Below are 120730 nucleotides of genomic sequence, written 5' to 3' on the forward strand. Positions count from 1 at the left end.
TTCACATGCCTTTTGGTGAGATGACCATCACATTGGATGATGTGTCATCTCTTTTAGGCATTCTTGTGTTTAGTGCAGCGGTTGCTCCTCTTGGAGATGACGACGACACAAATTTTGAGTTGTTAGTTAAGTACTTATGAGTGACTGATGAAGAGGCTACTGAACAATTGCACAAATACAGTGATGAGTATGTGAGTTTGTCACGGTTACGGGCGCGATTCTCCAATGTTTCAGACACATTTTCCTTGTTCACGAGCCCATCAAAGTAATGCATCTCTACCATTGAATATCTACACATAAAACTCATATTATTTAAATATAAAATTTGAAACATTAATGCCACGTTAATGATACTAAAAAGGATTTCAGACAAATAATTTTTCCGAATAAGTTGTGAATTGATCACTATAGTCCATTACACATTCTATTCCCACATTGTTGCCTTCAGTAGGGGCGTCACCTTGATTTTGTTCCTTCCATGGGAGTAAGATCAAAATAGTTTGGATTAAATATGTGGTCGGCAATAAGTTACTGAAAAATAAATAAATTTATGTTGGATGCCACTGAAACGCAGGTAAAATTTCGGTAGTAAACCACGAACTACGTTCCATCTTACAGTGGATCTCCATTGAATATTAAGTTGCTGACCGGTCAAACCCAACCGAAAACAGCGTTTGGTGGCATCCCACCAAATTTACTCGCGTTGATCGATGTCAATGCAACCAGACCGTTATGAAATACTAAACTTGCAAAACGCCAAAAAATAAACTTGTACCTCATTCGAAGCCTCTCTAACTTCAATCTCACCCTTCATGAATAAATACAAAATATTTTTTCACCAGTATAAACTTATAAATCTAGGGTTTAGAGTTTAGGAACATGATAGTTTGAGAAAAAAGTCAAACTAGGGTTGCAGGAACATATGTGGGGTATAGTGAGCAATTTTAATTTTAATTTTAAATTTTTTTGTCCTTAAAGGTAATTGTATACAAAGGTAAAATAGGTTATTTATACTTAAAATTAATATAGGGTGTAAAGAGTAAATAATGGGGTGCCAATAAAATCACCCTTATATACATCCATATGTAAAAACTATGCAACTCATTAGGTAGTGGGCTCTACCATTTTCGGCTCTATTCTCGACTTTACAACATTTCCACCTTTTTATTTTTTGGTGGGTTCTGATCTTTGTACAGGATATCACGCATCCTCCTTGAGGCGATAATTTCATAAACAAAGTGGATGAATCTGCACAAGCTCCTCCTGTACACCATTACTTGCTTTTTATGATCAATATGAATATATAATATTATAGATATAATAATGTAATAAACTATCAAAATAAAGATAAGTGGAGGACTTATCTCTTAGATAGTCAGCAAGAATTCTTTTTCCTTGTTTTGTGCCTGAGCCCTTTCAGTTAGCATCTCCCTCTTGAGCGGACCACAGTTCCACCAATGCTTCAGTCTTCATCCCTGGTAAGTCTCTCTTTGGTAGAAGTATGGCTTTTGTGGTTTCATGATAGGTAGAGAATGAAACGGTGATGTGTGTTTATCTGGATTATGTGTCCCTTTCTTTTCTTGTAAGTTGTATGTCTGTAGATATTTTAAGAGAAGACTATATCATCTGCTGCAGTTGCAGAGATTAGTAGCTAAGACTTGAGATAGAAAGGTAATTAAGCAGGGGGGTTTGATCAGAGAATTCAGCTAGTATTTTGAAAGCGAATTCGTGCTGATCACGTATTATAAAACTAAGAGAATTGAGAGAGAGTTTAAGAGAGTATAGATAGAGAGCCATAGAAATTCTCTAGGCTTGTTTTTCTTCTTCTTGTTCTGCTTTCTCATTAATCTTAGAGGCCTATTTATAGGCATAGGAAAATACATAAAAATTACTACCATAACATGCTTAGGTTTGGTAGGTTTACATACACATTTGGTAGGCATATCTAGGGAGGAAGATGTAGTAGGAATGGTGGGCACCCATCTTTGGATTCACAACAAAAACGACTTTTTCAGTGAAAAACAAACAAAGAAAAGGTCTTTAGAAGTGTACGGCCCAATAAATAAATGGACTGCATTTCAGCGAACAATGAACCTAGAAAATAGGAACCTGGCGTTTTAGGGCAATGGGGCTTGAAATTACTTATTGGGTTGATGAGTGCGGTCTTGAGGACAGCTGTGAAACCCAGATTAGAGAGGACGAAGAGGCTATAATGAGGAGTTTGAAGTGAGGAGGCTATTTGAGGAGATCAATCTCACCATCAACAAATGTAAAGAAATCAGGGAACTTAAAACATTTTTAATGTTTTGATGGTAAGATTGGTCTCCTCAAATAGCCTCATCACTTTAAACTCCTCATTGTAGCCTCTCTCTAGAGAGGAGCCTTGGCATTAATGACCAGTTGGGGAGTTTAGGAACACTCATTCAACTACACAGAATTTCATTGGTTAATAGGTAACTTTGGCCAATCTTTAGGGTGGTTTTATTTTATATTTTAGTACAAGCGATAGTCTAAACTATAGAGGAGGGGGTTTCAAATATGAGACCTCTAGTCTGCAAATCAAGGCCCTTTTCCACTGGGCTAGACCCTGTTGGCCTTTAGGGTGGTGTTTGCCTCCAAATAAACTGTGACTGCTCCTTTGATTCGTTGTTATATTGTATCAGAGGGATCAAGAAAATCTAGACCAAAGAATCAATATGGAGCTTGTGGTGCAAGAATGGCATGGGACTTCAGCACTTTTGCCTGACTTGCCTAATTCTAACCACAGCTCAAGGTTAAACCATTACACTTTTGCTTTTGACTTTGTTTACTTCATAAAGAATAAGATTTACTAGACCACAAGCATAGAATGGCTTACCTTCTCCCATTCATACTCTTGAAACCCCCCAACAGTTATTACATGTATACATTCCCTATAAAATCTGGTGGCCAAAGGGGTTCTGTGCACTGAAGCACTGCTTGATTCGAAGGGGATGGATCAGAAACTTGAATCGGGCAAAGTGTGCGTTACTGGAGCATCTGGCTTTCTGGCATCTTGGCTTATTAAACGACTTCTCTTGTCTGGTTATCATGTAACTGGAACTGTTAGAGACCCAGGTAACCCCCAAGTTAAAATCTGCATGAAGTAGAGATTGCATTCTTTTTATGGGACGAATTTATATATTGTTTTATAAGACTATGGTCATCTGGTTTATACGTGCATTCAAAGGAAACCAGAAGAAATTGGCGCATTTGTGGAGGCTGGAAGGAGCTAGGGAAAGGCTCAGATTGGTGAAGGCTGATTTAATGGAAGAAGGCAGCTTTGATGATGCAATCTTGGGGTGCCATGGTGTCTTCCACTCTGCTTCTCCTGTACTGAAACCTTTATCTGATCCAAAGGCATGTTTGCATATATTTTCTGAGATTGTATATATGTCCTTAAAATTAAGGGTAACTTTTTCTTGTCACATATTTGGGATGCCAGGTTACCAAATTCTCAATGTGGATCATATATTCAAACAAAAGATCCACCTTATCATTTGTTCATATTCTAGCAAAATTGCATACAAAATATCTTGCAAGTGATCACAATTGGCCTAAAATTAATACCACTCCGCACAAATTGAGGTATTGTTGTAACTATTATTTGTCATCTGTGCACAGACAGAAATCCTGGAACCAGCTGTTGAGGGTACATTGAATGTGCTACGTTCGTGCAAGAAAAATCCATCTCTAAGGCGTGTGGTTCTCACCTCATCTTCTACAGCTGTAAGGGTGAGGCCAGATGAGGATTTCGACTCCAATATACCACTGGATGAGTCGTCATGGAGCTCTGTTGAATTCTGTAAGACACTTCAGGTAGCATTCTGTCCTTGTTGAAGTTTAAATTCTGTCATGATTATCACCAACTTCACATCAAATCCTATGGCCTTTGTGAATTCAAAGTAACTTTGAATGCTGCTCTTTTTATATATAACTCTGACAGCTGCAAAGCAAAGCAATACAGAACTATAATGATCTATGCTAGAACATTACTTAAGCTCCATATTTGCTTATGGTATGTACATTATATATAATCCATGTGACTGATTAACCTACCTATTACAAAAGATTTGGTACCCTTTATCGAAAATTTTAGCTGAGAAGGCAGCATGGGATTTCTGCAAAGAATATGGGATTGATTTGGTAACTGTTCTGCCCTCGTTCGTGATCGGACAGAGTCTGCCACCAGATTTATGTGCTACTGCATCAGACGTACTTGGCCTGCTTAAAGGTACTCATTCTTGGTTTAACTACTAATTTTGTTTATACGATTGTTAAGCACCGATATGTTTGAACAAATAAGCAGGGGAAACAGAGAAGTTCAAGTGGCATGGAAGGATGGGATATGTTCACATTGATGATGTTGCACTTTGCCACATCTTAGTTTATGAGCATGAAAGTGCTAATGGCCGATACCTTTGCAGCTCAACAGTTTTGGACAACAATGAGTTGGCTTCCTTGTTATCCAAGCAATATCCTTCCTTACCTATCCCCAAAAGGTTTTTTTTCCCCCAGATATAAGTAGTAAAAACAACAAATAGCTAGCTAGCTAGTCTACATGGGAATTAAATTAAGTAAAAGATTCAAAATAAATTTCTGGAACCAACTGTTATTAAGTTTAATGTGAAAACAACAAATAGCTACCTAGCTAGTCTACATGGGAACTAAATTGAGTAAAATATTCAAAATAAATTTCTGGAAAACAGAAGATTACCAACTGTTATTAAGTTTAATGTGTACATGGGAGTTTTCAGGTTTGAGCAACTAGGCAGGCCAAGGTATGATTTGAACACCTCAAAGTTGAAGAGTCTAGGGTTCAAGTTCAAGACTATCCAAGAGATGTTTGATGATTGTATTGCCTCTTTGGTGGAGCAAGGTCATCTTACTCAATCAGTCTAGTTACACTCTCAAATATCGTGTTTCGGCAAAGTGTGTTCATGTTATCAATACTTTATCAATGAAGTTTTGAGAATTTTCTCACCTCTAGTCGATTCCAAATTGTGCGTAACGCTTACTATCTTGAGAATTTTCTCACTTCATGTAGATGAAGAGGTACTAAGTTTGAATTCCAAAAATAACTAGAAAATAAGAACTTGGTTTTGACAAATTTGTTGTCTCTCTTTGATTTTGGGCTTTAGTTTGTTTCTGTATTTTGGGCCTCTGTGTTGTAGGGTCCATTTCTTTAATGAAGTTACCTTTGCAAAATTTTAGAAAAAGAAAAAAAAGGAAAAAAAATAGTGTCTTGAGAGCGAGGGGAGAAATAAAAGCTTGTATTCATTTTTCTGGAGATTCTTTTTCTTGGTCCCCAACTGGGTTTTGGTGGATGAGAGACCACTCACAGCCACCACCACAAAAACGTTGGTAGCTCTAGACCGACATAATGACACGTGTTCACGTGATCTTTGAGTGCTCATACGGCTGCAAGTGTTAGCACGTGTCCATGACTGCCCCATGGAGACATGGACTTTTCTGGGTGTTTGTAATGCTGGTAAGCATCGCTACAGGAATTCTGCTGTTGTTTGATCTTCACCGAAGGAACGACCAAATTTGATGGAAATGACATTGGAGAAAGATTTGTGGAGATCTGTAGCTTTTCTCATGTCTCTTTTATCTTTTTCATTTTTGGCTAAATGAATTGCACATGAGGTGGTCACAAAGGTGTAAAAAACAGTTAAAATTCGTGATGTTAGGATTCATTCATATTATAACGCATATTTTTCGTAGAAATCAAATTTCGTTCATAATTTCAAATCAAAGAGCTCATAAGTAACCGTAGAATCATAGAGCACAAGCATGTGATAACTCATATCAAAGTTGACATTATATAAGCATTAAGCTCTAATAAAATAGAACTAACCTCTAGTCATCTTTTAAACTAAAATCTAATCAACTGTATTTGGTTTAATTAAACTAAAAGTCTCATTACACTAATTAAACTTAGTTAAAATCAAACAAAAATTAAACTATAACAATCAAAACCAAAAAGTCAAAAGAAAACATTATTATCTTTTTCTTTCTTTCACACTAGACAAGGTGAGAATTTAATGTGAGCCCTTGACAAACTATATGTAGACAACACCAATTGCTGGGATCATGATGATGAACAGTAGTATGAGTTGGAGCAACCCCTTGGAATGAAAATTTGCAATCAAAATAATTAATAGGTTGGTAATATGAGTTTTAGTTATGTGCAGTGACGAGTACGGTAGACACATGAGAATATATTCTCGGTTGTAAGTAAGAATTCTTCGTCATTGAGATGGATGAGTAATTAGTACAACTGAAAATGAAAATTTTATCGGCTAATCCGGTTAATTATGTGGACTCGAATACGAAGTTTTGTACCTGCGTGGAAGCTTACAAGCCCGTATTTATACTGTGGTCCTAGGCTAGTTGCGTAGGCATTCTATAATGCACACATTTTGTACATCACCAAAACTACAAAACAAAATTTAAAAGTGATGGCGAAATCTATATATCCTCAAGAATAGTACTTTCACTGCTGGTTGTTTGTGGCCCCATGACTCTTCAAACTTGTTCCATCAGCATTGATTGAGGTCTCTAAATTCATAGACTTTTACCATAAGAGGGGAAGCAAATGTGGAAATTTACAAAATATAATGCATTAAAATAAAAAAAAAGTTCGGATAAATGGGCAAAAAGTCAATGGTCTCTACGCATTCGTACACACAATAAGCCTACAAACCAAAGGCACTGATTGAAAGGTAACTTTCATCATTTTGTGCATGCTCGATTGATATGGTTTGGGAGGCCATATTTATTGAGCAACCTGAGCAGCTCTCTCTCTCTCTCTCTCTCTCTCTTCCTATCTTTACAGCAATGTACTAGTCCCATATACAGAAAAAGCTCAGAGAAACAAATAATTAGAGAAGTCTCGGTACTGATGAGATGGGAACAATTGCAGAAGCAGATTATGTAATTCAGTGTTGATGATTCTGATCAAATCTACCATGTTTGCCAATTTGTGGGGGTTGGGTTTTGCTGGTTTCTTTGCTGTCAAAAAGCATTGAAGACTAGCTATTCTGAGACATCAAATTCCTTCAAGCAGGTCCCTTCATGCAAACTTTTCCCATGTTGTTTCTTTTGTAGCTAAATTCTCTAGCACATCATGTTTCTCTGCCTTATGGTAATTGAGTGAAACCAACCCTTTTGAGTTTCCAATGCACTTTCCAGTTAATAATAGCAATTCATGGTGAACTTTTTCTGGAGAGTAGCTAAAGTTCGAAACTTTGAACAAGATACTCATAATTTCAACAGAAAAATATGTAATTTAACATTCTCTTGGTTTATTTATTTATTATTTATTATTTTTATTTTTTGGGGTATGGGATTTTTGAGTTAAGTGATATGTTAATGATGACACATTCTCAATTGAGGCAAAAGTGAGGTGGATTTACATTTTTTCCAAGCTCAAGAACCAAACTTGATGTGGACCATTTTCCAACTATTGATGAAAAATTTAAATGATGGTAGGTGGTGGTTTTCTTCTATCCACTGAAGAGAGAATTACAACATGGAGAAACCAAAGGCTACTAGGCAGCCACCAAAGCCGCCTTCTGCTGTGAGCTCAATTGCCAAGGACCGAGTGGGAAGTGGAGAAAAGCAGACCAGAAAACCAATGGAGGTTTTCCACCTGAGAGAGAACACTAAAAAAGATAATCATGCTGATGCTGCTGGTATTCCAGAAGCAGAAAGTGGATCAGGAAGCACCTCTTTCACTTCTGCTGCTGCCAGAAGAGATTCCATCAACAAGTGGATGGCATTTGAACCTGGGCCTTCAGATGAGCCTAACAAGGTCACAGCCACTGATTCAAATGGAGGGTTTGGTTCTAATTCTAACAGTCATATTATAACAGAGAAGGCAAGCATAGCAGCAAGAACAGCAGAGTGGGGGGTGGTTATGAAGTCAGATATTGGAGAAGGTAGCTTCAAAGGCATAGAGTCAAGAACATCAGGTGGTGGTGGAGATAAAAGCTTCTCATCAGGGAGATTTGAATCAACAAGGACATCAGAGGACTCAAATTTGGGGGGTGAATTTGGAGTTCCTAGGGTTTCTAATGAGTTGAAGGAAGCTCTGTCTACTCTGCAGCAGACATTTGTTGTGTCTGACGCCACAAAACCTGATTGCCCAATTATGTATGCCAGCAGTGGCTTTTTTGGTATGACTGGTTATTCTTCAAAGGAGGTCATTGGAAGAAATTGGTAAGGCTAATCATTGTCTTATCTGTTTTACCAGTAATATATTTCGATATCTTGTCATCATATTATCAACAGTCTGATAACATAACACGTCAAATTGTGTTACCTGTTAGTCATTATATTATTAACAGTCTGATAACATAACACGTCAAATTGTGTTACCTGTTATTACTAGTGATTGCAAAAGCATTCCAAGCACATTATTTCTCTTCAAAAAGTCCTCACATTCTAGCAGACAAATTTATTTTATTTTATTTTCATTTTTAGTAAAAATCCCAATAAACACTGGCTAAAATAAAAAAAAATGATAGCATTAGTACAATTACACCATGAAACACGTGGTTTCGAACTTTAAAACGCCGCCGTTGCAGCTTTAACCAAACCGCGGCTATAAATACTAGGGTGATATGAAAAATTGCGGCATAGATTCGTTTCTTCAGTTCAGTTCATTTGGTAGCAATATCGCCCAATTTATTCAACTTCTTTCACAATTTCCATTTTGTTCTTGAGTTTCGATTAACCACAATGTGTGGCTCCACGAAGAAGAAGAAGAGAACGAAAGGAAGGGAAAGAATTTGGTGTCCTAAAATTGTGATCTTTGTGTTGCTGCAGCCGATTTCTTCAGGGGCCGGAAACGGACCAGGATGAAGTGGCGAAAATCCGAGACGCAGTGAAAAATGGGACAAGCTACTGTGGCAGGCTCTTCAACTACAAGAAAGATGGAACTCCTTTCTGGAATCTTCTCACCATCACCCCAATCAAAGATGAACAAGGAAAAACCATCAAATTTATTGGGTCAGTGTCCTCCATTTCTCAATCTCTGAAATTGGGTAGCTTGCATATCATGTTTATGTGTTTAAGTATAATGTATAATTTCATTTGTTTTCATTGATATTGACAAAACAATTTTGCAACTTTTTTGTTTCTGTGAGTTGTTTAGGGAGAGCATGTAGTCTAGCAAAAAGTTTACTTCTTGTTTTTGCAGAATGCAGGTTGAAGTCAGCAAGTACACAGAAGGGGTGAATGAAAAGGAACTAAGGCCAAATGGGTTGCCCAAGTCACTTATCCGCTATGATGGTAAGCATAATTGGTCAAATTTTGGAATTTTGTGCGAGTGTTACTTCATTTATAAACTTATTGTGTTGGTCATGTATCAGCTCGTCAGAAGGAGAAGGCATTAGGCTCTATTAAGGAAGTTGTCGAAACTGTGAAGCATCCACGTTCTCATACCCAGGATGTGAGTCATGAGACTGCTAGCAATCATGGGGAGCAGGATAGCCTTAACCTTGATTATGTTCTGCCTAAATCTGCTGCAATTGCAAATATGAATACACCCGGTCAAAAAACTCCTCAATCGGATGTGAAAGGTGATGCATTTCGCATGAGTTCTTCTTATGAAGCAGGCAAAATATCCAGAAAATCTGGATTCGCTTCTTCAATGGGGTGAGTACATTTTCTTTTTAAATCCAAACTGCAATTGTTTCACCCCTGGGAGGTTGAGGCTAACTGTAAATTCCATGGAATTTAGTGCTATTTGTCCTCCCCTTTTCTTTCAATATTTAGAAGTCCCATTTAGAGTTAGCAGGAAGACCATTTTACCAGATTTTGATGAGATGTTTGACCACCTTCTGCAGATTCAAAACAAGGTCTCTAAGCTCTGCAAGCATGCGTGAAAAAGAACCTATTGTAGAACTGGAGGTTTTGATGACCACAGATATAGAGTCCTCTGACAGTTGGGACCGCACTGAAAGAGAAAGGGATATGCGCCAAGGAATTGACTTGGCAACCACATTGGAACGCATTGAAAAGAACTTTGTGATTAGTGATCCTAGAATTCCTGATAACCCAATTGTAAGAGTTTTTATTTTATTTTGGAACATGCTACTTATCTTCCAGTCTCACTCTCAATCTCCACCTCTCTCTGTTGATATTGCACTACCACCTGAATGCACTAAACCAAGGATCTCACGTTACACAAAACCTCATGTACCCACTTAGAACTATTATGATTTCACTCAAATAGAGTTGGTTCATTTGTTCATTTATTGTTTTCTAATATCAACTTTCTGCCTGGAATGTGATCTACAATTTTATTGTAGCATTCTGTCTCCATGCATTTTGTAAACCCAATTCAATTTCATTTACATTAAGAGAGCATTTGAGACTTGTAGATCCTTTTTTAAGATATCTTGCTGCAGACTACTAATAACTGCATATGATAAGCGACAGTAGAGCTTACTTCATTTTACATGCCTGCTTTTCCTCTGCTGGGCAGTTTTGTGGAATTGTCATTAATACTAGTATTCCCTTGCTAATCCCAAGGGAGATTCACTTTACATTTGCCTTTATGGTATATACTAAGCATCTATAGGCATCATGGCTTCTTCTGAAAAATTACTCCAATTAAAATATACGGTTTGAGCATGGTGCTTATTATATTTCAAAAATGACATTAATAGTCTTTGGACACTTTCCTGTGCAGATATTTGCATCTGACAGCTTTCTGGAACTGACAGAATATACACGTGAAGAAATTTTGGGAAGAAATTGTCGGTAGGAAATGCACTCTATTTATGCCTTTTTCTTGACAAGGTCATTTACTTTCTGCTATAAAACTTAAGCATATCATATTGTATTCCTGTTCTGTTATATAATTTTCAATTACGGTAACTTGGAGTCTTAGTCCGGTTTCCCGATATGAATCATATGAAATTAGAATTAAGATTTCTTTTTCATTGTTGCTATCTAATCCCTTATCTTAGTATATGGTTCATCTGTATGAGAAACTTTACCGGTGAAGACAATAGGAATCTAATCTGCTTTATCTGTTTCGTAGTTTTCTCCAGGGACCTGAAACAGATCAAGCAACTGTCTCAAAGATACGAGATGCCATTAGAGAACAAAGAGAAATTACTGTACAGTTGATCAACTATACCAAGAGTGGTAAGAACATGCCTTGGAATTTCTGATGCTGCAAATATGCTATAAACATTGATGTGCCAATTAACTTGATTTATTTTCACTGGTTCATGTTGGTTGGAAGACAAGAGAATCGACGTCATTTAATTGCAAGAGTCATATAGTATATAATTTCTTTTTCTGTTTATCTTGTTCCTTTTGTTTAGGTGTTTTTATGTTACATTTGTCCTTTTCCTAATTGTTATGATTTCTTGAATTGCAGGAAAAAAGTTTTGGAATTTATTTCATTTGCAACCCATGCGTGACCAAAAGGTAACTGTGAGATTCTTATTGTAGGTTCAACCTTCAATCTAAATCTAATTCTGCTCCATATTTCGTTTTGGCCTTTCTTTTGAGCCCCTTTAAATTTTTTAGGGTGAACTTCAATATTTCATTGGCGTCCAACTGGATGGGAGTGATCATGTGGAACCTCTCCGAAATCGTCTATCAGATAGATCAGAGCTAGAAAGTTCTAAGTTGGTAATTCCTTTTATATTATATTCAAACTGTTTTTCATTTTCAATCAAGTGTGTGCATTTGTCATTTGATTGTTTATGTGCTCTAGTAATCATGATGCTGATTCTGTCCTAATGTGCCAGTTCCAAATAGTTACAATAATATTTTTTGCAAATCAATGGCAATTATATGGGAAGTTGGTTTGGAATTGAATGTATTTTTTCAGTGTTTTAATCATTCAGCATATGGCCCAATTAAATGACAGAAAAAAAGAGAAGAAAGAAAAGATAGCTATGTAACAAACTTTTATATATTTTCAACATATGCTGCATTTTAGAAAGAAACCCAACTTGCTGTGTTGGACATTTGATAATATGGACAAGATAAGCAATAAATACTTTAAGAAGTAATGGAGCTTTGGTTGCTTTATCTCCCACTGATAGAGATTCAATCCATATGTGGAGGCATATATTGTTAGTGGTTTTACTGATATTATTCCATACCTTTCTCCTGTTCTACTGCTGATGCTTCACCATTTTTCTCTACTTATCAGGTCAAAGCTACCGCAGTAAATGTTGATGAGGCTGTCCGAGAACTTCCTGATGCCAACTTGGTAAGGTACTCTTTTGCTCTGAATTAGCTGGCCAATAAGTTCCTCATTATATTTATTTTTCTAAAAGTAAATATCACTTTGAATATTTTCACAATTTATCACATTTAGATTGGGTTAAAAAATATGTATTGAAATATAACGTAAAATATTTAAAACTTTGATACTTACACATTTTACACTTCAATTCATTTTCAGTTGCTACATCTTTTATCTAATAATGAAATCCACTATCTTTATGGCTATAATTTTGAACTACAGCTGATGCAAATTTTGTATTATATCATTGTTTAGAGACCAGAAGATTTGTGGGCAATTCATTCTCGGCCTGTCTTCCCAAGGCCTCACAAAAGGGATACTCCTTCTTGGCTAGCAATACAAGAGGTACCAATTCATTTATCAAACAATTCTTGTAATTCTTGTATGTTAAACTATGTATTTAGGCTAAGGATATTCTTAGTTGATTATAAACTAGCTATACAGATTCATCGATATAGCTTCCTTGCACTTGTAGCTGAGTAAGATGACTTACATGCAATTTCAAAGTTAATTGTCAAGTAATATATTTATTTCAATAATGTATCATAACTTGGAATGTTTTGATCAACTTTGCTATCACTTAGATTGAGCATTGAGATGTAAATGTTTTAACTTTTCTTATTTACCTATAGAGTTGCATTGTTGTGGTAGTTATCATGTATTATAGTTTCTGTAGTCTCTCTAGGCCTATACAAAATATAGTTACTTCTTGATGGTGTTCAGAATCAACATATGGTGTTATGGGCTTCATATGTTTTGAATCAGCTGTCTCCATCTCTAACGTATTTTTTCTATTCTTATCTGTTCTCGGTAGATTACTGCTCGTGGTGAAAAAATTGGTCTACATCATTTTAAGCCCATAAAACCATTGGGTTGTGGTGATACTGGCAGGTACTGCACAATATTCACCTTTTTAACTTATGTGTTTTAGTGGTGTTCACAATCCTTCTTGTCATTTTTCCAGCTGAAATTTGTACTTTTATTCCGGTCATTAGGAATCTTTCATACAATGCAGATCATAAATATTTGTTTATCTGGAGCTCTACTTGTCAATTACATGAAGATGGTATGTTTGCAGTGTCCATTTGGTGGAGCTACAAGGTACAGGTGAACTGTATGCTATGAAGGCAATGGAGAAGTCAATAATGTTGAACCGTAACAAGGTATGATCATATTAGAGAACCATAATTCGTCAGCAGTGCATAAGCATATATCTCAGTGGTGTCCAGAAAAGAAACTTCGCAATTTTGTGCATGAATGTGTGTCTTATGCACACCTTTGCTTGTCTACATATGCATGCCTCTTGTTTGTATGAATGTGTAGTATTTGCACACATGCACTTATGCATGCCCTTTTTTGTTTGTGCAAAGTGGAGTAAGTTGCATAGTTTCTTTATAGATCCCTGAGGGTCACATATCGCTATGATTGTTTTACAGGTTCACCGAGCATGCATTGAAAGGGAGATAATTTCGCTACTGGATCATCCTTTTCTTCCCACACTGTACACTTCATTTCAGGTCTTTCAATTTTACAACACAAATTTTTCTTTGTTCAACTCAGACAATTTATACAGACATTTTTGGATGCATCTGCACATGTGAGTGCACAAATAGGCAATAGGCATATTTGATTGGGGCCAGGTGCAATCCTGTGTAATTTCTAAATCAAATATATTTTTTGGTTAAAGAATACTTTCCTAACCCAATAAAGCTAAACTTATATTGCAACAACCTTAGAGGACAGACAAATTTATTCCTATTAAATGTACTTATTTTACAAAGGAAATATTTTTTTAAAGATTTAAATAAAAGAAAGAGGAAAATTGGATTTATATTTTTATTTGGAGGGCAGAACTTATAGATTTTTTATTTTCTGCTTGACATGCATGACAAGTCAAAATAGATATCTGGACTCTGGGTCTCAAACTCTCCAATCTTGTATGGACTGCATTTGACTTTTGACTATCTTGGTGTTGGCTCTATAATTTTCTATATAAAATCAAGCAAAAAAAGGTTCTAAGGAAATTATAATAAGTTGATTAATGTCAACAAGCTTCATTTATGCATTTTGCAAATTTTAATTTACTGACTTGTTGTGTATGCTATACTGATATCTTTTAATCTTCTCAGACTTCTACACACGTTTGTTTGATATCAGACTTCTGCTGTGGTGGAGAGTTATTTGCTTTGCTTGACAAGCAGCCTATGAAACTATTCAAGGAGGACTCTGCGAGGTACTTTACTTTTGTACTCTAACATCTCTTGGTACCATATTAAAACTACTACTTCCCTTTTCGCTTGGAATTAATAACTAGGAGGCACTGGTCTGATTATTGCTACTTTAACCTCTAGCTTGTATTGGGTTCAACTGCAGTTAAGATTTTTTTTTTTTTTTGGTGTTATGAATCCTTTACTTGGTGTTTGTTGACTTTCAATATGAGCCTTAAATCACAAATTCAAGTGTCGTTGTGTATGCTTTTATTTTTTCTAGTCATTAGTGAAAGTCAAAGATCCAGAAAACTAGTTGTATGTGCATACGACGATTCAATGTTTAACTTTCATTATATCCCAGGTTCTATGCGGCAGAGGTTGTCATTGCCTTGGAATATCTTCACTGTCTAGGTATTTTGACTATTCATATTTTTCTCCCTCTATTTTATTGTATAAAAAATGGGAAGTCTTAAAATTATGGGTATTCCCAAATCCTATGGTTAACATTTATTACTTCGGTAACCTAGATTATTATCAGAAGGTAATCTGAGTTCTTCCCTGAGTATAGGGATTAGCATTAAAGTACAGGAATCCAACCCAGGATTGAACCCAGGATTGAGCAATTATAACAATCTGCATCATTATGATGAAAAAATAAATCTCAGTTCTTTTGCTTCTTTGCTTACTATATCTATGGCTTCTTACAGGAATAGTTTATCGCGACCTTAAGCCTGAGAACATTTTACTCCAGAAGGATGGGCATGTTGTCTTAACAGACTTTGATTTATCATTTATGACATCCTGTAAACCCCAGGTACAGAATCATATTCCTCTTGGAAGATCATGCTGCTTCTCTATTTACAGACTTGAAACATTCTTATGCTCCCTATGTATGGTTCATTTGTGAAACTGATTAAAAATATTCGGATGGCCTATTAAGCTACAGCCATCCCGAGTCCCGACCCAATCAGGGTCCTCATTAGTCACTGGCTTGCACGAGGGAAGAGAACTGCTCTTTTCTTTTATAAGTGCTAGAAATGTTTCCTCTTAGTCATAACTTATCAACCACTGGCGTTAAGCGTGCATCCCCATATCTGATAATGCTTTATATCTGTCCAGTTTGCATCAAATTATGAAAAGAAATTTCTTCAGATTTCTTTTCATTAGTGCAGAGTGTGTCTAGTGCCATGGTAATTTTGAGAAGATGATAGTGACAGTTATATTTCCAGAATTTCCATTCTACCTATTAGATGCTTGAAATGGAAACTTCCGACTCTTCTTGTTTGTTAATATATTTTGTTTTGCATTGCAGATTATAAGGAATCAATCGCCTAACAAAAGAAGGAGATCTAGGAGTCAACCACCACCAACATTTGTTGCAGAACCAGTTACACAATCAAATTCATTTGTCGGAACTGAAGAGTATATTGCTCCTGTATGGTGATTCTTCCATTATGGTTTAGGGTTATGCTACTTTCAATATTTTGATTATTGCATTAGACAGAAGCGCATGCTTTGTTTTCGTATGGTTCTAAAATGATTGGGTAACACCTTAGAAAATATTTTCATGCCGCAACATGGAACTCAGGATCAATGTCCCCTATGAGACGCGCGCACACACACAACTTGAGCTTTTCATCAACAGTAAAGTGTATGCATGTGCTTAAACATCTGCAAATGGTTTTTTGCATGTATCTCTAATTATGTTTTGGAAATACTTGTATAGTACAAATCTGGTCTGCTACAAAATTATTACAGTAATGATAATAATTTTGTCTATCTGCATATTTTCAAAGTTCTTACAGGTGCTTGATTTCAGGAAATTATTACTGGTGCAGGCCACAGCAGTGCCATTGATTGGTGGGCTCTTGGTAAGCATAAGAGCGTGTGTGTTCACTTATGAATATGCATGTGCATACATTCATGCATGGGCTCCCAAACAAGTAACAAGCGTCAGTCATTGCAAGCTATCATGCTGACGCTTATCAGGGAATCAATTTCTCAAGTTCCACAGCTTTGAAAATTGCTTTGGTATCCAGAAGTGTTCCATATAGTAAATTTTTCCAATCATGTTGTCATGGAGTTCTTCTTCCCCCTACTAGGTAGTTCTACAAAGATGTATCAAATCATGTGTTCCATCTATTTCATGATAACGGAGTCTCCTACTTAACTTTCTTTGCAGATCTGTAATGCGTTTTATTATTAATACTGTGAATTTATTTATGTTTGGAATTCAGGTATTTTGTTGTATGAGATGCTCTATGGCCGTACGCCTTTCAGGGGAAAAAATAGACAGAGGACATTCACCAACGTCTTGTACAAAGATCTCACCTTTCCAGGCAGCATTCCGGTAAATCTCGAATCAAACAATGCGTTTATACTATCATTTTGAACCTTATGAGCATTTCAGCTGTAGATGAAGTTTTAGTAATGTCATTATTGGAAGCTTTGAGCTAATTATGCAATCGCTAACATTATTTGATGTTCCAGGCAAGCCTAGCAGCGCGGCAGTTGATCAATGCATTGTTGCAAAGAGACCCTGACACACGATTAGGATCCAGTACTGGTGCAAATGAAATCAAGCAACATCCTTTCTTCCGCGGAATTAATTGGCCTTTGATTCGTTGCATGGTACTGATCTAAAGAGCCTACCCAGGATTTGAATTTTTTTCAGCAATCTCATAAAGTCAATTACGTTATAGTTCCCCATCAATTACATGTCTTGACTTTCTGTATGATCTGTGTGCAGAGCCCTCCGCCATTAGAGGTGCCTCTTCGGCCCATCTTAAAAGATCCAAAGGCCAAGGATATATCGTGGGAAGATGATGGAGTTCTTGTAAATTCAATGGATTTGGATATTTTCTGAAGGTTTAGTTTAATTACTTTTGCACACATATTAAAATTATGCCTATTGCTTCTGCTTCAGACATCAAATGTGTGGTACCTGATTGTTATTAAAACTGTCCTTTTTTCTTTTCTTTTCTTTTATCAACTTCTGCAGAATTTTTTATGATGCCATGTGTGGAATTCTGTGGTGCTTTACTGGACAAGGTCTTTTGGCTCAGCCTTCCTATTGACAGAATGAGGCTATAACTTGCCTTTTGAGGCATGAATGTCGAATCTTCGGAGAGAAATAGCCAAGAGCTTCAACATGGTGGTCACTTCGGTTGTCTGGGTTTGGTTCAGTAGAGAATTAGCATTTAAGCACCAATTATATTTAACCACGAATATATGTTCTTAATCAAATCAAAATTAATAATATCAACATATAATGTTAATACGAATTTATGCCCTAACTTGCCAAATTCATGTCTGTTCTTCACTGGATGAGAAATTTTTTAGTAAATACTGGGTTTCGTGCCAAGCAGGAGGAAGGGGAGCGCCACAAACACTCTGGTAATCTGGCATTGGCCCTTAATTCACATTTTTAACAAAAGGAAACGTGCCAATTACTGTCGTTGCTGCTAGACTCTTCTGCCATACCATTCCCCTCAACAACCAACTAATTCCTTCTATATACATCCATACAATTGTCTATGGGAGACCCAAATAATTAAAGAAGAAAGACAAATTTAATTTCCTTTATTATTGAAACCAATTTCGGTTGAAAAAAAATCTGGACAGGAAAAGAAGGGCTCAAATATAAGCAATGGCAATGCACTTGCCACACAAGACATATATTAAAGGCAAACCCGGAGAGCAACCCTGTCTACAATCCTTTTGAAGACATACACAACTAAAAGAAGAAAGGGACATCAGTTATTTTTCAAAAATTAATCCAAAATAAAGATAATCATTTAGGTACAGAAGCACTTCGGTGTATATTAATACAACAGGTGACCATATGTATGTCTTCACTATTTCGTGGCCTGCGCGATTATATTGCTTATTGAACTAGCCTGCTCTTTTGCAGTCTCCACCAAAGAATCCTGAAAGGCCATAATATAATGAAATTAGCACGAGCCAAAATATTCGAAAACAAATGGCACTGCTCTAAGAATATTTGTACCTGTGCAGCTATCAACCGCGCAACTGTTTTCTTGCTTGACTCTTGTAGTTCACCAGCGATCAAAATTTCATCCAGTATATAGTAGGCCTTCATGTTGTCAATAGTAACAAACAATCAAACCAAATACTTACTTTCATGTAAATGCAATATGAACATGCATCAGAAGAACGTCATGTGATTTTCAAGAAGGAAAATTGTTGACCCCTTATAACATTGAATATCAACAAATAGCAACATGGTGAGGAAATTAAAAAAACCAACTAATCTTTGACATGTAATTCTCAAGAAGCAAATTGTTGACCCATAAATAAGCACAGTATGCATACCTTGTGGAAGTTAAAGATCAGATCCAATTCACAGACCTGCAACCATGAATATGTTAATACAACAACATCCTTCATCAAAATGAAATGAAGAAGATAATGCAATCAACACTCACACTGCCAAAGTATCGGTCGAGAATCTCAACATAATGATGAATCATTTCAAGGACCTCTAATTCGTTATCTTCTTGATCAATACACATACAGAAATATAGACTAGCATATCTGCATAACACATTGACAGAATCAACTCAGTCATAATTGTCCTTAGAAGAGCAAAAGCACAGTCATAACTCTCTGCATTACCTTTTATAAACAACTTTGTATCCTCTCCAATCCACAAAATTACAGAGCTTGGGACCTCGTGCAAGAATTACTCCGCTGAGCTCACGAAGGACCTACTCAAAAATGTACAACAAAAACCATGCACACACAGTGATTACCAATGTCACAATTGAAAGCTATTCTCATAACAAAGATGAAAATTGTTAATATGGTTATTCCTTTTGGAATTATATATTTTCGTGAAGTTTAGACAACCCACAAAATCCAATAAGACCTATAGGCATTACCTTAGTTCTTTCCTTTTGGGTATAAGGCGAATACCATTTTGTCAACCTGACTTTTCCTTGCCTGCTTATAAGAAGCACAAATTGAATCTACAACATAAAGCATTAGATCAACAACCAAAGTAAAAAAACCCTTGTAAAATTCAACGAATGTAAGCCTAGCAATCCTGTCAAAATCGCCACTTTCGTATTTAGCTACAATACCAAGGCAATTTACATGGTGTGCCCATTGTTGGCAAGGCAAAGATGGATCATATATTAATTTCTACAACTATAACAGCCCAGGTTTTGCTCACAAGACAACAAATTCAAACAGGAAAAAAAATCCCAGACAAGTGAGAATTGATCAATATTCGACCCAGATCTAAAAAAATTTAGCAACCCAATCTAAGAAATTGAAATATGAGGAAGAGAAGAGGCAAATGAGCAATCCAAACAATGCGGAATTTTAGAACGAAAGATCTTCGTCAACAAACAAAGGGAAGAATTCAGTTTGTCTTACCATGGCTGCGTTCTTTCCGGCGATCGGGTGCTTTTACTCTTCAAAGCTCGAAGCTTCACCCAACCCAGCTAAGCTAAGCTTAAATCCCTGCCGCTATTTATATCGGACTGAAAACTATGATTTACTTTCCTTTTCTGAAATTGGGTAAGACCGTCATAAGAGATATGCCTCTCCCGCTGGGCTCAGGAAAGAGCGAGTCAAAATTCCCAGTTGGGCTGGAAGACAACTTCTGGGCCCATAGAAAAGCCCATAAGATATCAAATTACCTTCTTTTTTTTTATTTTTTTTTCCTTCTTCACTAATAGGACATTAAATTGTTATTATCTATACATATATAAATCAAAAGGCTTTTATGGTTAAATTTTCAGAATTCAAAATTTCCATCATTTAAGAAATAAATAGGAAATAGAAATTCCTGTATATAAAAAAAATATCTATAAATAAGAATATAATTAATTATTTAATTAAAAAATTTATTTACACGCATTGGAGCTCTGATTGAGACGTTGTTTATAAATAATTTGAAAGTACACGTGAAAATATGAGTGGAAGGGAAGAATATGAGACGGATTTGAGGAAAACAAAGGGATACCAGAGAAATTGTTTATGCACATATTTGCAGTTTTCCAATCTTCACTATTATAAAATAAATCTCCTCTTTGAGTCAAAGCTCTACCAAATGTACAACATCTTAAAAACTCTTTGTAATATGTAATTTGATTATCTCACATAAATATTTAAATGGCTATGATTGGAAACAGAAAAGGAGATTAAAACTTAGAGAACTTACTGGTTCAACATCAGAGTAGAGAAAGCTTTTGAAGTTGAGAGGGGAGAGTGGAGAGTGGAGAGACGCCATAAGTCAAAATGATCATCAAATAATTCAAAGCGTGTAATTGATGATGAAATCAAATGACAAAATATTTCTATCAACTAGCCTTAGGTAGCACTAGTTCCAGATAAAACTACAACGGTTTGCAATACTGATTACATTGGCGATCACATTTCTTATAAAAGTGAAATTCACGAGAAGTCTACCTATGCAAGTGAATTTTGCATTTTTCCTCACTCACATTTTTCTTTTCTAAAACTTTAACTTGCACCTCAAACATCATAAACAATTAGTCTTTCTGCTGTGAAGCTTCTTCTTCCCACATGTTAATTCATAAACAACAATGGCGATTGGTTTACGTAACCCCACTCTCAATTATTTGTTAAAGAGAATCAACAGGCTCATGTTTCTTTTTAAGGGAAAAAAATAATTATTAATTTATTATTTCAATTTTAATGGATTGGCTTGATAAATGATTCTTAGATTTTCAAATTCATTAATTAAACTAATTAGAAGTAAACCTCATGCCCCGTTGACCTATCCATCATCGCCAAACAAACATATAATCAGATGCCCTACTCATTTGTCAAACTTTTTTTCATTACCAATATCCTAGTGTCGAATTCAGGATTTGATAGCCCGCTGGGCAAAACTGACTTACTAATGAATTGCTATACATAAATAAAAGCTTAACAAAAATAAAAGCCACAAGTAAATGAAAATGCAATACGAAACAACACTATTTAAATCTAAAATTTTACCCTACGAGAAGCTTAGAAGTCTTAAATTCTTCAATTATCATTGCATTATTGTTATTATTAGCAAATTCTCTTTCATATATGTTGAGTACATTATACTTATGTACCTTTTTTAAAAAAAAATTCTTGGCCGAGCGGCCGCCTAGCCGAAAAAGGGCTAGATCCATCCCTGCAATATCTCATCATGAAAAATAAAATAAAACAAATAACAAAATCTAAGAAAAATATTAGATTGAATACCAAGCAAGCCCATTTATTTAGTATTGAAAGCATGGTCAAGAAGATAGATCCCTTCCTATGAACATTCACAAAACTCAACTAATGTGAGTGGGTACGCGTACCCCTCCACTCAATTATTTGCTAGAAGGAATTGAACATGCTCGTGTTTCTTTTAAGAAAAGAATAATAATTGATTAATTATTTTATTAATTCAAGTTTTAATGACTTATTTCCAAATTAATTAAACAAATTAAGAGTATGGCGCTCATGCGCCCGTTGACCTGCCCATCATCATCATCATCATCATCATCATCATCAACAAACATATAACATCAGATGCTCCACTCATTTGTTAAACTAATTTTTATTATGAGTATTCAATCATGACAAATTAAATAAAACAAGTTAAGTGGATTAAACTTGATAACTCACTAGATTTAAGGTACGATGAAAGAAGTTACGAAAACCAACTTCCAAATTTTGTCCGAGTTAAAGGTATAAAAGACAGATTAATCATACTTCAACGTTAAAATTTTGCGAGTTATCCAATTTAGTCTTCAGCACCAAATACAATTGCATCCAATGAATATCAGCAAGGCTTTTGTGGATGACAAATGAAAGTTGGATTATCCTTCTTGTGCTCTTTTTTGCTTTTCGGCAACTGTCTTAATTCTTATAAATGACAAAGAGCTATATGTATCTTAATTACATGAAGAAAAAAAAGGATAATCATAACCAATCACAGCCTCTCTCTCTCTAGAAACAAAGAACTAACTAATAAATCAAGATCAAACAACTAATAATACCAAGAAAACCCATTAAGGTAGGAGGAAGAACTATTAACACCCTCATCCCATTTTGCATGAGAAGTCTTTAAACTGAAGAAAAGAGACCTGCAAATTGGGCAGGTGAAGTGGCTGCGCTCAATCCACCTCTCAATGCAGTCCATGTGGAAAACATGCCCACACTTAGACAATTGACTCACCACATCCTCCTTCTCAAACTCAACCAAGCAAATTGAGCATGTCTCCTCCAAAGCTTCCTGCCCACACCTTAAGCAACCATGATCCTGCAAGTCCTGGAACCTAGCCACCGGAAGGCACATCTGGTCCTCCTCCTGCTCCACTTTGCAGGTGAAGAAGAACACAAAACCAACCAATCTGGCCAGAGCTCTCTTCATTTGCAGCAATGGGATCCAAAAACAAGTGTAGAAGAAAATTGTAGCCATGCTCAAATGTGACTGAGAAACCATTAGGCATATCATTTTTTCTGGTGAAAAAAAAAAAAGCAATTCTTGTAACCCAAGTACCAAAATTTGTAAGGGTAATGGAAGTTTGAGTGATATGGAAAGGAACCCATGTAGGCCTTTATATAGCAACAAGTTTTTGAGTGTTGAATGTTAAATCCTTAGTCTTAACAGACAATTTAAATGTATTATTATTATCTTAGCTCTGACTTTTGGAGGTTGGGGGAGAGGGGGTGTTTTGAAATATTATTTTTATTTACATATAAAAGTGTTTGATATTTAATTGTAGGTCAAGTGTGTAACACTGTGCTAAATTCATATGGATCGGCGGAGGAGCAGGGCCGGCGCCGACCCCACATATTTTTAGTCTTTGATTAAACATAGATTTTAAAATCTAGATGTTAAACAAGTACAACTTGTCTCTCTAATTCACTTATAATAGTAATTAGTAAGTACTTATAGCTTCAAGAAGATCTTGTTCGAGCGCGAATAACGGTTTTCTTGAGATTTAGTTGTAATTAAGGTCACATTAAGCATGCAAATGCAGGTCCCTAGGTTAAATTTTCAATAATATAAAACGACTCGAAGCACAATGGACGAGCCTAGATTGACAATTCACTCATCAAGCAACTTGTGCACAAGTTCGATACAAATTACTTTGGCGTTTAAATATTTAAAGTTTAGTGTTTACGATTTATAAGAAAATGCTATCTAATCAGTCGGACAACATAAACATTTGTTTGATGATATTAGACTAGTGAGAGAGAAGATCGATCCCAACCCGAATTTTAGTTATCTATTCTAATTGTTTCTAAACCTTTAATTTGTTTCTCATTGATTTCAATAGCAAGATATTTAGGTGTTTACTGGTTTACCTTTATCTGGTATTGTGGCCCTCGGTTTTAAACAGTGATCACCTACCAGACAAAAACCAAAGCTCAAATGACTCCGCAATTGGCTCCTCGACTCAGGTTTCAACTTGTGTACATATTAATAAAATGTGAAAACTAACAAGCTAGTCAATGATTATGTGCACATGATTTGGGAAGTTATTCACAAACACCATCATATGTTATAACTCATTAGTTATAATCTTGAAATGTTATGTACACAACACACAGCATGTGCTTCTAATTAACTTTCAATTTAGTTTCATCACCCAAGTTGTAGCATCCCCATATTTTGCCTCCACATGCACTAGCCAAACACTATGGAGCTTCGTAATATGCTTTTTCCCATGGTAGTCCTATAGATACCAACTATTATCACAATTTTAAGTAATACGAAACATATCATGACAGTTGCTTATTAACGTAAATAAATGAGAATGAGATTCAGAGTCGGTACGAATATAAACAAATGAAACACTACTACATCAGTTGGGGAGATTTAAAAAGCTCGGATATGAGTTGATGTCTCTAGGATTATAATAAACTCGTTGATAATTATGGGTTAATTGAAACATGCTACATCAGCCCCACCCTTAATGGGACAGTTCCCTCTAGCCTAGGTATATGACCACATACTACCTTAAACTAGCAGGGGGGATAAAAATAAAGCCGACCAAATCACAAAGATCTTATGGGGCACAGAGAATTTTGTTGGGTGTGAGTTGGTGCTTGGCATTTAGAGTAGGAGGAGCTTATAATACCCAAAGTCATTTCAAGAGGAGATGTATCTCTTTCTTCACAATTTGCTCACTTGGAATAAACAATAACCGACCATGATGAGTTACTGCTTTTGCACAAGAGAGACGCCAACCGCTTTTTGCCATACGCGGTTGCATGTTTTGAGGGCTGTCTATTGGCACACTGCAGCTACCATCCACAATTTGAGTTGGCAACAAATTAATGTGACCAAAAGCGTATAGTTATGGCAACAGAGTGAACAGTTACATGTTCTACAAGCTTGGGAGCATCTTGGAGGAAAAAATAATTTATTTTCTGATACATCTTTGAGCTACCTAAAAGAAGAAGACCTTAAAAACAAGAACCTCCATTTCTTTTTTCTTCACCTAAGAGCACGAATTCTCCAGAACTTGTAGAATTATGCAAAATCTGCAAGTTAACATTCACAATAATATTTTTGGTCAAAACCAGTTTTAGCAGCGTTCTATATAGGGCTTCCAAACCTAATAAGCTTCAAAACGGATTGTATTTTGCATGAAAATTAAGTAGCGGAAATCAGATTGGCCAAACAAAAAGGATCAAGTAAAATGAGAGTGAAGAACTTGTATCGCTATCTATGGTGGTCAAAGAAGTCCTCCCACCCTGTCCACATTCTTTCCTTCACTATCACCATGGATGAAATATGAAGTGAAACTAACCTTGAAGCCATCAGTAAACCCAACTCTAACTTATAATAACTGACCTATTACTATTGTTGTTGCTGCTGCTGCTATTCCTTCTGCTACTATTCACATTTGCTACCTCCATCACAAATCTGTCTACCCACCACAACCACCAGCATTTCCCCTGCCCTAGCCTTTCCAACAATGTTTTGTTATATGAACCAATGAGCAGTTTCAACTTTGTTGTGCTGATTGACTAAGCAACACAAAGAAGTAAAAGCAAGCACAGATTAAGCTATTAAAATATGTGCTTAAAACATCTTTAGTTTTTTCAAGTATCCATTGATAGAAAACATGACACAGAATAAACATCACAGCAAGTAGCTAACTTTTGTAGTTATAAGAAAACTTGATCAAAGCCATAAATTGGGCATTCTAATTGAACTCTTATTAATCAGAAGCATCACGGGTCATTACCATGTGGAATGTAAACTGTATAAAACTTTATTAAAAAACTTATGCTGACAAATCCTCGACAACCATATAAAGCACAAGGAATCATGACCGTTATTAACAAAGTGAATTTCCAAGGGTGGCATTGATGTTATTCTCATGCTATCCCTCCTCATACAATGGGGCAACAAGGTCTTAACAAAGCCAAAGAAACTCAATCTTTTATAATCAACAGCAGAACAGCAAAACTTACAATTTCTTATGCTTCTAATGACCAAGAGAACTCAAAAAAATTTCTGAGACTTCTTCTTCCCGAAGATAGCTTCCCAAACCGTGGGTGAAAATGGCGCCTTTTTGTCCAAAAACTCTCTAACAGCCTTCTCATTTACCAAATACCCCTTTTGCTTCAACTTCCCAACAACACTTTCAGCTTCTTCCAAATCATTTTCCTTACAAATCGTATCAACCAATCCCACGAAAGTAGCTACATTCGGTGAGTGACCGGCTTCCAGCATTTCAGCACAAAATTCAACAGCATCCTCCAACTTATTAGACCTATACAACCCCTGTATCAACACAGTGTAACTAAAAGCATTGGGAATAATCCCATTGCTCTGCATCTTCCTGAAAATCCTCTTAGCATCTTCAAGCTTCTGGGCTTTGCAAAACCCATCAACCACAGCAGTGTATATAACGACCTCAGGAATAGTACCCTTTTCACGCATCGACCCAAAAAGCTTCATGGCGTCCTGAACCAACCCATCCTTGCAAAGCCCATCAAGCATGGCCACAGCATTGGGAATGAGACCCGTCTCCTTCATCTTCTTGAATATCTCGTCTGCTTCTTCAGGTGGCTGGGGCGGCTCGTCAACTTCTTGAGGCTTCTCTCTCTTGGACTTGTCAAGACCAAGCTTGAGCTTTTCAAGAAAACTGCTATCCTGCAACGGCGGAGAAGGGTTCTCTCTCCTCTTTTCTGAAATGGGTGAGTTTTTGTTGAGGAATTGAAGAGGGGAGGTCGGGGGATTGGACGGTCTTTGGCCTCTCAAAGGCCTATTGGGTATGGGCTCTGGAGGTTGTTGCTCTGGTGCTTCCATTTCACCGCTGCGATCAGCTGTGGAGCTTGAACGACGCAGTTTTATCGACAATCTCGTTGAAATGGGGGGTTCAGATGAATGGCGAAGAGGGTTAGATATTATGGACAAGATGTGCTTAGAAACCCGACCGTGAAACGATGGCATGGCCCCAGAGATTTCTGATCACTAAAGTGACGAGCTTTACGTTCTTCAATTTTAGGGTTTAAGGGAGAGTAAGGTTTTGGGGTTCAAACCAAAGAGAGGAAAACGAGGACTGTGATTGTGGCATTTACGGCAAAGAAGAGGGCACACTGGTCATTCAAGAAAACCACGAGGGCAAATACGGAATTTCGAAAAGAAGGCTCAGTTGTTCCTTCCCTTCGCTTCACTGCTTGAAGTGTAGCGCTAAAAGAAACAGATAAGGCTTGGGCTATGGCTGTCTCCTTCTTAACTCCTTCGTGCCACTGCCTCTGCCTTTGAATTTTCTGCGGCTGCCTTTACAACTGCAAAGTCTCTCTCTTTTAGCTTTTCCCTTTTGCTGTGCCTGATTGAATCATAGGTATGTATGTGACTCTTACTGTGTGCGTATATATTTGCTAAATTCAGACGAGAAAGAATGTTTTCCTGATAGAAATGAATGGAAATATTTAGTTTCTTAGATTTTATAATTGCCCATTTATTGAATATTTTTCATTTTCAGCGTGGTCTTCTATTGATGTTTACTTGTTAATCAACTTTTACACAAGTAGTTTTCTGGGTTTATATGAACTTGTGAATGTAGCTCGGGGTTGATGTGTTTCACTTGTTGTCAGGGGGCAAAATGGAAACCAGCACCACCCAAAATGGTAGTACTAGTATCATGTGGTTCTTCAGGGATAAAGGTTTTGATGATAAGAGCATTCAGGATATGCTAAAAAAGTGCAAGCGTCTTGAGAATGTGCATGGGGAAACAGCCTCTGAGAACTGGGCTTATTTGAAAAGTATTGGCATTCAAGAGAGAAAGCTACCTTCCGTTGTTTCAAAATGCCCCAAGATACTTACTTTGGCCCTCCATGAGAAGCTTGTACCTACGGTTGAGTGCCTCACCACGCTCGGTACCAAACCCCGCGAAGTTGCATCTGCCATTGCCAAATTCCCTCACATTCTGTCCCATAGTGTGGAAGAGAAGCTCTGTCCACTCTTGGCCTTCTTTGAGGCACTGGGAATTCCTCAAAAGCAACTTGGGAAAATGATTTTGCTCAATCCTAGGCTCATCAGCTACAGCATTGAAGCAAAGCTGTCTGAAATTGTGAACTTTCTTGCTAATCTTGGCCTTTCCAGAGAAGGGATGATTGGAAAAGTACTGGTAAAGAACCCATTTATCATGGGCTATAGTGTTGAAAAAAGATTGCGCCCTACTGCAGAGTTTTTGAAATCAGTTGGTCTCACAGAGCAGGGTCTTCAGACTGTGGCAATGAGCTTTCCAGAAGTGTTGTGTAGAGATGTAAACAAGATTCTGAGGCCCAATTTTGATTATCTAAAGAGAAGTGGATTTGAAGATGGTCAGATAGCAGCTTTGGTATCTGGTTATCCTCCAATTTTGATCAAAAGCATCCACAATTCTCTAGAACCTAGAATCAGGTTCTTGGTAGAGGTAATGGGGAGACGAATTGGTGAGGTTGCTGATTATCCCGACTTCTTTCGCCATGGTTTGAAGAAAAGAGTGGAGCGGCGACACAAACTTTTGAAACAGAGGACAACCCATTGTAGCTTGAGTGAAATGCTGGACTGTAATCAAAAGAAGTTCGCAACGAAGTTTGGTTTGGTTTGAAGAATAGGCCCAAGGTACTAGAGTCTCATATTTTCTGTTCTTTGATATTCATTTTTCTTGTATTGTAGCTTAGTTTGGTATTGTGTACTTTCAATATATGAGGTGAACTGAACTGGTATATGGTTTTGGCCCTTCTGGGTGGACCAGAGAAACTTAGTTGGCTCAAGAATCTGTGTGGACACAGAATGACTTGGTCTTAAATACAGTTCAATGTGAAAATTTTGCCTTCTATAAAGTGCCATCTGGTAGAACATTGTCCGAGGTAGTTTCAGTTGTTCATTTAGAAGCCAAAGGCTACAAACCTATCTGCTTTAATCAATTTTCTGTAACCTTAGCTAAAAGTAGCCTAATCATAGGTATAACGCAGTTGGCGAGGTTAATTGAGAGATCTTTTGGATCTCAAAGAACAAATGATGCCATAATCTGATTGGTTTTCTGAGGTAAATATGTAGAAAATTCTTAATATTGGCGATCCCGTAAAACAATATCATTAGGTATTCTGAACAATGGGCTTCAGTTAAAATCCTCCAATCTTAATGCAGAAGGAGATGAGCTGAAGCCACTGCAATAATGTTACATTCAGTGTTCCACCAAACTTTAGTAAGACACTGTAATGCTAGAAAGAATGACGTTAGAAACTGTACTCTCAGTGCTGCTGTAGGCAGTACCCATGGAAGGCCACATAAAAACAGGCTTGAATGGGGGTACACTAGGGGCTGGAGTGGTTCCAGCTATAATCTGGCATATGGCCTGTGTTTGAGGCCTCTCACTGGCAATGGGATGTGAACATGCCAAACCCAGAAGTAAAAGCTGATTTGCTTCATCAAACACATAATCATCGTTGAGCCGCTTATCTATGGCTTCTTCAATGCACCCTTCTCGATGCATCATCCACACCCAATCAACCAAGGAATACTGGTGGTGTTCATGAAGAATCTTAATCCCTGGACTTCTACCACATACAATCTCAAGCACCACTGCCCCGAAACCGAACACATCAGATTCTGGAGTAGCCTTTCCTGTGTGGAAGCACTCTGGAGCAACATAGCCCATGGTGCCCGGGACTCCAGCTAGTTCTAGTTCAGCGTATGAGTTCCTCTCTTGATCCAAGGCTCGGGCAAGGCCAAAGTCTCCCAGGCGAGCATTGAAGTCTGAGTCAAGCAAGATGTTGCTGGCTTTTAGGTCGCGGTGCACCACTTTTTGGTCATACTCGTTTTGTAGGTAATGCAATGCTGACGCCACACCAGCAAGGATCTTGCATCTATGTTTCCAATTCAGTGTATTCTGGCTGGAAGTTTCATATAAGTGCTTATCGACACTGCCATTTGGCATAAAATCATACACTAAAAGAAGCTTCCCTTTCTCATAGCACCATCCTGTACAACAGTCAATGTAGAGTACTGAGCAGGGTTTTGAAACTTCAAGATTTAGCTGTTTATGCAACAGAAATTTAAGTGAAGGAAGTTCAAACTTGAAATTATAGTCTGTTGGAATATACTTATTTTTGGATGTACAAGTTCTAACCATGTTTAAAAATAATAATTGAGAGTTGGGTTCTGAAGATTTCCTTGAAAGGAAGAAAGAAAAAGACATTGTCAATACAAAAGACCATATCAAAATTCAAATGGAGCAAGGTGTATTATTTCTCAGCCACCCCGAGCATTGTACGTTGACGATTTCTGGTTGACTGTTGGCCCTTTATTTATTTATTTATTTAGTTTTGAATTAAAACATTTTGAAATGTTCCTAATTAGCTCATTAATCTAAATTAAAGATTGGATTTATAAATTAAAAAAATTAAAAAAAGAATCGTGCAAATGACATACCCACTAACCGTACAAGATGTTTGTGTCGAAGCCGGTGAATTATGGTGAGCTCAGCCAAGAAATCATCTTTGCCTTTGATGTTGTCCCGGGAGAATTTCTTGACAGCAATTTCTGTAGAGGTTTCAGAATCTGCATGATCCTTATCATGCAGAGTTCCTCTGTAAACAATGCCAAAACCACCTTGTCCAAGTCTCATACCTTCATGGAAATTATTAGTTGCCTCCTTAAGCTCCTTGTACTTGAACTCTCTGGGCATTCCTGGCAACCTTTTCAGTGTCCCTAGCACATTGGACTCTTCAACCCTGGTTCTTTTCCTTTTCTTCACATACCTAACTCCCAGCCAAAATCCAAGTATCACTAACAAGGCCATTGTTGGAACACCAACCCCAACAGCAATCTTCAACCAAGTCCAATCTTTTCTTGGGGGTACTTCCTTCACGCTTAAATCCCATTCCAAAACACAGTTTAGCTGAATTGCTGAGCTGCCTGTGGAAGCAGCAAATCCAAAGTAGGACTCTTCTTTCAGGTAATGCCTCAAGTTTATTGTCTCCCTCAAAAGTGGTGTGTTGGGCTTGTTTGGTGGATTGGCTCGAGAGTGTTTAGCCATGTAGACTTCCATGATTTTGGACCTACCGTCGTATTCCACCCACACGCTGTAGTTGGTGGCTTTCTCCGGCGATATCTCAATGCCTAAAGGGGTGAGAGAAACAATCTTGTTTGAGTGTACAGAATTGATGTTGAGGCCTATGTGGTTGCCATCGGGGTCGAAATCCTGCTTTTCTGTGTCGAATTCTATAGCAACAATGCGGTTTGTGGCATTCCCATCAGTGCTGGCATTGGTGAGGCCTAGCCACTGTCCATAGCTTTGTTCAGGTATATTTATATCTGAAGCTATTAGAAAGGCAAAGCCTTCACCGGCATTCGACTCGTTGTGGTAAATGTTCACGAGGAAAGTTGAGTTGAAGGAGGCAACAACATCGATGTCAGGCAACCATAGTCTGTAAGCTCTGTGGTACATGATCCGTCCGGACTTGTTTTGTAAAAGAAAGTCTTGGTTCAGAGTGTCTGGGGTTAACTGAAGTGCCCCATGATCAATGGAAGAATCGCCTTTAATGCGGAAGGTAGCTTGGTCAGTTTTTTCATCAAATACAAGAAAAGGGAAATGTTTCGGCTTAGGTGCTGATTCTGCAGTGCCTATGGCAGCTTGATGCAGCATTATGGCAAAAGGGACAACTAGGAAGGTGATTAATATTCCTTTCGGAAGCCCCATATTCCTTGTTGATTTTGATTGATTCACCTAGAGCTAATTTAAATGCAGAAAACAAGAACAGAATAAATGGAACTAACCAAATGTGAGAGGAAATGGTGCTCACTATCTGCACAAGGTGATCAAAATGAGAGATTTGCTTTCTATTTGTGGTAAATATGTTATATATACATGCGTCTGTTGAATAAGGAATCTGACACGAAATTACCAAAGTGGAAGACGGCTTGATTTGTCAATTCCCCATTTGGACCTGTTAACCTTATCTTTAATATGCAATGTTCTGTTTGTGTGGTACTTGTTAATGTTCTTCCTTTGTTTTTCTTCCTTCGAGAAAACTCAAAAAACAGAGACTTTTCAAGTCAAGGCGGCTAATATGCCATGAAAAAGTCTATTTTCTGCCAGAAATGTGAACCCATTGGGCTATAAACTAACTTGTTTGTATTCTTTTTCTTTTAAAGGAAACTTCTAAGCAGCATGAGTACCGTGCGTATGCTAGAACCAGAAGAGGTCCCATGCAGAACGCCTCAATGAATTTTACAAGGAGACCAAGAAGATTTTGAATAATATGAAGGAAAATAGAAAGAAACAAAATTTGTCATACAACACCTACCGTGCCAACGTCACGAAGATTCTATATCTCTCTTCTTTTTTCTTTTCTTTTTTCTATTTTTTTCATTTTTATAATGATTTTGAGGCGGAGAGCGCGTGACTTGTAAGTTCAACTCTCATCGGAAATGTAGCATATAAAGTGCTCTATCACTGAAATTATAAGCCCTCGCTATATGTTTGGTACATTAAAAAACCTTCTTACCTTTGGTACTCACCAACAGCCAAAAAAAGACCTATCCATAAGAATACACAAAGTGATGTGTATGTTTCTGTACATAAAAGGAGGCACCAATTCTCGGTTGTTTCCTTATCCGAATGAAATGCTACTTAAGAAAAGACACACAATGTCATATCTAAACATATTTTTAACTTTAATATGCAGATTTGGAGGACACTGCAGGGTCCTAATCGTTCACACACACAGTACTTATAAATTTACATGTAACCAAGTAACAAACTGTGAAACAGGAAAACATGAAGAAAAGTAATAACAAGACATACTAAGCACACTTGTTTTCATTTCCCCCCCTTCTACTTGGATATGAAACCGCCGATAACAGAGCCTATAAGAGCAGTAGGATCTCCCAGGATTGCAGAGACAATAACACGAACGGCACCACCAGCAATCTGGCAACACTTTCTGACCTTTCCTCCTCCTCGTCCTCTCCCTCCATGATGGTTTTTCAGTGTTCCCTTGAGGCTTGGGATTCTAGTCTGCATTTCCCTAACTTTGTTCTTGTCCACATTGAGATACATGGCTTGCCAGCTCTCCACAAGCAACTCCTTCACACATGACACATGAAGGTTATAGGTCTTGCAATCAGACCTGTAAGACCAACCAGGCCCCTTGCCTCCACACCTATGACAAGGACTAGATAACTTGAGGCACAAGTAAAGGTTGTGCTCCCCATCATCTAGGACTTGTGGGAGGTTTGCACAACAAGGGTGCAGATCAAAATCACATTTCCAGCAGTGGTACACAAACCCCAAAACATCCTTCCTACATGCATCACACACTCTCCTAGCAGCGCCAGGCGGGTTGTAAAGAAACTGAAACTCACATTTGTTGTAGAAGGGATGGTGGATGTTGGGAGCAGCCACAGCACATGCCTTGTGCAAGTCAAATTCACATTTCTGACACTTGTATTTGAGGCCAATGCCAGGTTCTTTGCACCCATCACAGTAGAATGGGATCTCTGTGTATTCAATCTTGAGCTTGTGTTGTAGGTGGATGGGGTGAGAGATTTCCTTGTCAATCTTCATGTGTTTTCTTTTTTCTTTCTTTTTTTCTCAGGAAAATCCTAAGTTTCTCACTCAGGCCAATTTGGAAGTAGCAGCAAGATGAGAGATGCTTATATGGAGATGAGGGTTAAATGGCCAGTTAAGTTTGGTATGCTTTTGATAGCTTAAAAAAAAGGGTTTCTCAACAGTCTTGTAGCTAAGGTAAGATTCTTTGCTTGAGATTTACAAGTGGAGAATAAAAAAATTGGTCACATTGATGCAATAATTAAGGTGAGAATGTTTGAGATATAGAGGGATCAAAGAAAGCATTCATTGCCTTTGGAATCTATTGCCGTGGAAGGATGTTATTTTTTGCCGTTGCTCCCTTATGGGATTAAGATAGCATTTCTAATACTGAAGGTTATTGACTTAAAACCATATAAATGTTACTATAATTGACGAGCTTAAGAATCGAACTTGTCCTTGATGAAGAATCAGAAACTTGTAAATGGTTTTTTAAAATTTTTATGTAAGCGATAATCTGCTTTAAACTAATTTAAACTACAAAGAGAGGGATTCGAATTTAGGTGCAGAACCAACTTGTACATGGTTTTTCAGTCAAGGGCTAATTTTAGAGTTTCACGCAAAGCTTTCTTCAAAGACTACAAAAGAACAAAGGCAAGCAATGTCCCCAAAATTCATCTTGAGTCTCTGACCCCAACAGGTGGAATGTTCTGGGATGCTTTGGATTATATTATCAATCTCTTTGATAAATAAAGGAGTTCAACGCTTGTAAAAGTAGCAGCATGGATTCATCTGGAAGGTTCACAATGTTATAAAGACAAAGCAAAAAAAGCAGAACAAAAGAGATGGTCTTCAGTGCTACTGTCACAGGTGTCTCGACCACGGTGATTTCCGAAGTTATGGAATTTGTGAAGATCTTTGTATAGCTCAAGCTGCCAAGTGGCAAATTGTACTCTTTTGCGGGTCCTAGTCTATATCTATAGAAAATTTCTTCAGCGTTACCCCCGTTATGTGTTTATAACATCTAAATACTTGCCTTCTTCTTAGGAAGTAGAAATTCCTACTTCTTTATAATCACAATTTGATGTGTGTTAAGATTCTTTTTTACGTGTTTTTGATGAATTATTTTTATCTATGTATCAAATTTTGATTTGCATAAAGTAAAAATGCCTCTCATGTAAGAAGGTAAGCAGTCCTTCTTTAATAATTTTAATACGTCTCAAAATATTAACATATAATTCACTCATATTATAATACGTGAATATCATGTGTCACGGTAAACGATTCTGTAGTGCCAAACTTATCTGCTAGATGTCAGTTTCAAACAAATTTTCCACAGGGTGAACCAAGCCTTATGACTCGTCAAACAAGGTTTACTACACGGAAATTCTTCTTATTTTATGTGAACCGAGCCTCTACATTTCACTTTCTTTATTTTGTTTTTGCCGAATTTCACTTTCTTTATTTGATTCTATATTCTCTTTGTTTTTTTTTTCTTTCCAACATATTCTCTTTGTTCTTTACTCTTTCCCCTTTTTTTTTTAACTTTTTTTTTTTTCTTTGTTTGTTGGACCCTGTACGATTGTGGAAGGCATTAACCGAAACAGTACGAACAGAAAAAAAGAGTTTCAAACTCCATTTTATCAGATTCAAAGTGGGTTTGAGGATACTACAAAAAATCCCGTTGTTAATAATTAATAATCACCACAAGTTATTAACCAAGGCTAAACCCTAACAATGCAACTTCCTATTATTGAGATTAGAGGATGTTCACCCCACGGATTAGTAGCAGCTTATCCCTACCTGGTCCCTCCAACAAGATCTCGATACAAACAAGTTTACGGTGCAAGAGTTAAGAGAAAACGGTTTAAATACAAATATTGCCCGCCTTCAGGCACACCCTCTCCTCTCCCCCACCCAACTTTCTCCCAGCAGGAAGCCCCTGGCACACTGGATAGGAGAAACAAAGATGTCAATGACTGAATGTGCACGGTCCGGAGAAGGAAAGACATAATGGAAGGGTTTCTTCTGCAAATAGCAGTCACTCTTTCAGACTTAGCCTTGCACTTTGAACCTTCACTGAAAGCTTCAACTTCTGCTCTTCCATGTCTCGTAGAACAGCAAGCAGATTTGCTCGATAAACTTCACACCGTTGGTTGGTATTCTCCAACTCGGCAGACAATTCACGGATTTTCTTTTCCTTTTCATCCTGATGAAAATAAATGAGTGAACAAAAATAATGGCATATATCATGATCAAACTGAAAACACAAGCACCAATAAACAAAAAGAATGGCGTATTATATCATGATCACAGTGAAAGCACAAGCACCGTATAAACCATGTGATGATTACATTTATTCTGACATCATAATTTACAGCTGGCCCTCTCTGGCTACAAACATGAAATAGAAATCATGAATTACCATGTTTGTAACAATGGAACACCCAAAGATGCATTATTTCTTAGTGTGTAGAGTTCAATAGCTACATACACCTAAGGTAACAAATAAGCAAATAATTACGAAACTATATCCATGCTTTCCAGATTCATAACAGGAAAGACAAAAAAAATTCACTTTTGAATAATTCTACTTCATATTCATAAACTTCCCCAATGACCTAATGCTGAGAGAGAGAGAGAGAGAGAGAGAGATATATATATATATATATTAAACATAATAACAACAACGACAATGATATTATTAAACATATCTTGTGAGGTGGGAGTAACGTACCGAAGACTGATACACTGTTGTTTGATTTTCTTCCGTTGAATGCATTTCTTGGCTACCTCCATTGGCCAGGGAACTACCCTGAGTAGCTCCAGAACCTTGGTTCTTTATAGAAGCAACTTTCTTAGCAGCCTCCTGTAGAGCATTCATCGCCACATTATAAATGTGGATAGATTTTGCTCCCTCTTCTACATATTTGATTGCTTCCTGACGTAGATTGTTATACCTAACTGTTACAGATTCTCTAGAATTGTTTGGCAATTCAGACGCATGTTCATCCACCACAGCTCCACTCTTGGCATTTCTAGTCCATCGTTTCAATACGTATTGAGAAGGGAGTCTAAGAACATTTTTTGCCCTAAAAACTGCTAGTACATGCCTACAGATTATTCCTGAATATTCAAACATTTGACATGTACAACTAGCTTTCATCTCAAAAGAATTGAAATCAACAGCATGGGCTTTGTGGTCTTCCCCAAATTTGGCCACTCGATAGGTGGCAGCAGTTCCTGAGTCATCAATTTTTGTTGCAGGATTTGCAAGGGTCTCAACCAACTCCTCCTGGAACTTCTTAAATATTCGCCTAGTATAGAGGTTTGCAGCTTGTTTTTCCATAGGAGATGGTGTCTTCAAAACAGGCATAGTATTAGTAGTGTCATAATCTGCTTTGAGTTCCTTTTCATGCCAACTAACTACAGCTTTCTCATACTGTTTAAGCAAAACCTGTATGGTAGTGGATGAATTCACATACCCGTCAAAAAACAAAGTTAAACTTTCACTTCCCTCACTTACTGCAAACTCTCCAAAGAAGGTGTCTCTCATGTACACTGGGACCCACTGTTGCCTAGCATTGTACATTGATTGAAGCCATTCATCATCCATGATGTAGTATCTTTGAAGCAATGATTCCCAACGTGACTCAAACTCATCTACTGTCTCACTCTCATTGATGCACTTCTTAAATTCAGTCTCAAAAGTAGGATGAGAACGATATAGATGATCTAGTTTCTCTTGTGTTTCTCTAAATATGGCCCACTTACAGAAACGATGGCGAGTTTCAGGAAGAACCTGCGCAACTGCAACTTGTATGTGCCTCTCTGGATCAGTGGTGATGGAGACAGGGTGGCGTCCAGACATTGCATGAAGCCAAGTTTGTAACAGCCATAAGAATGAGGACTCAGACTCATTTAGAATTAACGCACAGCCAAACAACACTGGCTGCCCATGATGATTAAGCCCAGAAAATGAGGCAAACGGTACCCTATAGCGGTTTGTCCTGTATGAGGTGTCAAATATAACAGTATCTCCAAAATATGTATAGTTCATCCTGGCTGTTGAATCCACCCAAAATATATTTCCACTAGAGTGATCACTATCATTCTGAATTGCATAGAAGAAAGCAGGATTTTCTGCTTGCATTCGTTTCAGATAGTCCAACACATGCTGACCCCCACCCCCGAGGGTCCTCTGTCTGACACCACTCATGTAACTTCAAAATTCAACTGTAGCCAATAAGAAAAAAGTAAGAAATGTTGCCACCAAAGTCCATTATTAAATACGGAAGGTAACTTACACAAATCAGGGTTCAAACTATAACTAAAACATCATATGCTGCTATCATCTCTACACCTTCACTAGAATTATATGCTCCTCCTCCTCCTCCTGGTCATCATGACCAGATTCATCCTAATTGCAAAAAATTTCCCTAATTTGTTAACATTGCAAATTCTTTTCAGACCAGCGAGGCCTTCCTACATGCAGTAGAAATTTATTGCAGATTCATGGCACTTCCTACATGCAATAAAGCTACAGATTTTCTTGTAACAATTTTAAGTATTCAAACTAGTTTTTAACTGTGATTTCACGAGGTATGGTCTGGAAATTGGATACATGGGAAATCAACCACTGTTTTCTCAGAATAACACCCATTTAAGCTAATCTTAAGCATGCTTTTATCAGAAGTCACCAAAACTCAAACCACAGAACACAATTCCCAAATTTGTAGCCTCCCTAAAGCAACCTCATCAACATTACAGTAACTTCGTTTCTTTTTAAAAAAAAAAAAAAAAATTATTTAAGAAAAAAAGATTTACTACACGACACCCATAAGCTATGAGACAAATACTTAAAAACTTAACCCACAAAATATTGCACAGAGAGAAATTCAGGAAAATGGAGTACAAAAATTACAGCACATAAATTTCATACAAAAACCTAATCAATTTGCACAAGCAAAAAAAGGGGTGGTTAAGAAAAATACCTTGTTTGTTGTAGTTGAGTCTGTTTGAGATATAAGCTTGAGAAGAGAAGAAACAGAGGAAACAGTAAGTTTGGTGACAAGAGAGAATTGGGTATTGAAGAAGAAAAGGATTTAAGCCTTTCAGGCAGCTGAAAGCCAGAAACTGACTGGGCGGCCACACCCAATACTTCCATATTTGAACCAGTTGCTGGGTTTCATCAAAATGCAAAGAATCTGGAAAAATATACAAAATTGAACCAAAATTATATGTAAACTGGGTAAAGGAAGAAAGACTCACCCAAAACTGCAAACAAGCTCTGCAACACGAAATAGGTCTTCGTCAAACTCCAAGACTGGCCCGGTCGCTGTCTCCCTCTGGCGATAGAGTGATAGAAAGACCCAAGCAGACTCTTCTCAAAGCCCTTTTGATTATTTCGAAGAAAGCAAACGACTTTCAAATCAAAACCCCATTTTTAGCTTTAGTGGTATTGAGTGGAATTTTTTTCACAGGAAATAGGGTTTCAAAAATTTGATTTTTAAAATTCAAAGAATGAAGTTCCATTATATAATCTCAGCTAAAAACAATTCTCATTTTAGGGTTTTATTATTTCCTTTTTTTGGTTGCATTTTTAAAGTTTTTATTATATTTTAATATCTTGAAGGCATTCTTTTGATTTCTCCCATTTTGTTCTTTTGATTTTCGGTTATGAAAAGCACTTGTTTGCTTTGCTGCAGTGGATGTTGTCCATTTCCAATGTACAAAATTTGACGTCATTGCTTGAGATAATACCATGCTCTTTGCAACCCACATGTTAGGTGCATCAAATCCCAGATGAGTTCTTATGCTAAGCTTTGGAAAATGGCAGTCCCTTGGGTGAATAATTGTTAGTCTTTTCACAGAAATTTTCACCATGGATTGCGCAGAAATTGACGACTAACAATCACCCGATCGACGTTTACTGTTGGTAATATAGGGTTTATAGCCAGTAAAAATCACCCTGCTCTCAACTTTCGGAGGTTCTCAAATGTAGCATACCATAAGGAACAGAGTTTTCAGCCACATAGTTGAAATTCACTTGAGAAAATCAGCTTGTACAGTGCATGATGCATAACAATGTCACATTTACAAACTGACTCCAACAAAGGCTCACAAGAACGTAACATTTCAGCTATACAGAGAGCCTTTCCCTAACTTGGATGTCTTTACCTCGGTTTGGGCTGTGTTTGGTGTCACACTTCACAGTGTATTACTCTCAATGCTAGAAAAATGAGGTAGCTAACAATCCGTAGAATAGGAAGTACGCAGGGAGCTCCAGAAAAGCTTTAATCAACAGAACGATACACACGAGGGGAACACAAAACCAGTAAATTATACCTCACACACACGAATCACGATTAGAAAATAACTACCAAAGAATTTCAATTGCCAAACACATCCATACCCCGATTAACCTTGCAGTCAGCTCTCATATTGGCCTTCATTTTCAACTACATACAATAATGTTTCTCCTCCTGCAAGGTTACCGTTGCACACTAGGAGACCCATACAATGTTAGAAACAACATAAAGCGGTTCAAAATAATATAACCAATAATGAAAAGAAAAGGAGGAAGTATGACAAATCGGCCAGAAATAATTTACACGTGAGATATCAAGCCTCTGGCAAGTCAAATCCGCAACCAAGATCCATCCATGGTCCAAAACATGGACCCTGCAAATTTCCCACATCAGTGAGAGTTTACATTTCATTTCAATTCATCTTATTATATGGAAACTAAGATAATACCTTTCATCATATCAGACACAAGGCCAACTATCTGCATAGAGTTTGGATCCAGCAACTATGAATATACATCTACGAAAATTAAAAACACTGGAAACACAACCCAACTCGCACATATTTCAAATTTCTACACCACCCATAAGTGAAGAAATACCTTTCCAGAGAGCATTGTGAAGGTACACTGACTAAAAAGCAATTAAAATAAAAGATAAATACATGTGTGACTGTATTGCACCTTTATAGGCCATCTTTCATGCCAATCTTAATGTTTTGCACTTTAATTGACAACTGTAATTTATGATCCTCTATATCTTTCAAAACCGAAAGTAGGTTAGCGCGATAAACTTCACACTTCCGATTTGCACACTGCAGCTCATTCGTAAGTTCTCGAATTTTTTTGTCCATATCATCCTGCACAATAATACCCATAACAGAAAAGTTACGGCAGGCTTGAACAGATGCAAATAGCCCAAGTGGCATCCCATCAGTCAAATTATGAGGCAAACATAGGCAAACAAACATTGCACAAACACAGAGCACTCCATCCCAAAGCCAAAAACGAGAAAAATACCAAGGCTAAGGAGACAAGTAATCAAATCACAAAGAACTTGGGGAATAGCTCTGACCTCAGACAAGTGTTGGCCCGAACTCCCCTCATGATCCCCACTAGCATAATGTATCCGACTTGCTCCACCAGCCAAGTTGCCCCTGACATGCCCGTTGACCATGGTTTTCCCGTCATTCTTTGGTGCATGAGCTACTTTTTTGGCAGCCTCTTTCAGAGCATCCAGTGCAATGTCATAGGTTTCTGAAGACTTTGCTCCATCTACAAATTTAAAGGCCTCATGACGTAAGGTATTGTATCTAACAGTATGAGATTCTAGATAATTGGTATATACATCACTAGAACGTTCTTCTAACATGACACTGCTCTTCGCATTTCTTGTCCATCGTTTCAATATGTAATGGGATGGGAGAGTTAGCACATTGGTCACTCTAAAGACTGCCAATACATGTCTGCAAAGAAGACCTGAGAACTCAAACATCTGGCAACTACAAGTTGCCATCATCTCCAAAACATTAAGCTTAACATAATATGCTTTATGGTCCTCCCCAAACTTTGCTACTTGATATGTGATGATCTCCCCATCATCATCACCTTTAGATGCCGTGAAAGTTAGTGTCCCAACTAGCTCCTCTTGGAACCTCATAAATATTTTTTTTGTATAAAGCTCAGATGCTTGCTTTTCCATTGGAGATGGGGTCTTCAAAACTGGGGCAGTGTTCATAGTTTCAAAATCTGCTTTCACTTCCTTCTCGTTGCGACTCTCAAGAGCTTTCTCGTAGAGCTTAAAGAACTGGCTCAGATTTGTTGAAGCATTCACATATCCATCAAAATATGAGTTCATGCTGTCACTTCTCTGAGTTATGGACATTTCTGCAAAAAATGTATCACGCAGATAGACAGGGACCCATTGCCTGCGAGCAGAGTATACTGTTTGAAGCCATTCATGATCCCTGAGATCATATCTGTCAACAAGAGACAACCAGCAAGACTCAAATTCATCTATCGACTCAGTCAAATTAACACACTTGTGAAAGTCTGCTTCAAAAGTTGGATGTTTAAGAAAAACATGGGATAACTTCTCCTGGCATTTTTTGAAGATGTGCCATTTGCAGAAACGGTGGCGGGTCTGTGGGAAAACCTGCATGATGGCTGACTGTATCACAGCATCATGATCAGTGGTAATCGACACTGGATGGCGGCCCGACATTGCCATAAGCCATGTCTTAAACAACCAAACAAATGATGCTTCAGATTCATTTATCAGGAAGGCACAACCAAATAACACAGGCTGTCCGTGATGGTTTACCCCTGTGAAAGGTGCAAAGGGCAAACGGTACCTGTTTGACCTGTAGGTAGTGTCAAAAGTAACAGTATCACCAAAGTAACTATAGTTCATCCTTGCCTTTGGATCAGCCCAGATGACATTGCCCGTGGACTGATCCTCATCCCCCTGCACAGCATAGAAAAAATTTTGGTTATCAGCTTGCATTTGTCTCAAGTAATCCAAAAGCATCTGAATGTCCCCATCTAAGCTTCTCTGGCGATTATTCCTCATGTAATTCCTACAGTCCACCTCTGTAAATCCGACTTTGCTTATTCCACCATATTCCTTAATCAGTGCTGACATAATCCTCCGGGGACCCATGCCAGCTGCCTGCAGGGTATCAATCAAGGTCTTAGCAGGACCTGATATTTGCCTGTGCGAACGAAGACAATGCACCTGATCAGGCGGAACCAACTCATGATTATGCTCTTTAACAAAACCAGACACAACCCACTTCCCTGAATCTTGCATCTTTACAGACAAGGATGCTTTGCATCCTACTCTGGTGATAGTACGTGGGCGCTTGATCTCCCTATCCTTGGTGCGCTTCTCATTCAAATTCCGGAAACCCTCTTTAGCACAAACAAATTGCCTCTGTATGATTGCTCCATCACGCCTGGAACGACGCGAGGAGCTGACACGAGTACTAAACCCAACACGCCGAGCATACGAATTGTAAAAGGCCTTGGCAGCCTCTTCGGACTCAAATTCCATGCCGTCATAAGGCTCAAGGTCCAAGAGGTCCCCCTCAGGAAGGTAAATTTCACCACTCCCTCCACCACCAAAAACAACAATACCACTGGCACTTCCAGTGGCACTGCTCATAAGAGGACTATCAACCATTTCCTCATCATCGACAGGGTGCTCAATGTCTACAAAATCATCATCGCCGTCTCGACCTCCCCCTCCTCCCAACCCAATATCAAATTCAATCACCTCGTTATCCATGTCAAACTTTGAAATAGTTTCAGATCAATCTCAAGTGAATTCTCTCAATTCCCAAGCCTGACAAGTTTGTTTTCTGTAGAAATATAACATTGTATTATATATATACATTAATAGGCATATAAATAAGTTATTATCAGTCTCAGTCCCTCTACAGTCTTAGCGGGAAAGAGTGACAATACAAAGTAAATTCTCATAAATATGCAAAAAACCTAAAATGTAAAGGAAAAGACTGACCCTCAAAGAGACAGATTTTCATACAGTCTATCATGGTCTCATCCCCTTGAGAAAGTGGGCTCCGGTGGATCTTCAGCAAAGTGCAACCTTTAGCATGACCAATGGAGTGAGACAAAAATGGGAGCTTTTTTTCTTAGGGTTTTCACAACAACAGAAAAACCCTAGAATCTGGTTCAATTTGAGTGGGATTGGGAGGGCTTTGTATTCAAATGGATTGAATTGAAGGAAATTATTGAAAAATATGAATAAAATAACAAGGAATATAATGAGAGTGATGATGAAGCGAAAGAGGGACGGGAGCTTGAGAAGGGTGGGTAGGCTCTTCGTATTCTATTCTAACCCGGCTCCTGGGGCTCTGATCGACTAGGTCTCCCATCAATTTCGTGAACGCTTGTGCACCGTTGGATTAGTTCTTCATCATTACAACGTTTCATTAAAAATTATTTTTTATGAGAAAAATTATGATATTTTTTCAATAAATAGTGACTTGTTTGTTATATTGTCAAACACGCAATTTGAGCCGTTGATTATATGGAATTTGAGAATTTGTCATTTTATATAAATTTCAACATTTCCTGTAATGGACTTGGTTGTGGTTTTAATATTAACTCATGCATCCGATGTCCTTTCTCCCCCGATATTATATAATTTAGAAAAGTTTAATATTGTTTTTTGACTAATTAGCACTAATAGTAGTAAATACATATGTATAAATCTTAACAAAACCAAACTTAAAAACTTTCTTTGATCGGTTTCCCTTCCTAAACAAAGTAAGTAGATACTCTCTATTCTCTAACATACATCAAATGAATAGAACTTCGCATCAAAGAAAAATAATAACTTTAGAGAGAAAAATATCATAAATTTCGAATGGGGTAAGAATTTCAACATTTAGTATAAACTCATTTGGTTTGCAGAAAGGATTTGATGGGAAATAATTTCCCATGTCTTTTTTTAATGAATAAAAAATGAAAAATTCATTTCCTTCCATGTTTGGTAATGCTGGGAGAAACAACCATGAAATACTACTTTATATCATATATACAAATAAAATAAAAACATTAACATTACATGTTTTATTCAGTTTACGAATTTCCCAAATAAATCAAATTGGCCACCAATGCGTAAATTGTAGTTCGGGTCGATGTAGCCAAATTATATTTTTTTTGTGTGAAAGAGGAACAAAACTACACACACTAATTTTATTTGCCCGGTACGAACAAAACTACCCACACTAACTTGAGACTAAGCAACCAAAAGTTTTATAAACACACCATCACCGAACTTCAATCCCTCTTTCAATATCACTTGTATAAAATAAAAAATTAAATGCATGACACAAGACACAATACTAAAACCCAAAAATAATCATAAATAAACACTCCATATTTGACGGATTATAGAGCATGTTATGAGAAAAAGAGACATAATTATGAGTAATACCAGAAACACTAATTTATTATACAAATTTTTGGACACAAATTGATGTGGTAATGTTTTATTTGTTTTCGTTATGAGCTGATTATGAATGTTATTTATTCATACCAAATAAAAAACTGCTATCTAAAAATTGATGTCTCTAATATTATTGTATAATTGTTATAAAATTATTTGTAAGAAAGAAAAAAAAAAGTAATGTCTCTAGTATTATTGTATACACCTAATGCTAATTGTGTGGAAAAATCACTCATCTTGACACGTGAGAAGTTAAAAGGAGAGGATAATAAAAAGTCCCAAAAAAGGAAAAAAGCCATTGTAAAGCGAGGAGAGCAGTAGAGCAACCGGCTGCCCAATAGTCAGATCAATACATTTTAAGCGTCACTTGGTTTAGCAGAGCCACAGAGGCAGAACGCAGAACGCAGAACGCAGAAGCAGAGCTTGGTGTGCCTGAGCCACCGCACACCCACCAGCACTTTTCACCATCTTCGTGTCCCAAAAGGGCAATTGGGTAAGGCTCTCTCCACGTTGTTTCAACTTTCAAGTAGTTGTTTTTGTCTCTCGTCGTTGCAATACAAGCAGAGGCTATAAAAGCACTATATGCTTCTTGTTTCTTGTTTTTTCACAACGTTCCCTCTTTCATTTCTTCGAAATCTGTGGGTGCTTTTTGTTTCCGAGTCTTTTTGGGTTGGATTGTTTAAAGCTGAGATTTTTGTGTGTGTTTTTGGTTGAATGTTTGAAGAAGGAGAAGGAAGAGATAGAAAAACATGGACGATATAGCCAAAGAAGAGGGGAAAAATATGGAGGAGGCTGAAGAAAACAAAAGTTTGAGCCATACCCATGTCCATGCACAACTTGAAGAGGGTCAAGAACCAAACCCCAACTCCGTTGATAGTGTAGAATTGGAGACCAAGAACAGCATTCATGACATTGGTGTTGAAGAATTGCATAATGACATTCAAGGTCCGGCTGATTCTGTTCCCACTGTCTTCAAAACTCCTGAAGATGCTAACATTGCTAACAATTCCTCCAATGAGCCGCATCCCAGTAGTGAAAGTGTTAACCTTGTTAGCAATGTGGATTCTGGTGTGCACTGTGGGAGTGAGATTTCTGTGAAGATTGAAAGTGAACAGAATGATGGTGAGAAAGGGGAGGCACTGAGGGATGATGTGGACATCAAAGTCAACCCGACCACTGAATTATGTGGCGGTGCAGAGACTGATAATCTTGTCAGTGATGGTTCACGTCAGACTGCCATCCCCATGGAGATTGAAAAGGAAGAAGATGATGTTGAGGAAGGGAAGGCACTGAAGGAGGGGTTGAGCAGCAAGGCCAACCCCTCCAATGAACTAGATATCAGTGTTGAAACTAATAATGTTGCCTGTGAGATGGAGCTTGATATCCCTCGTGATAGTGAGGTTGCAATGGAGAAACTGATAGATGGAGTGAGCAAAGAGGCCAATCCCTCCAATGAACCACATATCAGTGCTGAAATTGGTAAGGTTGTTTGTAAGGTGAAGCCTGATATGCCTCCTCAGGATGCAACAGAGAAACTGATAAATGGGGTGAGCAGCGAGGCTAAACCCTCCAATGAACCGCATATCAGTGCTGAAGCTGATAATGTTGTTTGTAAGGTGGAGCCTGCTATGTCTTGTTGTACTGAGGTTGCAATGGACAAACTGATAGATGAGGTGAGCAGCGAGGCCAACCCCTCCAATGAAACATATATCAGTGCTGAAACTGATGGTGCTGTTTGTGAGGTGGAGCCTGATATGCCTCTTGTTGATAGCAAGGTTGCAATGGAGAAACTGATAGATGGGGTGAGCAGTGAGGCCAACCCCTCCAACGAACCACATATCAGTGCTGGAACTGATGGTGCTGTTTGTGAGGTGGAGCCTGATATCCCTCTTGTTGATAGCAAGGTTGCAATGGAGAAACTGATAGATGCAGTGAGCAGTGAGGCCAACCCCTCCAATGAACCACATAGCCGTGCTAAAACTGATGATGTTGTTTGTAAGGTAGAGCTTGATATACCTTGTGATAGTGAGGTTGCAACAGAGAAACTGATAGACCGGGTGAGCAGTAAGGCCAACCCCTCCAATGAACCACATATCAGTGCTGAAACTGATGATGCTGTTTGTGAGGTGGAACCTGATATTCCTCGTGATAGCAAGGTTGCATCGGAGAAACTGATAGATGGGTTGAGCAGTGAGGCCAACCACTCCAATGAACCATATATCAGTGCTGAAACTGATAATGTTGTTTGTAAGGTGGAGCCTGATAAAATGCCTCGTGATGGTGGGGTTGCTACGGAGAAACTGATAGATGGGTTGAGCAGCAAGGCCAACCCCTCCAGTGAACAACATATGAATGCTGAAACTGATAATGTTGTTAGTAAGGTGGAGCATAATATGCCTCTTAATAATGAAGTGGAAATGGAGACTGAATCTGATGATGATGGTGAGAGAGGTGGGACACCGAAAGGGGGGGTGAGCAGCAAAACGATGCTGTCTTTAAGTACTGAAATAAATGAGCACATGTTGAAACCCAAGTTTTATGTAGGACGGAAGGTTGGGATGAAGAGCTTAGAGTTAGACCCAAAACAATCCTCTCTCTCAGGTCCAGGTGCTGCTGAGGATGATGAGTCAGGGACTGAGGAGGAGCAAGCGGCATTCATGAAGGAGGTGGAGAACGTATATAAAGAGAGGAACTTGGAATTTAAAGCCCCAAAGTTCTACAGAGAGGAATTAAATTTGCTCAAGTAAATTCTTGGTGATTATATCTCTGTTGAGTTTGCATAAGTTAATAAGTTAGAAAACATTTTGGCTCATTGTTGTTTCTTTTTATAATTTAGGTTATGGAGAGCCGTGATCAAACTTGGTGGCTATGAAAAGGTTTGCCTGAATCCTGAATATCCTGTATTCTTGAGGCCTTGGCTTTTTATAAGGCTTGGTAGATTAGGTTATTGTGCACAGTTCAGAAAGAATCCGTGAATTTCAGTTGGGCATTACATATTGGTTAAATAACAATAGACACAATTCCAAATAAGTATAGATTATTTCACATATTTCCGTGTCGAGGACATTATACTCACAAGCTTGGTGACATTAAAATCTACTTCACAATATGTATACCCCAGTTTACCTAAAGCAAGCAGCTGCTTTATATGCTTTTCTATGCAAATGTAGTTGGAAACAGAAATTATCAAAAATAAAGACAAGGAAAGAAAGAAAGCTGGCTGATGCACTTGTAATGGTAGATTAATTTTGCTCAATTTCTCTAGTATTAGATATCAGTTATCTAAAATTTGATATGCTCCACATTTCTTTTCTTTTATAAAATTTCCCTATTTCATAGCTACTCTACTAAGTGTTTGTCTGTGGGCACGTGTAGGTTACTTCGTGCAAGTTGTGGCGGCAGGTCGGAGAAACATTCAATCCCCCAAAGTAAGCAATATTATTTTGTTTAATTAATGCCTCTGTTTAAGCTGTCTAATTTATTTCCAGGACCATAAAATAAAATATAACAGGAAGGCAACTTATTTTGTGGCAAATACCCAAAGTTACTTTTACGTATTTAATCCTTCAGTTGATGGAAATATTAAAAAGCTTGAATGGGCTATATTTGAAACTTAGTTATTCTGATCTGTAGTATGACGCTGTCGCATAAAGAATTTAGGAAACCACCTTTTCTGTTGTTTAAGAAGTCCCTCTCTTATGCATAGGAAACCCCCCAGAAAATTCCTTTGTTGTTTTGAGTTCTTTTTATAAACTTGAATTCCAATGCCTGATTTTTCATGGTGGACAGGACCTGTACAACTGTCTCTTGGACTTTTCGAAATTTTTATGAGAAGGTTATGATCTACTTATTGTGTTTTAAGTTCACTTTATTTTTGTCTTCTTTGTTTTTTGTCCGCTTTCCTGCATGGGTCTTGGAGTCCCTAATTACCGCTTTTTCTGCAGGCATTACTTGAATTTGAAAAGCATAGACTGCATGGCGGTGAGCTTGCTCTTCCTGCAGAGCCTACTAAAGTTGAGAATCGGGTAATTAGACTTAGCTAATCATATATGTTGCTAAGTTTGTTTTCAGTGTTTTGACAAAAATTGAATGTTTCTTCTATTGCAGTTATAGATGCTGTGATTTTTCCCCCCTCCTTCCCATTCATGGGGTGCATATATGTGTTATTGGATGTAGAAATTAAGTTGTGGTTCTGCATAAGATAATGAAAATGATGCTCAATGTTGCATGAGGAATATTAGTTATCTGCAGAGACAGTTTTTTCTTCTTCTCTTCTTTTGCTCTTTTGTTTCTTAGGTAATTGATCCTTTTGGATTTATAATGCAGGCTGATGGCAGCCAAACTTTAGGATCAGGCAGGGCCCTAAGGGATGCTGCAGCTCGTGCCATGCAGGGTTGGCATTCTCAACGCCTTCTTGGTAATGGTGAGGTGGGCGATGCAATTATTAAGGTCTGGAGAAATTTTAAGCTCTATGCTTATTTAATTTATTTATTCTCCTTTTCTTTTTAACTTTTTTCCCTTCCTTATGATCTTATTTTTGTGTGGTATTCTAGGATAAGAACTTGAGTACCATGCCAAAAAGTGACAAGCAGCTTAAAAGTTCTGGTATCATAGCCTAAAGTTTTTTGCATTTTTGCTGCCATAATGGTCTTCTCTCTTTAAAAATTGGTTTATTAACTCAGGTTTACTAAAGCGGAAAAAGCCATCTCATGTGGATTCTGCTCTCCAGGTTGCTGACATGAAAGCTATAAAGCCACGGTTAGTATTTATTTTCTCTTGACTCCTAGTGATTTCAGTTGACATGATAATTGAAAGTATCTTTGCCATTGTTCCAGCTGAACGTTTTTGTTTTCCCCTTGTTTATAGATTGGACATAATGGTATTTGATATTGGACGCCCAGCAGATTGGGTGAAGGTTAACGTGAAAAGATTTGTAAGTTTCTCTCATCCCACTGTTGGGACTTAACATATTTCTACAGATTATATCTAATTAGAATTTGAAATTTGACTGTACACAGAACGATTGCTTTGAGGTATATGCCTTAGTTCCTGGACTTCTTCGTGAGGAGGTTAGTTCATGAATTAGTTTTGTCATCCATATCATTTTTAAATTAGTCGACTTTGTTTTTGTGGTTAAATTTGGTAGTTCTTTTCCATGGGTAGTTGATCGACCTAAATTCTGTTTTATTTTTCCAAGTAAAAATTTTATCCAGCTTTTGCTTGTTATACTCTATCCAATTTTGTTGTTACCGGTGGTTGTGATTCAGGTGCATGTTCAGTCTGATCCAGCTGGGCGCCTGATTATATCTGGTCAACCAAAGCAACTGGATAATCCTTGGGGTGTCACACCCTTTAAGAAGGTTGGCATAACTTAAACTTATATACCTGCATATGTGGTTCTTTGCAGTTTTGAAGTGGGGGAAATAGAATCCTGAAATGGCGGGGTTTTCTTTTGTTGGTTTGGTTGGGGGAGGATTTCTACAGGTTCCTACTGTCCCAGTCCTAAGCCTAAGATATCATTAGCCTGGTGATGTAGAACAGCCGGTAGATATTCGAGTGAAAACTTGAGCAATAGAACAAAGAAGAATAAGAGATCGAGGAGAATTAGAGATCGAACAGATGAAGGGAAAGGGAAGGAATCAGAGAGTTTAAAGTAAGGAAATTTATCATTAATCAAGTCTCCCTTTAAAGATTACAAACAACTCTATTTATAGAGGCAAAACCCTTTTTAGTCTAGGAAAAGGAAAAGTAAACTTTAGGAAATAGGAAAGCAAATTAACTAATAAGAGATCTTTCAACAACAAGGAATCTTTAACTAAATTAGGAAAACTAACAATATGCATTCTGCATCACCTGGATTTCTGGCCTCTTGTCAACAAGATAGTATAACAGTGTTTTTTTCTCCATAAGAAGATAATATAGCAGCATTAGATTCACACGTACATTAATGTTCAAATGAAAACTTTTGTTATGTAGTGTGGCACTTACCTGCAGGATAATTAAAGTGGTTTTCTTTATAGGTTGTCAGCCTACCTTCGAGAATCGATCCACAACAGACATCTGCTGTGGTGACCTTGAATGGCCAATTGTTTGTGCGTGTGCCATTTGAACAGTCAGAATTTTAAATTGTAGAGATGAATATCCTGTCTGTCCCCCAAGTACAGAGCTTTGGTTGCTTTTGAGAAGATAGAATACAAGTAGTTTTGGTTTGTTCATACTTATATTTGGATCTCAAGCCTATGCAGTTGGATGTATCTAATTCGCCAATCTATAATTATTGTTCCCAGCAGTTATAGTTAAATGATGAGACTCATGTAAATATGCGGTACTCTTGGTCACTATTTTTTGGATTCCAATGATTTGGGTCTCTCCTTTTCTTAAGAATTTAGCTACATTGTGGATAAAATTGCAATCTCAACTTTTATGTTTCCTGTGTCGATCCTTGACTTAATCGTTTTATTATATTAATTAGACGTGTAAGGAATGAAAGGATGCGGCGTTAAATTTGTACCCTTTTTTACAATTTTTTGCACATCACTGTCTATTATCTTGTTCTGCTTGCTTTTTAGGATGGTATGAATTATGATGGTGGAGATTCTTGAACTCCACAGACTGTTTCAACATGGCTCCATTTAGGTGGTGCCTGAGGAACCCAATGGAGCCATGGTTTTTATGACAAGCTCAATCCCCTTGAACTGTCTGGAGAGTTGTGGTTTTGAATTCGTAAGAAACTAGTAAGAATTTTATGTCACATAGCCTGTATTATCTAGTTGATCTTCTCTGGCACTTCCATCATTGCCAGCTTAGACAATATCTATGGTATGCATGGGGATAGAATTAGAAGGGTCAAGATTAGGGTTATGAATCGACCAATCTTGTGCTTGCACATATCCCCTGTATCCATGTATGCATACGTGCCTTATACACCAGAACGACACAGATTCATTTTATAAGAGATTTAACAATTAATCATTACAAAGTGAATGAAAATGTTGTTCAGTTTACAGACTTTTCAGCATAATTCCTTCAATAAAAGATGTACAAATTCCACCAATTACAATCGAAGAACAAAACTTCTTCTCTGGATGCCCATTTTTAAAGGTAACAGAAGAAAGGTAACTGTGAATCCTGCTAGTTTTATATTTCTACAGTTTCTTGACCCTAAAATGTACTCACTGAGATGCTTATGGAAATTGGAACCCGGCGCCTCCTGCTGCAGCACCGCCGGCAGCACCTGGTGGGTTAATGGCGACCCAGAGCAAGGAAAGTGTAATGGCAATGAGACCTGACCAAACAAACACGATGGTCGGTGTCTTCCCTCTTCGTCCCATCAAACCCTTGGCAAAAGGATACAAATGAGCCAGCACCCAGAAGCTAAAGAAAGCTCCACCAATAAACTTGGCCCACTGAGGATTTAATGCATAAACCTCTCTGGAAAATGCAACAGCAATGGCAATGATGTTGACCATTGCAATAACAATGGGAGGGATCATGAGGGAAGTCCACTTGACAAGGTACAAATCTGCAAAGGCATCATTTTCGTCATCTCCTGCAGACTTGGAAGTCAATGTGAAAGAGATTTCAATTCCTGCAATGACTTTGAGAAGCCCTTGCACCACAGCAGCCAAGTGAGCACTGGTTCCAGAAATGAGCCAAAACTGTTCGTTTCTCCACCACTCTTCCAAACCGATCCCAGACCACTTTACCTCCAGGAGGGCCAGAGATATAAGGCATATGGTAATGGTTAGCAAGTAGACTAGAAATGTGATGTTGAGATTTGCCACTATGAACTGTCCAGTGAAGAGTGAGAGTGCAGGGAGGAAGCAGTAGACAATGAGAAATATTGAGGTAAAAGGGTAGACACCGACGTTGATGTAGGCAAGGCGCTGCAGTAACTTGAGGCGCATTGAGGCAAGGAAGGCATTGTTCCTGGAGAAGAAAATCTCGACAGAGCCTGTAGCCCAACGGAGCACTTGATGGAGTCGATCTGTGAGATTAATCGGAGCTGAACCCCGAAATGCATCACGCTTGGTAATGCAGTAGACTGAGTGCCATCCACGGTTGTGCATCCTGTACCCCGTCACCACATCTTCTGTGACTGACCCATAAATCCAACCCACACGGTCTCCCCATTCAGTCTTGTCCTCGTACCTGTCAACCAATGTTAATTTGATGCATAGGTACCTAGCTAGCTACTACTTAGTTTACATGATCGATTATCATCTCGTTCGTTAATCAACTGTCATATCATGTGGTCAGTTAAATTTACGAATTCACTCAACTCAGATCAAATAAGTGTGGGTGTACGTGCCCACATACTTACCAGCAAGAAATGGCAGAGACAGCTTCAGCAACAGTAGTGGCATCAAGCGGATCACGAGGAGCCCTGAGAATACCAGGAGGCCGTCCAAATTTCACAGCAGGATGATCAGCTAGGGGGCGACCGTAGTACTCAGCAATGGGTATAGAATCTGCCAGCATTGTGGAATTTCCAAAACGCTTGGGAAGTAAATTGGTGTCAAGATCAGGGTCGAAGTCGCTGGCTGTCAAAGGTTGTGTGTTCGACTGTGTCAAAGGCTCTCCTCCCTGCGTCTCTGTGTCAGTCTTCACCAGCAACTTGTCAGGATTCGGAGGGTCAAAACCGTACAGGGCAAACCGCCTGAACATGGTCCCCGTTCCCACATACACCGGACCCTGCAAATCCATGATTCATGCATATTGATTTTGTGCATTCCAAGTTACAATCTTGTATGACACACGAACAAATCTAACAGTCCACAAATCTATATATCCTATAGCGGTTCATAAGTATGCCATACGAGTTTGTAGCATAGAATTTTTCAAGGTACCTGTAAACCATCAAGAGCACGCATGTTGCCATCAAAAAACACAGTGTTGTGATTGGCATAGCGATCAGAGGGATCAATGCCTTCGAATCTCTGTGGGAACTGAATGTAGCAGATGTTTTCGCCACCACGGTCCATCATGAAGCACATTCCTTCACGGACAGCTTTGCAGTTGTAGATGTAGTGGTCGCAGTCAAGGTTGAGAATGAAAGGGCCGTTGGACAAGATGGCTGATGCTCGCACCAGCGCATTCATGGCACCAGCTTTCTTGTTATGATCGTAGCCTGGCCGCTTTTCTCTTGACATGTAGACAAACATAGGGAGGCGTATATCGACATCTGTGAAATCTATGAGCTTGTCATCTGCCCCTCCCAAAAGGGAATCAGGGCTAGGAGGCTTCAGCATCACCTGTGCATTTTGCAGCATCAGTTGTTGAATATTGCTTGGTTATTGCAGACAATATAGTTTCGAACATATTTAATGACCGTATTGCTTATTGTATCTCTAACAAAGAATTCGAGAGGTGATCAGTAAACATGGTCCAAATAGCTTTATTCAAATTCAAGATGAATTAATGATAAAGCCTTAAAACAAACGCAAATATACCTGAAGAATTCCAGAATGGTCACCTTTGGCATGGTCATGGGAAGGGACAGCCCAAGAACCAGGCCAATGTGTGCCATCAGCCATCCATGTGGCCTTGGGGACTTTGACTTGCTCCAAAGGGTCACTTCCACTCTCCCTCATATTCTTCAGCTGCTTCATTTCCTCTCTGGCATGGAAAGCATCAGACCTCCTCCTGATTGAGTCAGGAAGCCCATTGATCCTCACCTTGAACTCATCATACTCCCTCTTGATCTTCCTCCTGTCCTTCACAAAGTCAGGCCTGCTCTTGTTCTTTGTTGGGTCAACTTTCAAGCTGAAGTAGCTCTCAGGGTTCCTTGGTTCAATGTTGTGTTTCCGACAGAACGGGACCCACAAATCTGCAAAACTTGCAGCCTCTGCCATTGCCTCAAAGGTGAGGAGGGCACCTCCATCATCAGAGATGTAGCATGCCACCTTTTCGACTGGATAATCAACGGATAAGATTGAAAGGATGGTGTTTGCAGTGGTAAGAGGTGGCTCTTTTTCAGGATCAGCAGTGGACACAAAGAGGTCAATACCAGGGAGGTCAGAACGGCCAGTGGGATTGGAAGGGGACGGCATATCAAACTTGTCATGGAGGACTTGAAGATCGGTCGACCGATTGATGGGGAAGAACTTGGGAGTCTGATCCAGAATCCAAGAGAAGGCAAACCATATCTCACAGATCACAGACATGAGCCACAACCATCTTGCATCATTATTTGGATGCACTACTCTCCAATGCAAGAAGAAACATAGCACGATAAACCGAACAAAGATCAGCAACCTGCAACATATGGATCATATTATACTTTATTCGTGTCATCTCTAATTATATTGCATAATGACACAATATATGAACACATAATCAGTTCATCTTACCATGTTTATTATGTTTTACTACTATTTGTCAAGGTTGTTGTAGTGCAAAAGTCTGATGAATTTTGACGAATTCATAACACTTTTGGTGTGCAGGGACAAATGCAACATGTCTAATTTTGAACACGTTTAAATTAAGTTGAACATGTCTAAGTAAACCTGTAAAAGTACTGAGAGAGAGAGAGAGAGAGAGAGAGAGAGAGAGATTCATAATTAACCTGTAAGGGCTGATAATGGCTGCTGGGATTGGCAGTTTCCGACTGAGGGGCTTCCAAGGCTTGTCATCCGACTCCAGTGGGCCTCCGTGGAAGCCATCACCACCGCCATCACCATAGTCGTCTGGGGGATAAAAAGCATTGCCAACACCATAGGTTCCCTTGGTCTCAAACAACCACCTATTGTGATCAAACTCTCCAGTTTGGTTCCTCTTCATCACAGACATGTTATCCCTTTTTCCATCTGGGCCAGGCAATTGCAGGGTTCCAGAGTTATAATCCTGTGAATCATCATATTCTTCCCCTACTCTGTATTGCTCCTTGCAACCTGGACAATTTCCAGTTTCCTTCTGGGCGTCCAGATAGCAATCTCTACAGATTTTGAACCTACACAACACATTTTGAAAAACAAAAACAGATAGAAGTTTAAGACTTGTTCAAATTACTAAATGCGAATACGAATTTTTAGGCTTTACTTGAGTACTCAAGATCTTCCCAGGGTATTACCAATGTGAAATTGAGATGCTAATCGAGCAAATAATTAATCGAAAAATAGTATGTTCATACCTGCATTCACAAGGGGTTATATCAACTCCTCTCTCATCCTTCATCACCTTACCATCACAAGCAGGCATCATGCATGCAGAGCCTTTGGCTCCAGCCATCTGAGGATGAGTCACCTCCGAATCGATCACCTTATCCATGAGATGAGCACGCGTGACGCTGTTGAATCCCCCGGTGAATAAAGAGTTGGAGACGTATTGCTCCTCAGCCTTGACCGCCACGGAGGTGTCCATGGGCTGATTGTCAGGGGTAGGAGGAATATGAACTGTGTAGTTCATATAGTCCCCTGATAATTCCCCTGACATGTCAAGGTCTTCTCTGGACAGACTCACATACCGTCCACTCGAAGTTCTTCTCGCAAACTTAACAGTTTGGCCACTGGAATTAGCCTTGCCTTGAGAGCTAGTAGAGCCCCCAGGGCTGCGTATCGCCTTCTTGGATGGCTCTCTGTTCAGGGATGTTGCCATTGTCTAGCTACCTTAGTTGCAATATATAAATTTCTCAAACACCAATCTTTCGTTTTTCTTTCTGAATTCCTCGATCTGTTTACGATTTCAATGAAGTATACGTATTGATCAACATTGTATGTAATGTAGCAGAACAAATCGGCTTCCTAGAAAAATACCAATGTGACATTTTGTTCCATGGATTTTAGACAATGGGGAAAATGGGAGGAGACATTATTGGAGTGATGAAAATGTTCATGACAAAGGGGTCTTTGTTTTCCACCAACGTAGGAGGAATAAATGGTTTAGAGAGAAAGGGACCGAGTCTTTGCTGATATGCCTGTTTTTAGAGTGGCGCGTAACGAGTTTTGAGGAGTGTGTTCGTGGAGGGAGGCAGAGGAAGCAGCAGAGAGGCGTTTGAAAACTAAACATTTTCTTCTCTTCACAAGCACGTTTTTCTTTTCCTTTTTGGTGGGATAATAATATTATAGAAGTGAAAATATTTGCTTTTTATACTTTGCTATGTATAGAAAGTTTTTTCTTAATTAAAGAAGAATTACAACACTCCTTCTAGCTCGAGGTCTTGAATCTGCCCTGGTGCTGGTGGTGGGAATAGTCAATCTCCCCCCAATTTTTTTTCATTTAAAAAAATACATATATGAATTACAAGACGAAGGTTGTTCCTAGCTTTTCGAAATTAGTACCCAAGATGGTGGTTCAAAATATATTACTCTTGTTATGCCAAGGAGATAAAAGAACTAATTGACTTGAAGTATGCACCATAAAGAAGAAGAAGAAGAAGAAGCAAAATATCATAAAATTAGGAAAAACAATGCCAGGAGATGAATTTATACAATGTGAACCTGGTTCTTTTAAGCACAAGTTCTAGGGTTGTTGGTCTTCTTCTCATTCATCACGTTCAACAAAACATACCTACTTACTTGGGCAGACTACTCCCACTACTCCACCCATATACATCACCAGGAAAACCACTACTCCCCATGCTAATACTGGTCACACCCAAATTATAACTATCACCGCCACTGCCGCCGCCACCTGTCACTCCCGAAGACTGTGAAGCCGCTGCTGCCGCCTGTACTCGCGGTGCTGAAGGCTCTTTCTCCTCCTCTTCCTCCAGCGGCAACCTATCATACACTGCATGAGCAAATGAAACAACCATCAACACCACAGGGCCTGAAGCCCTCAAAGGCCCCAAAACAATCCCTCCAGCAACCTGTCCTTGGCCGCCTGTCAGATATATTGACAGGCCACCGGCTCCAGGTGGGGCTGGTGGAGGCAGGCACGTGCCGGTTATAGAAAGAATCTCAAACCGGCCCTGTAATGTCACGACAGTACCATTATCTGACGGTGATAATAATACTGTCGTGGCTGGCTGGCGCAAGGTGACATTTGTCACCGCACCACTACCACTCAGCACACAAACGCCTCGGCCGCGTCGGCTGGCGTAGGTCACCAACGAATCAACGATGTCTGAACCGGAAGAAACTTCTAGAACATGAGACGTGAGCCCATTTGGGGCCTCTTGAGTGATTATGAGTGGTGGCTTGGGCTTGTTCTTTGAGCCGGGAGGGCGACCCCGAGGCCTCCGCGCCGAGGGTGGCGCACCTGGACTTGCATTGGTTGGTGCATCAGGATCAGGATCAGGGTCCAATCCTGACATTATTAATCTGTCACAAAATCTAATTCACTGATTAAGAAACAAGATCTAGATACTAAGAAGCAGATTAATAATAAAGTGTATTAAAAAAATTACTACCAAGAGATTGAAATCTCTGCTGAGAGTAAGAGGCTCCCTTTGCTTATGTTTCTGTATAGCTGCAGTCTCCAGAGGAGAGATGAAATCATCGAGGAACGTCCAAATTAAGAGTAGAAAACATTGTTATATAGTACAATACAAGGGAACTTTTTATTATTGTATTATTTATTATATTGATTTTGATATGCCAATATGCATTATAATATTATGTGATGATGATAGCTTTTTCTTTTCTCAACGTCTATGAGTTTGAATGTCTGACTGAGAAGCAACTTTCCAATACATGGACTTGCTGTGAAACGGCCGGTGAAAACTGCGGAGATAATTCAATTTTAAAAATCCCAAAGAAAGTGCTTTTCGTGACAACGAAGGCTCGAAAATTCGGATTTGTGATTGACAACCATGCGCACTCACGACCACTCGTGTTCCTCGAAAATTTATAATGCTAGTCTTGTCAAAATTGAGTGTCTTTTTTACCATTGCTTTTTGGTTTTTCAGAACCATTGCTTTTGGTTTTCAGCCTAAACCCACAGGGCTAATGCGAGTTTTGGGTCAAGCCCAAGCACATTTGTAGAGACAAATCCATCATGCTAAGCTGCAAAGCCATGGATCTCAACCAAAAACATGCCCTCAAGGGTTGTGTGGAGTCCGGGTTGATTCGGTTTATTTCTCAAAAATCTGCAAGGAACTTATAGCTTAAGCAGTTAATTATCATTCAAATTGGTTCAGCTTAGACTTCAAACTAGTAGCATAACTCAACTAAACAAATAATCCATTTAGTGACTGATTTGGTTCGTTTTGGTCCTTTCATTTCTTTCAATAAGGAATTAGTCCTATTGCTGAAAGTCCATCCATGAGTTCAGTGAAGTATGCTCCATCAGCCTAATCAAATCAATCCCCTTATTCACACTATAGCAACCCATAACTGATCAGCCCAATATAGTTATATAATTTAGAGTCCAGCAAACATTTGCCTTAGGTTTGAAACTCTAGCACAATTGGATATATTTTTTGTTAGCAATAGCACAATTGGATCTTGAGAGAGTTTAATAATTAATTTCACTGGTTTTTTTTTTTATTACAAGCAATAGTCTAAACTACAGGGGAGGGGTTTTTCTCATACACACGCATACAACTAAGATGTCATGGGGATTCAAACCTAAAATCTCTTATCTGCAAGTTAAAATCCTTTTCTACTGATCTAGACTCCGTTAGCAATTTCACTTTCTTTTAAAAACAAAACAAGAGATGAAAAATAAAAAGTTATGATGATTTATTTATTTATAGAACTACCTTTCCTGCCTCTTGAGCCACCGAAAAGGTTCAAGATAGCACTATTTTTATATTCCCCTTTAAATTTTAGTTTGTATAAAATGTAAGACCTATAAATGGATATGATGATACATAGCAAAAGCTTTGTATTCTTTTGAATATAAATGGTAGTCTAACCTATAAATGAGAGGAGAATTTTCACATACATTACCAAGGTGTTATAGGAATTATGAAATCATTAATCTGAAAGTCAATAACCCCATTGACAAAACTTTGTATATCTTTAAAGGTGGGAAAAATAGCATGAGAATAATTCCTACAAAACACTTTCCACATTGAAAATGTTGTGCATCATTAAATTTGGGGTGTAGATTTTTCATAAGAGATATTTATTAAAAACCCACGCATCGTTTATGAAAGATACCAAAGTTTGCGGAAGCCAAATTGGGCACGACAAACACCTTCACCGTCCTATGTTCCTTGATTGGGATATTTTTTTTGTTCTCTACTATAGGCAATAACTATTAACTTTATATTTCTAGCGGTGGTATAAAAAACAACCAATTAGCTTTTCTTTACCTATTTTTCCTTTTAATAATAAATGATATATACTCTTAACAGCTTAAACTATAAGTTCTTTACGGGAGATCTTAAGATTAAGTATAAAACAAATTGCATAACAAACAATCATATTGCATATGATATTATTACTTTTAATTGGAACGAATAGAGTTTCCAACATTCTTTTTCGGATACAAGCAATATTACAAAAGAGAAATGAATCACATGACCTCGGATGCAAAGATAATTGCTTAATAAATCCGAACTTTAAGAAAGGGGCAAATGCCCAGTAGAATAATATGATGACGAGCTCCCATACGTTGCCTCACTAATTTAATTATTGTATAGATAAGCACTAAGCAAATTGCACATTAGTTTATGTTTAATACATTTGTCGAAACTTGAAGACAATTCCAGATATAATGTCATACAGACATTGAGAGGGCAAGGCCATGTGATCACCCCATTTGTCTTCTTCCTCAGTTGTTGTTGTTTAGTTGTTTGTCTGTCGCATATCACCATTGTACCCTTCTTAACAACCATGCATACAACCTCACCATTTATTTTCTGTTTTATTACCTCCAATAGCCTCACCATTCCATGTAAATTATACATCTTTTCCAGCCATCGTTTGTGTTTTAGAATTATACATTAACGACACGTTTTTGGTGCCCAGTATTAAATTAGATTGGATAACTCAGTAGATTTAAAGTATATTGAAGGAAGAAATGAAGGCCAACTTCCGAATTTTGTCCAAATTGAAGGTAGAAGATAGATTAGTTGTGCGGGAAACTTATTTCTCCTCATTCTCACAAAATGATAGAATGTTAACACATTACCACCCATCCAGTCATGTCTCTACGGTCTACCGCACAATGAAAATCCTTCAATTGTATTATATTTTTCTGTGTCGAAGTTAGAAAGGGGGAGAGCATTTTTCTCACCCACCGGTGACGTGGAGTTTCGAACCTAAGATTACTAGCCTGTAAATTAAGGCTCTTTTTCAATGAGTTAGACATTATTAGCTATTATTTCATCATATTTAAGTATAACGAGTTATGTAATTCAATCCAATTATAATTTATAAACACCAAACCTGAACTAGCTATAACGAGATATGTTTTTCTCAGATCAACATTGCTATTATCTTCTAGTCTAGGATTTTGTTTGCTCTTAAGAGGACAAAAAAGAGGTAGGTGGATAAGTTGATTTTTATGCTAGATATATAAGCATGTGACATGTAACTTGTGGTGCATGTAACTTGGCTAGATTTTCAATCACTTTTCAATCACCACCAGAGGCCTCCTCAGCCACACATGCCGTACCCCTATCAAGGAGAGAAACGCAATAAGAATAATTTGGCCGAGAAGAGTAAAATAATGTTATTCTTATTTCATGTAAGTTTTTTTCCCTACCAAGAGCCCTGACCTACAAAACCTAATTATGCTCTTAACTTTTTGATCGTTCTATCTAGAACTGAATTGCAGGGTAGGGCCAGCCAGTACAGAGACCAGGATCCAGAAGTCGAACCTGCGGCTTACATTTCTTCTGTAATTTATTATGCATCAACCTAGTAAATCTTGCCTTCATGAGTTTAATATATGCATCAACCTAGTAAATATCGCCTTTAATGTGTATAACTTTCTTTCTCCAGATTTTATGAAATGGAAGCTGTTCATGCAATCCATGACTGGTTCCTAATAACAATTTCATTATCTGTAAAAAAAAAAAAAAATATCTCTGTGACACCAATCGTTGGTGGATATCCAAGCAACATGAATCAGATCTAGGTGTTCATGTGCCTCCTTTTGAGGCAAGCAAACAGTTCCAGGCAAATGAAATTTTTGAGTAGAAATCTTGCACATAACATGAATAATATATATATATATATATATATATACAACGTTTCTCTTATAATAATCGATGATATCCTAACGAGACCCGTCAAGAGAGTTGAAGGTTGTTTATATATAGAGACCCGTGGTATGGAAGAATTGCTAATAATTGAGATATCAAATGCTGATATTATAAAATATTTTTCACCTACTATCATAGGCTCAGAATAGACCGCTCGACCGCAAATTTATGTATGCAGACGTTGAATATTAATACAACCATATGTTCAGACTGCAATTAAAGTCCTCTTTGCACCATTGCTTGTCCCTAGCAAAGGGGTATGTAACATCACGCGAGTATAATGAGAATGATAACACTTTTAAAAAGAGAAGAAAATGTAGTAGTGTAGTCAATGCCTCAATGGTGGTTGCCGCTATTACCAACACAATAAGAGACTATAACAATTTGGGTTGGTCTGAAATGGCAAGCCACCTAACTTTGATCTAGTCAACTTGGTCGCCTGTAGCGGCCACAACTGGCATTTCCCCAACCACAACCACAATTTAATTGCACCACTTAATAATTCTTAGAGGAATATTACCGGCGGCACTCTCTCGCGTAGATTGTTGATGTACGTGAGTCCCACAATGTAGTAACGGTTCACAATCATTTGTGTGTGTGTGAAGAACTGTATCTAACGTAATTCTAATTCTTAGTATAGTCGTTTGATTCTGTCTTCGGTATGTACATACACATGAAGAGGCAGAAAGATGCATTGCAAATTAACAAACAAACAAGAATGAAATAGTGCAAGTTTTTCTAAGTACTATCCAAAACCAAGAGTTGCATAACTAATCTTTCAGCCAAACTTCACCACATCACAATAGACTTTATAAATTCCTACAACATCAAGACTCAAATCAAAATTATTATAACTTTGCTTGGTTTCAGCATAAATGCATCATGTGAACACATCATGAAGAGATAAAAACAATTTTTTATGCAGTATAACAATGATCTGGATCCAGGCAATAAATATAACATCATAATGCAGCTCAATTATAATATTGCAGAAACCTTTAGCACATGAACTAAAATATTCCAGATCCTAACTACCAAGACACTCAAAGACTACCACCTTGGTACACATGTGAGATGCCTCTCTAATCTAGAATTATCGATTACCTGAATTATGAGGGCCCGTTAAGCTCTCTCCTTGTTCTTGAAAAATTTGCTAGCTGATACTCTCTCTATGTGCACTTTCAACCGACAAAAGAAAAAGAAAACGTATTCACAAGCCATCTGTATTTATGAAACATGACATCTCATCCACGAAAAGTAATCAACATGCATGCATATAAAAAGCCTATAGAAGGAGAAAGACTTCATGAAAAGGAATAACACTATTTTGCTATTTTCGGCCAATAACACTATGACACGTGTAATAATTCTTCTATATATCATAGCATTATTCATCAGGAATGGTCCCATTGCAACTAAGTTTTTCTCCTAAAGAAGACAACGAACCAGAAAGCATCACCATCATTGATATTGAGCCAACTCCCAAGTAAAGCAACAACCAAACATCAAAGGAAGTCTCTGGAGCTTAATAAACACACACACAGCATTATTGATCGGGATAGCAAACAGTGCTATCCCGTTGCAACTAAGTTTTTCTCCTAAAGAAGACAACGAACCCGAAAGCATCACCATCATTTATATTGAGCCAACTCCCAAGTAAAGCAACGACCAAACATCAAAGGAAGTCTCTGGAGCTTAACAAACACACACACACACAGAGACTTGGTCAAAGGCAAACACGTGAAATTAGCAATGGACATAACACAGAGATCACAGAAACAGAGATCAAAGGAAAAGGACGTACTTTCTTGAGCCCAGTTCATTAGGCCTGGAGAGTTAGCAGCAAGAAGTCTACTTAACTTCACCAAACTATACCCTGCAAAGTGCAAACATCACAAGAAACTTTAATCTCAGGAAGATTAAACTGAGTCTCCTTCATTGTCAAAGATAAAGGGGAGCTTAGCATAGCATCTGAAGCTCATATGAAATTCCATGTTCCATTATTAACAGAATATGAGATTAAAGTACTGGACACCATGTTGGTAGAATTTCCGGCAGTAAAAGTGCTACTAAAACTTTCATAATCATTTTACACAATTTTTCATAGAGTTTCTTACACGCAAGAAAATTAAATTAAAGAAAAAAGGTAAACAAAGAAAAGAATACAAATAGTACAATCTCTCTTTCCTAAGCCCTGCTGTATGTTTTCTGTTCATTATTTCCAATCCTCCCTCTCCATGCCAAATTGACAATTCCTTTTTGTCACTGTTATTCTTTCGAATTCTTCAGACCATACTTGAGGCTATTTGATGCCTCAAAAGTTGTGGTCTTGTAATTCTTAAGCGGAGGCAACAGCTGAGACATCTTTGCTTGATCTATTGTACTTCATGTGGCTCCTAACAAGCTGTCCAGCTGAAATAGCAGACATGAGAGAAAGCTCTCCAGCCAGAACAGAACCAGCTACAACAGTAGCCAACAATCTTGCATTTGCTCCTGGTGCCTCTCTGTTGGCACCCTTCACCCCAAGCAGGTTCAAACAAGCTGACTGAGATGCAAGCTGGGTCCCACCTCCAACAGTACCAACCTGGAAAAAAATAGCAAACACCAACGTAAGACTTCATGTCTACTAAGAACCAAATATTCGAAACACTGTAATATAAACATCAAGCTACAATCAATTACCTCAATAGAAGGCATGGTCACAGACACGTGAAGGTCTTTTCCTTCATTGATGGGTTCCATCATGGTAATACAGTGAGAACTCTCCACATTCTGAGCTGGATCTTGGCCAGTGGCGATGTAGATTGCAGAAACAATGTTGCTGGCATGTGCATTGAAGCCACCGAGAGCACCAGCCATTGCAGACCCAGTAAGGTTCTTGAGCATGTTAAGCTCACACAGGGCCTCCACATTGGTTTTCAACACCTTCCTCACCACATCACCCTTGATCACAGCTTCACAGACCACTGACTTGCCACGGCCTTCGATCCAGTTCACAGCAGCAGGCTTCTTGTCCGAACAGTAGTTACCAGAAATTCCAATCACATCCATGTCAGCGAAGTCATTCTGGAGAAAATCCAAAACGTTTTGTACACCTTTAGAGACCATGTTCATCCCCATAGCATCACCAGTGCTGCAGGTGAATCTCATGTAAAGGTTCTTCCCAGCAATAGCACACTTAATTGTCTGAAGTCTACCAAATCTGCTTGACCTGAATAACCAAACCCAAAACCCAGTTAATTAACACCCAAAATAATTAAAAAGCTAAAGGCTTTAGGCTTTAACCAAACAAACCCATCAAGGTTATCATCAATATGAGCACAAAAAGTTGAATTACCTGTTGAAAACCGTAGCCAAAGTATCGTAGTTGTTGGGGTCTTCCAAGAAGAACTTCAACTCAGCAGCTCTCTTAGCAGAGTTGAACCTCACACAAGGTGCTCTGGTCATCCCATCTCTCAACAACACACTGCTAGCTCCACCAGACAAGTTGATAGCTTTGCAACCACGGTTGGTGCTAGCCACCAAGCAACCTTCAGTGGTAGCCATGGGCACTGAGAACTCTCTACCATCAAGCATAAGAGGCCCAGCAATCCCCACAGGAATCTGAATATACCCAACTGGCATCTCACAGCACTGACCCAAAATCGACTCATAATCGAACCCCTCCAATGGCAAACCACCCAGAGACTTCCCCGTAATCCTCTGCAATGCCTCGCGCCTAATAGCAGCTGCTCTCTTGCAATCTCCGAGCTTTGACTCCAGAGAGTAAGAAGGAATGGTTCCCGACAACACGGCCTTGATTACGTCCTCATCTTCTTCGGATAATGGCTGGGTCGAGAAATCGGTGGGAGTGGAGATCACTACCTCCTTATCAAATACCTTCTGTGCAACAGCTTTGGGGGAAGCAATAGGGGCAATTTGGGGAATTGAGCAGTCGAGGCCAGCCCCACACGGCACCTTGCGAGCGTCGTCTTTCAAAATCATGCGCTCGTGCTCTTCTTCGTCGTCGTCGGCGGCCCACACGTCGTTGCTGGGCCTGAGAATGAGTGACTGCACGAAATCGATACCGAAGAAGCCGAGCAAGTAGATGAAGGAGGCGACGAACGCGAGTATGGCGACGATCTCGGAGAGGTTCACGACGTGAAGAGGCGTGGAGGTCCTGATCTTCTCGCGCCAGCGAGTCAAGAGGAAGTAGACGACGGAGAAGAAGAGGGTGAAGAAGACGGCGTTCGTGAGGTACAGAGGGAGAGGCAAGGCGTCGGAGGCCTTAGCGCCGACCACCACGACGTCGTTTTCGTCCACCACCTTCACCTTCATGGGCCCGGCCCTTCTCCCCTTTCCGGCGGCGGTCTCCATCGTCGATCGCCTTGCGACGTCCATCGGATGTGCTTACGTGGCGGTGATGCTAAAATGCGCCGGCGGCGATCGAGCGGCGGAGGGAGGAGGAGAGGAGGAGAGGACAGCGAGGACTGAGCTGGACAAAACTGGAAATTTAAAAAAGATAGAAATGTTTTTTATTTCCTTTTTCTTTTTTCGGGTTTGGTTGGTGGGTTTTTTTTCCGTTTGGTCTGTTTGAATGGTTAAGCGAGTGAGTAGGGGGTATATATAGCATAGCAGTTGGGTTCGGGAACGCGTGTGAAGCGAGTCGCACGTGCGAGGCAGTGTGATTGGGTCCTAACGGCACGTGTTGAACTTACAATGCATAAATAGTCAAAGCAATACACCTATTGTTGTCTCCTTCCTGGTTCTTTCTTTTACTATTAATTATTTTATTTTTAATTTAAAATTTGAATATTTATTGTTACTTCTGTATAGGTTTGGTTGGGTTGGGTTGAGTTGGGTTGGCTTGGTTCACTCGGGTGCTGATTTTTTGTCTTTATCTGCATCTTTGTTAATTCATTTTTGGGTTCTGGGTTCTAACCTATATGCTCTATGGAAATTAGTATATGATTAGCAGGCTAAATTGTGTTTGTTAGTTTAATGCTTTTCTGGGCAATGTAAGTTGAGGTGCAACCTCCCTGGTTATGTTTTAATTGGGAAATGCTAGAACCGAATAGCTTGCGGAGTCACTGTCAACTGTAGATGCATTGCACAATTCACATGTACCTTTTCTTAAGCAAAATATCCACCTTCTATTAAATTTTATTAGTGCTCATAAATTTGGAAACAATATCCAATTGGAATTTAAATCTAAATTAGTATATGGACCAAAAGGTTATTAAGTATTAAACATCCTATATAGTAGAGTAGGAGGCAGCCTTCATTTATGAGTGCTGCTATTTCTACCCCTGTCTTATCTTCCCATCCACGGTAAATTTGAAAAAACACATTCCTATCTTTTCACCTACCATTATTCCTAAAATACCATCTAATTATTAATTCAATCAAATTCTCTTTATTAGGGTTGGCGAGGAAAGTATGTAAAATGGAGACCCAACTGACGCCTAACCCATCAAAATTAAAATGGAAAAGAAAACCATGATCATTGAGATGGGAAGAAAAGCTTGATAATGGAGAGTTTTAGGCCAAAATTCATAGGAAAATATAATTGACATTTAATGCTATTTAAAACAAGTTGTGTTTTTCAATAGAAAACAAGTTGATTTGGTTGATGTATTTTAATATACAACCCTACAAACGGAAAGAAGAATTAATCTAACTTTAAAGAGTCAGATTAATACGGTTTGAAAAGAAAAAGAAAAAACTAGGCAACAACACTCATGACTTTAAATTTCAAAGGGCCCATGTGCTTAGTAAGTAAACAAATATGTCAAAGATAGGATCATTACGCCAGAATATATTCAAACAGTTCTTGTTGATTTTATAAAAATATTATGAGAGGGATCGGCCAGCCAAAGAAGAATAGGTTGAAATAATGACATTTACTTATTCTCAAACTCCAAGTCAAACAAACACAAACATGACTCATGAGATTCGATTTAAATTCATATGAGGGCCGTAGAGCTTCTATTGAGGGATTTTTTAAATAAGCTTATTTGAGGGATACTGTTGTAGGGCCCACTCTGTATTGTATTTCACTAATCCAAACCGTCTATTTTTTATATAATCATTCAAAGATCATCTCCACAAAAAATCACTTGAATTCGATATAATTTGACCACTCAATTGAGTTATTGAAATTTTAGTACTTTCTTGAAGCACCGTATTCATTGATTTTGTAGGACACAATTGGATGTTGAAACGATTTTCGATTTGTCTAATTTTTTGTAAGGATGATCTAAGAATGTGGAATTAAAATAAATGGTTTTTATCGTTAAAAAAAAATTCTTAAGAGACCCTAAAGGTGTCCCTCAAATATTCCTCAAATATGGACACCATTGTATGGTGTACTCCGCATTGTATTTCACTAATCCAAACCGTCTATTATGTAGATATTCATTTAAAGATCATCTCTATAAAAAATTACTTGAATCCGATATCATTTAACCACTCAATTAAATTATTGAAATTTTAGTATTTTCTTGAAGCACCATGTTCATTGATTTTGAATGATACAATTAAATGTCTAAATGATTTTCAATTTGTCTAATTTTTTTGTAAGGATTATATATGAATGAAGACCTAAAAAATAGATGGTTTGGATCGTTGGAAAAAAAAATTGTATGGTACCCTAAAACATGTCCCTCAAATAAAATAATTTTAGGAATTCCTCAATAGAATGGTACTATATAAACATTTTATAGCTTTATTTTTGTTATTATGATCATCAGATATATGACATAATTTGATATATTATATTACCAAATTATATTAAATTAACACTAACCATTAAAACAAAACAAAAAATCAAACTATTTATGGTCTAGTTTATAACACGATATAGCATGACAAAATAATATTTTAATTATTTGTATGCTTATATATTTTTCTATTATTAGTTAATTAAAGATATTAATTAAACAATTTTTTTTTTTTTGGGACGAATATTAATTAAACAAAGTTGGTGGTGCAAATGAGCCTTGTTTTTTGGACTCAGTGGTGCAATGAGTCTCACGCGTATACAAAAACCACACACAAAATCGCATTCATTCATTTGATAATGAGATGTGTGATGTGATGACTTAGCCAAAAGTATCAGACGAATTCCACAAAGAGATGGGAGAGAGAGAGAGAGAGATTAGGGTTAGTTACTAGGGCAATGCTGTAGTGGAAGACGATTAATGAGAGAGGGAGAGAGAGAGAGAGAAGAGAGATTAGGGTTAGTTACTAGGGCAATGCCGTAGTGGAAGACAATTAATGGAGGATGATGATGTATAATTGAATTTTGTAATAAACTTGTTGGAGTTGCATTGCATGCTTTCTCTGTTATATACTTGTTTATGTTAATTTCTTCCAAAAACTAGTTTTCTTCGTAATTGGCTAGCTACTGTCATGACCCTTCAAGGAAGAAATCAACTCCAATAAATCTATAATTAATACGTGCTAATACCCTATTGGCCTTATGGTACCCGTCTGGTTTCATTTTTTGATTTGGTTTTCATTTTTTTTATTTTTATTCTTGAAACTAAAAGATATATGCTAATTTAAATTCTTATAACTCTCGTGGGATGGCCAACGGAGTCTAACTCAGTGAAAAATTGTCTTCATTTACAGAACATTTATCTCATATTCAAACCTTCAGGACACATTTGTAGTGTGTATGTGTGTGTAAATCCCCCTCCTTTTAATAATTTAGACTATCGGTTTTACTAAAATAAAAATAACTCTAGTGGACTCTTGTATTTGTCCTCCCAATACCAAAGAAAAAATATTTATATAATGGAGGTTATATATGTGAAGATGGGAGAAGGGAAAAACATTTCAAATTCTTCTCTCCTCTCTCTCCTTTTTCCTTCTTCCTCTCAATTCTTGTAACGGGATTATTTTCTCTTTATTTAAGTAAATATTATTAAGTTAATGAGCCCTTAATCACTTTCTGTTGGGTTAGGTGTTGATGAAAGCAACAAGTCCAGTGCATGCATTACATTTGCAGATTTTGAGAGATTAACTAATGTCAACTCGAAAATTAAAGCTTTGGTCGACTTGTTTTTCATGGTTGGCATGCCTACAAAGTCCAATTAAAAAAGCTACAACATTTATTAATATTAATATATACAGACATAAAATTAAATTTAAAAAAAAAAATGTTAGCAATTTGATGAGCAAGTCTTTGGCCTCTTGTTTGTGTTAGAGATTCGTGATTGGCCGACCCTTGTATAGTCTGAAGTGGCTGGCGCCATTTTCTTTTACTAGGACTAAGAAATTCAATGCCACATTAATTAAGTATATCAATCTATTTTATGTTGAGGGGTTGGTGTAGTGACTTAGTGCCTAGTACGTACTCTTACATCATTGTAATCAACATCTAGGACTTGGTTCTAAAATATCATGTACGAAAGTTGGATCGATGCGTTACATTCACAACTTAATCAGGCAAATTTGACGTGAACCGGACGAGAGTTGAACTCTGAACTCTAAACTTTAATTGTGAATGTAAGTGCGAATAACCTTTTGTTTTATTTCTTTAATCCTTGAACAAAAAATGTGTTTCCAAATCATATACGGAAGTTGCATGTGTTACACACACAACTTAATCAAGCGAGCTTGACATGAAAATTACGAGAGTCGAATTATGAACTCTAAACTTTAATTGTGAATGTAAGCATGAACAACCTTTTGTTTTATTTCTTTAATCTTTGAAGAAAAAATGTGTTTGCAAATCATGTACGGAAGTTGCATGTGTTACACACACAACTTAATCAAGCGAGCTTGACATGAAAATGACGAGAATCGAATTCTTAACTCTGAAAGCTAATCGTGAATGTAAACATGAACGATAACAATGCTTTATTAAGTGACAAAAACAAACACGTTTATAATGTCGCCTTGACATTTGACATTTCAAATGTCAAACTAAATGCAAGCCAATGTAGGTGAGATGAAGCGAAGAGGGTTGCAAGCAATTGGGTGTTTTTTGTCGATAGTTTGAGATGCAAACAATTAAAAGCTTGGCAACCGTTGTTGTTCAATCATGCAAGTTCGATAGTGACAAAACTGCCTCCTAAAGTGGACTTACAATTGGAGGATTAAGACCGCCATCCGGTGAAGTTTGTAGGTTCAATTTTCCTTGTAAAGAATTTTGTCTCGTTACAACAGGAATTGATGGCAATGAAAATATGGAATATGAGGCCCATGTCCTCATTTACATATATATATATATATATATATTATCTTGCAATATTTATATTGGTCCTATCCCATTTCCAATATAAAATAAAATAAAATAAAGGAAAAAGAGATATGATTCATTAGAGTAGAGCTGGCCTTTTTCTTAGAAAGTGGGCTTCAAAATTATTATTTTTTGGGGAATATAGTCCAGTATATATTTTTTTTTTTTAAAAGGAAAACCCAATGCCTTGGTGTACTATTTATAAACCAAAGCCCTTATCTATTCTTTTGTTTTTATTTTTTATTTTTATGTAAATGATATTCAGGGTGGGGAAAATCGAAGTTAGCTCTCGGATTCATGAGTAAATGCTTTTAACTACTTGAACTACAATTCGCTTACATCTATTCTTTTGTTAATTAAAAAAAAAACATGCATGAAGTTTGAAAAGTATTCAATTATTTTTTTGACCACGTTATTCGTACTTGTTCAACTGTAGTTTATAGATAAATTAAACCTAGTGACCTCATTGAGATTGATTTGCTACATAAAACGTGCAAATATCAAATGGAAAAATGAATCGATCAGCATTGGTTGAAGGAAGATTACAACGTAATAGCCAAATCAACCCACTAATATTATATTTTGACCCACTAGACTGACTCGACATTTTTAAATTCGTTCATATGCCCCGTTTGAAAACTTCAAATTGTATTATTTATTTGGTTCAATTTTTTCACCTTCCATGTTAAAACCATTGATTATTGATTAGAACCCAACATTTATCATAAGGAAAACAAAAACACAAACCTACTTAAAATTTCTAAAAAATAAAAAATAAAACAGTGTGTTTAAATATAGTTTAAGATTTGATCTAACCGCTCGCTTTTTAATGAAAATATAATATGTTTAAAAAAAAAAAAATTAGAAATGAGAAACCAAGTGTAGGACATCTTCTAAACATTGTTGAAGAAGTCAATAAAGTCTAGCTCTGTGGAAAATGGTCTTGACTTGCAAAACAACTGTATCATATTCGAACCCTCATGACACCTGCAAAACAACTGTATCATATTCGAACTCTCATGACACCTTAGTAATGTATATGTGACAAACCCCCAATCTCCTTGTATTATTATTATTTTTTAAGTTGAAGAAAAATTCCAATAACCAGATGGCTAGTTGGTAAATATAATAAGTTTTAAGCAATTCATTTTAAATTGATTTTTGAGTCATGAATTATTGTTCATGGTTAGCATTGTTAATGTGCTAATATTTGTAACCGAAACAAGAAAGCAAAATGAGCATTTCAATCTGACAAACTTTTTGTAGTTATCAAACCTTTTAAAAGTATATTATTGCTTTGGACTGTTTAATTTTTCAAACCTTTTTATTTTATATTTTTACAATCCTGTAGTCAAATATGTTACAGAAACAGCCAAACAAGTAAAACAAAAGGAAGGATAGTATTAGTCTCACCGACAATAGTAATGAGTCATAAACAAGTAAATGAAGAAACTGCTGGAAACAAACAAAAACGAGTCTAAAAGACTACAAAACTGGGGAGCCTTGCAAAGGTTGACAAGAGAAGATTATCTTCAAAAATTATTATGGTGGAACCATGGAGTTGGATGAATTAATTTTCCTTTTTTTCTTCTTGGGTAAATGGAGTTAATTTCCTTCCATGCTTTTCTTACAAGCATATAGCATAGTAATGCTTTCTTCCTTGCTTCTGACTCAACTCCTGAGTTTAAGGTCTTAGGTTTGATTTCCCCCTCTCACAATATCTGAGTTCAAGGTCTTAGGTTTGATTCCCCCCTCTCAAAATATCTTATTCCCCCCTCCCACAATATCCCTGGTATAAAAAGATGCTTTCTTCTTGGGATTGTACCTTTGAAAGAAATTGCCTCTGCATAAAAAATTTCTCTTTTTTCTGTTCGATTTCTCTCAAGAAATTGTGCACCAGATGGTTGGAAAGATAGGAATTAAAAGAAAATAAATCACTTAAAAACTAGAGCACCTAAATTGTGTAATGAAAATAAAATAAAATAAAGCATAGACCAAAGATATAGTTCTAAGTTGTATAGAGATATTATTAACACATTGGACCATACACTCTTCAAGAGGTGGGAAAGGAAAATCCAGCCTTGGTATATAAACTACAAAAATTTATAGAAAATGATGATATTTATGGCTCTGTGCTCTCCAGTCTGCTAGAGAAGAAGAAAATTGTGATTTGATGATGGCATGTGCGACGAAGTATTATCACCAAAAAAAATAGAAGAGTCATTCATTCCATTACTATTGGGCCTATACATGATTGGAATATGTTGCTTAAAACAAGTTGAACTTCACCTGATGTGTGCTCACTCCCCACAAGATCTACCAACAAAGGAAATAACCGGCATGCGTGCCTTCTAAATGAAACCCTTTCCAAACCAGACAATACCTGCAACGCCGACACAGCTAAGTAGGTTCGGGTAGCCAATTCTTCCTTTTTTGCGGTACCCAAAGGAAGAAACCAGTGCAGAATCGGCTGATCAGTTGGCTTGTGCTCGAAAGATCGAGGCTCCGTACACTTTAGGTATATCTGCAATATTTTTTCACACACTTCCACAAGTTGAACTTCTATGTTCATCTCCTCGGACATAGACGGATTATCCATGAGCGCGTTTTGGAGGAAGCTCAAATAATTCTTATAAGAGTCATTCTCGAAATGAACCAAAGGTGGGGCAGTGAGTTCCAGGACAGAACACACTTTTTGCAGCTTCTTCTGCAGAATTGTCTCCGAGTTCAGTTGGTGTGCATGGGATGCAATAAGGGAAAATATTTCAAGGAGGATTCCAATGTTGGCGGCGGACAAGGATTCGTGGTTTATTTTGTATAAATCAGTAGCAACCTGGAAAGAGAAAAAAGAAAGTGAAGAAAATGAAAATGCCGCATTTCACAAAATCAAGACACGCAAGAAATTAAGCAAACACAAGAACATCTATGTATGGGGTAAGGGGAGTAAGAACTGCATACATTACATACGCATGCATGCATGCAAAGAATGAAAGGGGAGGAAGAAAACCTGTATGATGAGTAGCTGCATAGCAATATGACTCTTCATTCTGGAAACCAAATATGCTGCTGTTTGCAGGTTATCATCCTCAATATCATCATTTGTAAACCCCTCATCAGATGCCAAATCTATATCACTATAAGATCGAGAAAGACCGGGAACATTGATGTCATCCATGGTTCTCAACACCTTCATAAATCCAGGCACTGCAGATGTGGCAGCTTCTTTCAGAGCCAGAAAAATCTGTCTCCATTCGTCTTCCGAAAGTTTGTTTCCCACTTCACCAGCCAAACGCACTAATGAAGCAACCCCCGTGCTAGCAGGACCCTGAACAGGACTTTTGATGAGCCCTGTCAGAATGGACACCACACCTGGTAGTTGAGCCCTCACTATGTCAAAAAAGCTGACAAATAGATCTATGAGACAGTCTGCTGCAACTGCAGAAGTTTCAGAATCCCATGTACTTCCCTCAGGACGTGGAGATACTGAAACTGGCGAAGACAATTCATTTTTCATATTTGTATCTCTAAATATGGGGTAAACAACGGAATTGAAGATCGCAGTCCAAAACGAGTGTGAGAAAAGATGACCATGATCCTTTAAAATGTTAAAAAGAACTTCCAAAGAACCCTTCCGGATAGCTGATCTAGGATCTGACGTCAGCTTTGACAAACCTGTGACGACAACATAATATTTATGTTATGAAAGAAAAGGCTGAAGAGCAACATGAGTCTTTCTCCAAAGATATAAAAAGTCAAGTATACTGGAAAATATTCAATATCAAGGGTCTGAGCAGTGGTGCAGTATATTTTTGGGTTAATATCTTTTAAAGTGATAGATGAGGGGAAAATAAACTCTTGCATTTTCTGCTCGGGGTATAGGTGAAGATTAAGTGGCAAAGCAGGTTGCCTGTAGTTGTGCCATCCACAATGCACAATGCTAAGAAGTTGTAACACTTACTCGGAAGCTAGCTTTAAAATCATGTTACCTGTTAACAATGGAACCCAAAAGGATGCATGCTCATCTTTCTCGTTGAAAGTCACTACATCTGAACCATCCTCATTTACATTTGGAATGGACGACACATTGACCTCACTCCTCTTATTGTAAACAAGGCCTCCTTCTGCAAGTTTGACAGCACAGAACCGGAGAAATGCAATGGCATTGAGGCTAACATCACTATTGAATCTGCTATTGGTGAAGGTTAAGAGGCATTTTACACAATCAGTAAAAGTCAATGTCTCTGTCTCCGTTATATAAGGGAAATATTCTCTGACGATTTTTTCCATGGTCTCAAAGGCCAACAAGACAATATTTTTCCGCTCATCAGCTGCAGCAGCCGTGAAGACCTGATGAAAGAACAGCATGACGTGAGAGACAAAGCATCTACACAAACCAAGCCTTAGTACACCATGGTAAATGCATGAAGATCATTTTCAAATCGCAAGATAAAATTTATAATCTGTGGAAAACACATGCCCAAGCCTACTTTGAGATGATACAAATGATAACACACAAAATATTTTTACGTGTCACTGCCTGAATTTATCCTTGAAAACTTCCATAGCGTCTATAGTTCAATTTGGATCACAAATCTTCAAAAATTCAATTAATCTCACACTAGCGGCTATGTTTTCCCTAAATAGCCTAATTTAAAGAAACACTCTATTTCCACCTCATTCCCACTACCAAAAATGTAACATTAAAGCAATCAATTTGTAACACAAGAAACCAAATTATGAAACTTTAACATACCAGAAAAACACTTTTCCACCCCGATTTCACATGATTGACACGGCTGAGGACCATTTGTGAAATGCACCTAACTATTAATTCCTTAATTTCTGTAGAACCACTTTTTTGCATAACAATCACAAATGGTCTCAAAAATTCGTTCTGGAAGTTGTAATTTGCCAGTTCTTCACGCTCTAAGAATTTCATAGCAAGCTGACGCAATGAATCCATCACAAATATTGCAACTGAGAGATTCTCGGACAAGCCAACTGATACAAAGAAATCTGAGAGAACATTCCATATGCGAGACCACACTAATCTGATGCGGTTCATATTGTAATGCCTGCAAAAAGAAAATGTATTCTTTAATCATAAAATCCATCCCACCTCTCATTTCTGTTCAGATGAAGTTGCATGGTTCATTATCACAACAAATTAATCATGAATCCAGAGAGGAAGACAAAGATAAAAAGCAAAGAATGTTTCATATCTGCTAAAAAAATCACATGGAGAGGAAGTACCACATGGTTTAAATTCTGAAAAAAAATATCACACGGCTTTCTGCAAGTATGCCATTTGAGAGCTTGAACATTTTAATTTTTTATGCATAAGATCTCAAATAAAATATAAATTATGCTGTCATTGTGCTCATGCAACAGAATCCCATAAAGAAAGGAGAAAAGACGCTTACGCTATTTCAACTAATTTTGTGAGGCTGAATACACGAGGGTCCGTTTGAGATTGCAACTCTGACATGGAAACTTTGCATAAAGCCTTCACAAAAGCCACTATCGTTTCACTGTTCAATCTTTGACTATGAGCAAATACATGATTCAACTCAAAATTCCCAATCTGATCCAGCAAATTCAAGTTTGAAATAAAGTTATTTATCTGTTCTGGAGTTACCAGTCCAGAAGTATTGACTCCTACACTAGTACTGTCATATGAACCCCCACGAACAACAGCCATTACAGCTGGATTCTGGAGAGTTCCTTTTTTCTTCAGAGAAGAAAATCCAATAGGCTTTGATGTTTTCTCCTCAGTTTCAATATTTGATCCAGTCAAATAGGACGCATCAGTTGGGGCACCTTCTCCCAACAGTTGCAGATGCTCAATTCGGGAAAGGCAAGTTAGTATGTGTTCCCATGCTTCCTGAAGATGATTACCATCTTCAATGGCGATTGATATTATTGCCTGCAAACAGTAGATGTATGGGTAAAACTGATAAAAAAACATTGCACAGAACTTACTGAGAGCATGCACATGTAATATGCATAGAAAGTAATAAATAAAAGTTCAGTGCTATACTCTTCCCAGAGTAATCCTAAGCACTAATGATTTCTTCTATACTACTTATTATACGACAAGGGTCAGAAAAAAAAAAATTCTGAAATGCAAATTGATCCAACTTGCTCCATCATTACAGTACATAGATGCATACTTAAATGTTCTTTCCTGGCGAAAACAAGTTCCCTTTTGATTAAGATATACTGAACATGCACAAACCTTCACAGCATCGACATTTTTTTGCTTCATATCTGCAGCATTATGCAGATAAGTAAACTTTGCCACTGAAGTGACAAATGCATCTCTCTGGGTCTGCATTCCCATCAATGAAGTAACATGAATGGCATGCCGAAAACCTTGTAAGCATTGAGAAGTAGCAAGCCTGTCATCACTTTGGTCAAGAGTCACACTAAATGCTGCCAGCATAGGACCCCAGCAGACTTCCACCATAAACCTCAATATTGCCACATCTGTCACAGCATGATAGACAGACCTGCAGCACCAAGTAAACATGAATTCCCAAATGTTACCAGACTCTGAATAGGCCAACGACGAGCAACCAGATCCCACATTGATCAGATTAAATTATCTTAATTCCCAAATCAACTCATACCAACTAAAAAATGCCATAGCCCTAATTGGGGTTAAATACTTTAATTCTTCTGTCATAAACGAAAGATGTTGATAAGATGTAACTATGTTAATACTGGCTTTCAACCTACTACAACAGTCTTCCTCTGGTATGACTTAGAACTGGTTGTTTAAAAGTACGACACTAAGTATGATACAAGCAGAGTTCAGTTTTCAACCCGACATGCTCAATCATCCATCATTATTGTGTATTATCAAAACACAATCCCAGTAATCACAATATTTGGCAATAAAAGAAAGCTCAAAGGAAGGTATTTCTACACAGTCAAAACAAGTATCAAAAGATATTCAAGCGGAATATTATACGCCTTAAACCACTGCCAAGCTTCCCACTTTTTCATGCTCCATCAGTCTAGTCATAGGTAAAATAACTTACAAACAATTTTCAAATCCAAAAATAAACTTAGCTCTATCTTGTATCTAATTTTAGCTTACTCTGATTTTCCAGACTTTGCTTTAAATTGCTCCTGAATGTGCTTTATAAGAAGCCCATTTGCACCCAAAGCTTTTTCTTCAGTCTGCTTTCCAGTTACTAAATTCAGGATACCATCCAAGCCCAATAATTTGTTAAAGCTGTTTTCCTGCTTGCTCTGTGGTGCAGTAGTGTCAGCGCTCATCTTAATTTCATTTTTAACAATTTGATCATATAGGACACCAAGATACTCCTCAGGTAGATCCTTGCCATCATCTATTCCTCGGTTGTTCCGGATGAAGTCAGCCTTGGTCATCTAGATAAATAACCAATGCAGAATATATGTCAGTAGACAGAAAATATGCAACCTATAGCTTCTGAAAGGCGCTGAATTGCCAATTGATGTGTATAACAAATCAAATACGACAAGAAATTTTAATCAATTTTATTTACACAGTTTAAAATTTAAAAAAAATAAAATGAAATTAATGATGTTCCATTAAAGAACTGATTTGAGCCCTTGGAATTAAACCATCTTCTGTATGACATCAAAGGTCGCCATCCTGTATTTAGCCAAACCACATCTCGGGGAAAAAATAAATAAGACACCCAGGAGACAGTCAAAAACCCGAAAATATTTACTTCAAATATCAACAGCAAAAGCAAGGCTCAAAACTTATAACTATTTGACATAAAACAAAAGGGAAGTTATGCAAGCAAACCTTATCTTTCACCATGTTATTATGGGCGTCTGTATTGAGCATTATCACAGAGTATGCGAGGACATATGCAGTATCTGCACTAGTAAATGAATTTGGACTGCATTTACAATAGCGCTCAGCAAACTTCTCCATGATGCGGTCAATTTTCTGTGCCTCTCCAGGTAACCTGAAGCCCCGCAGGAAAAACCTTATTGCTTCGCCGAAATCCATCCCTTTGAAATTAAAGGAATCTACATAAGCATGCATAACTTTTAGAGGAAATTCCTCCCTTTCACCCAAATAGTCACCAATCATGGTTTCATTTAGGCCAGCAGTGTTGTTCCTCAGGAAAGACGCCACATCTTCTGGAGAACTACCAATCTTTTTGGTGCTTATAAGAAATTCAATGCCCTTGGAAGGCTTTCTATTAAACAGCGATATACCTTTCTGCATTCAAACAATAAAACTTTTACCACCCATGCTTATTCTTGGTAAGGTGAGAGTCCCGAAAAAAAATATACCCAAGAAATAGAAGGGGAAAAGGGAGGGGAAGTGATTTAACCAAAAAAACTCAAGCGATGGGACAAACTACCATGAAACTCATACTGCATTTCCAAATGAGTGGATACTTTTATGTTGCTATACAAAAAAGCAGAGCTCAACCTGAAGTTCAATTTTATAAGCTCGACGTTGCTCGAGAGTTGCAGCATCTGAAACTTCAGGATTTCCTTCTGGGTGTAATTCATTATCAAAAGCAGTTCCTTCTTCACCATTTGGGGTCAATTGATTCTCCATTTTCTCAGCTGAAGTGTCGCTCTCATTGGTCTTTGGTAGATAGGAGTCTCCCAGACTCAGCTGTTGGTCCATCCAAGCTCCCATTGAATTAATGATGCTAACCAAGCACTTTACTGATTCATGCCGGAAAGTGATATCCTGCACTGGAGACAGTGTTGTTGTTGAACCAGAGGGTGGTCCTAGAGCTGTTTTCAGAAGACCATTGACAATCCTGCAAATATCTGATGGAATTATAAGGGTTTTAATACATTTTACAAAAACACAACGCTTAAAAGGGAATGAAAATAAAAGGTTAAAATGCATGTGTGGCGTGTGTGTTACACAGAGAGAGAGAGAGAGAGAGAGAGAGAGAGAGAGGGAGGTTTAAGTACTAAGCTCTGCTATATGAAGTATAAATAGCCCCAAAGGCAGAAAAACTGGGTTTAAGCTAAGACCTTTGGCAAAACCAACCACTCAAATTGTCTTAATGCAAAAGAACGTAGTCATATTTTCCAAACGTCTACATGGGACAGAAGAATCTATCGTCCAATTTAAAATAAGAAAGGGATCCAGATGAGCTTTATACATGGTTGGCTACAATTGGTTCTAATATATTAAAACAGTTTCCCACCCCCCACCCCAAAAAAAAAAAAATTGTATCATGTGCAGGAAAAATAGATTAAAAGGAAAACAAATTATTGAAGTTCATAGACAATATTGCTAAATTCATCTTATGGTTTTAATCCTAATTTGGTTGAAAAAGAATATACAGTAATTGGGAAATTTCCAAGTTGTAGCTCTGAATCTTAGCTCAGAAAGAACCTAAAGAGATTTTTTTTTTAAAAAGTAAAGACTGATTGGAACACAATTTTCCTCTCCTTTAGCTACATACACTCAACCTTTTCCTACACTCTAATCTCTAATAAAGGTATTGAAGATATTTAATAGCTTCATATCGCAGAAGTGCTTGTTCAGCCAGTTTCATTAGTAACAAAAGCACCCCAATTATTCAACCTTAAAGTTCGAGATAAATGTTGTTATCTCCTAGGTAGAATTCAAGCTTAAGATTTTTTGTTCAGATATGGTTAAAACTATGTGAGCTTCAAACTTGAAAGAAAACTAAAACATGCTAGCTATCCCAAAACAGAAAAAAAAGAATTGCCCAGAGAAAATGCTGGTTCTGATGAAATCAGAGGCACAGAAAGCAACAATGTAACAGACAAGTGCAATACCTTTCAAAGATGTTCGGGGCATCCACATCACAGTCATAGTTGACAAAAATGTCAATGATAATCTGTGAATCCTGAGAGATCTTCTCCAATAAATTGAGGACTGTCATTTTTTGCAAGAAACTAGGCTGCAGAACATTCTCAAGCACGCGTAAGACGAGCATTGGAAAAAATATACCAATTTCTGCTTTCAACCCTGATCTGAATTTTGATAACAAGCTCGTGAAAATAGAACACTGAAGCTGGAAAATGGCCATGACTGACAACGCACTGTTTTTTAAGAGTGATAAGCAGAGGAACTGCTTGATAGCATTGAGAAACCTGTGCCACAAGAAAATGAAAAGTATCGGCATTCTCAGGAGTGATGCATCAACTTTGGTGCAAAAGAAAGCCTACTTTAATAACAACAATATATCACAAACAGTGTAACAAGAAAAAGACTGCGTCTCAGATTAAAAATCCTTAACAAGAAGAAAAAGACACTTAGTGCAGCATTCATGATTGCTTAAGCGCCTGCATTTAAACTGCCCTAGTATATAAAGTCATTAAACATCATTTGGTCACTAATTTAAACTACCCAGACAGTCGCCAGAAATATGCCAAAGAGCAAAATGACAGAAACAGAAACAACAAACATCTGCTCTACTAAGATTTCAAAGTAAAAGTAACACTAATCTTAAGCAAGTGGCTACGATTAGCATACAATCACTTGCCTCTCATTGTTGCGCCAAAATGGACCCCCATTGTCCAAGACCACCTTCAAAAGCTCCAATGACAATACTTTACCCCTCAAGAGAATCTGATCATCAGAGTGCTCCTGTGATGAGAATTTCATCGATAATTTGCACAAATTCTTAAACAAAAGATACCCATCATCCCTAATCTTACTACCGCCATCACCAGATTCAGCTCCATCAACATTCGAATCTCCGTCACCACCCGATTCACCGCGTCCACCGGCATTGCCATTTTGCAATTTCAGCTTCGGAGACGGCACCGTTTTGTTACCATCCGGACCAACATAGTTCGCGTCCATAACCTCATTGACGAAATTCTGGCAGAACAAAATGGAGCTCCCTTCGTTCAAATTCTTATCGGTGAATTCCAACAATTCATTAACCGAAACCCTAGAAATGCTAACATTCAAAGAATCCTCCTCCACTCTGGTGAAAACAATCACCATAATCTGAGCCAAAACCGACTTGGCACAGATCTGATTGGTCCCATTCAATCCCCCAAGGTACACATTGTAACAAGTCCTCACAATATTCACCAAACAATCGCCCCGGATCAAAACCCGTGGCGATCTCACAGCGGCAAGCAGAGTCCGGAGCACGCCCAGCTCGATCGACTCCTCACCGAGCCCAGCGCACTTACACAGCGACTCGACGAGCTTAAAGAGAACAAATTTCTGATCGGAAGCGTGGATCTCGCCGCGGAAGAGGCCGACGGAGAAGAGCTTGAAGGCGCAGTCGACAGCGGGCTCGACGACCTTGGGGTAGGCAGAGTCGAGGGCGAGGAGGATGGGGCCGAGGACGAATTCTGAGTCGGCGAGGGAGAGGCCGGAGATCGGCGATTTGGGGTCGACGATGGACGAGTCGGATACCGAGTCGAGCTTGTCTAGCGTGGACTTGCAGGCGGCGACCAAATGCGAGTGCTTGCGCCACGCAGCATTTTTTACGATCTTGTCGAGCGACGGGCCCAGGAGGCGGCCGGCGCGGGAAGGGCCCCCTAGGGTTTGGGAAGCGGACATTGATTTGGGATCTCGACGGTGATCGGCGAGTTACGCATTCGCGGTGACGATGGGATCTCTCATTTCGTTCCAGTGCGAGATTAGAGATGAGAGAGAGTGGTGAGATGAAACGAGAGTTTTTTTTTTAATTTTTAAATTTAATATTTATAGTTTTATATGTGACTTTGTCATCAGCTGTTGGTATGGTTTGGTTAGTTGTTGCCTGAGGACCTGTGTGCGCCGACAATTGCGTTCTTATCGGAAAATTCTTATGCCACTTACGTTGTTCTCTGTGTCTTTGTGTTTGTGTTTGTGAACATATTAAAAGTAAACCAATCCACTAATCCTTGATTACATCATTTGGATTATGGTTTCAATGTCTGAATTTTTTTCATTTGCGTTTTTCACCTTTTATTTAAAAAAAATTCTTCATTTTTTTTATGTGTTTATATATTTTTCAATATTGAGGGTTTCAAAATACCTTTTAAAAGGGTCACATATAAAATATGCACAATTTGTAGGACATAAAAATAGACTGAATTAAGCTACATGTGACACGTTACAACGAAATTTTAATTGAGGTGGAAAATTGATTCAATTTTTTTATGCATGTGACAAATTGCAACAATGCATTTCATATGTTATTAGTCTAAATTAGAAATCTTAAGTTGTTACACGTCTCGTTTTAAAGTTTGCAATTACCTTTACAACTTTTTAAAGAACCCTTCAACTATATTTTTAAATAAAAGAACATGATTTTGGCACTCAAAAAATTACTCTCCATACTTGTCCAGCTTTCTTCACACGAGAGGATTGCATAAGGTTGTTTATAGAGTTTTAAAGTCATCGCCCTTGGAAGAACCATCAACAAGCGGTCATTCTGTTTATATGGTCATTCATGATGTTGTGGACTCGCATCTCCTATTTAGCTTAATTAATGGTTGTAAAGAGCTTTTTGGTTGAAAATGATTATATCGCCTATCTCAAATTTGAATCTCCATGGCATCATAGTTGTGTGTGTGTGAAAATTTTCCCTCCCCTTAATTTAGACTATCACTTGTACTAAAACAAAAAAGTTCATATGTCAACGCAAAATGTTCTTTATTAGGTTTTTTTGGTTTTTGAGTCCATACACCTTGTAACAAGAAGAAGAAAAAAAAAAAAGGTGATTCTTCTCTTATTTTGGTTTTCCTCATGAGCTTCAATGTCTTTTAATAAGCCATGCATTGCACATTAATTTTTAATTAAATAAGGCATCAGTTACTATCAATCATAATTGACAAAACAGTTACCACCAAATACAATTATTTTATGAACTCAACCATCTTTTGTCACTAATTACACAATTTGAGTATATAAAAAATGGTGCAAAACAAAAAAACTGTGAAGTTTCGACAAAAGAAAAAAGAGCAATGTACTTGATGGAAGGCGATACCCAACAATTAGGAAGCTGATACTGATACATCACCAATCTCAAAATTAGCACATAAATTTATTTGATTGCAGATGTTAATACAAGTCTAGAATGATGGGAGTAAATAATTAAGCAGCTGGTGAAAAAGTGAAAACTGTAAACTGGATATATACAGTGGTAGCAGTAAAACAGTAAACCCAGCTTCTCTGATTTTAAGCCCTGAATTACTGGGCTTTACCCTGAAGTTGGATAAAAGTTGAGTTGCAGCTTTAACTCCACCAGCGACATGTCGTTCAAATTGTTGCCAAAAATGGACAGCCAAACTACTTCTCTCTGTACATCATCTTCTTCCCAGTACAGACTGGTTTGGCCAGCAAGAGAGCAACAGAAAATGAGACCCTCTTCCGCAACTCAAGCTCTCACTCTCTTCAGCTCTCTGCCCAAAACCTTAATCTTCAACGCAGAGCCTCAGCCCTCATCTCTGCAACTCTCGAGACCCAAAAGATGGAAACTGATAGTGACGATGAGAGACAGAAGCAATAACCCGAGACCATTGCAGAAAGGGAGACACCTCAGCATCGAAGCCATACAGACCGTACAGGCCTTGAAGAGAGCCAAGAAGAAACAGAGCTTTCTTGACCAAGCGTTCGATTCTAAGTTCAGGCGCTTGCTGAAGCTCGACATGATGGCTGTCCTTCGTGACCTCCTCCGCCAAAATGAGTGCTTCTTGGCCCTCAAGGTTTGGTCTTGCAGTCTTACTTTCATTCATTTTTGCTTTCAGTTTGCTTTTCCATGAATTTATCTTCAATATTCAATTGGGTTCTCTCCAATTTGATAAATTTGATGCAAAAAAGCTATCTTTTTGTTTCTGTTTTCAGTTTACACAGAATCCCAATAAATATTTGCTGCTAAATTACATGGATATCTCATTTTGATTGTTACCCTTTTCTTCTTTTGTTTTATTATGAAGATTGATTCAGTTTTCAATTTTTTGTTATTGTCATTGCTCGTTACAGGTCTTTGAAGATATTCGAAAAGAACACTGGTATAGGCCGCAGGTTTCACTTTATGCTGATATGATTAAAGTAATGGCTAGCAATGAATTGTTTGAACAAGTTGAACTTCTTTGCTTGTGCTTGAAAAAAGAAACAAATTTACACCCTGAACTTGAGGCTTTTAATGCTCTATTGACAACATTGATAAGCTTTAACATCCCTAAACTTGCAATGGAGTGCTATTACTTGATGAAAGAGGTGGGATGTGAACCAGATAGGTCATCCTTTAGAATACTCATTAATGGTCTAGAATCCATGGGAGAGACAGGTCTTTCAGGTATTTTGAGGCAGGATGCTCGAAAGTGTTATGGTGAATCTCTGGAGTTTCTAGAGGAGAATGAAGAAACGGCAGTCAAGTGAGCCATCGATGACTTGCCGGATTTAGATCATATGATATTGTCTGTAAGGAAGTATGTATGAAACTGATTTCTTTGTCATTTTGACAAAGCATCGTGGTTACTTTTCGGTAGAATAGAATGATACACCCTTAGACATAACCACTCTAAACTCTATTTTTCTTACATACCCATTTAACTCTCAAGTCTATTATCACTGAAAGCTGTGTTTGACTGCTCGGTTTTATGATCTGTATAATGGATTGTCCGGCATTATCATTTCTTATTGTGCACACGAGAAGTGGTGCGATTGGTTTAGTTGCTGATGTTTACATGTTAAAGCGAGTACTTCCTCAACTCGAGCAAGAAAACCTCTTTCAGTGTGTTGCATCACACTTGTTTGAATGCGTATGCCGGACAGTTAGCCAAATGGAAGAGAATTTGCTATGATAACAGCAGCAGAGTACAAGTGACCAAACAAACAAAATCAAAGGAAGCTGCACAACACCCAAACACAATCTGGAAATCCTTCAAGTGTATCGAAGACCGTGGCTGAGGTGGGCAGAAGTGCCAGATATCACAAACTTGTCTTACTAACTTCTCTAACAGAAAATGGGACTTTTGTAGGCTGATTACCAGTCTGTAAAGTGTTTGCATTATGTAACTGACTCTAGCTTCGCCATATAAGGATGTGTCACCAATGTAATTCAGTGTATAAACACAAACTTCAATGAAAAATACTTCTCTCTGAATGTTTTCTCTAAAGATTTTCTCAGCCTTTCTCATATTTTCTTTCATTTTACTGCTCATTTTCCTTTTCTTTCTGAATGATCTTCATTTTCACATGTGTATCATCTGTTTCTCCAAAGACAAAAAAACACATAAAGCAAATATAGCCATTAAAGTCAGAATACAACGAAGGATGCAGTGGCATAACTTTAATTTTAAATAATTACATGTTCCATCAAATACTACATTTTCTAATCATCATATCATTAAGAAACAAAACTGGGACCTCGTATTCCCCTTTTTTCAACTTTCTTCTACAATTTTCTCTCTTCTTTTTGACCACACCCTAAACTTTGTAGGATAGCGGAAAAATTGGAGTGATACAAGGACACATGACCATGAGTAAATGTTCAAGTTCTGTTTAAATCTTCAAAACTGATGAGATCAGGACTCAGAGGTTCCAATCAGACAGCCACATTTCAGTAATGATAATCTGATAGCCAGAGCATTTCAGGTTCAAACTTACATGCTTCCCATGCTAGAACTGTTTCCCTTCAAATGTCTGATCAAACTGCCAGTTTGCTGGAGCAACATTATAAGATGTGAGTGTTCTTCCACTACTGATGGTTACCTCAAAGGAAAGAGGCTGCCCTTTAAGATTGACATTGCTTTGCCAGTTCTGTCCCCAGTTCCTGGCCATCGGTATCCAACCAGTTCTCGAACCCTTCACCTTGACAGCAAGTATTTCCCCATCTGAACCTACATTTGTAATCAAGACTTGATAAAAGTGAGAACTTCCACTCATCATGAATCTCAGCCCCCCACTTCTCTCACACTTCACCCTGCACAAGAAAAAAAAAATCCCAGAGAGATCTTTGCTTAGTGCAAGATATCAAAAACAGAACAAGGATAAAAATAAAATTAAAAAAAAAAAAACCAGATTTTTCTATTACCTCCTATACTGAACTGGCACAATATCAGCTTTTCTCCTTGCAATTTCAGCGAATGCTGCCTCTGACATCTCAAAGTGTTCTTTAGGGAAATTGCACCAGCCGCCATAATCTTTTGAAAGCCCATAATTTGGAGGGCAGAAATCTGTAGCAGTGAGGGTAACAGAGGGGCTCCCTTGCAGGCACCACAAGATGTGGTCAACACATCTTAGCTCATAACAAGCCCCACATGTACTCCCTTTGTTGAATAAAATGCCACTCAGCCCAGCACTGTGTTTCCCATAGCTGATCTTGTGAAGGTCCCCATAACCACAAGCACCTTCTGCAACATAAACAAACAAAAAAACAAAAAAAAGACCTTGGAAAACTGTAAAATATGGAGCAGCATTATGTTTATGCAGTCAAAAAACTTGAATAGTATGCAACTTTTTTGCACCAGAAGCAAGAAGAGTACCAGTAATAATAGACCCATCTGTTTCTTTGGAATATGTTGCAGTAGCAGTCTTCCATTCTTCATCTTGGGAAACAGCAATGTTGCTGCACCTGCATATATGCAAAAGAACCAAGTAGAGAACCAAGTAGAGAAGTGTAGCTTGAAGGGTTCCTCCCATTTGAGATGATGAGGCCTATCTATGAGAAATGTGATTTGTACTTGAAATGAGTTCCTTTTTCTTTTTATCCTTTTGATGCAAACTGGGTTGAAGAAGGGTGAAGAAAGCTCTCCTTTTTCTGTGCCTAAATTACCTCAATCTCCTTGCTGAGATGAAGCAAGGCTTGTTGTGGCTAATTGCTGGACTAGAAACAAAGAAACTCTATGAGAAAAGATTGAACATTTTGACAAATAGCCTACAATGGTGTCCAGAGTTCACACTGGGGGCACATTCTGCGAGGCCAAGATGAAGGGTGTATTGGTCTTTAGGCCTTGGACCCTATACACCATGGAAAAGATGGAAGCTTTAATTTCCTTTCTTTCTTTTTAGCGGGGAATGGAGACTCAAAAAGGGGCTTTGGCGCCTGCATTTGGCTTCATTCAAGATGGAGGGGATTTGAGGCTCTGTATTGATGGCAGACAGAGATACGGAAAGCCTTGAAATAAATAATTAAAAATAAATAAAAACTAATTCCAAGGATCATTTAAACTTATTTTCTAGTTGAGATGAAAGGGTCTATAGGACCAAGATTCTTGCAAAAATATATATTTTATGAGTCATGGATAATATATGATATCTCACTGTGTGTTTAAAAAATAAATATAATATATAGTCTAAACTACAAGAGAAATGAGGTTTCTCACACACGTATTATCAAAATGTCTTTAAGAATTCGAACCTAAAACCACTAAATTGCAATCAAGTCTTTTTTTCCACTCAGTTGGCGCTATCTCACTGTTAATGCCAATGGTTTGTATTTGAGCACTTTTGTTGTCTATACACAAATTAGTTTTGGAATGAAATTGTGTTTATTTATTTATTTTGGCACATCTTTTGAGAAGGGAGACTACAGTAAACAAGAGATATTCATACCCAACAAATAAAATGGGCTGAAGTGCCTGCATCCTCGTATGCTAAGCCAGTTACTGCCAAAGCCCAACTCTTCCGCTTAAACACCAAGGAACCAAAAATTAGCTCTAGTCCAGAGAATTTTTGGATGTCCAAGGTCCATAAAATTACTCACACTAAAATGTGAAATGGCCCACACACACGCAAAAGGAGTTTATAATTGAAGTGGACATTCCCTTCACGAGATGGTTGAAGTTAGACTCTTCCTCAAACTTGGTTGCGGAAAGAAGTATCACTTGATCAAGAGCTAGTTGATTTGAACATCCTTTAAACTAAAATTTGGTGAGCACGCATTCGCACTCACGCACACATGAAAGAAAGATTGGATGGGGAAAGCAAAATTTTGGGTTTATAAAATGAAGATAATTGTGTGAGGTTTTTGTTGCTTATATTCTTCCAAGTTACAACCTTGATGAGTATCACTCTCATACTATGATATCTTTCAAAGGAACAATGCAGCTGGCAGGGGTATTGCTTCCCTTATCCCGAATAAGGATCGAATTGTGACCACCGCCGCTGCCGCCGTTATTGGCATTGTTGCTGATGCTCTTACTAGCAGGGTGATAAAGATTGAATGTAGCTTGATCCAGTGTTCCTTCTCTGTAAACAAACACACTGTCATCTTCTTCCATTTTCCGCCACTTTCGGTTCCTGTCACTAATTCGACTGAGATCATGGAGCGGCATACCTCTGCATTGTATAAGGCACAAAGAAAGTAGAATCAAACGGTCATTATTACGTTAAAATCCATCCAAATCCACAATGGAAATCTAATATTCTGCAGATTAAAAGAAAACATATAATATATTATCTTACATTTTATGCCAGTAAAGTCTGTAAAGATGCATCAACAAAGCTGATGGATACATCATATACAGACTTCGTGAAGACTAATTAAATTTGCAATCTGCGTGGCATTTTGCAGTTTATTTCTGACCTTTATTAAACTATTCAATTATAAATTACTTTTCTACCCTATTGTCGAGAAATCTCAGTAGATGCCAAGCACAGATGGTTCAAACTTCACGCTAAAGAAATAAAAAACCAACAGACAAACAAAAAAGAGATTATTAACAGTATTATATTTTCTTTCAATGTGGGTTGGGTAGGGCGTCATATCACTTTGAAACACGAGCATCCAATTAATTAGGTCAATATGATTATTAATCAATAATTTTGTGTGTGAATAATATCGACTAAATATGCGTTGTATCATCTCCCTCTTATTTACGTGAGTCTCGCCTCTATTGAAAAGATGATACAATACATGATTAGTTGAGATAGGGCAACCTAGTTGCACCCTAATAACATTAATTGGATCAATATGATTATTTGAATTAAAGACTGCAGTTGTGTATGTATGTCAACAGTTCATATACAATTTGAAAGTTACATTAATTACATATTCTTCCTCTATTTTTAGAGGGACTTGGTCCCAGAATAAATATAATATATGTCAAAAGTCAAATCATAACTAGCAGCATGGCAAAACGTATCATCGCACAGTGCACAAAAACATAAACAAACCCAGCAAAAAATCGAAAGCCAAGTACCACAGCGGAAAACAAGGCAAAAATAAAATAAAATACACAAAAATCGGGAACAGTAAACAAGAGAAACCGTACCTTACATGGAAGAGATCGGAAATGTCACACATCTCGAGGTAAAAGTTAACGGCGTCCATAAAAGCCCGGTACGTGTAAATATGAAGCCCGTCGATTCTCGGGTACGGCAGCCTCGGCCTCGGAAACGGCGGTTCCACCGCCGGGACCCACTTGTTCCGGCGGCCGACGGCGGCGGAGAAGACGTACTCCTTGGCGGATGCCGCCGGCGGCAGGCCGACGAAGCCGAAGGTGGCCATGATGGGCTCGAGCTCGTCGTGGGTCATAATGGGCTTGAACGTCCGCGTGTACCAGAGCGCCAGCTTCCTCGTACAGCCTCTCATGTAGTCTTCCATTGTTGTTGCTACGTCGTGTGTTTAACGTTTGATTTTCAGGTTTTTGTCTTTGTCTCTGTGTTTTTTTTCTTCTTTTCGGTTTTGGGAAAAAAAATCGGAAAAAAAATAGGGAGAGTGAGGAGGAAGAAGAAAGAGCTTGAGTGTAGGGATTTGGGGGAAGGGAAATGGGTGGAGATTTTGGAGGGGGTTTTGGGGAGAGGTTTTGAAAGGGGGTTAGTGGCTTGCCATCCAAGTTGGTGGAAATTACGAGAATAACCGACTCGGCAGAGTCAGCTGAGCAGCACTCAGATTTAGAAGCGGTGCGGTGGTCTCTTGTAGCGGAAGATAGAGCTAAGCGAGATCATATGGTAATTGAATTTTTTATTGATTCATTTTTTTAATGAATTTTAATGCATTCATGAATATGATAAACTTTAAAGATGGGTGTGTGTGAAGTGGATCAACTTTTTTCAACTTTTGGGGGATTTTGTGACATCATAGATGTCTTATTATGGTAAACTTTTGAAGAGTCCTTGATTTTGGGATGGATATGTACGTGGAAATTAGGTTTTTTTTTTTTTTTTTTTTTTTTTTTGGCTAAGGAATAATGGGAAAGTACACTAACTAGGTGACTCTATATGAAATGAAGGAGAATTAATCCCAAATGATTTATAACAATCTAAATTTTGAATTTGAAATAGGTAAAATACATGTGTCAATTAAATTTGTTGACCAATGAGGTCGTGTTAGTTGGATTGACCCAGGCCTTTGGTGTGCTTCTAAGTTGTCATAAATTCAAGCCATCATGGTATTCGTATGTAATAACGCTTGTTGACACATGCAATTCAATATCTCACAAGAAAATAACTACCAAAACAATGTTATTATCTTTATGAAAGAAATGTGATAAATTGCATCATAATTCAGCACTAAAATCTTTCTTTACCAACTAAAATCTAAAATCAAATTCACACAAACTGAAAAATAATTGTTATTAAACTTACTCTCTTTTATTTTTGTTTTTAAAATCCTTTATTTCAACACACTTTCATAAAATTTTAGTATACAAACTTAGGTTGACACACCATGCAAATATAAAAAAGTTAAATTTTTTATATTTTTGGACCTATGTTTTTTGGTCATATATAAATTTTGGATAAACTACATAAAACCCCCCGAATTATAAGGTTATTTTCAAGTTCATACTCAAATTTAGAGACATTTACAAGTATATAATTAAACTTTCGAAACCTTACAATTTATCTCATCCTTTACACAAATCGTTAATGAATCTGATAAATGCTGATGTAGTATTTGTTTTCATGTATTGGCCGGTTGGCCCCCGCCAATAGCTTCCCACGCAACCAGCCAAAAGTCAACAAACATTTCGTTTCCTCTTAGAATTCCTTGTGTCTCAAAAACTCACTCACTCAGCCACTGAAACACAAACAGCCAAAAAATGGAGCTGAGTTTTCATCTCTGCATAATCTCTCTGCTCTTGCTCTCATCAAAATCAGCAGCAAAAGAATCAGAGATAATCTCGAGGTTCCAGCGCTACCTTCAGATCAACACGGCGCAGCCTAAGCCCCTGTATCGCGAAGCAGCAGATTTCATCCTATCCGAGGCCGCTTCCCTCTCCCTCGAGTCGCAGACTCTCGAGTTCGTCCCTGGCAAGCCTCTCGTCCTCCTCAAATGGCCCGGCTCCGATCCTTCTCTCTCCTCCGTCCTTCTCAACTCTCACACCGACGTCGTTCCGGCCGAGCACGACAAGTGGACACACCCCCCTTTCTCGGCCCACCTGGATTCGAACGGCGACATTTACGCCAGGGGGTCTCAGGACATGAAGTGCGTTGGGATTCAGTATCTGGAGGCTATTAGGCGGCTCAAGGCTTCTGGGTTTGAGCCCAAAAGGTCTGTTTACTTGTCGTTTGTCCCTGATGAGGAGATTGGGGGTCACGCTGGTGCTGAGACGTTTGCTGAATCTGATGTTTTCAAGGGCTTGAATGTGGGCATTGTTCTTGATGAAGGTGAGCTGATCAGAGCTTCTGCTTCTAGTCGTAAAGAATTATGCTTTTGAAGTCACTGTTACTAAAATAAGTGTTTTTATAAGTTTTTGTTATTGGTTTGCTTATTGTATGATTTGGGTAACTTGGTATGCTGGTGCTTTTTGAGTAATTTGTTATGGTTTGTTTTTTTTGCTTGTGATTTTCAAGTATTTGTTATGGTTTGCTATTTGCTTGTGATTTTGTCATTTGGGTAGCTGGGTCTGCTAGTGATTTTTCAAGTATCTGTTATTGGTTTGGTACTTGCTTGTGATTTTGTCATTTGGGTAAGCTGGGTCTACTAGTGGTTTTGAAGTATTTGATTTTAGTATGGTATTCTATCATTTCTGTATAATTTGGGTAATTGGCTCCACTTGTGAATTTCAAGTATCTGCTTGCTAGTGCTTTGCTGTTTTCTAATGATTGTGTTGTTTGGGTAATTGGGTGTTTTCTAAAAACAGGGTTGGCCTCGCCGACTGAGAATTACAGGACGTTCTATGCGGAGAGGTGTCCCATGTGGCTGGTCATCAAGGCTACTGGGGCTCCTGGTCATGGGGCCAAGCTCTATGACAACACTGCCATGGAGAATCTCTTGAAAAGCATTGAGAGTGTGAGGCGGTTCCGAGCTTCGCAGTTTGACTTGGTGAAGGCAGGTTTGAAGGCTGAAGGAGAGGTCGTCTCAGTCAATATGGTGTTTTTGAAGGCTGGCACTCCGACTCCGACTGTAAGTTCACTCGCTCTGGTGCTCTTTTTTCTTCTTCTTTTTTCATGATGTGATGTTATTGGCGATTGGAGTTGTTAGTGCAATAGAATTTGTTTTTTTTTACTCGGATCAAATTAAGTTTGAGAACTTAAACTTATACAGAGTAAATAATAATCTTGTTTAGTGGGAGGTGTTACATTATCACCTCAGATATAAGACTGTTGAAAAAAAATCATATGCCTCGCTTGATTTGGAAAGTGCTGAGAAACATTCTTGCTAAAGTTGGCAATGAAATTATCTTCTGCAGTATAACTTGGGATCATATCGGGACCTATTCTTTTCCTCCTTAATCCAGTCATTGTCCTAAAATGTCTTATGATAAATGCTCTCCCTTTTTCTCTGCCAGGGTTTTGTCATGAATTTGCAGCCATCTGAAGCAGAAGCAGGCTTTGATATTAGGGTCCCACCAACTGCTGATCAGGAGTCCTTGGAGAGACGGATAGCTGAAGAATGGGCCCCTTCTTCACGGAACATGACATTTATGGTAATTAGTATATTGATTTTATCTTATGAAGTATAAGATTATTGAATACTTGAGAAAATAAAAGTATTTCTTAAGTAATACGTGGTAAGTCAGAATGAAAAACACTTCAAATCAGTACTATTTCTATTGAAGTTTAAATACATTAACAAATAGACGGTACTAAGAAACCAATATAAGGGTACATCCATGGTTGCAGTGCACTAAAATCTAAAACCGACTGAAGAAAGCTATGTTGTGAAAAGATAAGTGATTCATAGCCTCCCATCCTTGATCAGATAATGCATAGAGTTTTCCTCCTTCCCTACAAATGTATAAATGCACCGGTGCTGTTGTTCATTGCCAGTATTTGTCATCAATGGTTGTTGCCTAGTATTTTCTGGTTTTTGAACCGTTTCCTATTAAATTTGCCCTAAGCTCAGGTGCATTGCATCTGTGGGAAGTACAATTAACGAAGACCTATTATTTCAAGTTTTGAAAGCTTGTGCATTTTCACGCATATGATGAAAAATGAATAGTGAAAATACATGCCAGTTTCTCTACTTATCTTTGTAGCGTGGGCAGTTCAAGCAGAAGGTTTCTGTGCTTGACGACTCAGGGAGGCCAGTCCTTACGGCAACTGACAGTTCAAACCCCTGGTGGGGCCTTCTAGAAGAAGCTGTCAAAAAAGCTAACGGAAAACTTGGTAAGCCAGAGATTTTCCCTGCTTCAACAGACTCTCGCTACTTCCGGCAACTGGGTTTGCCAGCAATTGGATTCTCTCCTATGGCTAACACTCCTATTCTCCTTCACGACCACAACGAGGTGAATGGCCAAGTTGATATTTTGATTCTTCTGTTTGCATTTGCATCCTTGGTGTCCATGAATTTAATTTTTCTGTTGTTTCAATTTATAAGCTAGAGTGAAATTGCGTAATATGACCATGCTATTTTTCTTTTTCACCTTGCAGTTTCTAAACAAAGACGAATACTTGAAAGGAATCGAGATTTATGAATCAATTATCAAGGCTTATGCATCTTATGTTGATCATGGAAGAAGCGCAGGGTCCAGAGATGAGTTGTAATTCTGGAACAGCGGCTTGTCTCGTTCCTTTTTTCTCAAGAGAGGTGCCTTGTGTTTTTGCATTGTTGTAATATAATGGGAGATGAGAAATGTCCCGGTACCGTCTGTATAATGTAACAATAAGGCGGAAGCAAGCATGAGCTTAACCAAACAACGCACAGGATTTTATTTTATTTTCATAGATATAAACATGGTTTTAGGGAGATATATCGGTTAATCCCTCATGGTATTCCATTTTTTTTTTCTCCGATAATTTGTCATTTCATCTAAAAAGGAAAAGAAAAGAAAAATTATACCAATTTGGTTACTTGGATGTTCCTAACCCAATTCAATGATATCCATTCTCTCTCCATGAATTATTTTTGATTTCATTATATGGTCTTCAAATTAAGATAATTGTTATTCATCGTCTCAAGGTGGTGTTGGTATGAAATCCAGTAGCAAAATAAAATGAATAAGAACAGAAGAACGGAAGAATTAAAATGAAAAACATAAGAGAAGAAAGAAGGATCGAAGAAGATGAAGAACACAAGAGAAGAACAAGAACGGAAGAATAAAAAGGAAGAATATTGGATGTAGTAAAATATTGGAGGAAACTAATTCGTTTTTACAATGGTATTATCCATATTACGTCATATGGATAACTATTTGGAGGATGCAGTAGAAATATAACATAAGGTTATTAACAAAGTTGAAGTTTTTATGCATTAAATGATTTGGAGGGTGTGATATAACACATGCCTATTCGTGTAGATGCGGAGATAAGAACGACAACTTCAATTTGATAAATTATCCGTTTTAATTGTTTTATAAAATTGTTTAATAAGAGATAGGGAAATATATAAAGTTCCATGGAGGATAGATAAAGCTTCGTCAAGAGCCCTTGTTTTCAATGGCGGAGCTAGAGTTTAAATATTAGCGGAGCTAATAGCTGAAAAATATGTGAAATTACATATTGATTTCTAAGTTTTATGTAAAAACTTCAATGGAATTTATGAAAATTGGGGGGGCCACTGCCACCTCTGGCCTGTGTGTGGCTCCATCCCTGCTTGTTTTTCCTTTGCCATGGGTATGGCATGGGTTTCATGAGAGACATGTCTCCTTCTTTCTTGTACTACACTCACTGCCATGTTCCCGTGACAAATTTCAAATGGACTTTTGTCGAATTTTGTATTGAATCATTATTCTACCACTACAATGAAGGATTTGTATTCATTGCCATCTTTTATATCAGGAAGTGTTGAAAAAGCAACAATCAGTGACTATTTAAAATAATTATATATTAACAATATATATATATATGAATCAACAAAATAGATACAAACTGTAATACATAATACAATAAACAACAACAAATGAAACTAACTTGGATTCGAGATAGAGGCTTGTAGATTTCTCACAACTATTAGAAAACAGTTAATTAAACTAATCCAAATTAATAAAAAATTATTAAATCGAAACTAAGAAAATTAATTTAAATCTGAAAGTGCCCAAGAGGCCAAGGCCCATCTTTTTGACAATTAAATATTATATACTATTTATATAATATTCAATGCCCAAATTGATTTTGAAGCCCAAGTAGCTTCCACTTGGCCCAACTTCCATTTAATAAGTGTGAGACTTCCATACTTATAAAGACTTCACTCTTTCTTTTTTCTACCATTGTGGGATAAATGTAGAGGATGGCGAGCAGATTTGTATGAGGGATATTATAACTGACATGCCATTAGAATGATTGTGCCTTGTGCTTATCTCGTCTAATTGATATTATAAAACTAGGAACTACCAATTGCTGGTTTGAGCTAATGCGTTCTTGTGTATAGGTTTTATGTTCCCATCATCTTATTATATTATCTCAAACCAATTTTTTTTTAAAGTCGAATATCTCAAAACAATTATGGGATGTAGTAAAATATTGAAGGAAACTAATTCGTTTCTATATATAGAATGATTTGGGAGAAGAGTATGAGGAGACTAATAGGATAAAGAAAATAGAGATATCATCATACTAAGACTATACAAAATCCTTTACCAGAATAAATTGTAGTCTTCAATGTCTTTCCCGCTCAAGAGGAGCCTCTTCATCTTCTCTTCAAACATGGGATACAAAATTCTCAAATATGCTTGTGGGGCTGATAAGAATCCGCCGTGGTTATAGAAACATTGTTCATCCACAAATCACTCAACACACCCATAACTGTTTTCCAGCAGAGGACCATCATTGAGATTATCACACAGATCATCACACAGTTACTCAATGATTTGAATATCTAGTCAGAGAAAAGTGTAGCAGAAAAGATTCTATTTTTGTTCCAGAATAATTTCATCAAATTGTACTATTCACTGAAGTCATAGACAAAAAAACATTTTCAAATTCTTTCCCTCTTCTTTCTTACTATTTATTAGGAGCCAAATTCTTATAAAATCCTAAGCCAATTCTTATTCATTTAAGATTATAAACAAATAATTCATTAAAATTAACAAAAATTATTCTTTCTACATAATTATTGAAGGAATACTAATCAATTTCACATTTTTCGCACAAGCCACCAACACATATTTCTTCAAATCCACAACGAGAAAATGTGCCATCTTCTTCTTTTTCTTCTTTTCCTTATTCTTTTTTCTCTCAAAATAAATCTTATTGATGCTATCATTCTCTGGTGTATGACTTTGAGTTATATGTAGATCCACGCATCTACCTGAATACTATCTTGAAGCCAGAAAAATGCACATAGAAAAAAGTTTAGAGCTTTATTTTCATCTTAAATGAGTATCTATTCTCCTCAGGCATGCAAAAACTTCCGGCTTATGAACCTCATCATCATCTTCTTCTACCAATAATCCCCACAAGAGCATACCCCATCTTGAAAATGATGGTACCGGATGGGATCTCTTATCACAATAACCCTCTCCTCCATCTTTGCAACAAGTTTTGCAAATATATGACAGTCTCCACAGATCCTCAGGTTTTTCCTTATCCTAACAGTCCTCCCCTTTGACAAGCTCATTATACCAAAGACAATTGCCAATTTCTCGCTGTGGGATAGAAGCGAAACTTCCCTCTGTTCTCCCTCAAGATCTTGCAAAACAAAATTCGTGTCTGGAACGTATCCCATTCCCATTAGTCTATCAACCAACAGGCTCAGCTGTCTATTGATCTCATCTATTTGTGGATGTGAGTCATCTCCCATAATAAAAGCATGAATCTGTTTGTCCACTTCAATCCAACTGCACCCTGGTTCTTTAGTAACTCCTCTAGCTCTCATGCTCTTCCTAACTTCTGCAACATCTTCCCATCTCTGAGAATTGGCATATATGTTGGACAATAGTATGTAGGTTCCGGCATCATCAGGGTCCATTTTAAGAATTTTCTTGGCAGCATATGCAGCTAAATCCACGTTGCGGTGAACCCTGCATGCACCGAGCAAAGTCCTCCATGTCACTGCATCTGGTTCACATTCCATTTCTTGAATTAACCTTGCTGCCTCATCTACCTTCCCAGCCCTTCCAAGAAGATCAATTACACAACCATAGTGCTCTCTTCCTGGATCAATCCCGAAAAGCTGCTTCATATTCTGGAAGTAGTACCACCCATCTTCTAAAAGGCCAGCATGACTACAAGCAAATAGAACCCCAAGAATTGTGATGTAGTTTGGCTTCGTCCCCGAAACTTTCATCTGCTCAAACAATCTCAGTGCCTCTTGGCTGAAACCATTTTGTGCTAACCCTGCAATCATGGTGCTCCAAGAGATTACATCCTTCTCCACCATCCTGGTAAAAACAGAGTTTGCATCTTCCAAGCTCCCACATTTACAATACATATCAAGAAGGGCATTGTTCAGAATTAGATCTTGACCATACTTTACTGCATGAACATGAACTTGTCTGCCCAATTCTAAAAGCGCTAACACCGTGCAAGCTCTCAGAACACTCGTTAATGTGGCCTCTTCAGCTGCAAAACCAGCCCCCTTCATCCTCTTGAAAAGGTTCAGAGCCTCATCACCATCGCTGTTCTGAGCAAAAGCTCCAATGATAGAGTTCCAAACAACCAAATCTCCAGTCACCATCTCATTGAAAACGCCTAGTGCATTATGCAACTCACCCAATTTCGAGTAAACGTCAATGAGAGCACTCCGAACAAAAACGTCAGATTCTAACCCTACTTTAATAATACTACAATGAAGCTGCTTGAGATACCATAACCCGTCGCAAGCTCTCAAAACCGATGAGTAGGTGAAGCTATTAGGCATCGCATCTTCTCTAAGCATCAAAACCAAAGACTCCAAGGCCTTGTGGTTTAGCTTGGCATTAGAGTAAGCCGATATCATCGTCGTCCAGGAAACAACGTTTCTCTCAGGCATTTCGTCGAACAACGACTGTGCTTCCTCCAGGAGACCAAATTTCACGTACATGTTGATGAATATGTTAGTTAAAAAGGTCTTGGGCCGGTACCCATTTGAGAAAACGTGCTTGTGGACAAGCTTGCCCTGTTGAACAGCTCGACGAGCCAAGCAGCACTTGACGAGCTCCGAGTAGACGAGGGAGTCGGCCCAGAGTCCACGCCTTTGCATGGCTTCCATAGCTGTCATTGCTCTGGGTAGGTCTCTCTGGTAGCAAAACTTTGTGAACTCATCAACCAGAGTGGACGGCGGTGGTTCTGCCACGCTAGCCATGTGAGAGCAAGAACGTGACAGTGAAAATGGGGGCCATGCTTTGCATTTCAACTTGGAGATGGGGATGGCTCTCATTTTTGAGAAGAACAGAGTGAGAGGGAAGGCGCATTGCTAATTGGCATTTGCCGGGTAAATGTGTTCTTTTGGGTAGTGGATCAACCAATGTTAACTAAATGACTCAAACACACACCAAGCCTATTACAATAGAAACGCAGCGTTTCGGCCATTTTAAAAGATACGCACCGTTTAAGCTGCGAGGGAGAGACAGTGGGAAAGAGTCCTCGTAGTCATAACCAAAATAGAGAGACGTGTCAGCAAAGCAAAAGAAGAAGTTCCAAATCCGTTTGTCGTCTTCTTCGCCAATCGCCGCCCCCAGCCGGACCGGCGGCAACCGTGTCGATGACTCAGTGAGCGCGTTAGGGTTTAGAAATCGGATTCGCGCGTTTCTGAGATTGGAGATGTCTCTGAGAATCAAAATTGTGGTGGACAAGTTCGTCCAGGAGCTCAAGGAAGCTTTGGATGCCGATATCCAAGACAGAATCATGAAGGAGAGAGAGATGCAGAGCTACATCGAAGAGCGCGAACGAGAAGTCGCCGAGCGCGAAGCTGCTTGGAAAGCCGAGCTCTCTCGCCGCGAGGTTCTTTTTTCAACCACTTATTCGATTAAGTTCTTTAATTTTTTTCATTCAGACTTTCTGCCAAACACCTCGAGTGCAATCCTATTTTCTGGCTTGAATTTAGTTTTTTCATCATGGGTATCTCTGTTTTGTTTGTTTAGATAATCAATTTTGTTTCTTTTTTGTTTGATTTAAGAACCCAATTGGATTTCAATTTCTTGTTGTTGCAGAGATGCAGAGGCACCAAATTTGAAGTTCAAATTGGTGTTACTTTGCGTAGTTAAGCAATGATAAATATGCCCAATTGTCTACAGTTATGAATTCGTTTTATTGTTGAATGCAACCTTACCAAGTTCACATCAGGCTCAGTTCTTTTCATTCTTCACGACCAAGTTGCTTTTTGACAATGCCCAGCCAGCAACTTCTCTTGTTGATATCTGAATTAAATGCTATGTGGGTGTTAAAAATATCAATAGAAGCTAGATGCAGTTTTCTCAGGACCATAAGTTTTTCTCTGCTTAGCTGCGTAGCTTGTTGTGTGTTTATTACTAGTCTAGACTCCTTCATAGGAAATTCAGAAGAGCTGCGTAGCCTGTAATCACGTTTATTTTTGAAAATATTTGCTTGCAATTGCTAATTTATCAAACATTTAAGTTCCGTTGGAGGTGCTGATGCACTTCTGTTTTCTGTTTTAGCTTCATGAACATTGTTCTGTTTCAGGCAGAGATTGCCAGGCAAGAAGCAAGGCTGAAAATAGAGAAGGAAAACCTTGAGAAAGAGAAAAGCGTTCTAATGGGAACTGCTTCGAATCAAGATAACCAAGATGGAGCTCTTGAAATCACCGTAAGTGGTGAAAAATACCGGTGTCTCAGGTTTGCGAAGGCAAAGAAATGAGCCATTCGAAAAAGGAAGGCTGAAGAAAGAAGCCAACAAATGCCCCAAGTCTTGTGATTTCATATCATTCAATACAAATGTGGTTCTTTCTGCGAAAATGGATTAAGCAATATTGAGAGTTGAGTTTCGTATCTAAGCAATATTGTACATTAGTGATTCCTTTTTTAAAGAGTCAAACTTCTCCTTGCGTTGCGGATGGGTCAGCCGAGTGTTAAAAGTCTTGGCACATCATTTTTAAAACTAAAATGTGTTAAAATCTTAGCACATCATTTTTAAAACTGAAATCCGACCATCTTCATTTGGTCCATGAATATCTAAGAGTTGAATACTATAATTTGATGGATTTTTAAAGCATCTGAATTTTAACAATTGTGGTTGGCCTTTGTTGTATGTAAGGTAACCATGTTGTGTCATAAGGCCGATGAGGATGTAGACTAAAGCCGTTCTTTTACAATTACTTTGGAAACGAAATAACCCTTTTGAGTTAGACTACTACTGAACGTGATAGGAAATTTTGGTGGAGTTTTAGCGAAAAATCCAAAAGAGTTCAATTACAGAGACTGAAATTTAACCTAATGTTCAATTACATTCCACTATAAAATTGAAAGTAGTTCTCGAGTATGTCTTTATAGGAGATCTGTGTAGCATTGAAGCTTCCCATCTCTAAATTTACTCTACTTCTTTGATTTGTTGTTATGCTTCGTACTACACATTAAACATGTTTTATACTAGTCTAGACTGCTTCATAGGAAATTCAGAAGCAATTTCTTCACGCCAATGTGAGAGATAACAAATAAATTAGTTTCCTCCAACATTTCACTGCATTCTATAATTGTGTTAAGATAATATAATAAGGTCATCAAAAACATAGAATTTACCCAAAAAAACATATGAACTCAAACTAGCAATTGGTAGTTATTAAATATCAAATGAACGAAATTATCACAAACCACAATCATTTCATTCCAATGGCATGTCAATAATCATGTCCCTCACACAACTATGCCCTGCACACCATAATCACCATCCTCATGACATTTTGTGCACATTTCTAGAGAAGTTATAAACTTTTTTTGGGTACAACATTAACGTTTTAATGAATTCTTATGTTTTTCATTTCCTTCTGTTCTTCATGTTTTTATATTCTTCTTATTCTCTACTGCTCTTCATCTTATGTTTTTCATTTTAATTCTTCCCTCTTCCTTTTCAATTCTCTCTTCTTCATCTTCTTCTGTTCTTCTTCTTCAGTATGGCTTCTTTTGGTTAAACTAATTACAACGTTACAACAAGAAATGCAAGATTGTCCCAAATGTTTAAATCTGAGTGAAAAACCAAAGAAAAAAAATTAGCCAAAAGAATAAACTGAAAACACATAAATTAAAAGCTGAAAAGAGTAACCAAATGTTGATACCAAGTTATATGTCAATTATGAAGAACTCAAAAGCAACCAAATGTTGACATATAAATGTATAACATAGTAACAATACATAAAAATTAAATACCAAAAACATAATAATACAAAGACTCTTTATATAAAAATAAAATAAAATATTCAGGGTAATATATTCTGTGATAAAGAGTCTGATATTTTATTTTTTATTTTTATTTTTTTTCTGAGAAGAATCCAGACTCTGTTTGTATTATGAAGGACGCAAATATCAGCAAAAAATAAACAAATTGAGGATGAAAAAATGATTGACAGTTTGACAAACCTCTTTGATTACGAAACTGAACCAGAATATTATTCTCTGAGACTTCTTGAGAGAGATTATATACAGAGAGGACGGGGAGAGAGAAAGCAACTGAGAGAGGATACACGGGTGGAGGTTATGGAGGTTGTCGGATTGATGGAGTTGGTGGGATGTCAGATCGATCTTTATGCTTTCCATGTTTTGTGTTGGAGGTGTTTTCAGAAGAGGGATGAAAGCAGAAGGAAGAAGCATGCATCACAGGGCTAAGAACTCAGCTGTTTTAGACGTGATGAGCTTCGGCGCCCAAGCGGACGGTCGAACTTGGATCTCAGTGCCCTGATTTTAGTTATCTTTTGATCAGCTCTTTCTCATCATCTGAATTTGTTCGCTGAAGGCATTTGCAGTCATTTTGACAAGGAGATACAACTGGTGCTCGTAATTTCAGGCCTTCATGGCAGTGTGAAAGGAGGCGTACCAGTCTCCACGTGTCAAATAGTATAGCCGGCGATACTATTAATAAAAACAATAATATACCCGAGCGACTATAATATTTTTAATATAAAAAATCCTCGTATAGCCGATCGGCTATACTATTTATAAAATTAAAAAAGGCCCCTCTGGTGCGTAGCGCCATTTCGCCACGTGTAAAAACTAGTACCGCCGCCCGGCTATACTACTAATATAATAAAAAAATCGTACAGCCGCACGGCTATACAACATTTAATATTACAATCCGAGTATAGCCGTTCGGATATACTATTTATAAAATTAAAAAAAGGCCCCTCTGGTGCGTAGCGTCATTTCGCCACGTGTCCAAAATAGTTGAGCCGTTCGGCTATACTATTTTTATAACCATCGTATAGCCGTGCGGCGATACTATTTTTAATATAAAAATCTGGGTATAGCCGCCCGGCGATACTATTTATAAAATTAAAAAAAACCAACCTACCTGGTGCCTAGCGCCCATTTTGCCATGTGTTAAAAATAGTATAGCCGGACGGCTATACTGTTTTTAATACCGTCGTATAGCCGTCCGGCAGAACTATAGCCGCCCGGCCATACTAGTTATAAAATAAAAAAACAGTGATTGATGACCCGATGTAGAATTTTATTTTTTTATATTATTTTTTATTATCAGGGATGCGAGTTGCTGTCGTAATCATAGAGAGAAGCCCAGGTCGTTGAGATCAAGCGCACACCCACAGGCGTCACGGGTGGAGGAGGTTATGGAGGTTATCGGATTGATGGAGTTGGTGGGACGTCGGATTGATCTTTATGCTTTCTATGTTTTGTGTTGGAGGTGTTTTCGGAAGAGGGATGAAAGCAGAAGGAAGAAGCCTGCATCACAGGGCTAAGAACCCAGCTGTTTTCGACCTGATGAGCTTCGGCGCCCGAGCGGACGGTCGAACTGATGACAGCAATGTCGGATCTCAGTGCCCTGTTTTTAGTTTTCTTCTGATCAGCTCTTTCTCATCATGTGAATTTGTTTGCTGTAGGCAAGGCATTTGTGGTCATTTAGCTCTATTTTGACAAGGAGATACAACTCAACTGGTGCTTGTAATGTCAGACCAGTATGGAAGGAGGCATGCCTGTCTCCGCTTGTCAACTAGTATAGCCGCTCGGCTGCCCTATTTTCAATATTAAAAATCCGCGTATAGCCAATCGACTATACTGTTTATAAAATTAAAAAAGACCCTCCTGGTGCCTAGTGCCGTTCCGCCACGTGTCGAAAATAGTATAGCCGTGCGATACTATTTTTAATATTAAAAAATCCAAGTATAGCCGCGCGGCTATACGATTTATAAAATTAAAAAAAGACCCGCCGGTGCTGCGCCCATTTCGCCACGTGTCAAAAAAGATTCCGCCACGTCTCGAAAATAGTATAGCCGCGCGGCTGTACGATGTTTAGTATAACAATATCGAGTATAGCCGTGCGGCTATACGATTTATAAAATACATAAAAACATAAATTGATGACCCGATGTAGAATTTTATTTTATTTTATTAATTTTTATTATCGGGGATGCGAGTTGCTGTCGTAATCATAGAGAGAAGCCCAGGTCGTTGAGGTCAGGGGCACACCCGCAGGCGTCAGAACTCATAATAAGGCCATTGCGTAACGCCATAACCCAGTTAAAAAAACAATCCGTCAGTTTTCTCGCATTTTCTGCATCCTGTTCTGCTCGGTACCATCGCCAGCAAATCAACCCCCTATCATCCAAGTTTTGCCAGATTGTCTCCACCGGGTCTCGTAAGTTTGGTTATCAATTTACGAATTTGATGCCACTCGTTGCATATAATTGATTTATCTACCCGTTAAAGATTCTACTATTAAATTGTAAAATGGGGTTGAAATTGAATTGTTAATATTTATTGACAATGTAAAATTTTACGTTGGGCATGAAATATATCTCAAAAGGGGTGTTGGGCAATTTTATGTTGGGGTTTTGCATGAAATTTGATCAGAACTGTGCATGAAAGGGTAGAAATGTGCAAGAAATGTGATACATTATGGGCCTTTTTCCATTGATAGGGTAGAGGTTCTTCATTTCTTCTCTTATTTCTTGTGATTCCTACCCACCCACCAGTGACGTACATTTTTCTATTTAGGAAATTTGGTTTCTGTTAACCTGCAGATTAATTATGAACGGTTTATATGGTGGGCGCTATAGTGAGGTATCCCACGGATGTCAATGGGAAAATATCTGTTAAGGGGAGTGTTATTCGCACTCCCTATCGTCCTACTGTATTCCAGCGCAGGATTGGTGTGGGAGAGTGCCTAGTAAAAGTCAAAGAAAATTTGATATATCAGCACATAAATTATGATTACTATGAAGTTGGAATTGAGGCTTTGAGTTCGGCTGAGTGGATTCGTTGAAACGAAGAAGAGAGTATCTGTAATTGGAGACGGAGCTTTGGTCTATTCTAGTATTTGATCAATGGTGTGTACAGATTCTTTATACATTTCTAGTTTATCTGTTGTCAGGCTGCCGAGTTAATTTATCTTCAGGGAAAATGGGTGTCAAATTTCTCAAAATTCCTGTAACGCAAACGGATTGTTCAATTCAAATAATCTGGTTGCGGTCCCTAACTTTTGCAATAATATATTTGTATTTATCACCAGTCACTGGTCTTTGAAAGCTTCTGGTTACTTCGAATTTTTTGTTTTTTTGTTTTCCCTAAGGCAGCTACCTGCATTTCAGGGCTCAGTGAATCACCATTGAACTTTGTTATGGCCATAGGGATTATTAGACAAGGATGTCTGGGAGACGAAAAATTCTATCGTCTTTTGAGCGACGTCCCATTCAATCTCCAGGTATGATGCGGCATGGTCCATTGCCTGGGTTAGGGCGGCCTCCTGGTCACCGACCATTTGAGGCACTACCACGTCCTGAACTATTGGAAAATCAAAAGGCATGCATATCAAGCAGCAGAGATAAAACAACTGACAGGAGACAATCATAGACTGGCAGCTGCTCTGTTGATTTGAGGCAGGATCTTTCAGCTGCTGAAGAGGAAGTACAGAGGCTCAAAGCACATATGAGAAGCATCCAGACTAAGTGACATACAGCAGGGCGGCTATACTATTTACAAAATAAAAAAGGTCAAAAAATCCAGGTATAGCCATCCGGCTATACGATTTATAAAATTAAAAAAATCCGCCTGACGCCTAGAGCCCATTCCGCCACGTGTCAAAACCAGTACCGCCGCACGGCTATACAATTTTTAGATAATTGAAACCATAGTATAGCCGCGCGGCTAGACTATTTTTTATATAAAAAAGTCCGCGTGTAGCCTACCGGCTATACTAAAAAAGTGGACCCGCCCAGAGGCTGCGCCCAATTTGCCACGTGTCAAAATAGAATAGCCGACCGGCTATACTATTTATAAAATTAAAAACATATCTGCTGGCGCCTGGTGCTTATTTCGCAAAATAGTATAGCCGGAGGCGATACTATTTGTAATTAAAAACGGGTAAGGCCGCGCGGCTATACAATTTATAAAATAACTAAAACGAGGACCCAACGGCTCATATGGCCCATTTCGCCACGTGTCAAAATCGAATAGCCGGCGGCTATAGTAAAAAGGTATATAGCCGACCGGCTATTCCATTTTTAATAAATAAAAAAATCCCGGTATAGCCGCCCGGCTATACTATTCATAAAATTAAAAAAAACTCTACTGGCGCTATACGATTGTTTATTAAAAACCGGGTATAGCCGACCGGCTATACTATTTTTAAAATAACTAATAAGATGCCCGCATGGCTCATATGGCCCATTTCGCCACATGTTGAAAATAGTATAGCCGCCGGGGAATACCCCTTTTTAATAATAAAAATCTGTAGTACTGTAGTCTAGCCGTTCGGCGATACAGTTTTTAAAAAATCCTAGTATAGCTGCTCGGCTATACGAGTTATGTTAAAAAGGTCCCCCTGCCTTCTACTGCCATTTTGCCATGTGTCAAAAATAGTATAGCCGCTCGGCCTTACGATTTTGAATATAAAAAAATCCCAGTGGACCCGCCCGGCTGTACTGTTTATTCTCTGAGAGTTCTTGAGAGAGATTGTAGTACAGAGAGGATGGGGAGAGAGAAAGCTAATGAGAGAGGATACGCGGGTGGAGGTTATGGGGGTTATTGGATTGATGGGGTTGGTGGGAAGTTTTTGTGGAGTTTCCCACGATGTGGGCTTTCTTTCTTTGCCAGAATTATACACGTTCATATTTTAAATTTTAAATAATTTTTTTGGGGTATTTTTGTCCATGAAGTCTGATCAACTGCTTTTGAAATATTCGAATAAGATCACCACACTCACACTCAGAACTGTAATTAGCAGAGGCTGGAAGATAACAACCGTTCCAACATGGGCGATATGAGCCTTGAGTTCTTGGACGTCAGATTGATCTTTGTGCTTTCCATGTTTTGGGTTGGAGGTGTTTTTGGCAAAGGGGTGAAAGCAGAAGGAAGAAGCCTGCATCACAGGGCTAAGAACTCTGCTGTTTTTGACGTGATGAGCTTCGGCGCCCGAGCGGACGGTCGAACTGATGACAGCAATGTTGGATCTCAGTTCCCTGTTTTAGTTTTCTTTTTTTAGCAGCTCTTTCGCATCATGTGAATTTGTTTGCTGTAGACATTTGTAGTTTTAGCTCTACTTTGACAAGGAGATACAACTGGTGCTTGTAATTTCAGGCCTTCATGGCAGCATGGAAGGAGGCATGCCAGTCTACAGGTAGGGTACACATTACGATACCGAAAGGGACATACATAATTGGCCCTCTTAAATTCTCAGGCCCCTGCCTAAACGTATCGTCTCTGACGCTTCGCGTGAAGGCAAGACTTGTTTTTATGCTTTCCATATGCTACATTTTATACATTATAGTATCAACTATCAAGTCATTTGCTGACGGCTTTGAGAAATAAATTGTTTGCTTTGCAGGGTTATTTGAAGGCTACAACGGACCTGCGCAAGTATGGATTTGGTGGCGGTTGGCTCGAATTTGCGTGGATGGAGGGGCTAACCTTGACCGGGGGTGGAACCTTTGATGGCCAAGGTGCTCGAGCCTGGCCTCACAACAAGTGCCCCACAGACTCCAAATGCAAGCTTCTTCCAACTGTATGCTTCATAGCTTTCTCTTTCTGTTCTTAAATTGTACATCATTTTTTGTAGCTAATTGGAAATCAATTTCTCCTTCTCAGAGTTTGAAATTTGTGGCAATGAATAAGACTGTCATCCGAGGCTTAACTTCAGTGAACAGCAAGTTCTTTCACATAGCTCTTGTAGAATGTCACAACTTCAAAGGTAGCAGGCTCAAGATTTCAGCACCCGAAACAAGTCCTAACACCGATGGCATCCACATCGAACGAAGCTCTAGTGTATACTTTTCTCTGTCGCATATTGCTACCGGTGATGACTGCATCTCGGTTGGACAAGGAAATTCTCAGATCACCATAACAAGCATCACTTGTGGACCTGGCCATGGCATCAGGTACTGTCAATTTAATCAAATAGTACTTACTTATGTATGAAGGTTACTTAGCCTGATTAACACGTATTTTTGGGTAATGTTTGCTTTTTTTTTTAATCATAGTGTGGGAAGTCTAGGAAAATATCCAGACGAAAGAGATGTTAGTGGACTTGTAGTGAAAGACTGCACCATGACAGGTACCACCAACGGCATTAGGATCAAGACATGGGCCAACTCTCCCGGCAACAGCGCAGCCACGAACATGACATTCGAAAACATTGTCATGAATAACGTAACCAATCCGATCATAATCGATCAATTGTATTGTCCATTCACATCCTGCACTTCTAAGGTAACCAAATTTTCCAGGCATGTAGTAAAAGTGCTTCATTTTGTAAAGTAGTACTTCATTTCTGGTTTGAGTTTTATTAGGTTGAACAAAATGCCATCCTGATCATATTATATACTATCTTATTGAATTTGTATAAAATTTTGCAGGCACCATCCAGAGTGAAGCTGAGTGACATATACTTCAAGAACATAAGAGGGACATCATCGTCGGAGGTGGCGGTGGCTCTTGAATGTAGTGAAGGGATCCCATGCCAGAATATTTACCTTGAAGATGTTCACTTGGACCTGTCATCTGGGGAGAAACAAGCAACTTCAAGTTGCAGCAATGTCAAAGCTAAATTCAGTGGCACCCAAATCCCACCTCCATGTACTTAGTTGCTTGCCACTTTGTTTGGTGGATTTGGAAGATCCTAATAGTTAATAGTTAATTTCGACTTGAAATTTGATGTTTGGACTTCAATGCTGTGTTCAGGAACACTGCACTACTTCCATGAAGAATTTAGAGTTTTTCTTTTCTGTTTCGGTGACTAATTATTGTTCTCTAATCTGTGCTAGCAAAGACCATGGAAGTTGCAATAGACATTTTTCTTTTAGGTATTTTAACTAAGATATAATTCGGTTTGACTTGGACTAAGAATATCACCCCTCTGGACAGGAGGACTTGTAAGACACAATATGTTGTACTGTTGTTCAATTTATAAGTTCATCAAAAAGTGATCGGAACATGAATCTAATTAAAATAGTCCATGGCGAGACTTAAAACATAGATCATTAGAAAAAGTGGAAGTGTTGAGTATATTTGTGAACAAAAGGAAGTGTTTAGATACACTCAAGCATCATGAATTTTGAAGTGGAAGGTATTCTTCATGATGTGATGGCCATCCTCTGTTGGTTGAATAAAATTCCAATATTCCCCCATAAAAAGAAAAGGGTGCATAGATCATGTAAGCATCCTATCCTCATCTTCGTAAAAACACCAAAACAGAAAAAAAATACTGATTATTTGGAAGAAACAAAATAAAATAAAAAATAAATAAAAAAGCATTTTGTAAAACATAAAATATCCAAAGTTTAAAATTCCAAAACATCATATGAGTCGTACCAATAAAATCTAGATAATCAACGCATACGTAGTAATTGAATCACGACCGACCACGTGCCTCGTATATGAGGAAATGGGCTCAAAAAGTAAAAAGCATATTAGAAGAATAATTTATTATATCCTCGTGTTCATTTTCCCACACGCATTGTGGGTTTTGTTCACTTGCTTGCTCTGTCCTCTGTGTGTGTATATTAGTAAGGCGAAGGAAGAAGAAGAAGAAGAAACAAAGTCGGAATTTTTGAGAGAGAGAGAGAAGAAGAAGAAGAAGAAAAGAAGATGGAGAGCGCATCAGAAATGGTGGCATTTCCATTGCTGACGACGCCGATCGAATCGAACTACAGAGCCTGCACCATCCCCTTCAGGTTTCCCTCCGACAATCCTCGCAAGCCAACCCCGACTGAGCTGGCATGGATCGACCTCTTCCTCAACTCCATCCCTTCCTTCAAGTAATCTCCATCTTCCTCAACTCCATGATGAACCCTAATTTCTTCTTCTTTTTCGTGTTAATGGGTTTGGTTGGTTTTTTGGGGGCAGGAAGCGAGCTGAGACCGATGCTGTTGACGATGCTCCGGCTAGAGCTGAAAAATTTGCTCAAAGGTTAGTGATTGTTTTGTGATGAGTTTATTGATTGGTGATGAGGTTGGTTTTTGGAAATGTATGTAATGTGTTTGTGTTTTTTACTGAAAGGTACTCTGGGATACTTGAGGACTTGAAGAAGGACCCTGAGAGTCATGGTGGCCCACCAGATGGCATTGTAAGCTCAAAATTTGTTTGGTTACTAGTTTTCGTTGCAGTTGTGATATCATCATCATCTTCTTACCATGGAACATTTCTGCTTTTTTTTTTTTTTTTTTTTTGTTGTTGTTGGGGAATCTAGCTTCTTTGCAGACTTCGTGAGCAAGTCCTTAAGGAGTTGGGGTTCAAGGATATATTTAAGAAAGTCAAGGTGAGTGCTTGCTAACTGTTATAGAAAACTTTTCCAATGCATTTTGTCAATAATTAATTGACGAAGAGTTCCAAACACTGACAAACACTTCAGGATGAAGAGAATGCAAAGGCCATATCCCTGTTTGAGAATGTAGTGGATTTAAGTGATGCTATTGAAGATGAAGGAAAGCGCCTAGAGAATCTCGTTAGAGGGATATTTGCTGGAAACATATTTGATCTTGGTTCTGCACAGGTATGCAATTTTCTTATTGTTGTAGAACTATTAAGTATTTGATACCTGACTAAAAGCCTTCACTCCCCACTACTTGAATTTGGTCACGTAAATTTTTTACATAAATCATACTTATTCTTAGGATATGCATGACAAATTGGTAAAGCAATACTTTATCTATACAACTTCTTTCAGTGGCAACTGCTTGACATTTACTTGTTTTTATGTTCTTGAAGCTCGCAGAAGTTTTCTCAAAGGATGGTATGTCCTTTTTAGCTAGTTGCCAAAACCTTGCCCCTCGACCCTGGGTTATTGATGACTTGGACGCTTTCAAATTGAAATGGAGCAAGAAATCTTGGAAAAAGGCAAGTTCCATGTGTATGTTATAGATCTCTCTGAAAGAAGTTATGCCATTATATATGCTTTATCTGTATTAACCAATTGTCCTTTTTATGTTTTGGTGTTCACAGGCTGTTATATTTGTTGACAATTCTGGTGCGGATATTATTTTGGGAATTTTGCCATTTGCAAGAGAGTTACTACGGCGTGGGACACAGGTTTGCAGTCAGATCTTGTTTCTTCTGTTGAATGGTTCTTATGGTGGAAATCCCAGAATTTTTCTAGCATCTTTTCTCTTTCTAAGAAAACTATATATGTATTCTTTAGTATGCATTTCTAAAGTTAAGCTGACTCTGTGCCAATTAAACCAGGCATGGAATGAGTATTCTGAGTTCTGGTGTCTTTTCGTTTTCCAAATTTCTTTTAATTGCTTTCATGCTCGATTTTTCAATGAGTTGCCTTGTTAAGCCTATTTGCACATGATTATCTCCTTCTTTTATGCAGGTTGTGTTGGCAGCTAATGACTTGCCTTCTATCAATGACATAACTTACCCTGAACTGATTGAGATTATATCAAAGGTAATATAAAACTTTAGAATAACTCTTTTTTAAAATCTTGGATAATACTAATGTTATAAGTGGCAATTTACCAGTTAAAGGACAATGAGGGGAAGCTCAAGGGTGTTGATACTTCAAATCTTTTCATTGCCAATTCTGGTAATGATTTGCCGGTAAGGGAATGGAAGCTCTTGTTTGTTGTCCGATTGAATTGATGCATTCTGTTTCACGATTATGAATATTGTTACAGTTGTATAACATTAACCTTTTTTGGTTTCTAAATTCCTTGCAGGTTATTGATCTTTCAAGAGTGTCACAAGAGATTGCCTACCTGGCGAGTGATGCAGACCTAGTTATTATGGAAGGAATGGTAAAAACCAACCCAGAAACTTACTTGGATTCTTATTATTATTGAGTCTTAATTGAATTATTGAACTGGTTGCTTTATTTGAAGGCTAGTTACGTGCATATATTGAAGTGTATAAAATGGACTCCATATAAATTGAGTAGACATGGATGTTAAAAGCGGTATAGTTGTGGGTAAAAGTCTAGTGGATGTGTAGAATGTCTTGAGATGATGTCATTTTAATATAACTTATATTGCTTTTGGCAGGGTCGTGGGATAGAGACAAATCTTTATGCGCAATTTAAGTGTGATTCTCTCAAGATTGGGATGGTAATGCTTCCACTAGAATTTTCTGTTGCTTCTATACTGATTAGTTTAGTTGAGCATCCTTTGTGCATAATATTAACTTTGTGCAGCTTCTGTTTGCTTCTCCCCTTTCTTTATCACAGGTGAAACATCCCGAGGTTGCCCAGTTTCTAGGAGGAAGGCTTTACGATTGCGTCTTCAAATACAATGAAGTTTTGTAGAGTTGATAATGTTGATTCTTGTCTTGTCTGTACTCTTAATCGAATTTATTCTAAGTCATTCAGAGTACATGAAGTATTAGATCCTAGCTACTGCAAGAGCTTTAAATATTTAAGACGTTGAAATTCAGCCTCCTGATAAATAAACATGTGTACTGTTACACGTGGTTTAGATTAGTCTCCCATACATGTGTTTTTGGGTGCATGTTGTGCAGGTCTGTTCACAGTAAACCTGTCTCTAGTCTAATTTCGATTAGAAATAAGAAATTTATTTCCTTATTGAATTCCCTTGATGATATTTTTGTGTTCGGTTTCGATAGAAGAAAGAGTGAGGAGGAGAAGAGAAACAATACAAATGGTTTTTCTTTTCTTTTCTTCACTTCTCTTTATATTCTCTTTTTTCTAGTCTGTATTACTACTGTTAAATTAAAAAGTAAAATTGAAAAATTCTTCTTGCATGCTCTGGGATGTTTCTACCTGCAAATGGAAAATGATATAGTCTTTCCACAAAGTCATACAAGAGTTGGATTTTGATATAGAGTAGTGCGCTCAGTTCAGTTGTAGCCTTTTTGTCATAAATTTCTTAGCAATTTTATTAATAAACTGGAAGGATAAGGGTACGCAAATAAAATCCATCATTTGTGGAAGTACAACACAGAAGAAAAAAGAAAAAACAAAGGTTTTGTTTACCAAAGGAGATGCATGTTAATAGATCATTTCTTTTTGGTGGGATATGAAGCCATCTTGTTGATGCCACAGAGTCCTTCTGGCTTTCCTGTGTTCCTCTTCATCCTTACGTAGCCCTTCTCACCCCACTTTGGTCCCCATGAGTTCCTCACAATGATGTAATCTAACCCCTTTTGAGAACCATATCCAACGGCTGCTACACCATGATCAAGCTCAGTCCCGCAACGCCCGTTGAAGACTCCCTGCAAAAAACCAACAATCCATACAGTTAGGGTTAACCAATGTGTTTTAGGCATTAAACTGTGCATGAATAGGTTTTGAGTTCTGAAAAAAGAACCCAAAAAAAAAAAAAAAAAAAAAAAGCTCACCCCACTATAGAACTGGAAATCTCTGCCAGAAGCGTCAATAGCTATGCTAAGAGGCTGATTAGCCAGTGCCTTAAGGAGAGCTTCTTCGTTATTTTCAGGCACGTCTTGATAACCGTTTATAGTCACCACCTCTGAAGCTCCCTGAAGATTGCAAAATCAAATGCAACTATAAGAACAGCCATGATCTGATGACAGCTAAATTTGATCAAAGAAGCAAAAGCATTATAATGCATTGCACCCCAATTAGCAGTACTTACCTTCTTTTTCTCACAATTGCCTTCCTCCATAAGATATGGGTAATCATCTTCCTTGTTAAGCCCACCATTGGACATTATAAACTGAAATGCATAATCCATCAAGCCCCCATTGCAGCCATTGTTGAATGATCTGTCACAATCTATCAGTTGCTGTTCAGACAGGGAAGTTAGGTTTCCTGTGACAATCTGGTTTATGCCCTCAACAGCAGCAACGGTAGAAAATGCCCAACAGCTACCTGCAGATTGTCATCTTTGCTCATTACTACATGATATAAATACATATTACATATGGGGAGAGAGAGAGAGAGAGAGAAATCGGCACATACCACATGAACCTTGGTTCTTGACAGGAGTTACAGCTCCTTTCTTTCTCCAGTCCACGGATTTGGGCAATGCTTCGACATCAAAATCTCTATAACTGAAGTCTCCGGTGGACTCTCTCCTTCTTGTGGATTCGGGTTTTAGCCCCAAGTACTTGCTCTTGAACTCTTCATGGCTCAGGTCTGCAAACTCATTCACCCCAAGCCAGTAGCTATCAACATCAAGGTTCTTGTTCCTTTCATCAATGTGCTTCACATTGTCTCTGAATATCTCAAACCTATGCAGCTTCTCTTCCATGGTTTGGTAAATCTTGCTATGTTTCGATATCCACGATTCGAAGAGCATGATGAACTTGTCCATGCAAGTAAGGTCCTCAGGCGAATAACCCACGATCGAAAACTCGTGAGCCAGAGAAGAGCCCAGAAAGAGAGGCACAAGGAAGACCAGAAGGGACATCTTAGAGAAAGCCATAGGTGATCAACAATAGAGAATAAGAGAGGTAAAATAGAGGAAGAGATGGATGAATGTGAGAGAGGGAGGGGATGGAGTGGGTCTTATATAGTGTTTTGATTTGATCATGAGGTTGCTTTCAAGTGAAGTGGTTGAATTGTTTTCCACAATACCAAGTCTTTACGGTTGGTTCTTTTGGACAGGCTTTTGTCCGAAGCATGATAATTTGTTTAAGCATAAGCTTCAAACAGATATGATTTCACATACATGGGTGAGAGTTGCTAGCCGCCCTTATTCTACAGATTCAGAGTTTCGTTTTTTTTTGTTTTTTTGGGGGGGTGGTTATATTTCCTGATTATTATAAACCATTCTCTAATTTTGTCCAAGCTCAAACTTAAAGTTTAATCATGACTAAGGAGATGTGTTGGGCTTTACTTAGAATTATCACAGTCCTACAGTTGTGTATCTGTTGCTGTTCATAAAAAGTCACACTGAAAATTCCAAACAGTCCATGATTGATGAAAATTTGAGTTTGGTAGGTAAGTTCCAAACTAAGAAAATTCGAGATACAATCCAACCATTTTGTACATTTTGATTGTATTGATGGTAAGTTTCAGCCTAGCTGCCAAAAGCGATTAAAAGCTTTGATTTCACAGAGATCAGATCACTCTTGGGTCACCTCCTAGATTGATATGCAAACCATAAATATAGTTTTCATGAATATGGTTTTCACCAAAACATGAGTAGATTGAAGATCTTCTTGCAACGCTCTTTTTATTCAATAATATAATTTGCTTGACCTGCCAATCCTAGAGATTCAATAATTTCCTCCTATCCTCCTGGTTAAATCAGTTTGTTGCTCTGATGTGAGCTGCATGATTGCAATTTGTTTTGAATATCTATCCTCTGCTATATCCGATGACGGATGCTCCTTTCCTCCATCAACATTCCATGTAGAAAAAGACTTGAAGCAACTATCAGAAATTAGAACCTTGAACTCATTTAATATTGAATGAATTGAACACAAATTACAGGAGAAGAGTATATTCCTTGTCATCTAATCTGATTTTGAATCAGTATTCAAGATATCTACGGAAATTTTGAATAGAACAAGGCAAAAAATATATCAGTAACATAAGCCTTTACACTGACTGAAGAAGTGGGCGGAGATGACAAAATGAAGTAATCACTATCTTTGCACCTTCCCAATTGAATGCAGATAAACCGCAACCGAGACAACGCTGGAAACAAGAAATGAAGCATGGATCAACCATTGTATCTCTCAAAATGGCCAAAAAGCTATTACCCCTTATCTATGTCTTAATGTGGCAAATTGCGAAATTTTGAGATGAAGTGATGTTTTTTAAAATCTGAGTCAAACCACAAACAGCTTCTTATTGTATAACAAATTGTCAATATCTTTGACAAGTTGATTATGCTACATGACAAAACAGAATGGAGGTCTCTAGGACTCACTCAATTTACCATAATAACATAGAAAGTAGATATTTCATGTGATGAGAGGAAACTTACGTTGAGCCAAGGAAAAAGGCAAGGGATAGATGAAAGCCAAATAGAAACACAGACACAACTGCTGTAAGAAGCATTGCTACCGATGTAGAATATACCTGCAGAACACAGCTAAATTTAAGATTGGAACTTCCTAAAAGGCCTAGAGATGTTCGAAGTGTGATTCCAACAAACATTATTAATTTTAATAACCAAAATACATATATATGATTAACACTTGGCAAGCCACAAGTAGTCCAACAGAAAATAAAAAGACAAGCATTCCCTGCTACCCCCTCCACTTCTTGCTTAACATGGCCAAAGATATGCATGGAAGTTGCTACAACCGATCAAGATTTTATCAGAGGAATGAAGAAATTATGAATTCATTCTACCAAAACACCCCAAATATCACATAAGTAAATCAAATTAAAGAAAGAATGTTGTAATAGTATGCCAAGGCATGATTGTAGAACATTATAGAGATGCATGTAAAAGTACATTAGTGAATGCCTCACCAAAATCAAAGCTGTAATTCCATGTCTTACCTTCACAATATTATCAGCATACTTCATAACCATAGACACAGCAATGCCACTGCAAAGGAAGCCAACGTAAGCAATCAAATAGACCCACAGTAGAAAAATGATAGAGAATACGTGTAACAAGCAAAAAGCTATTGATAAACTGATGAGCCAAAGAGGATACATAATGTACCTGAGTGCATGGTTGAGAATCATTAGAACTGTAATAAATGAGTATCCATGGAAGAATCCCCTGAATATAGAATAATAACTTATAAATATAATTGGAATACAGGGGAACAGTTTTTAGTAGCTAGTAGGCAGAAAAAGCATTTTTGGAGGCAGGATCTTCTAACAATAAAGGCAGAAATAATTAATAAAGCGATAGACCCAAAAAAAAAGAAGAGGAAACATCAGAAATGGAGAAAAGGGTTTAAATTACTTGTTCATCACTGCATCAAAATCTTGAACCACTATAGCAACAGCATTGAAGGCCATTCCAAAGACGTACAACCAGAAGTTCTGCACATTTATATTCCTTGAAGGGCGCTTTTTGATAATGGCCTGCCAATATCATACAGAAGATTTTAACATAATTTTTTTTTTTCCATAGCAATCAAAGAACCCACAATTTATTGGCGCTGCATATTGTCAACCACAGTGTTCTCAATGCCAATAAAGACTCATCTAAACCCCAAATTTTGATAACAGTAAGTATGATGCGAAAATAAGTTTTGATTCTTTAAACATGAAGTGGAGAACAAGCTGTTTACTTAAAGAAATTCACCTCGGTGTATACTCCAGCAAAACCACTTAAAAGTGCCATTACCTGCAAATGACTATCAGTTACACTAACAAACAATGCAAATAAAAGGGGGAAAATAACCAAAGAAAAATTTACATTAAGAGTCTAAAAAATGTTGAGAACTCACAATGGCCATCACCCAACCTTGTAATGGAGTTTGGAGAACACTATCAGATCTGCCAACAAGAATTCCATTTTAACCAACTTGTTGAACTAACACATGCAGAAATTTATAGAAGCTACCAATTAAAAAGTGGTGAACAATGTTCACTACCCTCTGATTTCCATACATAACTAAGGAATCTGAATATCAACTGATGAGTTTAAGTTTTTAACCTAGAATAATGTACATGATATTAATGAGTTGAGTTCCTCCATTGATTCAATACAGTTAACTCGCTATCATCAACATCTAGTGTCAAGCACTATGGATCAATCATATGCTAGGACTTTTTGAGGTGAGCATAAATTTCATCAGATAATGCAATGGAAAGATATAATACTAATTACACTTACTTTGGGTTCAGTTGTGCGGTAGTGCACCCTGCACATAGTATAATGAAAGCAGCCCATTGAATCTCACTTAACCTGCAAAAGGTAGAGTAGAAACAAAAGTTCATAAGAATAGTTTGCTTTAATCTTCAGCCAACATTATATAGTAGCACACAAATAGGCAGCTTAGCTTAGTCCATATTTACTTACTTTCTCTTTAGTATGATTCTGTATAAAACACCCGTACTGATAATGTTCAGGTTCTTCAGTATTTGATAACCCGGAGCATCCACATATGCGAAGATATAATACTGACACATACAAATGAGCGGTAGATGCAATCACACTTCAAGAAATAAGAAGACCTAACTTACTGATGCAAAAAGACAACATACTACTGCAACCAACCTGAAGCAGATTCTTGACTAGGTAAAGCAATGCCGGAATGGGGTATACACCAACTTCATCCAGTGTTGTACTCAACCTAATTCATGACAGGATACACGTCACACAAATGACAAAAATAAAGAGCTAATACAATTATGTAATTCCGGGTTTCAATCTCTCTCAGTCGCCTATTATCCAGTCATTCCTCAATAACCAAAACATTATACAACGAATAGAATTGAGTTCTCCCATAAGATCACTGCAAGACCTGTTATCCTCAGTAACACCTTCATTGCTCCAGATTCGTGCCAAAGCAGCTAGTGACAAGGCACACTTCAAAGCCTCCACCTAATTCCCAAAACACAACCCATTTCAAGTCACAGAAAAAATCATAAAAACTTTGAAGTGTAATTAGAAATCTAACTTCCTCTGCCTCTCTTACCGAGAAATTTGCAGTGGTAACACTATACTCATATTTCCCAGCCCTCTTCGACCACACAATCAATATAGCTTGTGAACTCGTAAGGAAAGTCAAAGCCAGAGTAACAATTGACCTATTCGAACCAACCCAATACACACAAGTCAAACAAAAGAAACTAAAAATAACAAATTTCTCTAACTTGGAGCAAATAACAAGATAGGCCATACTTGCGCTTCCACTTGGTCCGCTCAACTGGACCCACAGCAGAAATAGGCTTTCCCCTTAAACTCTCGACGTCTTCAGGAGCTGAAGCTCCATCTTGATCCTGCAATTAGATCAAATGGGGATGAAAAAGGTCGAAAATTTGAGGGCTTATTGAAGAAATCCGATAATGTTATGTGGAAAATACCTGATCTTTGAGCTTCCTGTACTCCATTTTCACACTGGGTTTGCTTTTATTTGTATAAATTTTGGTCCTTTCAGATCTCTAAGCCACAGAGGAAGACCCGCCACTGCCACAGCCACTGGGCTGTATAATGAACCGCACACATGCATAGCTCGCTTCACCTCAAGCAAGAAAAAACCTTCAAAACGACATCGTTTTCTGGTAACCGGTTCTTTCTCTTTTGGTCTGAACCCGACGGGTCGTCACTATGGCCTCTTCTGCGTCATGGTTTCCTTCCGGCCTGTTATTACCAGGCTGTGGTAAGATCCAAAGTCCGAAAGCAGAAATAGAATGACCCAAGCCCAATGAGAAACCGAAATGGGTTATTAAGGAGGCCTCTAAATGCACTCATGGATTTGATCAATACACCCAACACCAACATATTCCGAAAGTCTCCATTTTATACCCTTGGGTGTGTAGATCAAACTATATATAAAATTAAAAACCTAGCCAAGGATGGCTAGTCTCAGATATCAGAGATCTGAGCGATACCAATATCTGAAATGGAGGTGATGGCTAGTCCTGTTCAACATACCATCTATGGGATCAGAGCGATACCTATATTTGAGATGGAAGTGATGTTGATCATGAGTAGGGGTGGTTGCAGTTCGATAACCGCGAATTTTTACTCAAACTGCAAACCGACCGACTATTTGGGGTTTGGTGATTTTGAAACCGCAAACTGACCGAGTTTTGCGGTTTACCGCATTGTTACCGCGAATTATAGGTTTAAAACCGCAAGTTCTCAAGCATTCACAAAAATATAAATTCACAACCTAAATAAATAAATACACAACCTCAATTTCTCAAGCATATATAAATTAACAATCTCCTCAA

General features: G+C 38.1%; 25 protein-coding genes across 36 annotated transcripts; 9 read left to right on the top strand and 16 right to left on the bottom strand.

Annotated features, from left to right (window-relative positions):
• Window positions 1-2920: 2920 nt before the first annotated feature.
• On the top strand, window positions 2921-5128 carry LOC103334649 (tetraketide alpha-pyrone reductase 1-like). The gene is made up of 6 exons (XM_016795272.2): window positions 2921-3096; window positions 3209-3378; window positions 3643-3837; window positions 4090-4252; window positions 4328-4520; window positions 4776-5128. The coding sequence occupies exons 1-6, from the start codon at window positions 2973-2975 to the stop codon at window positions 4918-4920; spliced, it is 990 nt and encodes a 329-aa protein (XP_016650758.2). The 5' UTR covers window positions 2921-2972; the 3' UTR covers window positions 4921-5128.
• A 1577-nt stretch (window positions 5129-6705) lies between these two features.
• Window positions 6706-17819, top strand: PHOT2 (phototropin 2). Of its 7 annotated transcripts, none has more exons than XR_016127725.1 (24): window positions 6706-7090; window positions 7516-8244; window positions 8854-9036; window positions 9227-9318; window positions 9399-9684; window positions 9876-10092; window positions 10724-10794; window positions 11078-11184; window positions 11423-11472; window positions 11575-11679; window positions 12209-12268; window positions 12560-12649; window positions 13119-13195; window positions 13383-13467; window positions 13741-13821; window positions 14434-14537; window positions 14876-14925; window positions 15222-15328; window positions 15827-15949; window positions 16311-16385; window positions 16752-16864; window positions 17005-17145; window positions 17264-17382; window positions 17516-17819. XR_016127725.1 is itself a non-coding variant. In XM_008237621.2 (24 exons), the coding sequence occupies exons 2-23, from the start codon at window positions 7556-7558 to the stop codon at window positions 17378-17380; spliced, it is 3000 nt and encodes a 999-aa protein (XP_008235843.2). In that variant the 5' UTR covers window positions 6706-7090; window positions 7516-7555; the 3' UTR covers window positions 17381-17382; window positions 17516-17819. The 7 variants fall into 7 exon arrangements, 2 of the variants coding, with proteins under 2 accessions (XP_008235843.2, XP_088910052.1); XR_016127726.1 differs by having other exon boundaries at window positions 16320-16385; XM_008237621.2 differs by having other exon boundaries at window positions 16334-16385.
• Window positions 17820-18157: 338 nt separating this feature from the next.
• Window positions 18158-20059, bottom strand: LOC103334646 (AP-1 complex subunit sigma-1). The gene is made up of 7 exons (XM_008237620.3): window positions 19918-20059; window positions 19419-19505; window positions 19153-19244; window positions 18963-19071; window positions 18850-18885; window positions 18524-18610; window positions 18158-18443 (listed from the first exon to the last, which is right to left on the bottom strand). The coding sequence occupies exons 1-7, from the start codon at window positions 19918-19920 to the stop codon at window positions 18372-18374; spliced, it is 486 nt and encodes a 161-aa protein (XP_008235842.1). The 5' UTR covers window positions 19921-20059; the 3' UTR covers window positions 18158-18371.
• A 2330-nt stretch (window positions 20060-22389) lies between these two features.
• Window positions 22390-23214, bottom strand: LOC148916067 (RING/U-box superfamily protein). The gene has a single exon (XM_089055320.1). It carries the CDS (start codon window positions 22988-22990, stop codon window positions 22523-22525), a length of 468 nt encoding a protein of 155 aa, XP_088911446.1. The 5' UTR covers window positions 22991-23214; the 3' UTR covers window positions 22390-22522.
• Window positions 23215-24825: 1611 nt separating this feature from the next.
• On the bottom strand, window positions 24826-26953 carry LOC103334644 (Pentatricopeptide repeat (PPR) superfamily protein). The gene is made up of 2 exons (XM_008237619.3): window positions 25969-26953; window positions 24826-25029 (listed from the first exon to the last, which is right to left on the bottom strand). Exon 1 carries the CDS (start codon window positions 26951-26953, stop codon window positions 26000-26002), a length of 954 nt encoding a protein of 317 aa, XP_008235841.1. The 3' UTR covers window positions 24826-25029; window positions 25969-25999.
• Window positions 26954-27206: 253 nt separating this feature from the next.
• On the top strand, window positions 27207-28833 carry PDE191 (Mitochondrial transcription termination factor family protein). Its single transcript, XM_008237618.2, has 2 exons — window positions 27207-27347; window positions 27601-28833. The coding sequence occupies exon 2, from the start codon at window positions 27609-27611 to the stop codon at window positions 28596-28598; it is 990 nt and encodes a 329-aa protein (XP_008235840.1). The 5' UTR covers window positions 27207-27347; window positions 27601-27608; the 3' UTR covers window positions 28599-28833.
• A 212-nt stretch (window positions 28834-29045) lies between these two features.
• On the bottom strand, window positions 29046-31813 carry LOC103334642 (putative L-type lectin-domain containing receptor kinase S.5). The gene is made up of 2 exons (XM_089053927.1): window positions 30425-31813; window positions 29046-29974 (listed from the first exon to the last, which is right to left on the bottom strand). Exons 1-2 carry the CDS (start codon window positions 31692-31694, stop codon window positions 29196-29198), a joined length of 2049 nt encoding a protein of 682 aa, XP_088910053.1. The 5' UTR covers window positions 31695-31813; the 3' UTR covers window positions 29046-29195.
• An 834-nt stretch (window positions 31814-32647) lies between these two features.
• Window positions 32648-33734, bottom strand: LOC103334641 (protein VACUOLELESS GAMETOPHYTES-like). The gene has a single exon (XM_008237616.2). The coding sequence runs from the start codon at window positions 33561-33563 to the stop codon at window positions 32832-32834; it is 732 nt and encodes a 243-aa protein (XP_008235838.2). The 5' UTR covers window positions 33564-33734; the 3' UTR covers window positions 32648-32831.
• A 1412-nt stretch (window positions 33735-35146) lies between these two features.
• On the bottom strand, window positions 35147-39177 carry FRS9 (FAR1-related sequence 9). The gene is made up of 4 exons (XM_008237615.3): window positions 38817-39177; window positions 38540-38575; window positions 36283-37781; window positions 35147-35754 (listed from the first exon to the last, which is right to left on the bottom strand). Exons 3-4 carry the CDS (start codon window positions 37762-37764, stop codon window positions 35587-35589), a joined length of 1650 nt encoding a protein of 549 aa, XP_008235837.1. The 5' UTR covers window positions 37765-37781; window positions 38540-38575; window positions 38817-39177; the 3' UTR covers window positions 35147-35586.
• Window positions 39178-40418: 1241 nt separating this feature from the next.
• Window positions 40419-43713, bottom strand: FRS5 (FAR1-related sequence 5). Of its 2 annotated transcripts, none has more exons than XM_008237614.2 (3): window positions 43376-43713; window positions 40928-43214; window positions 40419-40712 (listed from the first exon to the last, which is right to left on the bottom strand). In XM_008237614.2, exons 2-3 carry the CDS (start codon window positions 43139-43141, stop codon window positions 40539-40541), a joined length of 2388 nt encoding a protein of 795 aa, XP_008235836.1. In that variant the 5' UTR covers window positions 43142-43214; window positions 43376-43713; the 3' UTR covers window positions 40419-40538. The 2 variants fall into 2 exon arrangements, with proteins under 2 accessions (XP_008235836.1, XP_088910295.1); XM_089054169.1 differs by having other exon boundaries at window positions 43400-43705.
• A 1413-nt stretch (window positions 43714-45126) lies between these two features.
• LOC103334638 (uncharacterized) lies at window positions 45127-51267 on the top strand. 2 transcript variants are annotated; one of them, XM_008237613.2, is made up of 13 exons: window positions 45127-45323; window positions 45555-47573; window positions 47667-47706; window positions 48206-48258; window positions 48620-48665; window positions 48775-48855; window positions 49157-49279; window positions 49384-49435; window positions 49513-49588; window positions 49697-49763; window positions 49849-49899; window positions 50098-50190; window positions 50851-51267. In XM_008237613.2, exons 2-13 carry the CDS (start codon window positions 45580-45582, stop codon window positions 50953-50955), a joined length of 2781 nt encoding a protein of 926 aa, XP_008235835.2. In that variant the 5' UTR covers window positions 45127-45323; window positions 45555-45579; the 3' UTR covers window positions 50956-51267. The 2 variants fall into 2 exon arrangements, with proteins under 2 accessions (XP_008235835.2, XP_088910000.1); XM_089053874.1 differs by lacking the exon at window positions 50851-51267 and adding an exon at window positions 50315-50485 and having other exon boundaries at window positions 45128-45323.
• Window positions 51268-51858: 591 nt separating this feature from the next.
• On the bottom strand, window positions 51859-56618 carry CSLD4 (cellulose synthase like D4). The gene is made up of 6 exons (XM_008237696.3): window positions 55962-56618; window positions 55398-55781; window positions 54283-55087; window positions 53680-54084; window positions 53154-53524; window positions 51859-52981 (listed from the first exon to the last, which is right to left on the bottom strand). The coding sequence occupies exons 1-6, from the start codon at window positions 56423-56425 to the stop codon at window positions 52015-52017; spliced, it is 3396 nt and encodes a 1131-aa protein (XP_008235918.2). The 5' UTR covers window positions 56426-56618; the 3' UTR covers window positions 51859-52014.
• Window positions 56619-57194: 576 nt separating this feature from the next.
• On the bottom strand, window positions 57195-58312 carry LOC103334637 (AT-hook motif nuclear-localized protein 29-like). 2 transcript variants are annotated; one of them, XM_008237611.2, is made up of 2 exons: window positions 58182-58312; window positions 57195-58092 (listed from the first exon to the last, which is right to left on the bottom strand). In XM_008237611.2, exon 2 carries the CDS (start codon window positions 58083-58085, stop codon window positions 57342-57344), a length of 744 nt encoding a protein of 247 aa, XP_008235833.1. In that variant the 5' UTR covers window positions 58086-58092; window positions 58182-58312; the 3' UTR covers window positions 57195-57341. The 2 variants fall into 2 exon arrangements, with proteins under 2 accessions (XP_008235833.1, XP_008235832.1); XM_008237610.2 differs by having other exon boundaries at window positions 57195-58104; window positions 58182-58289.
• A 5658-nt stretch (window positions 58313-63970) lies between these two features.
• Window positions 63971-66510, bottom strand: LOC103334636 (3-hydroxy-3-methylglutaryl coenzyme A reductase). Its single transcript, XM_008237609.3, has 3 exons — window positions 65269-66510; window positions 64614-65142; window positions 63971-64515 (listed from the first exon to the last, which is right to left on the bottom strand). The coding sequence occupies exons 1-3, from the start codon at window positions 66309-66311 to the stop codon at window positions 64270-64272; spliced, it is 1818 nt and encodes a 605-aa protein (XP_008235831.2). The 5' UTR covers window positions 66312-66510; the 3' UTR covers window positions 63971-64269.
• Window positions 66511-73163: 6653 nt separating this feature from the next.
• Window positions 73164-82828, bottom strand: LOC103334718 (SEC7-like guanine nucleotide exchange family protein). 2 transcript variants are annotated; one of them, XM_089053875.1, is made up of 11 exons: window positions 81660-82828; window positions 80950-81267; window positions 79607-79949; window positions 78965-79390; window positions 78266-78558; window positions 77399-77672; window positions 76584-77086; window positions 75914-76235; window positions 75147-75507; window positions 74168-74832; window positions 73164-73993 (listed from the first exon to the last, which is right to left on the bottom strand). In XM_089053875.1, exons 1-11 carry the CDS (start codon window positions 82697-82699, stop codon window positions 73385-73387), a joined length of 5154 nt encoding a protein of 1717 aa, XP_088910001.1. In that variant the 5' UTR covers window positions 82700-82828; the 3' UTR covers window positions 73164-73384. The 2 variants fall into 2 exon arrangements, with proteins under 2 accessions (XP_088910001.1, XP_088910002.1); XM_089053876.1 differs by having other exon boundaries at window positions 79607-79959; window positions 81660-82809.
• A 1554-nt stretch (window positions 82829-84382) lies between these two features.
• Window positions 84383-86234, top strand: LOC103334635 (pentatricopeptide repeat-containing protein At1g62350-like). Its single transcript, XM_008237608.2, has 2 exons — window positions 84383-84831; window positions 85109-86234. Exons 1-2 carry the CDS (start codon window positions 84403-84405, stop codon window positions 85505-85507), a joined length of 828 nt encoding a protein of 275 aa, XP_008235830.2. The 5' UTR covers window positions 84383-84402; the 3' UTR covers window positions 85508-86234.
• Window positions 86235-86393: 159 nt separating this feature from the next.
• EXPA20 (expansin A20) lies at window positions 86394-88185 on the bottom strand. Its single transcript, XM_008237694.2, has 3 exons — window positions 87616-88185; window positions 87165-87483; window positions 86394-87053 (listed from the first exon to the last, which is right to left on the bottom strand). Exons 1-3 carry the CDS (start codon window positions 87770-87772, stop codon window positions 86750-86752), a joined length of 780 nt encoding a protein of 259 aa, XP_008235916.2. The 5' UTR covers window positions 87773-88185; the 3' UTR covers window positions 86394-86749.
• An 869-nt stretch (window positions 88186-89054) lies between these two features.
• On the bottom strand, window positions 89055-91032 carry LOC103334633 (tubulin-tyrosine ligase). Its single transcript, XM_089054789.1, has 2 exons — window positions 90346-91032; window positions 89055-89410 (listed from the first exon to the last, which is right to left on the bottom strand). Exons 1-2 carry the CDS (start codon window positions 90675-90677, stop codon window positions 89146-89148), a joined length of 597 nt encoding a protein of 198 aa, XP_088910915.1. The 5' UTR covers window positions 90678-91032; the 3' UTR covers window positions 89055-89145.
• A 1007-nt stretch (window positions 91033-92039) lies between these two features.
• AQI (Peptidase M20/M25/M40 family protein) lies at window positions 92040-95221 on the top strand. 2 transcript variants are annotated; one of them, XM_008237607.3, is made up of 5 exons: window positions 92040-92683; window positions 93160-93422; window positions 93808-93945; window positions 94507-94746; window positions 94892-95221. In XM_008237607.3, exons 1-5 carry the CDS (start codon window positions 92116-92118, stop codon window positions 95003-95005), a joined length of 1323 nt encoding a protein of 440 aa, XP_008235829.1. In that variant the 5' UTR covers window positions 92040-92115; the 3' UTR covers window positions 95006-95221. The 2 variants fall into 2 exon arrangements, with proteins under 2 accessions (XP_008235829.1, XP_008235828.1); XM_008237606.3 differs by having other exon boundaries at window positions 92046-92683; window positions 94498-94746.
• A 2231-nt stretch (window positions 95222-97452) lies between these two features.
• On the bottom strand, window positions 97453-99889 carry REME1 (Pentatricopeptide repeat (PPR) superfamily protein). The gene has a single exon (XM_008237605.3). It carries the CDS (start codon window positions 99753-99755, stop codon window positions 97839-97841), a length of 1917 nt encoding a protein of 638 aa, XP_008235827.2. The 5' UTR covers window positions 99756-99889; the 3' UTR covers window positions 97453-97838.
• An 82-nt stretch (window positions 99890-99971) lies between these two features.
• LOC103334630 (beta-mannosyltransferase-like protein) lies at window positions 99972-101394 on the top strand. The gene is made up of 2 exons (XM_008237604.3): window positions 99972-100318; window positions 101018-101394. The coding sequence occupies exons 1-2, from the start codon at window positions 100139-100141 to the stop codon at window positions 101189-101191; spliced, it is 354 nt and encodes a 117-aa protein (XP_008235826.1). The 5' UTR covers window positions 99972-100138; the 3' UTR covers window positions 101192-101394.
• Window positions 101395-107733: 6339 nt separating this feature from the next.
• Window positions 107734-109735, top strand: LOC103334716 (exopolygalacturonase). The gene is made up of 6 exons (XM_016794913.2): window positions 107734-107938; window positions 108073-108213; window positions 108320-108496; window positions 108580-108869; window positions 108972-109200; window positions 109347-109735. Exons 1-6 carry the CDS (start codon window positions 107747-107749, stop codon window positions 109572-109574), a joined length of 1257 nt encoding a protein of 418 aa, XP_016650399.2. The 5' UTR covers window positions 107734-107746; the 3' UTR covers window positions 109575-109735.
• Window positions 109736-110392: 657 nt separating this feature from the next.
• LOC103334629 (damage-control phosphatase At2g17340-like) lies at window positions 110393-113506 on the top strand. Its single transcript, XM_008237603.3, has 12 exons — window positions 110393-110747; window positions 110836-110898; window positions 110989-111055; window positions 111179-111247; window positions 111341-111481; window positions 111697-111825; window positions 111931-112017; window positions 112304-112378; window positions 112453-112530; window positions 112650-112727; window positions 112971-113033; window positions 113153-113506. Exons 1-12 carry the CDS (start codon window positions 110578-110580, stop codon window positions 113228-113230), a joined length of 1098 nt encoding a protein of 365 aa, XP_008235825.2. The 5' UTR covers window positions 110393-110577; the 3' UTR covers window positions 113231-113506.
• A 287-nt stretch (window positions 113507-113793) lies between these two features.
• Window positions 113794-115394, bottom strand: LOC103334626 (cysteine protease XCP1). Its single transcript, XM_008237599.3, has 4 exons — window positions 114866-115394; window positions 114540-114775; window positions 114283-114423; window positions 113794-114156 (listed from the first exon to the last, which is right to left on the bottom strand). Exons 1-4 carry the CDS (start codon window positions 115329-115331, stop codon window positions 113941-113943), a joined length of 1059 nt encoding a protein of 352 aa, XP_008235821.1. The 5' UTR covers window positions 115332-115394; the 3' UTR covers window positions 113794-113940.
• Window positions 115395-116285: 891 nt separating this feature from the next.
• LOC103334627 (CMP-sialic acid transporter 2) lies at window positions 116286-120015 on the bottom strand. The gene is made up of 14 exons (XM_008237600.2): window positions 119858-120015; window positions 119676-119773; window positions 119470-119581; window positions 119296-119375; window positions 119049-119124; window positions 118851-118951; window positions 118665-118736; window positions 118276-118324; window positions 118131-118172; window positions 117786-117907; window positions 117537-117596; window positions 117368-117416; window positions 116844-116938; window positions 116286-116551 (listed from the first exon to the last, which is right to left on the bottom strand). Exons 1-14 carry the CDS (start codon window positions 119882-119884, stop codon window positions 116500-116502), a joined length of 1035 nt encoding a protein of 344 aa, XP_008235822.2. The 5' UTR covers window positions 119885-120015; the 3' UTR covers window positions 116286-116499.
• Between the last annotated feature and the right edge of the window lie 715 nt (window positions 120016-120730).

The sequence above is a fragment of the Prunus mume genome, linkage group LG6 (genome assembly GCF_029339155.1).
Source record: "Prunus mume cultivar Tortuosa linkage group LG6, ASM2933915v1, whole genome shotgun sequence".
Taxonomy (NCBI): Eukaryota; Viridiplantae; Streptophyta; class Magnoliopsida; order Rosales; family Rosaceae; genus Prunus; species Prunus mume.

What these genes read in the sequence shown, in the direction of transcription:
- LOC103334636 (XM_008237609.3), bottom strand. Translation starts at nt 66,311, where the DNA reads ATGGACGTCGCAAGGCGATCGACGATGGAGACCGCCGCCGGAAAGGGG. An exon ending in TTGGCTACGGTTTTCAACAG is followed by an intron (nt 65,143 to 65,268) that starts GTAATTCAACTT and finishes TTGGTTATTCAG; the next exon opens with GTCAAGCAGATTTGGTAGAC. An exon ending in TGACCATGCCTTCTATTGAG is followed by an intron (nt 64,516 to 64,613) that starts GTAATTGATTGT and finishes ATTTTTTTCCAG; the next exon opens with GTTGGTACTGTTGGAGGTGG.
- LOC103334649 (XM_016795272.2), top strand. Translation starts at nt 2,973, where the DNA reads ATGGATCAGAAACTTGAATCGGGCAAAGTGTGCGTTACTGGAGCATCT. An exon ending in CGTACTTGGCCTGCTTAAAG is followed by an intron (nt 4,253 to 4,327) that starts GTACTCATTCTT and finishes ACAAATAAGCAG; the next exon opens with GGGAAACAGAGAAGTTCAAG. An exon ending in TCCTTACCTATCCCCAAAAG is followed by an intron (nt 4,521 to 4,775) that starts GTTTTTTTTCCC and finishes GGGAGTTTTCAG; the next exon opens with GTTTGAGCAACTAGGCAGGC.
- LOC103334626 (XM_008237599.3), bottom strand. Translation starts at nt 115,331, where the DNA reads ATGGCTTTCTCTAAGATGTCCCTTCTGGTCTTCCTTGTGCCTCTCTTT. An exon ending in CAAGAACCAAGGTTCATGTG is followed by an intron (nt 114,776 to 114,865) that starts GTATGTGCCGAT and finishes GACAATCTGCAG; the next exon opens with GTAGCTGTTGGGCATTTTCT. An exon ending in GCAATTGTGAGAAAAAGAAG is followed by an intron (nt 114,424 to 114,539) that starts GTAAGTACTGCT and finishes TGCAATCTTCAG; the next exon opens with GGAGCTTCAGAGGTGGTGAC.
- LOC148916067 (XM_089055320.1), bottom strand. Translation starts at nt 22,990, where the DNA reads ATGATATGCCTAATGGTTTCTCAGTCACATTTGAGCATGGCTACAATT.
- PDE191 (XM_008237618.2), top strand. Translation starts at nt 27,609, where the DNA reads ATGGAAACCAGCACCACCCAAAATGGTAGTACTAGTATCATGTGGTTC.
- LOC103334637 (XM_008237611.2), bottom strand. Translation starts at nt 58,085, where the DNA reads ATGTCAGGATTGGACCCTGATCCTGATCCTGATGCACCAACCAATGCA.
- LOC103334630 (XM_008237604.3), top strand. Translation starts at nt 100,139, where the DNA reads ATGTCTCTGAGAATCAAAATTGTGGTGGACAAGTTCGTCCAGGAGCTC. An exon ending in CCGAGCTCTCTCGCCGCGAG is followed by an intron (nt 100,319 to 101,017) that starts GTTCTTTTTTCA and finishes GTTCTGTTTCAG; the next exon opens with GCAGAGATTGCCAGGCAAGA.
- LOC103334633 (XM_089054789.1), bottom strand. Translation starts at nt 90,677, where the DNA reads ATGGAAGACTACATGAGAGGCTGTACGAGGAAGCTGGCGCTCTGGTAC. An exon ending in TCCGATCTCTTCCATGTAAG is followed by an intron (nt 89,411 to 90,345) that starts GTACGGTTTCTC and finishes TATACAATGCAG; the next exon opens with AGGTATGCCGCTCCATGATC.
- LOC103334716 (XM_016794913.2), top strand. Translation starts at nt 107,747, where the DNA reads ATGGGCGATATGAGCCTTGAGTTCTTGGACGTCAGATTGATCTTTGTG. An exon ending in CTCTGACGCTTCGCGTGAAG is followed by an intron (nt 108,214 to 108,319) that starts GCAAGACTTGTT and finishes TTTGCTTTGCAG; the next exon opens with GGTTATTTGAAGGCTACAAC. An exon ending in AATGCAAGCTTCTTCCAACT is followed by an intron (nt 108,497 to 108,579) that starts GTATGCTTCATA and finishes TCTCCTTCTCAG; the next exon opens with AGTTTGAAATTTGTGGCAAT.
- FRS9 (XM_008237615.3), bottom strand. Translation starts at nt 37,764, where the DNA reads ATGAGTGGTGTCAGACAGAGGACCCTCGGGGGTGGGGGTCAGCATGTG. An exon ending in CAACAGTGTATCAGTCTTCG is followed by an intron (nt 35,755 to 36,282) that starts GTACGTTACTCC and finishes TATTTTCATCAG; the next exon opens with GATGAAAAGGAAAAGAAAAT.
- FRS5 (XM_008237614.2), bottom strand. Translation starts at nt 43,141, where the DNA reads ATGGATAACGAGGTGATTGAATTTGATATTGGGTTGGGAGGAGGGGGA. An exon ending in CGGGCCAACACTTGTCTGAG is followed by an intron (nt 40,713 to 40,927) that starts GTCAGAGCTATT and finishes ATTATTGTGCAG; the next exon opens with GATGATATGGACAAAAAAAT.
- PHOT2 (XM_008237621.2), top strand. Translation starts at nt 7,556, where the DNA reads ATGGAGAAACCAAAGGCTACTAGGCAGCCACCAAAGCCGCCTTCTGCT. An exon ending in AGCTAGAAAGTTCTAAGTTG is followed by an intron (nt 11,680 to 12,208) that starts GTAATTCCTTTT and finishes TCTACTTATCAG; the next exon opens with GTCAAAGCTACCGCAGTAAA. An exon ending in CCTTTCCAGGCAGCATTCCG is followed by an intron (nt 16,865 to 17,004) that starts GTAAATCTCGAA and finishes TTGATGTTCCAG; the next exon opens with GCAAGCCTAGCAGCGCGGCA.
- EXPA20 (XM_008237694.2), bottom strand. Translation starts at nt 87,772, where the DNA reads ATGGGAGGAACCCTTCAAGCTACACTTCTCTACTTGGTTCTCTACTTG. An exon ending in AGATGGGTCTATTATTACTG is followed by an intron (nt 87,484 to 87,615) that starts GTACTCTTCTTG and finishes TTTATGTTGCAG; the next exon opens with AAGGTGCTTGTGGTTATGGG. An exon ending in GTGCCAGTTCAGTATAGGAG is followed by an intron (nt 87,054 to 87,164) that starts GTAATAGAAAAA and finishes TTTCTTGTGCAG; the next exon opens with GGTGAAGTGTGAGAGAAGTG.
- LOC103334629 (XM_008237603.3), top strand. Translation starts at nt 110,578, where the DNA reads ATGGAGAGCGCATCAGAAATGGTGGCATTTCCATTGCTGACGACGCCG. An exon ending in TTGATCTTGGTTCTGCACAG is followed by an intron (nt 111,482 to 111,696) that starts GTATGCAATTTT and finishes ATGTTCTTGAAG; the next exon opens with CTCGCAGAAGTTTTCTCAAA. An exon ending in TAGTTATTATGGAAGGAATG is followed by an intron (nt 112,728 to 112,970) that starts GTAAAAACCAAC and finishes TGCTTTTGGCAG; the next exon opens with GGTCGTGGGATAGAGACAAA.
- LOC103334646 (XM_008237620.3), bottom strand. An exon ending in CCCAAAAGGAAAGAACTAAG is followed by an intron (nt 19,245 to 19,418) that starts GTAATGCCTATA and finishes ATTTTTGAGTAG; the next exon opens with GTCCTTCGTGAGCTCAGCGG. An exon ending in CGCGGTTGATAGCTGCACAG is followed by an intron (nt 18,444 to 18,523) that starts GTACAAATATTC and finishes ATGGCCTTTCAG; the next exon opens with GATTCTTTGGTGGAGACTGC.
- LOC103334635 (XM_008237608.2), top strand. Translation starts at nt 84,403, where the DNA reads ATGGACAGCCAAACTACTTCTCTCTGTACATCATCTTCTTCCCAGTAC. An exon ending in AGTGCTTCTTGGCCCTCAAG is followed by an intron (nt 84,832 to 85,108) that starts GTTTGGTCTTGC and finishes TGCTCGTTACAG; the next exon opens with GTCTTTGAAGATATTCGAAA.
- REME1 (XM_008237605.3), bottom strand. Translation starts at nt 99,755, where the DNA reads ATGAGAGCCATCCCCATCTCCAAGTTGAAATGCAAAGCATGGCCCCCA.
- LOC103334644 (XM_008237619.3), bottom strand. Translation starts at nt 26,953, where the DNA reads ATGCCATCGTTTCACGGTCGGGTTTCTAAGCACATCTTGTCCATAATA.
- LOC103334638 (XM_008237613.2), top strand. Translation starts at nt 45,580, where the DNA reads ATGGACGATATAGCCAAAGAAGAGGGGAAAAATATGGAGGAGGCTGAA. An exon ending in GAGGAATTAAATTTGCTCAA is followed by an intron (nt 47,574 to 47,666) that starts GTAAATTCTTGG and finishes TTTATAATTTAG; the next exon opens with GTTATGGAGAGCCGTGATCA. An exon ending in CAAGCAGCTTAAAAGTTCTG is followed by an intron (nt 49,436 to 49,512) that starts GTATCATAGCCT and finishes TTATTAACTCAG; the next exon opens with GTTTACTAAAGCGGAAAAAG.
- LOC103334627 (XM_008237600.2), bottom strand. Translation starts at nt 119,884, where the DNA reads ATGGAGTACAGGAAGCTCAAAGATCAG. An exon ending in GGTGTTACTGAGGATAACAG is followed by an intron (nt 119,125 to 119,295) that starts GTCTTGCAGTGA and finishes GTCATGAATTAG; the next exon opens with GTTGAGTACAACACTGGATG. An exon ending in ATTCTCAACCATGCACTCAG is followed by an intron (nt 117,417 to 117,536) that starts GTACATTATGTA and finishes CTTCCTTTGCAG; the next exon opens with TGGCATTGCTGTGTCTATGG.
- AQI (XM_008237606.3), top strand. Translation starts at nt 92,116, where the DNA reads ATGGAGCTGAGTTTTCATCTCTGCATAATCTCTCTGCTCTTGCTCTCA. An exon ending in CACGGAACATGACATTTATG is followed by an intron (nt 93,946 to 94,497) that starts GTAATTAGTATA and finishes TTATCTTTGTAG; the next exon opens with CGTGGGCAGTTCAAGCAGAA. An exon ending in TCCTTCACGACCACAACGAG is followed by an intron (nt 94,747 to 94,891) that starts GTGAATGGCCAA and finishes TTCACCTTGCAG; the next exon opens with TTTCTAAACAAAGACGAATA.
- LOC103334718 (XM_089053875.1), bottom strand. Translation starts at nt 82,699, where the DNA reads ATGTCCGCTTCCCAAACCCTAGGGGGCCCTTCCCGCGCCGGCCGCCTC. An exon ending in ACAAAATTAGTTGAAATAGC is followed by an intron (nt 76,236 to 76,583) that starts GTAAGCGTCTTT and finishes TTCTTTTTGCAG; the next exon opens with GCATTACAATATGAACCGCA. An exon ending in TTGGGTTCCATTGTTAACAG is followed by an intron (nt 74,833 to 75,146) that starts GTAACATGATTT and finishes TTGTCGTCACAG; the next exon opens with GTTTGTCAAAGCTGACGTCA.
- LOC103334642 (XM_089053927.1), bottom strand. Translation starts at nt 31,694, where the DNA reads ATGGGGCTTCCGAAAGGAATATTAATCACCTTCCTAGTTGTCCCTTTT. An exon ending in ACATCTTGTACGGTTAGTGG is followed by an intron (nt 29,975 to 30,424) that starts GTATGTCATTTG and finishes ACTGTTGTACAG; the next exon opens with GATGGTGCTATGAGAAAGGG.
- LOC103334641 (XM_008237616.2), bottom strand. Translation starts at nt 33,563, where the DNA reads ATGAAGATTGACAAGGAAATCTCTCACCCCATCCACCTACAACACAAG.
- CSLD4 (XM_008237696.3), bottom strand. Translation starts at nt 56,425, where the DNA reads ATGGCAACATCCCTGAACAGAGAGCCATCCAAGAAGGCGATACGCAGC. An exon ending in GCCATTATCAGCCCTTACAG is followed by an intron (nt 55,088 to 55,397) that starts GTTAATTATGAA and finishes CATATGTTGCAG; the next exon opens with GTTGCTGATCTTTGTTCGGT. An exon ending in GTGCTCTTGATGGTTTACAG is followed by an intron (nt 53,525 to 53,679) that starts GTACCTTGAAAA and finishes ATGGATTTGCAG; the next exon opens with GGTCCGGTGTATGTGGGAAC.